Source organism: Prunus avium, chromosome 6 (genome assembly GCF_965620075.1).
Source record: "Prunus avium chromosome 6, drPruAviu1.hap1.1, whole genome shotgun sequence".
Classification (NCBI taxonomy): Eukaryota; Viridiplantae; Streptophyta; class Magnoliopsida; order Rosales; family Rosaceae; genus Prunus; species Prunus avium.
This window is the reverse complement of record NC_142289.1, coordinates 23,256,069-23,397,381: the sequence shown is the minus strand read 5'-3', so window position 1 is coordinate 23,397,381 and position 141,313 is coordinate 23,256,069. Positions and strand designations below refer to the sequence as shown.

Below are 141,313 nucleotides of genomic sequence, written 5' to 3'. Positions count from 1 at the left end.
TACATTTTTCGGATTTTGTTTTGAATATATTATTAATATTAGTAATTAAATACAATAAAAAAATATTTGTAAAATTATATTTTTTAAAGCTTTAGGGGAGAGACAATATTTCAATGAGTGCTTGGTAGTTGTCAGTTTAATTTTTGGAATTAGTTTTGAATTTAATATGGAATTTAATAAAATATAAAAGTCATTTAAAATTAGATGCCAAATGACCTAGCCGACGTTGTATCCTTTTACAACGACGTTAAAGATCACAAACTGATGTCATATATTTTTTTAGACGTCGAAACGAATAGAAAACGACGTCATTTGTTTGGAGAACTGACGTGGGTTATTGTATTACCATGTCATCTTATTTTAGATCACCGACGTTGTTTATCTATACGATGTCAAATTTTTTATAATAACCGCCTTTGTATATTATTAAGACGTCAATATGGTTGTACTAACAGACGTAGCAGATGAATTAATTATAAACCGTCGTGTTTATGACTGTTACATGTCGTTTTTAAGAATTGCCGTCGATGTTATATTTCCAATTATAGCAAGACGACCATTATATATCTTATATGATACGTGTAAATTAGAATCAAACGTCAGTTTTGCGGAATTAAATTAAGTTTTTATGAATTATATTAAGTTTTCATGAATTTTTTGGGAACTAAACAAATTTTAAACAAAATTTATTTTTTGGATGGTTGTTCGATTGATTACAACAAAAATATTTATGACATTTTTAATAAACAAAAATAAACCTAAACATTGTTAATAAATATTTATGTACATCAATTATCATTCTGTATTTGCCTGTTAACGAATTCTGCCCATTCATGCCTAACTTCATCAATATGTTCTTGTGTATACTGAACTCGATCTTTTTTCTTTTCAAACTACAAAATAAACCAAAAAACCGACGTGTTATAAAGATACAAACGACGGTTTTAAAGAAACATTTGACGTAGTAAAATAAAGAAAGTATATCTAAAATTTTGCCTTTTACCTTCTTCTCGGAATCTAGGTCTGGATCATGAATTATATCTCTCATGAATCGCATCACGTAATCCCCACACTCTACACTTGTTGGTTGTTCAGGAGTGCTGTGTAGATTTTTCCAAATGGCCTGTTTATGTGATGAATTTTTGTTTATATGAATGTTAAACATTTTAATTGACCTGTTACAAGAAAACAAAGAGTGTTAATGACAAAACGAAAAATTTAAATACAAATAGTAACCGTCGTGGTAAATCAATCAAAACGACAGAGTTTTAAAACAAATGACGTGGTATTTTGTTTCAAACAGCGGTAAAAAACTACCGTCGTTGTGTAACATTATAACGTCGGTAAGAGGACAACGTCGTATAACAAAAAATTAAACAGAAAAAATTAAAAAGTTCTTAAATAAAACCCAAACGACGTGGTAGTTAAATTAACACGACGTTTTTAAGACAATGCTGACGTGGTAGTTCAAATGCTTTAAAGGAAAAAAAATCTTAGATCAGAAGAAATCAACTTACATATTCACTATACTTTTCATGTCGTCGTCAACGGAGCGTTTTGGCAGTGAATTCATGTAATAGGCAGTCTCCGTTGCTGGTCTCACAATTACCATCACCCAATGACCCCTACACATAATGATCCATATAGGTTAAATAGTACTACAAAGAAAAATATTACAAGCTTAGGAAAATACTTTAAATAGTTAAGGGTACTAACCCTGGATTATAAGGGACCAAGAAAAATTGATTCCCATATGCTGTTTTCAGACGGCTTGACGGGTTTTTTGTTCGGTCTGATAGAGATCCAGATTGAGAGCTGACTAGCCCAGGGTCCACGAGGCCAATAAGGTTTACCATATTTGCCATTTTTAAATAGTCAAATAGGTACCTAAATATATGAAAGTCAATTAAATGAGATTTTAATTTAAAAGAAAGGGAAATGTAAAACAAAATGGGATTTCTAGAATTACCTCATGCATACTGATATCACTGTGGTTCCAATCTCAACCATGGAACCAAACTGCAAAATATCTTCAGCGAAGAGGAAGGTATCATGCTCAAAGCCAAACACTTCCTTGGGCATGTGAATTGTCAGAGCCTCGTTACCAGGCAACAACTTGGTGTGGACAAGTTGGCATAAGGCTAACAGAGGAGGTGGCATGTCTAGCTTTGAGAGATCCTATTAAAAGAAATAAATAAAGAAATATAAGTTAATTTGTGTGTGAACTAAAATAAACGACTCTAACTAAACCCAAAAAACAGACGTGGTATATAATATAAACGACGGTTTCTAGTACATACTGATGGAGGAAAGGTTATAGACGTCGGTAAATACATAACCGTCGTTGTGTAAACTTTATAACGTCACTACACTAAAGAAAGGTCGTCTAATTAAAATGCAGTTAATGCTATCATGAAATAGACGACAGTTTATAAAAGAATTAGACGACGGCAAAAAAGACAGTCGTTATTTTTAATACCCAATAATTTGCAAAACAAGTAAAAGCTTCGTGGTATTTAACTCAACACGACGGTTCTTGGAAGAAACAGATGTATTATTGTTTTCCAACGTCGGTAAATATATACCGTCGTTGTTTGAAATGTTAACGTCGGATATTTAAAAGAGCGACGTCTATTTAAATTTTAAAGGGCAGAAAAAGAAAATATCAGAGATTTTACCGTGTCATCTTGCTGTTTTCCAGCAGTATCAACATCAGGCTTTGGATCTTCTACCCCCAAAGCTAGGGGTCTGATATTAGTGGCCCCAGAGCAGCTTGCCTTATCAGACATTGGATTTTTTGGGCTTTGATCTTGAGGGGGTAAAGGAACTAGTTGACGGAATTGGGGTTTTGATCATGTTGGGATCAAAATTAGGAACTAGTTGATGGAATTGTGCCAACAAAACCTCCCTCTTTGCTCTGATTGCTTCCATTATACATTCTCTTGACCTCGCATCAATCCTCAAGGTCTCTTATCTGATTGCCTCCATCAGACTTTCCTTCAATTTGTCACCAAATTTCACTCTCTGCTGTCTCGGCAAATTAAAGAGCTGAGTTGGGAAACGCTAGCACCAACTCCTCTGACTCTCCTACCATGCTCGGGGGTTCCCAAAGCAAGAGTCAGGATATCATTGCTCCCGGAGAGGGTCAGAGTGCCTTCGGAGACTTGCTTTTGCAAATCATCCTAAAAGAGAGAAAGAGAGATTGTTAGAAACTGAGCGGAGTGTTAAACAGATAAATAAACCGACGTAATATATAATTTACAACGACGGTTTTCTTAAATAACTGACATAGTATTAATTTAACATGTCGGTATTTAAATACCATCGTTGTCTATAATTTACAACGTCGGGAGAAAAAAACCCGTCGTATATTCAAAATCAAACAGATTAAAACATAAATCAAAGACCGTCGTAGTATTTAAAGTAAGATGACGGACTATTGAACAAACAGACGTAGGACTTAATTTCATACGGCTGCATAAAAGTACCGTCGTTGTATAAATATTCTAACGCCTAGATGAGATAAAACCGTCATAAATTTTAATGAAGAAGTGAAAACACTCGATTGAAATATGCATTCTTTTCCAGAAAATTGTGCACCACAAATTTCAGTGAAATAGACAGAGAGAGGGAGAGTGTGTGCGTGAGTAAACTTAAAACAAAACGGCCGTCTCTGGAATTTAAGCTGTCGTATTAATTCTATCTAGACGTCTGATTTATTAAAAAACAGACGTTCTATTCATTTTTAAACGGCGGTAAATAAAAACCGTCATGGTGTTTATTTTATAACGTCGGTTATTTAAACATGCGACGTCTATACCAAAATAAAACATTCTGTTTTTCAAATTTAGAACAGAGTTAGTGAGACTTACGATTAATTTTGCCTTCTCTGCAACCTTTGGATCAGGGATGTTTCCTGTTTTATCTTCTCTTGCCTTCTTCCATAGAAGAGCTCGATCGATTTCTTCATCGAGCATGGTTTCTTCCAATTGGTCCTCCAAACCAACATACCCTTTTCTAGACAACCTATGGTTGTACTCCAATTTCTCCCTCCTCTGTTTCTGCCCAGAATGCACAGCCTCAAAATCTGGGGATAACCTTGAAGCTACAAAGGCATCCCATTCCAATTTCTCTATGAACTTATAAAGCTCAGAGGGTTCTTTTAACTTCTCATTGTCATGTGCGAATGGAAGGATATACTGCCTAGTTACGTTATACTTGAAATCCTTCCATTTTTTGGCGGCAGACGACAGGACCATCTTCTTGCACCCATCCCCAATAACATAGGCCATTTGAACAGCTTCCCAAATCTGCTCCTTCACGTCCTTGGGCAATTGAGTCCATTTATTGTCCACAAGAGGGACTCTGGTGCATGCCAAAACACCAATGTAAGACTGCATCTCAATAGCAGCCTTGCCATGTGGTCTGTCCCTTTTATTGAACTCAACCACAGGCTTATTCTTCTGAATTTTCCTCTTCACAACACGGCTCATTGTGTTGATACCGCGAGTGGATTTTGGCTCCTCAACAAATGTGGCTATGCTGGCGTCTTTATCGGAAGTAGAAGAAAATCTCATCCTCTTCGAGGATTTGCTTTGAACTGATTTGCCTTCATCCATTTCAGCCTTTGAAATTGATTTGGCTTCATCCCTTTGAGCCTTTGAAACTGATTTGGCTTCAATTAGTTGAGCCTTTGAAACTGATTTGGCTTCATCCCTTTGAGCCTTTGACACTTGAGCTTCCTTGTTTTGAGATTTCGAAACCATTTTTAATTAATATGCAAGAAAAACAACGTCGTTTATTAAAAAAGAACGACGTAATAATAAAGAAACGACGTCCGAAAAATACAGCAGTGATATTCAATTTAGGACGACGGTTGTAAAACAACACCGTCGTCGCAAATACAACACCACGACGGTAACACGAAAACAGCGACGTCCTATTAAACAGTCTCTCAGACCATGTATGGAAATAAGACGACGGTTTTATCTCGTTCATGATGTAGATGTCTGACTGAGATGTGATACAGGAAAAATGACAGTTCTTTCTCCCACGAGACGACGCTTTTATCTGGTTTCCGACGTATTAATTGTCACACCATGACGGTTATTAACCACCGTCGTGCAATTTGCATTAGGTCGGATTTAACGACCGTCGTGGTGTGTCGATTCTATCATCGCAAACAAGATAGAACTGTCGTCTTTTGACGTCGTGAGAGTGATGGACTAATGAATTTAATCAAAACCAGTGAAAGATTTCCTCAATTTGACAGAATCTTGTTTCCAGACAATGACGGCTTTCAAATGAAATGTAAAAAAAGGGAAGAGATTGAGAAAAAACCTTTGGTGTGCAAAGAAAGTTTCCTTTCGACGTAAGAAAATGGTGATTTGGAGACGAAGACGAAGACGATGACGAGATTCAGACGATGATGCTTCTTTTGGGAAATGAGAGGGAAACTGAGATATTTTATCGATGGGAGAGAACCGTAGAACATTAGGTCAGGTGACGAAAAGTTTATATATTTTCCCAGAGTTCAATACAACAACGTTTTTATTAAAAACCGCCCTAGTATTTAGTTATGACGACGGTAAATAAGTCGGAACCGACGTGGTTATCACTACAGCCAAACAACTTTTGGAATTCCGACGTGGTTATGACGGCGCTTGTTTATCTAAACTGACGTTGTCCTTTAACATTCAACGACTATTTATTTTAAGAAACCAACGTGGTTACTTTGGGTTTCTAAAAATGACGTCGTTCTCTTGTTAATACACGACAAAAGTTTACTTTGCAGAAGTGGAATTACATGTTACCCCTTATGCATAACCGACGTTGTTGATTTTAAAAGTCGTTGGCCTTAGTTTATGGGATGACGTGGTTAATTATATCTATACGTCTCTAATTGTTAAAAAAACGACGTCTATTCGTTAAATATGACGTCTATTCGTTAAATATGACGTCTCTATTTGTAATAGAACCGACGTGGATATTTACGATAATTTGTTTAAATATGATTTTTTCACGCGTTTTTCAACTCTCAGTTTTTAATTAGGGTTCCAACTTCTTCTTGCCCTTGGCTCTGTCTCATCAACTTCTAAAAAATTGTCTTTCTGAAAGCAAATGTTTTTAGTTGCGTTTTCTGCTTTATTTCACTCAATAAGGAATTTCTTTGTATAAAATGTCTTTGGTTTGCAGAATGATTCCTCACAAGACCAAGCATGGTGCAGCCGCACTTGCCCGTTTGAAGGGATATGAGGGTGTTCCACCTCCTTATGATAAGATAAAGAGGATGGTCATTCCTGATGCTCTCAAGTGAGCTTTTCACGCTCGTTTGTTGATTTTGATTACGTAGTTATTTTTGTTTGGTTCTGTTTTCGTGAACTGAAATTATTGTTTTTGGAAATTATCTGATTCCTGTACTATTTGTTGGGCAAGCTTTCAAATAGTCACAAATGAATTTATCTGTGGCTGTGCAGGAAAGGATGCATTCAGAACAAGAGGAAGGAGAGGGCCCAGCTTGCATATGAGAGGAAGAAACAGTTGAACAAGCTGAAGGTGAAGGCTGATGCATTGGGTCCTTAGCTCCTATTAAATATTGATCAGTAGAGATTTGCCTTTTAAGACGACAATGTTGTTGAGGATTGACTTGAGAATTAAATTTTGTTTTGTGTTAAGATACTTGGTTGTTCCTTGTGATGGTTTTAAGTATTTTGGCAGTAGTTCTTTCTGATAGATATTAAGAAAGATATTACCAAAATAAAAGAAAAATTAATTAATTTTAAAAAGCAATAAAAATAAGACGGCGGTTTACAGATAAGGCAGACGTATAAATAGAAAAAATACGATGGTAATTTGAACTTAGGACGTGGTAAATAAATACGACAGTAGTGTGTAGGTACCGTCGTAGTACACTCCAAAATAATAAGTCGATAAATTAATCTCTCACGTCATGGTACATTGATTTAACACGTCTTTGTTTTGTAATATACCGACGTGGATTCCATTATATTATACGATGCGGACTAAGAACAGTTAGTCGTGTTTAGTTAGGAGTTAACACGGCACGTTTTTTGGTGAACTGTCGTCTTTATTTTCTACGTCGGTGGATTCATACTTGCTGTCGTTGTTTTTTGGTCAGATTTTAACTCTGAAGAAAACCTTTTTAATAAGACAACGCTTTTTTATTTGTGTGCGTCGTTTTAAAAAAATATTCAATAGTACCTCCATTTTTTATTTGTTTAAGGCACTTATCCACGACGGTTTTTTGTTACCGTCGTCTTTTTAAACACAACGACGGTTTTTTGTTCTGCCGTCGTCTTTTTCTGGTCGTCTTTTTCACTTTTTGTAGTAGTGATTGCATCGGGTCATGTTCATCAAGTTTGGGCCGTTGTAAGTGAGAAGTATAAGAAGATTTGGTTATGGCATTGGCGGTTGGGTCATGTTTCCTTTGGTTATTTGCAGTCTTTGATTCCATCTCTATTTAGTGGAGTAAAAATTTTTGATTTTCAGTGTGAGACTTGTATTTTTGCAAAAAGTCACCGAACTTTTTATTCACCTAATTTGAATAAAAGCACATCTCCTTTTGATTTAATCCATTCAGACGTTTTGGGTCTATCTCCAATTACTACTATTTTTGGTGTTCGGTGGTTTGTGATATTCATTGATGATTGTACTCGGTTAACTTGGCTTTATGTTATGAAGCATAAAAGTGAAGTTGGTTCTTTATTCAAGAATTCTTACCAGATGATTCAAACTCAATATTCTTGTTCGCTTAAAGTTGTTCGTTCAGATAATGGAGGGGAATTTGTTAGACTTCTTCATTGAAGAAGACATTCTCAATGAAACTGCTTGTCTGCAGACTCCAAAACATAATGGTGTGTTCCCCAAACCCTTTGGACTGCAGCATTTCAGTATGCTATCTACCTTCTTAATCGTATGCCTTCACGTGTTTTGGGTTTTAAAACACCACTTCAAACATTGGCTGCTCATGTTCCTGTTTGTTCCCATCTTAATCTCAATCCGCGCATTTTTGGTTATGTGGCGTATGTCCATCTCAATAAGTCTCACCAAACCAAGTTGGATCTGTGTGCCCTCCACTATGTCTTTGTGGGTTTTGCACCTCAACAAAAGGGTTACCAGTGTTACCATCCCTCTAGTCACTGCTTTTATGTCACCATGGATGTTACATTTATGGAGAGCGAGATGTTTTTTTGGTCAGACGTGCCCAATCATGTCCTTCAGGGGGAGAATACAGTAAAAGAAGCACATAATTGGTTTGAGATAGAAATAAGGGGGAAAGAAGCACAAAATAATGCGCTGGAACTCTACCCGCTCAGCTTAGCCGAGCTTAGCCGAGCAGTTGTTGGAAGCAGGCTGCCAACCAATCCAGCCAAGCAGAACAGTCGAGCAGAGCCGAATAGCCCAGTCGAATTGGACATCAACGATCCCGAACTACATAGCAGTGACCCCCCTCTCTCGAACATACCTACTCATGCTCCACTTAACATCCCAAAGGTAAGTCCTTCAAATCCCTGTGCTTCTCAAAATATTGTTGAAATTATGATATACAGAGCTATGAATTAATGTCATACAATTAACTGCATAACTAATGTCATACATTACAACAATCAATCAATCCATATATCTTCACACCCATCTCTAATATTCTCACTCCCAAACTCACCCACTAGGTCATCAAATGTGTCAATATTTGGTATCCCTCTAGTAAATGGCTCACACTCAATTCTAATATCACCTAGCACATCATCACCAATAACATCATTATATTCTCTATTAGGCATTGATAACACTACCGACCAACCACGATGCATTGGGTCGTCAACATAAAATACTTGTTTGACTTGAGAAGCCATAACAAATTGGTCATTCCTATGTCCAATTTTACTCAGATCTACAAGGGTAAATCCAAGTTCGTCGACTACAAGGCCCGAAGTGTTATCTATCCAATCACACCTCAAGACTGGGATTCTAAACTTTTGATAGTCAAGGTCCCAAATTTCTTGAATAACCCCATAAAAACCCATATTGGAGACAATAGGGTTTTTATCCTTGGCACTAGCAACTTGCATAGTATGTGCAAGTAAATAAACTCCACTATTTTGGACAGTTCGCACATCATCTTGTGCCTTGGTGTTAAATTTGACACCATTAATAAGATAGCTCCTATATGATGGCACTGCCATGCTTGGACCAGCTGCTAACCACCTCAAATTTTCTGATACGCCATTATTGTCTTCCCTATTAAATTCACTTTGAACCTGCAAATTAAACATATATCTTAATTCAATCTAACATATATATAGAAAGAAAGAAAATTAAAATAAGTTCAATATGTCATTCAATAACATATATACCTTAAAGCGTAGTCATTGAATGAAAGTGCTATTGTGCTTATCTTGTAGCCACTTTGTTCTCTTTCTAAATTTTGGATAAGTGGTCTTGATGTGGATCATATGTTCCCTACAATTGACACGAAAAAATCACGCATTACGGTCCCTTGTATATAAGATAAACATAAGGAGTAATAATATTTAAAATGGCTGCATATGAAAAATTAAACTCATACGTACTCGATATAAGGTAGGACTTCCTCCGTATTCTCCAAGACATATAGATGTGCCTGGTTCAACAAGTCCAGATCAACTAAGCTCACTATGCAACCTGATAATGGCTTTGAAACTCCCATATTCTGGCTTGAAGGCACTCCAACTGTACTAACATAAGATAAATGCTCGGTACAAAACTCTACAGCTTCTTCAGCTATATGCCGCTCAGCAATGCAACCTTCGAGACGGGTACGATTCTGAACATACCCCTTTAGCACTTTCATATATCTTTCAAACGGATACATCCATCTAAAATATACTGGCCCACATAGACGAACTTCTCTGACAAGATGTACTACTAGATGAACCATGATATCAAAGAATGAAGGGGGAAAGTACTTCTCAAGCAAACACAAAGTAACTACTACATCTTCTTCCAACTTATCTAGCTTGGAAACATCTACCGTCTTTGCACATATAGCATTGAAGAAGAAGCACAATCGAGTTATTGCATACCTTGCAGGCTTCTCCAAAACAGAACGAATTGCCACAGGGAGCAATTGTTGCATCAAGGTATGACAATCATGAGATTTAAGGCCAAGAAGTCTTGAATCTTTTAAAGATACAAGATTTTTTATATTTGAAGAATAACCTTTAGGAACCTTCATACCATAAAAAGAATTGCAAACCGCTCTCTTCTCTGCTCTTGACAAATTCCAAGGCCCTGGAGGCAAGCGAGTACGTCTTTCTCCATACTCGGGTTGCAAATCAATTTTTACTCCCATGTTCAATAAGTCTAACCGAGCAGCAATCCCATCTTTATTTTTTCCAAGGATCTCTAGCAATGTACCAATGATACAATCGCAAACATTCTTCTCAATGTGCATAACATCTAGGGCATGCCTCACAGGGAGGTATTTCCAATACTCGAGATCAAAGAATTTTGTTTTCTTCTTCCAACAAACTCTGTCACCATCATTCTCACCAACACTTCCCCCATTTTTCGAGCCCCATATGTAATTAATATCTTCAACCATATGCAGCTCTTCTTCTCCGATTAATGGCTCGGGAGGCATGCCATATTCAGGTTTCCCATTAAAAGCTGCACGTTGCCTCCTATATGGATGATTGATTGGTAACCACTTTCTATGCCTAATGTAACAAATTTTGTGGCCATTTTTCAACCTGTGACTAGGTGTATCATCGCCGCATATTGGACAAGCTTTATATCCCTTAACGACACAACCAGATAAGTTTCCATAGGTAGGAAAATCATTAATTGTCCACAGTAATACACCTCTGAGTGTAAAGTATTCTCCTATGTGGGCATCATACACTCCTCTAATCCCATCCCACATAGATTTTAAATCATCAATCAAAGGCTCTAAGTAGATGTCTATATCATTTCCGGGCTGTTTAGGATCGGAAATCAGTAAGGTCAACATCATGAACTTCCGCTTCATGCATAGCCATGGTGGGAGATTATATGTAACTAACATAACTGGCCAACAACTGTATCTGCTACTTAAAGAACTGTGGGGATTGAATCCATCAGATGAGAGAGCCAATCTCAAGTTTCTTGGCTCATTACCAAAGTCGGGCCATTTTTCATCAACAAGTTTCCAAGATGGGGAATCCGCTGGATGAGACATATGACCGTCAACTGATTTTCTTGCAGCATGCCAAGTCAAACTCTTAGCTGTCTTATGTGATTGAAACATCCTTTTAAACCTTGGAATTGGAGGAAAATACCACACCACCTTCGCTGCCACACCCTCTTTCAAGAACCCATCTTTGGTTTTCTTCCACCTTGAGATACCACAAGTAGGACAATTAGTTGCATCCTCATACTCCTTACGTTACAAAATGCAATCATTGGGACATGCGTGGATTTTCTCATAACTCATCCCTAAAGCAGACAAAGTCTTTTTTGCCTCGTACATAGAGGAAGGTAGTGTATTTCCTTCTGGAAGAAATTCTCCTTGAAGTATCAATAATTCTGTAAAGCAAACATCACTCATCCCATGTTTTGCTTTCAAATTATATAACTTCACCAAAGCCGACAACTTCGTGTACTTACTGCAACCAGGGTACAAGGGTTCATCGCCATCCCCAATCACATTGGCAAACTCATAAGGATCAGATCCAATATTGGAAAAATCATTATCATCCATCCCTAATTCTTCATAAACATAACTGAACCTACTTTGCTCATCTTCTTCCACATTTCTACTAGCATTGGTAGTCCATTCCCAAGGTTCTCCGTGCCATGTCCAAATCTTATAGCTTTGGTCAATTCCATTACAGTATAAGTGTTCCCTTATAATTCCAACCCCAAACAATCGAATATTCCCACATTTAACACATGGACAACGAATCTCAGTTGAATTTCCAAGATTTTCTGACGCAAAATTCAAAAATCCTTCCACCCCTAACTCATATGCCATCGATCTTCTATCCGCATGCATCCATGACTTATCCATCTCACACTCTATAAAATTCATATAAATATATATATATATATATATATATATATATATTAAAGTGGAAAGACCAGCAATGAAACACTACCTCATTCAAAAAGCAGAGAACAAAATGAAAAGTAAATATAAAATGTGGACAAGACGACGGTTTGAACAAAATAATCGTCTTTTAATATAAATTCAGACGACGGCATCTATAGTCATCGTCGTCATTAAGATACCCAAACCCAGAAATTTGTACTGGGTTCTGGTAGCCTAAAGACGACGTTTAATGGAGAAACAGTCGTCTTTAGGCTACCTGTTGCGGCTTAAAACTCAGACAACGGGAGTAAATGAACAATCGACGTATAATAAACATTTGGACGACGGTTTTATCCGTCAATCGTCGTCGTATTTAAAAAAAAAAAACAGCTTAAATCTCCCATCCCCATTCCTTTTCCAAGAACCCATGGCCAAACAAACATAAAAGAATCCAAACAGAGAGTAATTATTACAAGAATGCAAACACCAAAACATAAAAGAACCCTAATATAGCTACCAATTAAGAACTCATAGCTACCAACGAAAACATTTATGGATTTAAGAAGAGATTAGGGTTAAAGGGACTAGGGTTGTACTTACATGGATATTGAGAGAGAGCTGCGAGAATATAACAACTGCTTGAGAGAGAGCTTGGAGAATCTACGTACCCAATGCTTTGAGAGAGCTTGGAGAATCTACGTACCCAATGCTTTGAGAGAGAGCTGAGAGAATATAACAAAAGCTTGAGAGAGAGATGAGAGAATTAGGGTTAAAGGGACTAGAGTTGTACTTACATGGATATTGAGAGAGAGCTGGGAGAACATAACAACTGCTTGAGAGAGAGCGAAAACTTTCAGACAAATTTATGTTGAAGAGAGAGAATGAACTATTTGAGGGTTAAAGGGAAATTCTGAAAATTTTAGGTCACGGTCGAAAATTTTAAAGTGCCGCGTTTTTCAACGACGACGGTCAATACTTATATGGACGTCTAAATATTACTTACAACGGCGGTTTCTACACAAGAGAGACGTTGTAAACATAACGGACGTCGCTATTTAATAACCGCCGTCGTAGACCGAATTCTAGTATTCTTGGTTTTTGTAGTTGACCAAAAACAGCGAAGAAAATCAACGTCGTTTCAAAAAACCCTAAACCCTAAACCCTAAACCCTAAATTTTACAATAATTTAAAAAAAATACACAAGTACACGAAAAATGAACCGAAAATTGCTATGGACTCCTTACAACAATGCCTTTTACAATAGTAGGCTAAAACATGGATTTCATAATTTTGAATTTATGGGCACCAATGGATCACATAAACTTTAGGGTTATGTTATGTAAAGTATAAGATGTACCGTGCTTTGTCTCTAAATTTGTTTGAATTTTGTTATCATTTGAACTTTGGAAACTAAAATTACATTTTTCAGGCCTTAACGGGCAAGATATTGTCTCAATCAGTGCATAGAATTTGCCTGTATATTTTTCGGATTTTGTTTTGAATATATTATTAATATTAGTAATTAAATACAATAAAAAAATGTTTCTAAAATTATATTTTTTTAAGCTTTAGGATAGAGACAATATTTCAATGAGTGCTTGGTAGTTTTCAGTTTAATTTTTGGATTTAGCTTTGAATTTAATATGGAATTAAATAAAATATAAAAGTCATTAAAAATTAAATGAAAAATGAGCTATCCGATGTTGTATCCGTTTACAACGACGTTAAACATCACAAACTGACGTCATAAAATTATTAGACGTTGAAACGAATAGAAAACGATGTCTTTTTTTGAATAACCGATGTGGATTATTGTATTACCACATCATTTTAGTGTAGAAAACTGACGTTGTTTATATATACAAAGGCGGATGTTTAATAATACCGCCGTTGTATATTATTAAGACGTCGATAAGGTTATACTAACTGACGTAGTATATCTGTACAAAATTCTTCTATACAAGATGAATTAATTATAAGCCGTTGTGTTTATGACTATTACATGTCGTTTTTAAGAATTGCCGTCGAGGTTATATTTCCAGTTACAGCAAGACGACCATTGTGTACACATATGAGACGTGTAAATATGAATCAGAGGTCGGTGTTTGGTAACTAAACAAGTTTTTAAAAAAAAATTAATTTTTTTGATGTTTGTTCGCTTGATTACAACAAAATATTTATATACATTTTAAATAAACTAAAATAAACCTAAACATTGTTCATAAATATTTATGTACATCAATTATCCTTCGGTAATAAGTTGTTCACGAATTCTGCCCATTCATGCCTAACTTCGTCAATATCCTCTTGTTTATACTGAACTTTATCTTTTTTCTTCTCAAACTGCAAAATAAACCAAAAAACCGACGTGTTATAAAGATACAAACGACGGTTTTAAACAAAAATATGACGTAGTAAAATAAAGAAAGTATATCTAAAATTTTGCGTTTTACCTTCTTCTCGAAATTTAGTTCTGGATCATGAATTATATCTCTCATGAATCGCATCACGTAATAGCCACACTCTACACTTGTTGGTTGTTCAGGAGTGCCGTGTAGATTTTTCCAAATGGCCTGCTGTTTACGTGAATTTTTGTTTATATGAATGTTAAACATTTTAATTGACCTGTTACAAGAAAACAAAGGGTGTTAATGACAAAACAAAAAATTTAAATACAAATAGTAACCGTCGTGGTAAATCAGTCAAAACGACGAAGTTTTTAAAAAAAAGACGTGATATTTTGTTTCAAACGGCGGTAAAAACTTACCGTCGTTGTGTAACATTATAACGTCGGTAAGAGTAAAACGTCGTATAACAAAAAATTGAGCAGAAAAAATTAAAACGTTCTTAAATAAAACCCAAACGACATGGTAGTTAAATTAAAACGACGTTTTTAAGAAAATACTGACGTAATAAATTATTTAAAACGTCGGTAATAACTTACCGTCGTTATATGCTCATTATAACATCGGTATTATTAAAAACAGTCGTATATTTAAATACTTTAAAGGAAAAAAAATCTTAGATCAGAAGAAATCAACTTACGTATTCACTATATTTTTCATGTCGTCGTCAACCATGCGTTTTGGCAGTGAATTCATGTAATAGGCAGTCTCCGTTGCTGGTCTCACAATTACCATCACCCAATGACCCCTGCACATAATGATTCATATAGGTTAAATAGTACTACAAAGAAAAATATTACAAGCTTAGGAAAATACTTTAAATGGTACTAACCCTGGATTATGAGGGACCAAGAAAAATTGATTCCCATCTGCTGTTTTCAGGTGGTTTGACAGGTTTTTTATTCGGTCTGATATTGATCCAGATTGAGAGCTCACTAGCCCAGGGTCCACGAGGCCAACAAGGTTTACCATATTTGCCATTTTTAAATAGTCAAATAGGAACCTAAATATATGAAAGTCAATTAAATGAGATTTTAATTTAAAAGAAAGGGAAATGTAAAACAAAATGGGATTTCTAGAATTACCTCATGTATACTGATATCACTGTGGTTCCAATCTCAACCATGGAACCAAACTGCAAAATATCTTCAGGTAAGAGGAAGGTTTCATGCTCAACGCCAAACAATTCCTTGGGCATGTGAACTGCCACAGCCTCCTTAGCAGGCAACAACTTGGTCTGGACATGTTGGCATAAGGCTAACAAAGGAGGTGGCATGTCTAGCTTTGAGAGATCCTGTTACAAGAAATAAATAAAGAAATATAAGTTAGTTTGTGTGTGAACTAAGATAAACGACTCTAACTAAACCCAAAAAACAGACGTGGTATATAATATAAACGACGGTTTCTAGTAAATACTGACGGAGGAAAGGTTATAGACGTCGGTAAATACATAAACATCGTTGTATGAATTTATAAAGTCGCTATACTAAATAAAGGTCGTCTAATTAAAATGCAGTTAATGACATCATGAAATAGACGACGGTTTATAAAAGAGTTAGACGACGGCAAAAAACACAGTCGTGGTATTTAACTAAAAACGACGCTTCTTGTAAGAAACAGACGTCTGTACCGTCGTTATTTTAACATTTAACATCGTATATTAAAAAGAGCGACGTCTATTTAAAATTTAAAAGACAGAAATAGAAAATAGCAGAGATTTTACCGTGTCCTCTTTCTGTTTTCCAGCAGTATCAGCTTCAGGCTTTGGATCTTCTAATTCCAAAGCTAGGGGTCTGATACTAGTGGCCCCAGAGCAGCTTGCCTTATCAGACATTGGATTTTTTGGGCTTTGATCTTGAGGGGGTAAAGTAATTGGAGTAATTGGAGAAATTGGGGTTTTGAGCATCTGGCTGGGATCAAAATTAGGAACTAGTTGACGGAAATATGCCAACATAGCCTCCCTATCTACTCTTACTGCTTCCATTATAGTTTCCCTTGACTTCGCCTCAATCCTCAAGGTCTCTTCTCTGACCGCCTCCCTCACACTTTCCTTCAATTTTTCACCAAATTTCACTCTCTGCTGTTTCGGCAAATTGAAGAACTCAGTTGGGGAAATGCCAGCACCAACTCCTCTGACTCTCCCACCATGCTCAGGGGTTCCCAAAGCAAGAGTCAAGACATCATTGGTCCCGGAGACAGTCAGAGTGCCTTCGGAGACTTGCTTTTGCAAATCATCCTAAAAGAGAGAAAGAGAGACTGTTAGAAACTGAGCAGGGTGTAAAACAGATAAATAAACCGACGTTGTAAATTATAAACAATGACGGTGTTTGTGCCTAATAAATCACGGCCATGAGCCGGCCGAAGGAGCCCCTTTTCTCATCCCTCGCATTTGCTTGTAAAACTGGAACGCAGCGTTTCAACAGGGTGCTTTGCCTTCCTGAAGACAAAGGAAGAATGCAAAGGCATGATCATCTCGGCCTCGAGTGCAGGCCGAGGCTGAGGCCGAACGAAATCATGGCCAGAGGCATTAAATGCAAATCATCACGTGACAACAGGGTCCCATGCTTCATTTAATGAAGTAGTGCCTGTTTAATGCAACAAACCCACTGGCCACAAATAAGCATTTAATGCATGAGGGAAGGTGGGAAGTAATTGAAGTCAGGATTTGGTGATGAGGATCAGAGTGATTGGACGTAGACATTCTCACAAGAATTCTGGCAGCCAGCTTGAGATATTAGGTCACTAGCTATCAGAGCAATAAATGCGTCTCCACGGCCAGAAGCTCAGAACCCGCGATCAGGGCGGCGGCCGAGATTCACTAGGATTTAAGGGGTCACACCACCATGCTTCACGATCCCAAATGTCGATTAGACACCCACTTGCTCTAATCAGGCTCCACCATGCGGGTTTTCAGCTTCGAGTACTCCTCCAAGAACTCTTCCTATAAATACAAGGCTCGAGCTACAGAAGACCGGTTCAAACACCAAACCAAAGCCTCCCACGGAGCAACTTATTTTTCCTGTAATGCACTTTCAATATCTTTACTTGCTTTCCTAGGAGTAGTGTTAGATTGTAAGGAAATCTCATTCATCAATATATCATACGACCCTTGATTTTCAAGGCGCCGGAGCACCATCCTTGTTGCCCATTCACTCACCCCATATATCATACGACCGTCGCTCCCTGAGCAACGCGCCGGAGCACCGCCCTAAACCCACCACCAACACCATCACTCAACAGCCGAGACTAGTTCCTCTCTCGGCTACAACCGTTTAATTAGAAGACGAGTTCAAACAGGTGCACCACTTAACCATTCTATCCCCATCAACCAACTCGACGCACGGTAGACCGTGCTGGCACTCCCGCGCACAACCGCACCGCACCCAAAAGCAAGAAACCGCGTGTCAACGCACATCCCCTCGGCCCGGAACTCCAGGCCGTGAGATTTGCGCGGCAGACAGACGGGTTTATTAAATTACTGACGTAGTATTAATTTAACACGTCGGTATTTAAATACCGTCGTTGTTTATAATTTAAACGTCGATAGATAAAAACAGTCGTATATTCAAAATAAAACATATTAAAACATAAATAAAAAACCGTCGTAGTATTTAAAGTAAGACGACGGACTATTGAACAAACAGACGTAGGACTTAATTTCATACGGCTGCACAAAATTACCGTCGTTGTATAACCATTCTAACGTCTAGATAAGATAAAACCGTCGTAAAGTTTAATGAAGAAGTGAAAAAACTCGATTGAAATATGCATTCTTTTCTTGAAATATGCATTCTTTTCTAGAAATTGTGCACCACAAATTTCAGTGAAATAGATAGAGAGAGGGAGAGTGTGTCCGTGAGTAAACTTGAAACAAAAATGCAGTTCATAGCGGAATTTAATCCGTCGTATTAATTCTATCTAGACGTCTACATTATTCAAAAACCGACATCCTATTCATTTTTAAACGTCGGTAAATTAAGCCCGTCATGGTGTTTATTTTATAACGTCGCTTATTTAAATGTACGACGTCTATACCAAAATAAAACACTCTGTTTTTCAAATTTAGAACAGAGTTAGTGAGACTTACGATTATTTTTGCCTTCTCTGCACCCTTTGGATCAGGGATGTTTTCAGTTTTATCTTCTCTTGCCTTCTTCCATAGAACAGCTCAATCGATTTGTTCAATACCGGGCATGGTTTCTACCAATTGGTCCTCCAAACCAACAACATACCCTTTTCTAGACAACCTATGGTTGTACTCCAATTTCTCCCTCCTCTGTTTCTGCTTAGTATGCTTAGCCTCAAAATCTGGGGTTAACCTTGAAGCTACAAAGGCATCCCATTGCGATTTCTTTATGAACTTATAAAGCGCAAGGGTTTCTATTAACTTCTCCTTGTCATTTGCGAATGGAAGGATATACTGCCTAGATATGTTATACTTGAAATCCTTCCATTTTTTGGCGGCAGACGACAAGACCATCTTCTTGTACCTATCCCCAATAACATAGGACATTTGAACAGCTTCCCAAATCTGCTCCTTCACGTCCTTGGGCAATTGAGTCCATTTCTTGTCCACAAGAGGGACTCTGGTGCGTGCCAAAACACCAATGTAAGACTGCATCTCACTAGCAGCCTTGCCATGTGGTCTGCCCTTTTTATTGAACTCAATCACAGGCTTAACCTTCTCAATTTTCCTCTTCACAACACGGCTCATTATGCTGATACCGCGGTCGGATTTTGGCTCCTCAACAAATGTGGCTGTGCTTGAGTCTTTCTCGGAGGTTGAGGAAAATCTCATCCTCTTCGAGGGTTTGCTTTGAGTTGATTTTTCTTCTTCCACTTGAGCCTTTGAAACTGATTTGGCCTTTGACGCTTGAGCTTCCTTGTTTTGAGATTTCGAAACCAGTTTTAATTAATCTGCAAGGAAAACAGCGTCGGTTATTAAAAAGAAACGACGTAATAATAAAGAAACAACGTCCTAAAAATACAGCCATGATATCTCCTTACGACGACGGTTGTAAAACAACACGGTCATCGTAAATAGAACACCACGACGGTAACACTAAAACAGCGACGTCCTATTAAAAAGTCTCTAAGACCATGGACATAAGACGACGGTTTTATATCTTTCATGACGTAAATTTGTATAGACTACGTCGGTTACTCATCCTAAGAACCGACGTGGTTTAAAATTTACAACATCAAACACAAAACGACTGTTCTTCTCCCACAAGACGACGGTTTTATCTTGTTTCCGTCGCAAACAAGATAGAACTGTCGTCTTTTGGCGTCGTGAGAGTATGGACTTATGAATTTAATCAAAACCAGTGAAAGATTTCCTCAATTTGACAGAATCTTGTTTCCAGACAACGACGACATTCAAATGAAATGTAAAAAAATGGAAAAGAGTGAGAAAAAACCTTTGGCGTGCAAAGAAAGTTTCCTTCCGACGAAGACGAAGACGAAGATGGTGATTTGGAGATGAAGACGAAGATTCAGACGATGATGCTGCTTTTGGGAAATGAGAGGGAAACTGCAATATTTTATCGGTGAGAGAAAACCGTAGAACATTAGGTCAGGTGACGAAAAGTTTATATATTTTCCCAGAGTTCAATACAACGACGTTTTTATTAGTAAACCGCCGTATTATTTGGTTATAACGACGGTAAATAATTCATAACTGACGTGGTTATCACAACTACCGAACGACTTTTGGAATTCCGATGTGGTTATGACGGCGCTTGTTTATCTAAACTGACGTTGTACTTATAAATTCAACGACCATGTATTTTAATAAACCGACGTGGTTACTTTGGGGTTCTGAAAACGACGTCGTTCTCTTTTTAATACGCGTAAAATGACTTTTGGAATTCCGATGTAGTTATGACGGCGCTTGTTTATCTAAACTGACGTTGATTATTCAAATATGACGTCGCTATGTATATTAGAACCGACGTGGTTACTTTGGGGTTCTGAAAATGACGTCGTTCTCTTTTTAATACGCGCCAAATGACTTTTGGATTTCCGATGTAGTTATGACGGCGCTTGTTTATTTAAACTGACGTTGATTATTCAAATATGACGTCGCTATGTATATTAGAACCGACGTGGATATTTACGATAATTTGTTTAAATATGATTTTTTTTCATGCGTTTTTTAGCTCTCAGTTTTCAATTAGGGTTCCAACTTCTTCTTGCCCTTTGCTCTGTCTCATCAAATTCTAAAAAATTGTCTTTCTGAAAGCAAATGGGTTTGCTGAATGATTCCTCACAAGACCAAGCATGGGTTTGCAGAATGATTCCTCACAAGACCAAGCATGGGTTTGCAGCCGCACTTGCCCGTTTGAAGGCATACGAGGGTGTTCCTGATGCTCCTTATGATAAGATAAAGAGGATGGTCATTCCTGATGCTCTAAAGTGAGCTTTTCACACTTTGTTGATTTTGATTTTCTGAAATTATTAGATATTGATCTGTGGCTGTGCAGGAGCTTGAGAACAAGAGGAAGGAGAGGGCCCAGCTTGCATATGAGAGGAAGAAACAGTTGAACAAGCTGAGGGTGAAGGCAGAAAAGAAACCACGATGTATTTGCCTAATTTGTGTACATATATTGTGTTTGATGTTGTTGAGATTTGCCTTTTAAGATGAAAATGTTGTTGAGGATTGAGAATTAAATTTTGTTTTGTGTTAAGAAAGATATTACCAAAATAAAAGAAAAATTAATTAATTTTAAAAAGCTATAAAAATAAGACGGCGGTTTACAGAGAAGGAAGACGTATAAATAGGAAAAATACGACGGTAATTTGAACTTAGGATGTGGTAAATAAATACGACAGTAGTGTTGTGGGTACCGTCGTAGTACACTCCAAAATAATAAGTCGATAAATTAATCTCTCACGTCATGGTATATTATTTAACACGTCTTTTTTTTGTAATATACCGACGTGGATTACATTACATTATACGACGTGGATTCCATAAAATTATACGACGTGGATTCCATTAAAGAATAACCGACGTGGTTTTTTACAATTACACGGTGGTATGTCTATAAGGACCGCCGTGATTTTAAAAGACTTATTTTATAAATTTGACTCTTTCTTTCAGTTTCAGTTTTCATTTAGGGTTCCAAGTTCTTCTGATCTCTCTGGAGGCTCGTCTTCCTCTCTCACATACACACATACATCATCACTCTCTCTCACATCTCAAAGGCAATAATTTGGATGTTAATGATGTATGCGTTTTGGTGTATCTCAAAGACGCCAAGACGCACACATCATTAACTTTCAAAACATTGTCTTTCTCAAAGTTTGCAGTGGTCAGTTCAGTTCTGGTTTCTTTTTGGATTTTGTGTATTTAAAATATTGTCTTTCTCACTTTGGTGGTTCGATTATGATCAGGATCCAAAGATCTCAATGAGTATCAGCATTCCCTGTTGATATCATACCTCTTGGGATCTCATTTTAATTTTCGTAGGCCACCAAAATTAAAAATTAATTAATCTTAAAAAGAAATATAAATTAAGACGGCGGTTTACAGAGAAGGCACCGTCGTAGTATACCGCCCTGGATTCCATTATATTATACGACGCAGACTAAGAACAATTGGTCGTGTTTAGTTAGGAGTTAACACGGCAGGTTTTTTGGTGAACTGTTGTCTTTATGTTCTACGTCGGTGGATTCATACCTGCTGTAGTTGTTTTTTGGTCAGATTTTAACTCTGAAGAAAACCTTTTTAAAAAGACGACACTTTTTTATTTGTGTGCGTCGTCTTTTAAAAATATTCAACAGTACCTCCATTTTTTAGTTGTTTAAGGCACTTATCCACGACGGTTTTGTTGTTACCGTCGTCGTTTTAAATACAACGACGGTTTTATGTTCTGCCGTCGTCTTTTTCTGGTCGTCTTTTTCATTTTTTGTAGTAGTGAAAGTGTGGAAGATTCCCTAATTGTGGAGCTACCTCCGGAATGGATGGGAATTGCTTTATGTGCTGTGTTTGAAGATCAGGCAGATGAGGCAAATCTAGCTGACCTTTCTGAATTTCATTCCTTTGAAATTGGCTGTTACTCACCAGGATTTGGCCTTGGGCAAATATGTTTTAAAATAGGCCATGCTGTGTATCACCTTTGGGTATGTTATGTTCATCGTACCTATTGGGAGTGGATGAAGTAATGTAGTCAGTTGAGGATTTTATTAGAAAAACTTCTTATGTACAATGTGGAGGAGTTCTCTCACGCATGAATTATTGCTCGAGTATAAAGAAGTGCGGGTTTCGTTTGGGCACGAGCAAGATGTGGAACAACTCAACCAAATCATGATGAACCAATCCATTATCAAGAGCACTACTACTTGTCCTACCAATTCAGCTGATGAACATGGTCAACAACGCCACGATGGCAAGGAGGCTGGTGGTCCTAGTGGAAGTGGTAGCTCTCACCAAAAATCTCTCTTCTGCAATACCTATGCTCTTTCCGAAGAGGCATACCAAGATGAATTAAATGATGATGATAATCATGGTCTTAAATATCGGAGGTATCGGAAGTATCGGAAGTCAAAAAACACGGAAATATCGCATGAAATATCGGGATATTATCGGTATCGGAAAAAATTGAATAAAAACCACGGAAATTGTAAGAAAAACTTGGAAATTTTTATTGAAACTTTGTAGGATGTTTATTTAGTCAATTATCTATTAGTTTATCACAAAAAATTGGAAGGAAATGCATTGCATGATGGATTTAATTGATTTAAGTTGATTATATAGCGAGCTGGCAAACACCGTAAGTGTAGAAATATGTAGTAATTAATGAAAGAAGATTAAACACACCATAATCATTTATATATAATGAATTACTACAATATTTTACACTTTATACATTGCATGGTAAGATACATGAGTGACTTAGTACCACATAGAGTTCCTATGAGGTTCAAAATTTTCACTATCTTCATCATCTCTATGTGTAGAGTAAGTATATTTTGAAGAGTAGTCATCAAATGATAAATCCCCAAAATAGTTTTCCATGTAATTGTTAACATGCCACCCATATGGATCCGAGATTGGTTGACGTTGTCCATAAGCAAAATCATTTGAAGATTGAGTCTCGGATTCTTTCCATGTGTCACTTGATTCCATCCCAACAGGAATGGGATATGAAGGGTAGGGAAATGGTTGGTTATGAGTATAACCATAGTTACTACTTCCTACTCCAACAGAGTCCGAAGTTATAGATAACGAGTCATCTTCTTGACTTGACAATGTCCCCTCGCCTCTTTCTCTACGAGTATAGTTCTTCCCTATGGCACCAATTCCTGGTCCTGCCCGCCTACTGCCATGGTAGGGTAAGTAAAAGCAGGTGAGTGGTTGAATGGTAGGGTAAGTAATGTAAGTTGAAAAAACGTTGGTGAGTTTTATATTTTATCCATTTTGTAAACCAAGCCAGGAATCCAAAGCTAAGTTTTATATTTTATCCATTTTGTAAAAGCATGTGAGCATTCTGTCGGCTAGACATGCTTTGTGTATTAGCTCAATGAGCTACTTTTGTATTACTCTAGGAGACATGCTTTCCGTAGAGTACCCAAATCAGTTCAATGAGCTACTTCAGTTCTCTACATTTTTTGAGTTTCATATCTGACGCAGCACAAGCAATAAAGGTTTCAAACGAAAACCTTGAGTAACAAGGGAACTGGATTCCACCAGAAAATTAAGAGAAACTCTCTTTGATTAATTGTATTAAAATCTGAAGTGTCCAAAAACGTTAGACGAACCCGTCTAAATACAACTCTCAACCCTTGTAACTGCTAGGGGAGTTATTACAAATAACTGAAAAACAGAATTAATTCGGAGACTTAACTACGTAACTCCGAAACTGAAAAAAACAGAATTTATTTTGGGAATTAACTATGAAACTCCGAAACGGAAAAAAACAGAATTTATTTGGAATTAACTTCAAACTTTGATTGCAGTTTTGAACGGCCAAACGACTCCAGAACGCCAAAATCCATCATACATCACAGCAAAGCTGTGAGTTTGACTCGTGGCATCGTTCCCTTTCCGAAAAGGTATTTTGCGCCCTAATCGAAGCTCGGACGACAATTCTGCAAATTCCCACCACGTCCTTTTCCTTGCTCAACCCCGATAAAACCTGCCACGATAAAATCTGCCATCTGTTCTACATCAGTCCCTTCCACCTCCGAAGAACTCGACCCCGAGTTATGATCTGGATAAAGAACCTCATCTTCACGGAACTCATATAAATCTGCAACATTAAAAATATTGGAAATTCCCATGGAATCTGGTAACTCAATAACATAGGCATTATCATTGATCCGTTTGAGCACTTTGTAAGGACCATATTTCTTCGGTTTAAGCTTACTGTAAGTGCCAACTAGAAATCTCTCCTTCCTCAGAAATATCATCACAGAATCGCCTTCTTGAAACACTTTAACACGTCGATGCCTATCCGCAGCAGCTTTGTACTTAGCATTTGTTTGCTCAAGTTTCTGCTTGACCTCATCTCGAACGGCTACCACTTCCTCAGCCAAATTTTTCGCTGCCACACTGGTTTGCTGGCCTCTAGGCAGTTTCACCAAATCTACAACATGGTTAGGTATAGCAGTATAAACAATGGAAAATGGAGACCTCCCAGTAGCACTATGGACTGCACTGTTGTATGCAAACTCCACCTGCGGTAACGCATAATCCCATTGTTTCGGCTTCTCTCCACAGACGCTTCGCACCATATTGCCCAATGTCCGGTTTGTAACCTCAGTCTGGCCATCAGTTTGGGGATGGGCAGTGCTGCTTCGATTCAAAGTAGTCCCAAATAGTCTCCACAAAGTGATCCAAAAATGGCTCAAGAACTTGGTGTCACGATCAGATGTAATGGATGTAGGAACCCCATGCAAGCGAACAACCTCCCTGAAAAACAGTTTGGCTATATTTGATGCATCGGCAGTCTTTTTGCAGGCTATGAAATGCACCATTTTTGAGAACCGATCAACCACCACAAATACAGAGTCCACTCCCCTTTGTGTTCGGGGCAATCCGAGGACAAAATCCATAGCAAGATCCTGCCAAATATCGTTAGGAACTGGTAATGGCATATATAATCCAGTGTTTTGTACCTGCCCCTTCGAAGTTTGACAAATGTAGCACTTGCGCACAATAGTTCCAACATCACGTTTGAGCTGTGGCCAATAAAATCTCTCCTCCATCAATGCAATTGTTTTGTCACGGCCTAGGTGGCCACTCAATCCTCCACCATGCAAGTCCCGAATGAGCTTCTCCCTCAAAGAGGAAACTGGAATACACAGCTGGTTGCCTTTGAACAAATAACCTTCATTAAGAAAGTAATCTACCATTGGCTCTCGATTGGTGCACTTTGTCCAAATTTCCCGGAAATCGTCATCTCCTGCATATAATTCCTTCAGACATTCAAACCCCACAACTTCCTGAGTCAGCGTGACTAATAATGAAGCTCTTCTACTCAGTGCATCCGCCACACGATTTGTCTTGCCGGAAGTATGCTTGATAACGAACGAAAACTTCTGCAAAAAAGTCATCCATCTAGCATGCATTTTATCAATATTTTTCTGGCTGTTAATATACTTCAATGCTTGATGATCTGTAAACAAAACAAACTCCTTCTGGATAAGATAGTGCTCCCACTGCTTCAAAGCTCGAACAACCGCATAGAACTCTTGGTCATAAGTACTCCACTTTTGACGTGCATCGCTCAACTTTTCAGAAAAGAATGCAATTGGCCGCTTGTCTTGTGAAAGCACAGCTCCGACTCCCACACCGCTGGCATCACATTCAACTTCGAAAACTTTCTCAAAGTTTGGAAGAGCTAGAACCGGTGCGGTGCAAAGCTTTTCTTTTATTTCTGCAAAGCTTCTCTCTTGCTCCTCTCCCCAGCTGAACCGGCCCTTCTTCAAACACTCTGTGATAGGTGCAGCAACGGTGCTAAAATGCTTCACAAATCTTCTGTAAAAGGTGGCCAAGCCATGGAAACTTCGAACTTCAGAAATTGTCTTTGGAGCTGGCCACTCAAGGATTGCCTTGATCTTCTCGTCATCTACCTGGATACCATTCTCACCAACAACAAAACCCAAGAACAGTAGCTTATTTGTGCATAAAGTACATTTTTTTAGGTTCACATACAGCTTATTTTCTCTCAAAACATCTAAAACTTGTCTCAAATGCACAAGATGTTCTTCTTTTGTGGTACTGTAAATTAAAATGTCATCGAAATAAACAACGACAAAAGAACCAATAAATGGTCGAAGAACCTGATTCATGAGTCGCATGAAAGTGCTAGGCGCATTTGACAATCCGAATGGCATCACCAACCATTCAAATAATCCGTCCTTGCTCTTGAACGCTGTTTTCCATTCGTCTCCAGGTCGTATGCGAATCTGGTGGTAACCGCTTCGCAAATCTATCTTGGAAAACACCCTTGAGCCGCCAAGAACATCCAGCATATCTTCTAACCGTGGAATGGGAAACCTGTACTTGACTGTTATCTTGTTGATTGCCCGGCTATCAACACACATTCGCCAAGTCTTGTCTTTCTTTGGAACCAGCAAAACAGGAACTGCGCAGGGACTCAAACTCTCCCGGATAAATCCTTTCCGCAGTAATTCTTCAATCTGTTCTCTTAGGATGTCATTCTCCTTGGGGCTCATCCGATAATGGGGTAGATTCGGAAGGCTAGCTCCAGGCACCAAGTCAATTTGGTGCTGTATGTCTCGCATAGGTGGCAGCTCGTTTGGCAGATTTTCAGAAAGTAATTCCTGAAATTGATCCAAAATCTTATGCACATCTTGAGGAATGTCACCTTCTCCTCTGCCAATTTTCAACAACCCCTTCAACACCAAGGGACAAAAACACTCCGCTTCTTTGACAGCCTCGTTCAACTCCTGCTCGTTGCTAATTAGGGTTAGGAAACTAGAACTCTTCGTCTTGGGCTCAACAGGTTGCTTTGAGGGCTGTGTAGTTGCCATTGCAATTTTCCGGTTGTTCCAAGAAAACAGAATGACATTATCTCATCCCTTGAAAGTCGCATCCACATCAAATTGCCAAGGTCGCCCTAACAAAATATGGCATGCATCCATGTCAATAACATCACATATACTTCATCCCTGTAATGCTTACCAATAGACAGTGGCACTCGGCAAGTCTCAGCTACACGAACCGAAGGGCCTTTTTTAACCCACCCTAGTGAGTAAGGGCTGACATGAGGCTCCGTAGATAGCTGCAAATACTCCACCAATTTCTTTGACACAAAATTCTCGCAACTTCCATTGTCGACGATCACATCACACACCTTGTTTTTAATTGAGCAGAGGGAACGAAAAATACTATGACGCTGCCCTTCCTCCTTTGGTGCCAAAAGAACTCTCTGCAAAACCAAGGTAATCTTCTCCATTCCTTCCTCAACTGCAAATTCAGCCCCTGCATATTCATCTTCCCCGACTTCATTGTTTTCTTCATCTTCATCGGCTTCTTCGATAAAATTAGCCTGCTTCCGCTCTGGACAAACGTTAGAACGATGCCCTGGTTTTTGGCAACGGTAACATATGTCTGTCATGGGCTTAGCATACGGATTCTGGGACTGGTTTCGGGGCTGCCCTCTGTTGTAGTTCCGGCTGCTGCCTTCGTTGAAATTTTTGTTTTGGCCAACTGTTGCTGGTTTTGTCGATCCTCCAATATTCTGCTGCTGTGCTTTCCCCTTATCTCCTGAGCCACTAGAAGCACCAGCAGTATATTCAGAGGCTTCCGTCGTGTTCCTGCGGAAGTTGGGTTGGCGTTTCTCCTTCTCCAACAATTCAGCCTTCAATGCCATGTTAATCGCCTCCTGCACAGTCCATATATTCTGCATACCAATTTTTTCCTGGATGGAAATCTTCAACCCATTGTTGTACCTCGCGACCTTTTGATTGTCAGTCTCTGTCAAATGGTTTCGCTCCGCCAAACGCATGAATTCTTCGGTATATTCAGAAACTGAACGGGTGCCTTGCGCACAGCCTAGGTACATACGGTAGAGAATCTGCTCATAATCTGTGGGCAGGAATCGTTCCATCATCAGCGACTTCATCTTCCGCCATGTTCGAACCCGCTGCTTTCCTTGCCTCTGTCGTAAATTTTGCAATTGATCCCACCAAACAGCCGCTGTAGCTTTTAGACGGAAAGCTACCATCTTCACCATCTTATGCTCAGGAACCTCCATAATATCGAAAAACCTCTCCACTTCTACAAGCCAATCCAAGAAGTCTTCAATCTTCAAATTTCCCCAAAAGTTGGGAATTTCTGCTTTAATCCGATAATCGCCAAAATTCTCGTAATTGCGATTACGATTACGAGGATTATTAGCCGGTGGTGGTGGTTCTTCAAGTTCTTCTTCTGACTCTGACTCACTATCTGGAATAAGTTGCCTCCTATTATCTCTTCTCTCGCCATCTCTACCTTCTCTTCAATTGTCATCCCTGCCTTCTCTTCTTTCGTCATCTCTGCCGCCTCGCCTATGGTTGCCACCAAGAGCTTGCAACAACAACTCTCGCATCTCCCCAAATTGGGTGGTTAGGTTGTCGATCCGTTGGTTTTGAGCGTCCAAATCCGCTCGAGTAATTGTGGCTGGGAAATCAGCTTCACGATCACCCATGATAAGACAAGAATACCGAGACGGGAGAGACCCGCTCTGATACCACTTGACGCAGCACAAGCAATAAAGGTTTCAAACGAAAACCTTGAGTAACAAGGGAACTGGATTCCACCAGAAAATTAAGAGAAACTCTCTTTGATTAATTGTATTAAAATCTGAAGTGTCCAAAAACGTTAGACGAACCCGTCTAAATACAACTCTCAACCCTTGTAACTGCTAGGGGAGTTATTACAAATAACTGAAAAACAGAATTAATTCGGAGACTTAACTACGTAACTCCGAAACTGAAAAAAACAGAATTTATTTTGGGAATTAACTATGAAACTCCGAAACGGAAAAAAACAGAATTTATTTGGAATTAACTTCAAACTTTGATTGCAGTTTTGAATGGCCAAACGACTCCAGAACGCCAAAATCCATCATACATCACAGCAAAGCTGTGAGTTTGACTCGTGGCATCGTTCCCTTTCCGAAAAGGTATTTTGCGCCCTAATCGAAGCTCGGACGACAATTCTGCAAATTCCCACCACGTCCTTTTCCTTGCTCAACCCCGATAAAACCTGCCACGATAAAATCTGCCATCTGTTCTACATCAATATCGGGATATTATCGGGATATTATCAGGATATTATCGATAATATCTCGATATATTGACCAAATCATTCATAAAAGTGTTGAAAATATCTTTCCGATATTATCGGGATAATATCGGGATAATATCGATATATTGACGATAACTATATGGTTAGTTGTTAAAATATCAGACCCCCAAAAATCAGATATTATCGGGATAATATCGGGGATATTATCGATATTTAAGACCATGATGATAATGATGTTGTTGACGAAGCTTGGCCCAGAAAAGGAAAAAAGATCGATGTGATTGGGACTGACCTATGATTCCTCACTTTCAAAGCAAGAGGCGTCACAGCTGCTGCATTTCAATGTGAGTTGCTGCTTTTGCTGATTCTACTTTTCATTTTGTTGGATTTGACGTACTATTGTTTGTTCCACTGCTTGTGCTTCATTCTTTTGGCCTTATGTTGCTCTAAGTTTTGTTTTTCACCTATTGCTCCTTCATTTGGTTCTCCCACTGTATTTTTATTTGGCTCTATTCCATGTTTTTTTCATTCTTTTGGCCTTATGTTACCACATCTTACAGCAGGGGGTGCATAGGACTTTTGATTTGGAGGGTAACCACTTTGATTTGCTACTTAGGCCTTGCCCCCTCTTAGTTTTTGCTATTGTTGAAAAGTTTAATAAAAACTGTTGTTCTTAAAAGAGGAGCTAAATTTTTGCTAACTTCGTTAAAAACTCCTCCTCCTCAAATATCTGCACCTCAATACTTGAAAGGCCAATAACGTTGCTCTCACAATTGATATTATTAGTAAGTTACCACCATCTGTCGCCCTACATTTTCTTTTGGGAGATTCACTATTATACCCAATATAGGAGCCCAAATTATAAAAAAATCATATATGAAATGGACTTTAGAAACACACCCAAAGCTCATTTACAACATAATAAGAAAGCTTTTAACTTCTTTTAAATTACAAAACTGCCATTGATTTCTTAAAACAAACTCAACCCCAAAACCTCATTAAAAAAGCTCAAAACACTCAATAGGGCATCAAAGTAATTTAATAATCAAAATTAAATTCAATAGGGCCAGCTATCATTTTTTGGGTTTTTTTTTTTGGGTTTGTTTATAGAAATTAAATGGTGTAGGGTGTATTTATAATTTTAGTGCTAAAAATGGGTATATGACTAAATATCTCTTTTCTTTTCTAGCCAGACATTTATCATTATATTCATCACTTATTGTTTCTTTGATGATAATTCCTCTCTTCTCTCTCTCTCTCTCTCTCTCTCTCATGTACTTTTGTCATCTTGGTCGATAACATGAGCTGGATATTATATGCATATGAGGAAGAACATTTCTTTGTTAACTACTGCAGAGCATTAATTAACTCATGTTACTGCATTTAAACAAAGTATCTGTTAACGTACTGCAAATCTTTAAGTAGTTACATTCAGCAATCAATTATAGGTCTTCCATTTTGTTTCATTTTGATATTAGGTAGGAGAAGAGAACAATTCTATTGCTACATTTTGTTTGTTTTTGCCATTGCAAAAGTACATATATGTAGGATGTATGCTGCAAATAGCAAATATAAAGATATTGTAACTTCTTTTTGTTTCTGCATCAAGCACATAATAACAAGACTGATGTTGACGCCAGCCAATTATGTCATGTAGTCAACTGAAATTTGGGGTCCTGATGCCATGGCCGGTACTGGGCACATTGCTAATGTGCAACTTGAACTGATCGAAAGTAGTTGTGTGCTTATTGGCCAGGTTCGCATTAAATTTGCTCCTCAAGATCACCTACCCGGTTTTTATTGACACAACTTATGTGACTATTTGAACTGCTATGTTCTGTTTTGTGCAGGATGGAATAAGCCAACAAGAATTCTCAATCAGATGCGTAAACATTTGCATTGAATCAATATAAAACCGATCAATTGTTTTGTCGGAACTCCTCCCCTGTTTGCTTCATTGATCATCTCTTTGATAATTTGTGCAATCTCTTTCAATTATGCAGTCTTCTTTTATTTAGCATCTCTCAGTTTTAAATTATTCAACAGACTAGAATTATGAGAAGTTCATTAACATCATAATATGTTGAGCAGAATTTGGTAGAGTTAGTTCTATTTTGAAAAAAACCACGGTAACTTTTTATTTGGAGATTGGTGATTTATGAATGAGGTGTCTGATAAGTGTATTATTTCCTATATTTTTATACCTCTTTTATTTGGTTTTTGTAGGGAAATTTAATTAAAAAAAGCATAATTACCTTACTTCCCTTATTTTCAGCTATTCTGCGCTCTTGGAAGGATTTCTACAAAAAATTGACTTTTTGAATGAATTTTAGCACAAGGCCAATTGGAGAAGAAAGCTAAGACATTGAAGATCATTGTATCAAAGCTTCATAATTTTCTACTAAGCCAAATGCTCCAGACTTGCAAGTCAAGACAGCCTAAGTTGAAATCCCGTCAGAACTGCAATGCTGTGGAAGATTGAAGATTTGAAGACCTTTCCGATTTTTCCTAGTGGCGTGTAATATATGCTCGGAAAGCTTAGAGATAAAGCTACGTTTCTCATATTTTTCTAGATTTTTCTAGGAAGTGGAAAGACCCCAAAACATGTGTGCAATTTGGCTGACGTGTTTCCAAATCAAAGAAGGATTCTTTCCTAGTTTGTTTTCCTTAATTGTTTGGGATTTTGTTTTGCTTTAGGAGAGTTTTCCCAGAACTTTTAAGAGTAGGGTTTAGTTGTTTTACAATATATAAGATCACCCTGAGGATCTCTTGATACCATCATCCTCCCATATTTCACTACACCCACAAATATATCAAAGAAAAAGCCAAGAGTTGCTGCTGCGGTGCTTTTGGAGCTTACGAAGTGGTTGCTATGGAGAATCCAGAGATCAAGTCCATCTGCCAAAACAGTTTTATGACAACAATTCTCTTGTTTATCTTTTCTTTTGTCATGAACTAATTTTCCTTGCTAGGGCTACGATGTAGCCTAACCATGAATACTTAATTTTTAGGGAGCTTCACTAATATACCCAAAATGGGAGCTGAATTTATAAAAATACCCCACATAGAATGCACTTTAGAAACATACCCAAAATACATTTATTATATAACAAATTGGTATTGAAGTTCCTATATATTACAATGCTGCCACTGACAAGCCCAACAGACAAAAACTCAAAAAATACCCAAAACCAACCCAGCCCAAACTTATAAACAAGCCCAAACATTTTAACCATCTAGAAAACCGTAACTTTTGTCCAAAAAAAAACGGTAACTCAACTTCCAGCACGTGCATTTATTAACTTCACTGCCCAACGTCGCTTCTTTCACATTCATCAAATCGTCGTCATCTTCAATCAGACAGAAAACGCCATAACCGCCACCAAGCACCAAGAACAAATACGACACCGTGACCTCCGCCTACAAAACCAAGAGAAAAGTTCAGAGAACGATTTCCAAAACTCCATAAACACGAGAACGCTTCAAAGGTAAGACATTTACAACACCGAACTTACTGTAATGTTGATAAATTTATATAAAGTTCCATTATAGGGTAATAACAGTATTTTAGATTCGAATCAAGGACAAAATCTTGAACCTATATTGGATTTCACTATTGCACTGACTGCATAAGACCATAAAATAGTCAGTAATTTAGTCGCTAGTTTACTGTCATGTTGATTAATGCCTATAAAGTTTCAATATAGGGTAATAACACTGATTTTTTCCTCTGAAATCCTATTTGTATTGCATGTCTACCACTGTAAAGTTCCAGTATAGGGTAATAACACTGCTAGTTTCCTCTGAAATCCTATTTCTGATGTATGTCTACCACTGTACAGTTCCAGTATCTGGTAATAACACTGATTTTTTCCTCTGAAATCCTATTTCTGATGTATGTCTACCACTGTAAAGTTCCAGTATAGGGTATTAATAACGCTTGTTTCCTATGAAATCCTATTTGTAATGCATGTATAACACTGTATAGTTCCAGTATACGGTAATAACACTGATTGTTTCTTATGCAATCCTTTGTCTGATGCATTTCTACCACTGTAAAGTTCCAGTATAGGGTATTAACACTGCTACTTTACTGTCATGTTGATTAATGCCTATCATGTTGCTATTTCTAATGCAGGTATACCAAATAAATAATGAAGAAAGGCCAACAGTCATCATCCAAAACAAACACAAACAAGAAGCCAGGCAGATGGGAAGACCCAAACTATGTGCAAATCAAGAGCAACATGCTCTCTTTTACAGCAACAATTGACAACATTAGAGAAAAACTTGAAAACCGGAACGATGTCAAGACACTGCTATCGAAGACACCTTTCTGGCCACTGATAGAAGCATATATGCAGAAAAGGTTAACAAAGGTCGAGTGCATGAAGTCTAACTACGACATCGTGAGACTCATTAAAGACTATGACACAAAGACAAGGAAGTTCAAGTTTAATGATGGTCACAGTGAGATGAAAAGCCAAGATGTGGCTGAAATTTTTGGCTTGCCAGACAGAGGCAACAAGCTACCAAGCACGACAAGCTCAACAAGGCCAAATTTGCATTTTGTGAAGAAATACTTCAGCGGTTATAAGAAGATAACAAAGACTTCAATTGATAAGTGCTTGAACTTAGCACTTGAAGATGAAACAGAAGAGGGGCCGATGGATGTAACAAGATTGATAATCCTACAACTCTTCATGACCAATCTATTCTGAACTCTGGTTGTACACTTGCTTGGACATACACAACCACAATAGACACCTTAGAAGAGATGGGGAAATATAATTGGGCTCAAGGAGTTTTGGACTACATGTACTTTGGATTGGAACAAGCAAAGAAGAACAAGAAGGACAAAAAAAAGCAGCCAAGCGTGAGTGGCTGCCTAGTCCTAATACTGGTAAGAACACAAATCTCCAAACTACAAATTCGTAGCATTATTCTAATTATATGAATTGACAAGTGATATTGCAAGCAAAAAATTGTGCAGTATTGGCTCTGTCGAAGATCTAACTTGATCACTCCAATTCCTGGAAGAGAAAAAATGACACCAAGGGCTGTCAAATGGAGTCTTCAAGAACTGAGTGCGAAGCTTCATCATCTAAAGAACAACCAGATAAAGGTACTCTTTCCTTTCAAATAATCTGCAGCTGGTATGACAACATTGTTAATAACATGTCATAGACGTACATTATTAATACCATGTCATAGAAGCTAACTATTAATACCATGTCACAGAAGTAAACTATTAATACCATGTCATAGAAGTACACTCTTAATACCATGTAATAGAAGTACACTGTTAATACTAAACTCTACTTAACAAACAGATAAAAAGCACTAAAGTTCAAGAGGAGGAGGATGCTGTTGAAGAAGTGAATGAAGAGCATGATGATGCTGCTCAAGAAGAAAATGAAGAGGAGGATGATGCTGCTCAAGAAGTGGATGAAGAGCATGATGATGTTGCTGAAGAAGAAAATGAAGAAGAGGATGATGAGAACCAAGAACATGAAGTCCACCAACACCACCAGCTACAAGATGACATCCAAACTGAAATCCCAGAATTCAAGAATTCAACGTTGTTTGAGGAAGTTGTTAGATCAATCCTAGAATACAAGGAGGATGATATACAGCTTACCAAAGAGTACATGATGGAGATCAATAATGCTGCTGAATATTGGACAAAGAAAGGAGAGCATCAAAAGATCCATGATGTAATAGCATCCTGCATAAAAAAGAATAATTTGATTCAGATGCTATACAATGAAAAAGAAGAATTAAGGAAGCAGCAGCAGCAATTGCATAAGCTGGTTAAGGAAGAAGCATGTCACAAGAATTCCATTCAACTTGATCTTTATGAGGAAAAATCCTGCATGACAAAGCTGCAGCTAGAAAATGATCAACTTCTTGCAGAGAAGATTTCCTACTTGGAGATTTTAAAAGAAAAGGAAGCTGTCATTGCCTCCTTGAGAGATCAAAAATTAGCACAAGAAATGCAGAGTGAAGAGGATAAAGGAGAAAAGAAAGAAGGTGAAGCAGAAGAGATAAAATCAAGAAACTTGCCTAAAGCAGAGACGAGAGCACAGAAGAGAAAGGCACCAAGAAAAGGTCAAAAATCAATGAAGAGGGCCAAAGGTTCATTCCTGCAATGGAATACATATGAGGTCTACAACATGCTGGATGAACTCTCTCAAGAAAAGCTGAGAAATTACTAGAAACATTCAGTAGATGGGTAAGCCAATGTGTTTCATTCATTTTCAATGGGTTTAGGCACTATTATTGAACATGCATTAGAAATAGGATTTCATAGGAATGAACAAGCAGTGTTATGATCCTATACTGGAACTTTACAGGGTGTAGACATGCATTAGAACTAGGATTTCAAAGGAATCTAGCAGTGTTATTACCCTATGCTGGAACTCAACAGTGGTGGACATGCATTAGAAATAGGATTTCATAGCAAACAAGCAATGTTATTACCCTATACAGGAACTCAACAGTGGTGGACATGCATTAGAAATAGGATTTCATACCAAACAAGAAGTGTTATTACCCTATACTGGAACTTTATTGAACAGTTCTTTCACTTTTATTAACATTTTTTCTAACTACAAATACTGTTACAGCTCTGCTTTTTGGCAAGGGGAAAGCATTTTGTTCAAAGATGACATACAAAGCTTATTAAAAGATACTGAAATTTTTGGACAAATCATAGATGCATATGGAGAGATACTTCATCATGACGAAAAGAAGGACCCTGAAAGACAACAGAATGCATACATCACATGCTATGCTTATGTAAGATAATAGCTATCTCATCACCTCTAGTGAATGTCACAAATTATTCATCTTCATGTACTTTTCACGTTCTTTCTAATGTTGAAACTATTAATCTTGCAGAGGTATCTCACAGGGAAAATGCACACAAGAGCGTTTGATGAATATTTTTTCAAAATCCTTGAATTAATAGGGAAAACTTCAAAGGTTTTCATACCAATAACGGATGACGGCCACCACACCCTCCTTGTCTTTGACACCATTTCATTGCAATGGACGCACTACAACTCTTTGAGGGGGGCAACGGAGCAAACAGTTGAATACTACAACAAAAAAGCAGTCATTTTGGTAAGACAGACTACTACTGTGAACTGTTAATACAAGGCATTAACAAAACAGTTAAACAAGAATCAGTGAAGCTAACAACATACTTGCCTACAATGCAGGTAGACGCCTCAAATGTCTTCCTCAATAGTGTGAAGGAATGTGCTCCAAAAATTTTAGAAAAAAACAGCCTCACACTTCTTGAGTTCAAGAAGCCAATCTACAATGAAGAATTTACCGAAGACGTTGCAAAACGTCTTCCAACTCTGAAGTTTACACCAGCAATGGCTCAAACACTACAGTATCTGATGAAACATGATCCCACCAAATTCGACTTTAACGAGGATAGGGAATGCGCCCAACAACCCGAAAATTCGTAAGTGTCACAATAACACGTTTCTGCCCCCGATTCAAATTAAACTATGATTCAATAAAGTTCCAGTATAGGGTAATAACACTGCTTGTTTGCTATCAAATCCTATATCTAATGCATGTCTACCACTGTAAAGTTCCAGTATAGGGTATTAATACTGCTTGTTTCCTTTGAAATACTATTTCTGATGTATGTCTACCACTGTACAGTTCCAATATCTGGTAATAACACTGCTTGTTCTGTCTGCCGCGCAAATCTCACGGCCTGGAGTTCCGGGCCGAGGGGATGTGCGTTGACACGCGGTTTCCTGCTTTTGGGTGCGGTGCGGTTGTGCGAGGGCGTACCAGCACGGTCTACCGTGCGTCGAGATGTTGATGAGTGTAGGATGGATAAGTGGTGCGCCTGTTTGAACTCGTCTTCTAATCAAACGATTGTAGCCGAGAGAGGAACTAGTCTCGGCTGTTAGGTTCACGGCCTGAACTACAAGGCTGTTGAGTGATGGTGTCGGTGGTGGGTTTTGGGCGGTGCTCCGGCGCGTCGCTCAGGGAGCGACGGTCGTATGATATATGGGGTGAGGGAACGAACAACAGAGATGGTGCTCCGGCGCCTTGAAAATCAAGGGTCGTATGATATATTGATGAATGAATTTTCCTTACAGTCTAACACTACTCCTAGGAAAGCAAGTAAAGATATTGAAAGTGCATTACAGGAAAAAATAAGTTGCTCCGTGGGAGGTTTTGGTTTGGTGTTTGAACCCGTTGAATGTAGCTCGAGCCTTGTATTTATAGGAAGAGTTCCTGGATGAGTAATCGAGGCTGAATTTACGCATAGTGGAGTCTGATTAGCGCAAGTGGGTGTCCAATCGACATTTGGGATCGTGAAGCATGGTGGTGTGATCCCATAAATCCTGGTGAATCTCGACCGCCGCCCTAATTGTGGTTTCTGCGCAGCTGGCCGTGGAGATGCATTTATTGCTCTGATAGCTGGTGACCTAATCTCTCAAGCTGCAAGAATTCTTGTGAGAATGTCTACGTCTAATCACTCTGTCTTCTGTCGCCACAACCTGACTTCAGTCACTTCCCACCTTCCCTCATGCATTAAATGGTTATTTGTGGCCAGTGGGTTTGCTGCATTAAACAGGCGCTACTTCATTAAATGAAGCATGGGTCCCTGCTATCACGTGATGATCTGACTTTAATATTTCTTGCCGCGATTTTGCTTGGCCTCGGCCTCGGCCTGCACTCGAGGCCAAGATGATCATGCCTTGGCATTTTTCTTTTGTCTTCAGGAAGGCAAAGCACTTTGTTGAAACGCTGCGTTTCAGTTTTATGAGCAAGTGCCAGGGCCGAGAAAGGGGGCTCCTTCGGCCAGCTCATGGCCGTGATTTATTAGGCACAAACATGTTCATTCCTATGAAATCCTATTTTCTAATGCATATATGTGTGTGAATTTGCAGAAAAGATTGTGGTGTATTTGTCATGTACTACATGCAGCAGTTGTCGCAACGGAAAAAAATTGAAGGAAGCTTGAGTGCAGACCAAGTGTGGGAAATGAGAAAAGAAATTTTATTGAAGACAATGGCAAGTGAAAAAAGTTGGTATTTCACAGAAGGGAATAAAGGATGAAAGCATGGATTTCACAGATTTTAGAACTGTCCAATATGTAGCTTCTAACTTCCAAATGTCAAATTGTTAATATGTAGCTTCTAAACAAAATCTTTTGCTGCTTCTTAACTTTGTAGTTACTGTGTAGTGAAATTCAAATGTAAAAAATTGTTACTCTGTAGCTTCTCATTTTCAAAATTCTTAACAGTGGGTTTCAAAATGCGCATTAACAGTGACTTTCAAAATGCGCATTAACAGTGACTTTCAAAAAGCCCAGCCCAAGTTGACAAAAACGAGGTCAGACACGAGCTAAAGCCCAAAAAAATCAAATAAGCCATCGTAAAAAAACAAAAAAAAGGCCCAATCTAATTTGACAAAAAAAAAAGCCCAAATAAACTAAAAGAAATCACAAAGTCTCCAAAAAAAAGCCCAGAAAACTTTTTAAAAAAAGCCCAATATCACCAAGCCCATAAAAAAAACAATTAAATGCAAAAAAAAACAGTTAAACGAAGAGAACAGGATAGACAACAGAGGCACGACCCCCAAATTGAATTGAAAAACCAACTCACCTCACTCCGATCTTCGCGACACCGATTCCAAAAGCAGCCCACAACTTCCATAACCACCAATCAACGAGAAACCCGGCGACATGTCTTCAAAAATGACACAGCAAAACCCTAAAACAGCAAAAAGCACTCCAGATGCAAAAAGCAAAGAAGACAATCCCAAATCAAACAAAGAAGCTTCAGAAATGACTGACAAAGAATCAGTATCAAACTCCCAGGTATTACAAAATCTCTAACTTCAAAGCCAATAGCAATGTTTTGACTTGTTTTGAAAAGAAGCATGTTTCGACTGCAAATGTATATGTTTCACAACTGTTAATACTATGCCATAGCACTTGAACTGTTAATACTATGTAATAGAACTTCAAAATATATAGAATGCTCTGTTACTTAAAATCTGGGACTGCTATGCATCTTGCTCTTCTAGTGCACTGCGAAGCAGTGCACTTGAAGACCAAAATATATAGCATGCTTTGTTACTGAAAATCTGGGACTGCTATGCATCTTTCTCTTCTAGTGCACTGCTTCGCAGTGCACTTGAAGACCAAAAAATATTGCATGCTTTGTTAATCAAAATATGCGACTGCTATGCATCTTGATTAATACCATGTCATAGACCAAAATATATAACATGCACTAGAAATGCATATGAAATAAATTGTAGTGCACTAGAAAGAGAAGCATGAGGTTCAAATGCATAGAAGTAAACAGTTAATACCATGTAATAGAAGTATTAATTCTCATTTGTCATCTTTCTTTTTTTTAGTTAAAGTAACCTATTTGCTTCACTTAGCAGGTGGTCATATGGAAAAAGGTAACCGGGTTGAAATACAAAAGAAAAGCATACAAAAGGATCCCAAGCCAGCAAAAGGTCAAAATAGCATCAACAAACACACAAGGCACACCACCAACAACAGCAAAAGCCAAACTGTCAACACCTGAAGCCGATCCACCTAAACCAAAAACCAAAGCTAAACAAACACCAAAACCATCCACACCCAAACCCACAAACACACTGAAATCGAAGAAAAAAACGAAGACGAAAAGAACACCATCCCAAACACAAAAACCTAAACCGAGCAGACGCAATAACCCAAATTATGTGCATATCAAGAGCAACATGCTCACATTTGACAACACAATTCAAACGGTAAAAGACAAGCTTGAAGCAAGAAAGGATGTCCTCAAGATCCTACAAAAAACGCCATTTTGGAGCATGATCAAGGCTTACATGGCAGGACAGTTCACCAAGACAGAGTGCCAGAAGTCTAATTATCAAATAGTTAGACTGATCAAACTCTACAACCCTGCAACCAAAAAATTCAAATTCAGTGAAGGCAACGAGTATGAAATTACAAGCAACGATGTGTCTGACATCTTTGGATTGCCAAACAAAGGAAACAAGTTGCCAAGCACAACAACTTCCACAAGAACAAATTTGGACTTTGAAGAGAAATACTTCAAGAATTCAAAAAAAATCACAAAAACTGAAGTTGATAGGTGTCTGAACACAGCAATAGAAGATGATAGAAACAAGAATGCAATGGATGTTGTGAGGTTGTTAATCCTAGAGCTCTTCATCACAAATCTCTTTTGCAACTCTGGGGCGACAATGGCTTGGACCTTTTTGACTATGATCGACACCTTAAAAGCAATGAACAGCTACAACTGGGCACAAGGAGTCTTAGATTACATGTATTTTGGACTGGACCAAGCCATGAAAAATAAAAAAGACAAGACAAATCAACCAAGTGTGAGTGGTTGCCTTGTGCTAATCCTGGTAAGAAACTACATCCATTTGTTAATCCTATTATATTATTTGTTAATCCTATTTCTAATGCATGTCTACCACCACTGTAAAGTTCCAGTATAGGGTAATAACACTGCTTGTTTGCTATGAAATCCTACATCTAATGCACGTCTACCTCTGTTACGTTCCAGTATAGGGTAATAACACTTCTTGTTTGCTATGAAATCCTATTTCTAATGCACGTCTACCACTGTAAAGTTCCAGTATAGGGTATTAACACTGCTTGTTTGCTATGAAATCCTACATCTAATGCACGTCTACCTCTATTATGTTCCAGTATAGGGTAATAACACTGCTTGTTTCCTCTGAAATCCTATATCTAATGCACGTCTACCACTGTAAAGTTCCAGTATATGGTATTAATACTGTTATTGGCTGTGTGCAGTATTGGCTGTGTGAAAGAACTAACCTGATCAGTCCAATTCCTGGAAGAGAAGATCACAAACCAGCGGCTGTCAAATGGAGCCTTCCGGAGCTCAATATCAAGCTGAATACTGCAAAATATGAAAACATTAAGGTATTTTCTTACTTCCATAAACATATATAATGTCAGTACACCATAATTACTACTGACTCCAATCATTAAACAGATAAAAGCTGCTGGCAATGAAAAAGAAGAAGAAGCAACAAAGACTGATCATGCAGACCATGAAGAACAAGAAGAAAATGAAGAGGATGATGACTTTGTTATCACACTTAAAGATTGGGTAAGATAACCTACAATGATCAAACATTGTACAAACACATATAAATGTATATAAATTTGCTGATCCTCTTTTTTCTCCTCTCTAATATTTGTGACAGTTAAAGAGTCAAACACAAAAAGGAAAAAAGCAGACTGTTATTACCCAGAAACAGAACTTCAGCTTCCATGAAAATGTGGACCAAACTTAACCCAGACAAAAACTCCACAAGAGGAGCAAAAGGTAAAATTTCTCCACAATTTAAAAACAAATGTAAATCATTTAAATATCCAAATGCAACCAGAAACCAAAAACAAAATTATCAGTTTTAGTTGCGAACGTTCTATTATTAACCTAAGCAGAAAAAAAAAACTCTTGTGCTTCAAGAGGAAAATGAAGACAATGCACAATCATTGGGATGCAAAGCAAATGATGAAATTGAAGAACAAGCAGTTGACCTTAGTGCAGACACAATGACGGAGGAGACAACTGTTAATGTCCGGCAACAGGATCCAGAACTTGACAGCCAGGAAGACAACTTCGACAACATTTTTTAGGACATGGTGGGTTCAATCCCAGAGTACTACAAGCATGAAATAGTCCCTACCCATGAGAAAATCCAACAGCTGAAGGAAGCAGTCGACTATTGGATTGAGAAGGCAGATATTCGAAAGGATATGATGCAGACTGCTATAGAATCCTGCATCAAGAAAAATACATTCATTCATCAAATATGGGATGAAAAAGAAGATTTGGAGCAACAAATCGAAATACTGAAAAAGCAGCTTGACCAAGAGCAAAAAGAAAGTAGAAAATTACAAGGGGAACTTCATGCACTTAAATCAAACAGGAGACAGCTACAGGAACAACGTGAAATACTTGAAGGGGAAAAGTTGTCCTGCATTAAGAGCATGAAAGAAAAAGACACTGTTATTGCCTCTCTGAAACATATGATGGGGGAAAATCTCAAACAAGGGGAACAAGGAGAAATTCCAATGAAAGAACAAGCTGATAAGGAGAAAAAAGATGAGAGAATAGCAGAAGAACGAGACAACAACAGAGCAGTTGAAGGTGAAACCAGCAGAGAAAAGATTGAGCAGAAAATTGAGAAACCAGCAGAGAACCTTGAAAGAACATATGGAAAAGACAATCAGAAAGATGATAACACAATGGAAGAGGAGAAGGAAGAAAGTGAATTGGAGATGCAAGAATCTCCTAATGATGAAGATGAGAATGCTGATGAGAAAACTGCTGAAAAATCAGTTATCATGCAAGGGAAAGAAGTAGGAAAACGGCAGTTACGTTCTGGCATCAAAATAATCAAAGAAAGAAAAGACAGAAAGCCTGCAAAAAAAGAAGATTACACATACCCCGAAGCACATAAGAAAGCTCGAAAAAGAGCAAGCCAAAGTGAAGATGAAGCAACCAACAAAAAAAAGGACAAAGATGCATACCTTCAGTTGCACTTGTATGAGGTCTTCAACAGGCTGGATGAAATATCAAAGAAGAAGTTGGAAAATTACTGGAAAACTGCATCTGATTCTGATGAGTAAGCCAATCTGTCATAGAATCACACTGTTAATACTATGTAGTAGAACTATCTAGAATTACACTGTTAATACTACGTCATAGAACTGTCTTGTTATTAAACTGTTATGAGATTTTCATTTGCTGAATTATTATTTGAACAACATTATTGTTGCAGGGACGCTTTTTACCTAAACAATAGGACAATATTGTACAAACATAACATTGAAAAGCTGATTGGAGATTATCCAATTTCTGCACTAATCATCGATGCTTATGGAGAGGCCCTTAATGATGATGCGAAGCAGAACACTCAGAAACAAAAAAATGCTTACTTGTCCGCCAATAACTATGTAAGATCACATCTAATACATCAAAATTATATTATCAACATGCTCACTAATTACCAACATATGACTTTTGCAGATGTTTTTGCGAGGTGCTTCACACAAGCTGACATATGATGCTTTCTATATGCCACTCCTAGAAAATATTGGAAGAGTTGATAGAGTATTCATACCAATTACAGATGAGAACCACCATACGCTGCTTGTCTTTGACATCGGTGCAGCAACGTGGACACACTTCAACTCATTCAGGCCATCAGAAAAAACTCTCCAATATTATCACAAGAAGGCAATTGTTTTGGTAAGTAAGATGGGTGATTAACACTGTTAATACATAGGACACTAAATTTAAAGGAAACTAAGTACATACTTGACTATGATGCAGGTTGAGATAGCAAATATATTCCTCTGTCTTCTTAAGGAATGTGCTGCAACATCACTGAAGACAAAACTCATCTCGATTCCTAATTTTGATACCAAGAAGCCGAGAGGGCTGATTGAAGCTTCAGCTAAAATGATTGCAACAATACTTGCCAGCATCAAACTTACACCAGAATATGCTCGGACATTGAAGTATCTGATTCGTCAAAAGACTACTAACTTCAAGCTGACTGAGAACAGAGAATGTCCCCAACAAGCAAACAATTCATAAGTTACGCAATAACAGTGAAACTTAAATCCTCTTCAACTAAAAAAAGGCTGAACTAACTCCTGCATATGTATCTCTATTATGCAGCAATGATTGTGGCCTCTTTGTCATGCACTTCATGAAGCAGCTTTCCAAAGACCAACAAATAGAATCAGATTTCAACAAAGAAAAGGTTTGGGAAATGAGAAAAGAAGTCCTCATGAAGATTATGAGCAATGAAAGAAGTTGGATTTCCATCAAAGAGAGAGAAGAGACAAATGCAAAAGAATGAAGTTGTAATCAAATATTTTGCCAAAATTCTTGCTTATATTGTAGTTTTGTAGGACTTGTGCTGGTTTAGAACACTAAAGTAAGGTGATTTTAAAATTCAAATTATGTACTTATTCTAAAACCAGTTTATTTACGTGAATTAACAGTGTATGTAACCTGAAATAACGGTCTCCATAACACTAAAACAACTAAAAAGTTGAACTCCAACAAATAACAATACACTCTAAGTACAATGTTAGTATTATATGATGGAAATAGATTGTTAATACCATGTCATAGAAGTATCTTGTTATTACTATGTCATTGAACTATCTTGTAATTTCAAGAATGATGTAAACAGCGCGCATTAAACAATGTTTGTTGATTTATAGATAATTCAAACAGCAGTAATGCTAAATTCATATCAAACTTCCAAACCAAAATTTGCAAAATACCAAAAATGGTAAATATTATGTATTAATACCAAAAGTCAAAGAGTATTCATAAGCAGTAACTGCTATTTCACCATATTAACAACTTGCATATCAATTTCTATTCCTTTCAACTATGATTGTCATTAATCAATCGTATAGCACTTTAACTAGTTAAAAACTAACTACACTTAGTCAACTCTTTATACTCCAGAACCTTTACTTCAAATAGGGGCCTTGCAAGTCCTCCTATTGTGACGATCAAAAGCACCGCATCTCTTGCACTTCACTTGCCGTTTAGTTTCACTGCTTGACTTGAAGCGCTTTGTTGGAGGTCGTCCCGGAGGCTTTCTTGTATGAGGAGGCAGAAGAACAACATCTCCAGGAGGAGGCTTCTCAATATCAGGTATGGGAAATATAGGGGTTCCATAAGTAGCCCTATAAAAGTCTGCCTTGTAATACTCATCAACAAAGTCGTACAAACACAACCCGGAATGATGGATAACTTGAATTGCATGCTGACATGGAAACCCAAGCAATTGCCACTGATAACAGGAGCAAAACCTCTCGTCCAAATTGACCACAACACTCAAATCAGCATGAACTTCAAATACAGATTCACTCGCGCGACATATCCTCCAATGACGACCCTTTGAAGCTAAATTCTTCAACTCATCCTCAATAACCGGACACAAAACACTACACCATTTCTCGGATGCAAGCTTCCTCCTAGAAATCATCTCCATCATTTTGATCCTAATAGTGTCAATCAGCTCATAAATTGGAAGCCTACGCACCTCCTTAATCCATGAATTAAACGACTCGAACAAGGCATTACTAACCTCCCCATACCTCTTTCCCGGAAAAAATGCATTAGCAAAATTTTGGACAGGAAGATCAGCCAAAAACTTATCAATTATTGTTGCACCGCCATCATCTCTTAATTTTTTCAACCTCTCCTGATATTCCTCAACAGTCGGTGCATACAACAACTTACAAAAAAGCCATAAAATATGATCCTTGAAAGAGGAACCAACAGAATGCGGATACTTCTTTTTCAAGTTGTCTTTCAAATGATATAGACAAAAACCATGGGGAGAAGAAGGAAAAACAATCCTAACAGCATCGATAATAGCACCATGCCTATCAGAAATGAATGTAAGTTGCCTACCTTCATCCACCAAGACTTCAGATATCCTTTGCAGAAACCACCTCCAATTGTCCACAGTTTCACCAGATACAATCGCAAAGGCAAAAGGGAATACCTCTACAAGAAACAAAGAACTGTATTAGTTAGTTTGAACTGTAACAGTGTTACCACATGAAGCAGAGTAAAACTACAATGCATAAAAATACTCAGATGTAGGGTATGAACAGTATAGCAACTACAGCATTTACATTTGCATAACTACACTGTTCATACCACTCAATGGAAGCAACAACTACAGCATTTACATTACATACCTTTATTTCCATTATTTGCAGTAGCTCCTAGAAGAGTACCCTTGTACTTGTTTGTGACAAAAGTACCATCAATGAACAGCATAGGCCTACACCATCGAAAACCATCAATGGAGGCCTTGAAACATATAAAGATCCGCTGGAAATGAGAACCATCCTCGCCACAGTCAAGCACACAATGAGATTCGACATTGCTGGCCTTCAAAACATCCACATACCAAGGCAGGTGAGCATAAGACAACTCCTCATCACCATGTAAATCCTTAGTAGCCGACTCCTTCCCATACCACGCAACATGATAAGGGATATCCAATCCATAATTTTCCTTCAAATCAGTAATCAGCTCAATTGGCCTTACCAAAGGATTGCTACGAACTTTATCCTTGACAATTGAAGACACCAAACGCGACCCCATTGCCTTATTTCTCTTCTCTCGGATCAAACCAGTGCAACTGTGTACGTTATTTAAATTCTTAATATAAAAGAATCCATTTACATTAGAATTAACAGCATGCACATGCCACTCACAGCCATCTGATTCCTTCTTAGCACACACAGCAGTAACGCGACGAGGCTCACTTTTCAAATACTTCATCTTAAAACCATTCTCAATCACGTACTTAGCCAACTTATCGCGGAATTCAGAAACTCCACCCTCAAACTTCTGACCCTCATGACTAATATAACCCTCCCAATCAGTAGACAAATACTTACGACCTCCACAACTACCATATTTGCCTAAATAATCATTTCCAAACTCACTGCTAGTACTATCAAAATCTATACTCAAACAAGAAGAAGAAGCTGCACTGGAATCAACAATACTACCAGCCACACTTGAATCTTTACATGTATCCTCATCTTGTGCAAAATTGTCATTATTAGGAACAGCCTCCAACAAAAAAGGAGAGGCAATTATGTTCGTATTAACTGTTTGAACATAATTCACTACTACAGCCTTATCCCTAACATAAATGTGAATTAATTGATCCTTCATCAGTCCACATACCATAAACATGACTTTCAAATCATCATCCGATTCCAACAAACAATTGGAGCAATCTATAAAGGAGTACCTCAACTCAAAATGACCTAACATAAGCTTAAACCTACTATACAACTCGTTGGACAACCAATCAAAAGTAGTAGTTGAAGATAAAATAACCATTAAAGTTCCAGCACCATAGGTGCACTTTGCCACTCTCGAATCATCCATATCTCTACAAAAAAAAACAACAAACAAAACAAAAATGACTACTAGTAATAACAGTGTTATTACCCTATACTGGAACTTTACAGTGGTGGTAGACATGCATTAGAAATAGGATTTCATAGCAAACGAGCAGTGTTATTACCCTATACTAGAATGTAACAGAGGTAGACGTGCATTAGATGTAGGATTTCATAGCAAACAAGCAGTGTTATTACCCTATACTGGAACTTTACAGTGGTGGTAGACATGCATTAGATATAGGATTTCAGAGGAAACAAGCAGTGTTATTACCCTATATTGGAACTTTACAGTGGTAGACGTGCATTAGAAATAGGATTTCATAGCAAACAAGAAGTGTTATTACCCTATACTGGAACTTTATTGAACAGTTCTTTCCCTTTTATTAACATTGTTCCTAACTACAAATACTGTTACAGCACTGAAAAAGCAAGAATATACTCAGATTCAACTGAAAAAGCATACCTCAATTAATATGAAAACCAAATCGAATATCACAAATTTCTAACCGCAGCTCAAACCGAAACATGCATTAGAAATAGGATTTCATAAGAAACAAGCAGTGTTATGATCCTATACTGGAACTTTACATGATGTAGACATGCATTAGAACTAGAATTTCAGAGGAAACAAGCAGTGTTATTACCCTATACTGGAACTTTACAGTGGTAGATGTTGCATTCCTAAGAGGACACAAATTAATGTGCATACAACCAATTAAAAATACCCGCAAGTGCACGAATCTATTGAAGTATAGATTATGTAAGTACGGGGTCGATCCCACGAAGAACTTGTCGGCTTCCTATAAGTTCTAATTTGAGTACGTAAAGAACACTTAATTGACACACCACAAATGCACAAATGCAAAATGGAAACTAAAAATGAGTAAAGAAGTGTAAAAGAAATGAAACAACACAAGAAAACTAAACAAAAACACAAACAGCATTTTCTATCGCCATTTTATCACCACTGTATCACCTGTGAACAGTGAACAGTGCCGTGAACAGTGAACAGTGCGACCGGTCGTGAACAGTGATGACCGGTCGTCTAAACAGTAACGACCGGTCGTTTTTGGCAGATTCGTTTCTCTGTTTTTTAGTTTCGACCTCTGTCCAGTGTTTTGCCTATAACTTTCCAACCGTACGTCCAAAATTCACGTTCTTTATACGGTTGGATTCAGCACAGAAAATGCAAGAACACAAAGCGGACCAAAGGTCCAAAACAATTACGGAAACAGATAAAATTTAGTAACAAAGACACATAACGTGTCAAACACGCAACTCACACACACATTGGGGGGGGGGGGGTTTGATTTGTTTGAAGTGACCTATTTCTATTGCATGAAAGTAAATGGACTTTGAAATTAAATGAGAATGGCAGAGATGAATTATCAAAGAGTGGAATCAAGATGTAACAAACACTAAGGTTTTGGAATCCACCCTAAACAATTCTACCAATGTTCATGGATACTCAAGTGATGAACTCTAAACGTGTTGATGAAGATGTTCGCAATCAAGACCATGGGTCGTGGCTCAAGACGCATTGATTCTCTCTAATATACGTAAAGTGCATGGTTCGTGCTACAATACTTGTGCCCTCCCCATAACCGAACCTAGGTATGGTTCGTACTTCGATTCAATTACAAGGAGAACCCATTAAGTTCAAAGAGAATATGAACATCACAAGAATCCTAATAGCATGGTGTTTACATTAGGTATTCAAGAAACCAAATCACATGGATGATTCTTACTTCATCCATTTATTGCTTAGGATAACATGAAGATACACATAATCCCAACAATCTCAAGAAGCATGCTTTCAAAGATGGCCAACCAAGGAAAAACACACATCAAGGATAGATTAATTTGGTGAATTGGAATTCATCAACAATATCTAGAAATTCATACACTCAAGCATCAAAACAATAAGGTAATCATGTTTAGGGCTTCAACCTAAGCCCTAGCTATGGAGTTTAGTTCCTCATAATCATTTCAAACACAAATTCGAAAAATAACTAGAAAGAGTTTACAGATTTGGAAATGATGAAAGCTTGAAGTCTTCAATGGTGGAAGTCTTCCCCCTTCTTCCTGCGGCTGCACCTCCCTCTCCTTCCTTCCTTAGCTTTTTTTGCTCTCCAATCTGCTCCTCAATTGTGGAATGATGTAATGAATCCAATACCCCCATTGAAAAGCCTCTCCAATATCATATTACACTCCCTTTGCTTCCCTCTCTCCTCCTTTCCAGCTTTACTTTTAGTATTCTAATGCAAAGTCTTCACCCATTGTCTTCTTGTCCCCTTGCAAATAATGAAGCATTGTCCTCACAAAGATGCCAAATGCTTCAGGAAATATCTCATCTACTAAGGTAAATTCTTGTTACCAAGTGTTATGGTAACAAGACTAATCAAGATGACACAATGGAGGTAAAAGCTGGCCAATTCCGGATTTCCAGAGCTGTGGTAACATGCTGGATTGGTTGGATAGGCAATACTTGTCCAATGGAGCTCAAATTTGGATATGTTGTAGTTAACATCCATTGGAACAAGTCTCATGAAGATCATGACCTCATCCGAGAACCAGAGCATGTTGATCCCAGGCCAAGAAGTTGACCTACGAAAATGAACAAAAACAAAATTATAACTAATAAAGCACTTTTAGCTCATTTTCATTCCAACCAAGGTAAAATCTAAGAAAACACAAAAAGGAAGTAAAAAGCTATAAAATGTCAAGAACTAACTCAAAATAGTGGGTGAATAACATGAAAAATCATGTGTAAAAATGAACCGAACAGTAGACGTGCATTAGAAATAGGATTTCATAGCAAACAAGCAGTGTTATTACCCTAGACTGGAACGTAACAGAGGTAGACGTGCATTACAAATACGATTTCATACCAAACAAGCAGTGTTATTACCCTATACTGGAACTTTATTGAACAGTTCTTTGACTTTTATTAACATTTTTCCTAACTATAAATACTATTACAGTACTGAAAAAGCACGAATATACTCAGATTCAACTGAAAAAGCATACCTCAATTAATATGAAAACCAAATCGAATAGCACAAATTTCTACCCGCAGCTCAAACCAAAACACGAGCAAATCCACAACCAAACAGAATCTGAAATCAATCCAAATTATAAACAAAAAGAAATTAAAATCACAATTGAAAACTCAAACGAATATCTAAGTACAAATTAGAACGAAATCAGAAAATCCAATAACTTACCTCCAAATCAGCAATAACAAAAATAAACGGATAAAATCAAGAAGAATTGGATCTGCATGTCAAATTTAAACTCCAAGACTGCAAAAATTAAAAACGAAAACATAATCAGCAACTTAATTAATCAAACATGAAATCACCAAAAATCAGACTACAATATAATCGAATACCTCAAAAATCGAATATGAATTCACAAGAGAAAATCGAATACCTCAAAATCGAAGATCGCAGATCGCACCAAGCTCCAATCGAATCTCATGCAACACAATATCGCTCCAAAAACCACCAATTCAAACAAGAATGAAGCAATAGAACTCAGCTCACACCAAAAATTAAGCTCAGAAGAATCGAAAAAGAAAGGAGATCTGGAAACAGATTATACAGAGCTTCGTTCGAAGAGGTGAACGAAGATCGCTTCGTTCGAACGACGCTCGTTTGGACTATTCGATCTGCTCGAACAAAAATCACGAGGTTGCCAAACAGTTTTCAGTTATGAGGTCACCAACGTAAATTTCAAAACATTCCTATCCTACCTGGCAAATTTTGGGCTTGTTTCTCAAAATTCAAACCAAAAGGTCAAAACCGTAATCCAACATATATACAGAATCCAAAAATCGACAGCTGTCGATTTTTGGGTATATTTTGGGTGTGTTTATATACCCTAAATAGTTTAGGGTATATTTATAATTTTATGTCTAGTATAGGGTATTTCACTAAATTTCTATAATTTTTATAGTTATATTAATTTCTTATTACTATTCCATGTTGAGTATTTGTTACTGTTCTTAATGCTTTGAATATCTTGCCAATATTTAATTGATTTGATGATCCAAGCGGAGACCGAGAGGAGATGTTTGGTGTTTGCTTCTCGTAACAAATACCATGTCTTGAATGAGTGCCCGAGACGGACTAACATGACTCATGCAGTTTTCTTGCAGGTTCTCATAGAACTTAATGGGTTCTTGATTTTCTAAATCCGTTGCTCGAGAGAGAATGGGTTGTTAATTAAGAATACTTTTGGTTGAGCCCAAGAGGGGATATCGAATGAATTACGAGAAACCAACTGTCAACATGAGTAGCAATTAGGGTTAATTGGCTATAAGAATTAAGTGGAATTGGTTATGGTGAAATCAGATGCTCTAGTGTCTCATCATCTTGATTTTCTATCATTAATTAAATTGCTATTTTTCATAATTGTTTTAGTTTACTTAAATCAATCAATCTACTTAATCAACTGTTCAAATAAACTTTTGAATTAATCATAATTGGTAATTAATAGGAAATTATAGTCTTCGTGGGAACGACACTGTACTTATTTCTATATTACTTGTGCGAATTGTGCACTTGCAATAATTTCACAACAGTGTCAATCTAGTCATAATGTACTCACATTTCCACAAAAGCAGAGGATGTAGTCTTCATATTAATATTCACACAGTAGGCTGTCTCGATAACAACATTTTCATGCTAGGGAAATCATTTGAGAGGCAATAATTTTGGAGCTATTATTTTCTTTCGATTTTTATTTTGAGACATTTTGGAGCTACAATTAGACATATGTTCTAAAAATTAAGATGTTGGCATGAGCCATAATTCAGGGATCCCGGGATCCCAGATTTCCTGGTGTAATTCACGTTACCTAATTAAAATAATTACCTAGTTAGAATTTCTTGTAATTAGCTAATTACTTTTTCTTATAGGAAAAGTCAACTTGTACTTGTATATATATCATCCTCTTGGAGAAATATAATATCAATCACAATTATTCAATCATGTGTTTAGTTTGAGTTGGTATCAAAGCCAGTTAACCCTAGTCTCTCAAACAGCGGCTAAGCTCTTGTCGTTACAAACCTAGTGAAAGGACCCGCCCTGAATTCTCCCTTGGAATCCGTGACGAACACTCTCCCTATCCGACACCAGGCATGTGTTGGCCTACATTCCTAAAATACCCTTCTTGCCCTAATTCCAAAACAACTTTAGGGCTTAACTTCTACCAGAAAATCTGCAGAGCCTCCCTTGAAACTGTCGAAATTACTACCCTGAATTAATTTTTCAACCAATTTAGCCCTCGTATTAAATTTATTCGACAATTTCACCCCTGCCATTAGCTTTTTCACAATTCCATCCAAATGCCTGTCAAATATAAGGGTAAATTTGACATTTTACAAGGTATAGTATTAAGAAAAATAAGGAAAATGTAAAAAAATCAAATGGAGAAAAAGAAAACATCCCACCAATTTCTTTTCCCCCATTTCCCAACCACCACCAACAGACCAGTCCCCCCTCCTCCCACTCTGCACCTGTAGAACCCCCCCGATTTCTTCTCCCTCATTCCCCTATAGCCTCCTAGAACTAGTGCCCCCCCATTTCCCAACCACCACCTACAGACCAGTCCCCCCTCCTCCCACTCCGCACCTGTAGAAACCAGAACACCCTTCCCCCCTCCCTCGATTTCTTCTCATTCATTCCCCTATAGCCTCCTAGAACCAATGCCCCCCCACCCCCATCGATTTCTTCTCCCCCCATTTCCCAATCACCACCCACACACCCATCCCCCCTCCTACCCCCACCTACAGAAACCAAAATCCCCCTCCCACTCGATTTCTTTCTCCCTCATTCCCCCATAGACCCCTCCCCTTTCTTCCAATCCCCCCAACCCCACAAAACTCAGAACCAGCGCCCCCTACCCTCAATTTCTTCTCCCCCACCCCCACCAATTTCTTCTCCGCCCCATTTCTCAAACACCACTCAAAAACCCCTCCCCCATCCTCCCACCCCCACCTGCAAAAACCAAAATCCCCTCTCCCCCTCCCCCCCAAATTTATTTCTCCCCATTCGAGCTCTTTGAAGAACCAAAAAAGCGTGATATTTTAAGGGGGTATTCGGCAATTTACCTTAGAAAGTAAAAGCAATAGAATAATAATTCATAAACAGTTAATACAACTCTCATAGCAAAATACCAAATTAAAATTAAATAGCCAAACCACAAACACCTTCTAACCGAAAGGTCTCGATCTGGCCGACAAGCCCACCATCTAGGTTAATTAGGCCAGCGGGGACCACAACCTCCGATTTCTGATCTGAAAGTTCCCATGAGTCTAACCCTAACCCTAACCCTACGATTGGTTCACCTAACCCCTAAAATCATTTACTCGGATTATTCGGGACTCCGATTCTCGATCCGTAAGTTCCTACACGATCCTAAAGGTACAGGGAACAACATAATTGAAATTGGAACCGATCGAACTGTTCAAACCTATCGAAACCTAATATCGCATAATAGGGGCAATATCGGTTCGGTAGTCAAACGGTAATCAAATTCAAATCTGAGCATATCATCGTACTCAGGATGACGAGGGAATAATTCTAGGTCGAAAACAAGTCGCTAACATAAGGCCCATACGCTGCTGTCTACGGTGGGTGTCTTGAGAAAATTGGGAAGATATTTCGTGAAGGTTTTGGGTGGGTTTTCTAGAGGAAGACAGGAGGAAGATATTTCGTGAAGGTTGCGATGGCAACCAAGGTCAGACGACGGCGGAAATTGAAGTAGAAGCGGTGGTGCTATTGTTCACCGTGGAGAGAGAGAGAGAGTCGCGCATGAGGAGAGAGAAGTTCCAAAAAAAATGAACTGTTTCTAGTACTTAAATTGGGACTTTGTAAAATTTACGGTTGTGCCACAGCACTTTTGTAAATCATAACTTCTTTGTTTCAACTCCGATTTAGGCCCACCACGTGTCTACGAACTTGTGAGCTTGAGCACTACGCTAAGGAACTAAGAAAATTTCCAAAACTAGCCCTGAGCTAAAAGTCAACCCTAAACCACCAAAGAACCCTAAGGTTAAAGTCGTCCTTTTGCTTTAGAATTTTGAAAATTAAATTAAATTACGGGACGAGATGTTACACCTAGTGCTACAAAAGACTCCTACAACACCAATCCATCCAAACTTGTTCTCTCTCCACCATGGCTTTCCAAGATACCCTAGACAACCCCACCGCAGCCGCAAAATCCAGTGCTTCTCGTGCTTCTGAAACCCGCAAAAATCTTGACATGGCACAACCAATTGTTACAGTTCGCAATGATACTTCCGCTGCCCCATTCACCATACGGTTGAATGGAAAGAACTATAGCACTTGGTCGAAGATGATGTTGCCTCACATGTTAGGCCAAGGAAAAAGAGGTTATCTGACAGGGAAGGTGGCTCAAGTGGAGGAAGACGCAATGGGCTTTGATTCGTGGTGTATTGAGGAGTCCATTGTTAAAGGATGGTTGACAAAAACCATGGAACCTGATTTGGTAGAATTATTCTTAGATCTACTAACAACTAAAGATGTCGGGGAGAGTACATCCTAGATGTATTATGACGCGTCTAATGAGTCACACATTTATGAATTACAGTGTAAAGCAACCCATATTACTCAAGAAGTTCGCAATATTGCATCCTACTTTGTTGAGCTCAAAAGCGTTTGGTTGGAACTAGACCGTCGTCATCCAATCAACATGAAGTGTCCTGATGATGTGAAGATTCGGCAGGCTGAGATACAGAAAGACTGTATTTATGATTTTCTTGCAGGTCTAGATAATGAGTTTGATAAAATTAGAGGAGATTTGTTGAGGTTGAGTCCATTGCCAAAATTGGAGGAGTCATTTGCTTTTGTTCGTAAAGAGGCCTAACGTCGGGAGACTATGCTCAAGAAGGATGGAAAGACTGAATCCTTTGTTGTAATGGCTTCCAAAGCTGTTGCTGCTAGTTTTTCTTTTCCCCGTCTAACCTTTGAGTAAAAAGAAAACATGCATTGCACTTATTGTAATGGGAACAGTCATACAGAGGCACGTGTTTTCACAAGAATAGGTTTTCGGAGTGGTTCCTTGAATGCTAGAAGCAACGAAAGGTGGCGCATGCAAAGGAAAAAATGGCGAGAGAGGTGTAGCTACTGTCACCACCGCCGACCAGTCTTCTGTCGGCCTGGTTGCCGGTGCTACCTCGAGTGTCTCAACCTAGCCCATGACAGCTCCTTCAGTTGATGATTCTCTTATTGTTCTCTCCCAGTTATCCATTTCAGAACCTGCTGACTGTGAAGGTAAACATGGAAAAGCTTTGGTGCTTTTTGACCAATGAGATACATGTTGGATTATCGATTCGGGTGCTACTGATCATATGACCTATGATAAATCCTTTTTTCATTTTATGACTACTCCTACCAAAACAAGTGTGGTTACTGCCAACGGCGAATCTAACTCAGTCACTCGGGCTGGTTCTATTACTCTTACTCCTACCCTATCTTTACATAAAACTTTGCTTGTTCCCACTTTGTCCCATAATTTATTATATGTTGGGCAAGTTACCGAACAGTTAGATTGTTGCGTGCTCATGTTCTTTTCCTTTTGTTTACTTTAGAATGTTCAAACCAGGGAGATCATTAGGCATGGTACTAAGAGAGGGGGGGCTTTACTATGTGGATGACATTGCATCGGGTGGTGTTCATTAGGTTTGGGGCGTTGTAAGTGAGAAGTATAAGAAGATTTGGTTATGGCATTGGTGGTTGGGTCATGTTTCCCTTAGTTATTTGCAGTCTTTGATTCTATCTCTATTTGGTGGAGTAAAAATTTCTGATTTTCAGTGTGAGACTTGTAATTTTGCAAAAAGTCACCGAACTTTTTATCCACCAAATTTGAATAAAAGCACATCTCCATTTGATTTCATCCATTCAGATGTTTAGGGTCTATCTCCGATTACTACTATCTTTGGTGTTCGGTGGTTTGTGATATTCATTGATGATTGTACTCGGTTAACTTGGCTTTATGTTATGAAGCATAAAAGTGAAGTTGGTCCTTTATTCAAGAATTCATACTAGATGATTCAAACTCAATATTCTTGTTCGCTTAAAGTTGCTCGTTCAGATAATGGAGGGGAATTTGTTAACCACACACCCGCAGACTTCTTCATTGAAAAGGGCATTCTCCATGAAACTACTTGTCCTCAGACTCCAAAACTTAATGGTGTGGCTGAACACAAAAATCGCCATATTCTTGAGACTACCCGAGCTCTCCTTATTGGGGGGGGGGGGGGGTGTTCCCCAAACCCTTTAGACCGCAGCATTTCAGTATGCTATCTACCTTCTTAATCGTTTGCCTTCACATGTTTTGGATTTTAAAACACCACTTCAGACATTGGCTGCTCATGTTCCTATTTGTTCCCATCTTAATCTCACTCCGTGCATTTTTGGTTATGTGGCGTATGTCCATCTCAATAAGTCTCACCAAACCAAGTTGGATTTGTGTGCCCTCCACTGTGTCTTTGTGGGTTTTGCACCTCAACAAAAGAGTTACCAGTGTTACCATCTCTCCAGTCACTGCTTTTATGTTACCATGGATGTTACATTTATGGAGAGCGAGATGTTTTTTCTGTCAGACGTGTCCAATCATGTCCTTCAGAGGGAGAATACAATAAAAGAAGCACATAATTGGTTTGAGATAGAAATAAAGGGGAAAGAAGCACAAAATAATGCACTGGAACCCAAGCCGCTCAGCTTAGCCAAGCCGACCTGAGCAGTTGTTGGAAGCAGGCTGCTGTCCAGTCCAGCCTAGCCGAACAGTCGAGCAGAGCCGAATAGCCCAGCCGAACTGGACAGTAGTGACCCCCCTCTCTCGGACATACCTACTCATTCTCTACTGAACATCCCTAACGTAAGTCCTTCATATCTCAATGCTTCTCAAAATATTGTTGAAATTACGAAAAAAAAATTACCTGCACGAGCAAACATGGGAATACCACCAGATAGATTCTCACTAGAAGGCAAGGTGAAAAATGCCATTGTTGATTATGTCTCCACATACAGATTGTCTCCTCAAGCTAAGTATTTGTTAGTCAAATGGAAAGAATTAAAATTCCTAATAGATTGGAAGAAGCTTTGCAAGAGCGCAAAATGGGTGGAACCAATGAATGTGGAGCCACTAATAAATAGATACATATATTAGTATTTAAATAATAAAATAATTATAAATATTGATATGGGTTTCCGTCAGGTTAGGGATATTGTTACCCATTCTTTTAACCAAATGTTTCGGTACGAATCATATTGGAATAATTAAAAATTAAAAATAATTATTTAACCAAACCTAACTAAACCGTCGGTACCATACAGTTAGTATGCGGATAATTTGGATGAGATGCCTACCCCTACCCCCAACTATCAAAGAAATGGGCTTAGCCCTAAACCTAGTCTAGGACTTGTCTTCCTCATGAATCAACCCAAATACAGAAGAAAAGTGAGCAAGTAGAATTCTATAGTGAGGGCCTAAGGCCCTTAGATGAGACTCTATCTCTTAACCGTTGGATCAAATTGGTTAGTTTGATCAAACGGTTAAGATATAGGGCCTTATAAGGCCTTCACTATAGAATGACTCAAGCGAGCAAAGTGCTCGAGCTAATTTGAAACGAGAGAAAATGATGAGCGAATTAGAATAGAGAGAAAGAGCTCGAGCTTACTGTGGATCCGGAAAAACTAGAGTCTAGATGGTATGATGGTTTGGCTTGGGTTTAGGTTCAAATAAAGTTATTGGCCCCTTTTTTCAACAAATAATAAACATGGTTAGCATATACATAATTGTAAAAGTAAAAATAATTGAAATGAATCTGTAAAAATTAACAAAACGACTACGACCAAGCAAGCAAGCATGGATATTTCATGCATATTGAAGAATCAACCATGCCATGCCACTGCCAATTATTTTTGGGCTGAAATTGATTATTTGGCACATCTCGCTGCCACTTCATGGCCCCAATTATCAAGGGGGCTAATGTTGAGGCCCAAAAAGTCACGAGAAGCCCAAAGACATTTAAAGCCCAATATAACATATAATGTTGGTCATGCGTTAATCCAAATTGTATTTTGGGAATTAATTCATTAAATAAATATGGAAATAGTGTACATGCCATGTCAAACCTATAATACATTTTTCCTATGCCAATCACCTACCAAGCTCACATGAACCCAACTCATGTGGTTTACGGTGCTTGCACGAGGGATTGTGGTGTGGAAGGTTACGGAGGTCCACAAGGCCCACATAAGCTCTTGGATAATGGAGACTTTGGGCTAGCTACTTGGGAGCACCAAAGTCCAAGCCCATTGCTTGGAGTTCTCCAATGTGGGTGAGCAAATGAGATATCCTTCAAGCACTCCCTATTACCTTATGGAAACAAGCCAATTCCAACACCTCATTTAACCCATAGAAAATAGTCATTTTCCAATGCCTAACTTTACCTGTTAGAAATAATAATGTCCCAATGCTTCCTTTTGCCTGTTGGAAATAGAATGGTTTCATCACCTCCTTTTACCCATTGGAAATAAAGGAAAGCCCTTGTCTTCTATAAATTAGAAGCCATGACACAAGTAGAGGACAACATCTCTTGGTTGCTCAAGCACCCCAGCAACTATCAGACCACGTTCTTCCTCCCTTCAGCTGTTGCAAGCATTCCAGTAGTCATCCTAGCCATTCCTCAGCTATGACAACCATTTCTTCTACTTTATTAGCCTTGAAATCCTCCATCTTCCCTATAAAGCCTCATCAAGCATAACTCCAAGTTTTTCCTTCCTCCTCATACCCTTCCAAGCTATAAACACCATAGCCTTCAAGCCTCAAGCTTTTCCTTCCATCATCCTTCTCTTGAAACTCTTAAATCACCATAGCCATAGCCACAAACAACAAGTTCTCAACACCCAAACTCAAGCCTATCCACACCAAGTCAAGCACATGCATTCTCATTTGCTAAACTTGCGAGTCTTTAGCTCCCACACACCAAGCTCTCATGCCAAGCTCGCACAATCTCGGTTCAACATCATCAAGTCATCTTCAACCATGCAAAAGCACAACCAAGCATTCATCAAGCTGTTGGAAATCTACTCAAGCCACCCATCCTTTATCATATCTCTCTCCCTCTCTCTCTCAAAAAGCTTCATCCCAAATATGAAACACCCATCCTCTCAATCTAAGTTGAAACCATAGTCATTACCTTTTTGGTAAGAAAACACAAACATCGCAAGCTCTTCGTCTAGCTTCCGAAAACACTCAAAATCTCAAGGCTTAATCTTTTCTTTATGCTCATTTTCTCTTAGCTTCCACGCCACAAGCCTCTCATGTCAAGCGTAGTAGTATCTTGATTCACCAAAGCAAACTCTCATGCCAAGCCTGTGCAACATCAATGCACCATCTTAAACTCTTCATCTAACTACCAGAAACATTAGCACAAAACACGCAGCCGCTGGAAGAAGAATAAAGTACTCCCCTAGGACTTGCTTCTCCCTCGGCATGCTTTGGGCCTAGTTCTCGCCAACTTAGAAAAAGGGGCAATGAAGGCTTGATTCACCATTCTATGGCGGTCCAAGAATCAACAAGTCCAAACAAGCCTTTCGATAGAAAAAGACCCAAACAATGTTTAAGGTTATGTTGAGAAATTGTGAGGTGAAGAGATGTGAAAGATGGGCAAAAAAGAAAAAGTTGGGCGACTACCATGGCAGGTAATGGGCATCTTCAGATTGCTATAGCCTCATTGAAATCCCACCAAGAACTTAAATAACCTTGCAGGTTTTGAAGCAAAACTTGAGGAGCAAGGATTTAAATCCAGGAAAACTAGAAACTAAAGGCCCATTCGTTTGCGTTTTTGGGACCCCATTTTTATTTTTCGTTTCCATTTTTCAATGAAAACGCGTTTGCTGCTTTGTTTTTGCAAACTTATTTTTCAACTTCTAAAAACGAATCCAAACTTATGCACAAAAGTTGAAAACAACAAATTGTTGTTTTCTATGAAAAACGAAAACATGAATTCAATTTCTGGGTTGATGGGTCATACTTTGGCTTTAGGGACTTTAGGTGCCAAGAAATGAAGGTGGGGTTTTGGGTGGTGGGTGGGTAGGGGATGGTTGTGGGGTTGTGGGTAAGGGAGGGAGTGTGAATGGGTGTGGGTTGAGGAAGGGGGGGTGAGGATGCGGTTCAGAGAAGGGGGTTTTGGGTTGGTGAGAGAGAGAAAGAGGCGATGGCGTCTGGGATGGTCTAGTGGATGCGGTTCATAAAAGATTTATCTGTATTTTTGTTTTTTTTTTTTATATTCCATAATTCCATGAAAAACAACTCACATAGATTATATGATGCATTTTTATTGAAGTTATTCATGTTGTGAAACTAGAGAATTTGTAGGGAGAAATAAGAGGAAAAGAAAGACAATATAATTTGCTCAAATAAACTTGTATTCCATTCATATTTGGTGCCACTATTTATGGGGGTAGAGAGGCCTAAATCATTTACCACCCATAATTGGTAGGTTATAAATATATAATGACGGGTATTATGATAGGTTAATAGTGGTAGGTTATGGTGGGCATCCATAACCTATAAACCCATAACGTATGGATTTATAACACTCCCCCTTGGATGTCCACCATACAATGACATCATATTGGACGTGCTAAATGTTGCCTCATTAAAAACCTTGTGAAGAAAAACCACATGGGACAAAAACCTGATCGAAGGAAAAAAGAGTACATTGCACATACATCCGATGTAGTAAAATTGAGGAGTTTACTCGATTGATATCTCCCCCTGATATTCAACAGTCTAATTGCTTGTAAAGTCGTCGCATCCCAATACCATATACCAACTTCTGAAATATAGACTTCGGAAGAGCTTTGGTGAAGAGGTCTGCCAGGTTATCTTGGGAACGAATTTGTTTGACTTCAATCTCTTGATTCTTCTGAAGCGCATGTGGGTAGAATAACTTTAGTGGTATATGTTTGGTTCTGTCACCCTTGATAAACCCTTCTTTAATTTGAGTTATACATGCAGCATTGTCTTCATACATGATTGTCGGAGCTTTTGTTGTTGAAGAAAGATCACATGTTTTCTTAATATGATGAACTAGGGATCTTAACCAAACACATTCTCTACTGGCCTCATGGAGCGCAAGAATTTCTGCATGATTAGAAGAGGTAGCAACCAAAGTTTGTTTGGAAGATCGCCATGAGATCGCTATATTTCCACAAGTAAACACATAACCAGATTGGGATCGACCCTTATGTGGATCGAAGAGATACCCAGAATCCGCATATCCAACAAGATTTGGACCTTTGGAAGGTTCGTTCAAATAAAACAGGCCAATATCAGTTGTTCCGCGAAGGTAGCGCAAGATATGCTTTATACCATTCTAGTGTCTATGTGTTGGAGCTGAGCTATATCTGACTAATAAATTTACTGGAAATGTAATATATGGCCTAGTACATTGGGCTAAATATAATAAAGCACCTATCGCACTAAGATATGGTACTTCTATACCAAGTATCATTTCATCATCCTCTTTAGGACGGAACGAACCTTTATTTGTGTCTAAGGAAGAGGTACCATTGGAGTGCTCAACAAGTGGGCATTATCCATATAAAATCGCTTCAAATTTTTTTCAGTGTAACCTTATTGATGGACAAGAATACCGTTGAGATGATGCTCAATCTACAAGCCAAGACAATATTTAGTTTTTCCAAGGTCTTTCATCTCAAATTCACACTTTACATATTCAACAATTTTAATGATCTCTTTAGGAGTTCCAATTAAGTTCATGTCATCGACATACACTGCTACGATTGCAAATCTAGAATTTGATTTCTTTATAAAAACACAAGGGCATATGGGATCATTGATGTAGCCTTCCTTAATCAAATATTCACTAAGACGGTTGTACCACATTCATCCAGAGTACATGTTTCGTCATTTAGTGTTTGATTCTGCCAACTTGAATCCTTATGGGACTTTCATATAAATATTAGCATCTAACTCCCCATACAAGTATGTAGTAACAACGTCCATAAGACGCATGTCAAGTTTTTCTGAAATTGCAAGACTTATTAAATAACAGAACGTAATTGCATCCATAATAGGAGAATATGTTTCTTCATAATCAATCCCAGGCCTTTGAGAAAAGCCTTGCGCAACGAGTCGTGCCTTATACCTTGCAATCTCATTTTTCTCATTATGCTTTCTTGTGAACACCCATTTATATCCCACTGGTTTTACATCTTGTGGTGTTTGAACCATAGGTCCAAATACATCACGTTTTCCCAAGGAATTTAACTCAACTTAGATTGCCTCTTTCCACTTTGGCCAATCAGAGCTCTCTTTGCATTCATCAATAGGTTATGGTTCAATATCTTCATGACCTTTTATAATTTCAGCAGCTACTGCGAAAGTGAAAATATCATCGATAACCATTTCAATACGGTCCCACAATTCATCATTGCATGCGAAATTTACAGAAATTTCTGTATTATGTATCTTTTCCTTTTCAGTGGCTTGTGCCTTTTCAATGACACTTTCATTCTCAGGATAAATTGTAGGTTCAAGGTGAATCTCTTTCCCAATAATATCTTCATAGGCGTTTTCGTTGGGATTGGAATATGCTTTAAACCAATGTGTCTACCTCGCTTCAGGCGTGCAATAGATGATTCATTTGCTGCAACATTGGTTAATCCGATTGGGATATCAATCCTTGCTGGTGTATTTGCTGCAAGTATATATGATTTTGTCACTTTTCTAATATCAGTGAATGCATCTGGCATTTGATTAGCAATTTGCTGAAGGTGGACAATCCTTCGTACTTCATTTTCACTTTGAGTTGTATGAGGGTCAAGATGAGACATAATGGATATGTTCCATCCCAATTCACGCCATTCTTCAAGAACGGTCTTTTCTCCCCCTAACAGCGGGAAGAATGTTTTATCATAGTGACAATCCGCAAAGCGGGCAGTAAAAGTATCTTGTAAAACCAGGCCCTAGGCTCTAAAAGCCTACAGAGGGGGGGTGAAGTAGGCTATAGGTCAAAGACCTACCAAATTAAATTTTAAGCCCAGCTAAGAATAAAATGCGGAAGCTGGATTAATACAGACAACACCACGTATTAATCCAAACAGAAACTCTTGTGAATTTGGATCAATACAGTGCAATGTCGTATTAATCCATGTTAGTGTACTGATGTGATTTGAACAATATGCAGCAAGTACAACAATGGCAACATGAATATAAACATACACAAAGAGTTGTTGACCCAGAAACCCAACAAGGGGAAAAACTGGAGGCACCAAGCCAGGAGAGATCCAATATGCTCATTAAGAAATACAAGGAAAAGAAGGAAGACTTAGCTCAATCTATCACCTATAGGCAGCTTCAATCACCCTTACAGCAAGCACCAATTCCTTTATCTCTTAGCATCACATCCTCTCAAGAGCACCAAGCTCAAGTTGCATATGTATGAAGTGAGTTATGGTTTCACATATTCATCTATCTCAATCACAAAGTATGATTGAGCTAGACAAATGAAACCTAAGTGTTGTGATGATTAAACTAGAAGTAATGAACTTGAAGCATATAGTTTAAATCAACATAACAACAATGAGACAATAAACTCAACCGAAATCAATGTGAATGTACTTGGAGGAAATTAATGTGTATGCAATCATACTCATACTCTCAAGTAATTAACAATGGCTGAGACAATAAAATAGTTTTTGAATGCTCAATAGCAAATATAAAATGTTTCAAAAACATAGAACCGGTTCTGCATCAAGATGCAGAAAATATGTTTTTACATGACTAGCATGAATGGTTCTTGAGGAACTTAGAAACGGTTTCTCAAAGGATAAGAGAAGAGATGCAATCCGTTTCAAACATAAGTCCTGCCCTCTCCAGCCGATAGGTATAGAATATATATAGAGAAGTCATTAAACACACTTGTTTGTTTAAAGCCATAGACAAAAGAACTTAACAAGTTAACGGCTCCAAAAAACCAAAACAATATAAGGAATTGTTTTATACCTTTTGGAGAACATGTAGGCAGACAGGGTATGGAGAGGAATAAAGAAAACATGGGAGTGTTTGAGCAAAGAGCCGTTGGATTTCTTCAAGAAATAAGCATGGGAAAGAAATGTAATAATCATCCCATGCTTTTGTTAGAAACACATGCACATGGACTCTTCAACACAATGATATAAAAAGCATGGGTGTGTTTCTTTAAAACCAAGAGGAGCCACACAAGGTAATTGAACAAAGAGAAGAATCAATATAACAACATCCCATCACTTTAAAAAGGTGGAGACAAGAAAACATTTTGTAAGGAGCAAGAGTATGGGTTAATTAAATAAACAAAAGACATGCTCCCTACAAAATACTATAACATAATATATTAAGTCTCCACACACAAATTGACCAATCTCCACACACACACCCGTTGGGCTAAGGAGGAAACATTCAACAAGGAATGAATAAAGAAATCTGCCAACAGCTTGAAAACAGACGCAACATGGATTAATACTTTCATAGAAAGTATTAATACAACAGAAAACAAACAGCATGCAGGAAAGTACGTTGGATCAATCCAAGTGAATATGGATTAATCCAAGTGAACAATGCAAATGATTTTACCTTTGAACTGCAACCAGGAGACAAGGAAGCCCTTCAACCCACACTAATTCTAACCTAGAATCTAATTAATATTACAAGGGTTTGTTGGTTTAAGAGAAGAGCCAAAATACAATATTGGTTCAAATAAGAACCTTACAATCTCCCCCTTTGGCCTTTTCTTAAACAAAAAACCAAATTACAATTCAAAGACTAACTCATCTAAAACTATCAAAAGACATTGATAGAACATGGAACCTGCACAAGCTTCACAAGAAGGATTAAAAGATTTCAATTATAAGGTTCCAAAAATAAACAAAGATTAGTCTACAGAATTGCAATTTTTCTCCCCCTTTTTGTCTTAGAAAAGACAAAGGGAGAAACAACAAGATCCAAATAAGATCTCCCCCGCAAATGAAGCATCTTCCTCCTGTCAAAGCAACACTCAATGTGCAATAATAGAAGATAGCAAAAGCAAGGGGTAAAACATTAAAATCAGTGAATGAGCATGCAACCAACACAAGTGTGAACCAATAAGATCATGTCAAAGATAAACTTGAAGGTTGCAAAAGAGAACGATTACAAGCAACATGGAGTTGCTCCCCCTCAACCACAACACACGCCATAACAAACATGGCACACTTACAACAAAAAACTTCCTTCCTTATTGAAACCGGTCAGTAAGTAGGAAACCACACAAATAAAAACATGCAACACAGAATTTCATCATTTAAAAAGAATGCATGAGTCAGAGAGCAATGAGCTCTATCTCTTTCCATAGAGATGACTTAGAGTCGGATCTACACTAATTAAAATGTAGTGCCCGCTCTGATACCAATTGTAAAACCAGGCCCTAGGCTCTAAAAGCCTACAGAGGGGGGGTGAAGTAGGCTATAGGTCAAAGACCTACCAAATTAAATTTTAAGCCCAGCTAAGAATAAAATGCGGAAGCTGGATTAATACAGACAACACCACGTATTAATCCAAACAGAAACTCTTGTGAATTTGGATCAATACAGTGCAATGTCGTATTAATCCATGTTAGTGTACTGATGTGATTTGAACAATATGCAGCAAGTACAACAATGGCAACATGAATATAAACATACACAAAGAGTTGTTGACCCAGAAACCCAACAAGGGGAAAAACTGGAGGCACCAAGCCAGGAGAGATCCAATATGCTCATTAAGAAATACAAGGAAAAGAAGGAAGACTTAGCTCAATCTATCACCTATAGGCAGCTTCAATCACCCTTACAGCAAGCACCAATTCCTTTATCTCTTAGCATCACATCCTCTCAAGAGCACCAAGCTCAAGTTGCATATGTATGAAGTGAGTTATGGTTTCACATATTCATCTATCTCAATCACAAAGTATGATTGAGCTAGACAAATGAAACCTAAGTGTTGTGATGATTAAACTAGAAGTAATGAACTTGAAGCATATAGTTTAAATCAACATAACAACAATGAGACAATAAACTCAACCGAAATCAATGTGAATGTACTTGGAGGAAATTAATGTGTATGCAATCATACTCATACTCTCAAGTAATTAACAATGGCTGAGACAATAAAATAGTTTTTGAATGCTCAATAGCAAATATAAAATGTTTCAAAAACATAGAACCGGTTCTGCATCAAGATGCAGAAAATATGTTTTTACATGACTAGCATGAATGGTTCTTGAGGAACTTAGAAACGGTTTCTCAAAGGATAAGAGAAGAGATGCAATCCGTTTCAAACATAAGTCCTGCCCTCTCCAGCCGATAGGTATAGAATATATATAGAGAAGTCATTAAACACACTTGTTTGTTTAAAGCCATAGACAAAAGAACTTAACAAGTTAACGGCTCCAAAAAACCAAAACAATATAAGGAATTGTTTTATACCTTTTGGAGAACATGTAGGCAGACAGGGTATGGAGAGGAATAAAGAAAACATGGGAGTGTTTGAGCAAAGAGCCGTTGGATTTCTTCAAGAAATAAGCATGGGAAAGAAATGTAATAATCATCCCATGCTTTTGTTAGAAACACATGCACATGGACTCTTCAACACAATGATATAAAAAGCATGGGTGTGTTTCTTTAAAACCAAGAGGAGCCATACAAGGTAATTGAACAAAGAGAAGAATCAATATAACAACATCCCATCACTTTAAAAAGGTGGAGACAAGAAAACATTTTGTAAGGAGCAAGAGTATGGGTTAATTAAATAAACAAAAGACATGCTCCCTACAAAATACTATAACATAATATATTAAGTCTCCACACACAAATTGACCAATCTCCACACACACACCCGTTGGGCTAAGGAGGAAACATTCAACAAGGAATGAATAAAGAAATCTGCCAACAGCTTGAAAACAGACGCAACATGGATTAATACTTTCATAGAAAGTATTAATACAACAGAAAACAAACAGCATGCAGGAAAGTACGTTGGATCAATCCAAGTGAATATGGATTAATCCAAGTGAACAATGCAAATGATTTTACCTTTGAACTGCAACCAGGAGACAAGGAAGCCCTTCAACCCACACTAATTCTAACCTAGAATCTAATTAATATTACAAGGGTTTGTTGGTTTAAGAGAAGAGCCAAAATACAATATTGGTTCAAATAAGAACCTTACATATCTCCTGTCATAGGGTTGAGATATCAAATGATAGTTGGTGAATCAAAACCAATGTAAATTCCCAATCGACATTGAGGACCCATTTTAGTGTGCTGTGGGGGTGTAATTGGCACATAAACTGCACAACCAAAAACCCTTAAATGTGGTATATTGGGTTGTCTCCCAAAGGCTAGTTGTAAAGGGGAGAATTGATGGTGAGCAATAGGCCTCAAGCGGACTAAAGATGCTCCATGTAAAACTGCATGTCCCCAAGCAGAAATTGGAAACTTTGTCTTCAATAGCAAAGTGTAAGGAATAAGCTGCAGACGCTTAATAAAAGCTTGTGCTAAACCATTTTGAGTATGGACGTGGGGAACTGGGTCCTCAATATAAATACCAAGTGACATGTAATAGGCATCAAAAGTTTGGGAAGTAAACTCACCAATGTTATCAAGTCGAATTGACTTTATTGGATAATCAGGGAATTGTGCTCGTAATTGAATTATCTGAGCAATGAGCCTAGCAAAAGCAACATTACGAGTTGACAATAGGCAAATGTGTGACCATCCTGTCAATGCATCAATTAAAACCATAAATTAATGAAATGGTCCAAAAGATGGGTGAATTGGCCCACAAATATCCCTTTAAGCTCTTTGTAAGAAAGATGGAGATTCAAAACCAAGTTTTGATTGAGATGGTTTGATGATCAATTTCCCTTGGCAAGACTGGTCAATGGACAAAGTACTATGGTAAGGCTTTAAAGGATGTCCATTTGAATTTGAAATAATCCTATGCATCATTGTGGATCTAGGATGCCCAAGACAATCATGCCAAAGCATAAAGGTTGTTGGGTCAATGAACTTCTGGTTCATGACAGAATAGACTTCAACTGCTTTGATGGTTGTATAATACAACCCAGAAGAGAAAGCAAGAAGTGTTTCCAATATACGCCTTGGTAGTTGATATTGGTGGTAATGCAAAGATACTCCACATTGTGATCCTTTCTAGTTTCAATATGGTATCTGTTCATTTGAATGTCTTTAAAATTGAGTAAATTTCTTCTCGATCTCAAAGAGTACAAAGCATTATCAATGGAGAATTGAGTCCCATTGGGTAACAAAATTTGAGCTCTTCTAGAGCTGTCAATTAGGTTTGCAGAACCTAGTATGGTAGTTACCTTTGCTTTTGATAAATGTAAATTGTCAAAATATTTTTTTATCTCGAAGAATTGTGTGCGTAGTTACACTATCCACAAGACAAATATCTTCGTCATTTCTCCCGAAACGAGAGCATCCATGATTGTTTGCATATATATTGAGCATTGGGCTTCATTAATTGGGAGAGATGGGATAGCAGCACATGGGAGACAAAAGGCATGCATTCATGTCTGGCCTTCTGACTTGATTAACCAACCCCTCACCGTTGGCTTCTTCGAAAAGCCATTCATCATTTGGCTTTAAAAGGAGAAGCATCCTAGCAAAATTAAGATAGAGAAGAGGCAAAGAAATAGCAAGAAGCCATTTGGCCAGAGAGAAGAAAATTTTCTCAAATTGTTCTTTACTTTGTATTTTTTATTTTCTCTTCCTATTGTGAGTGTGTGAGCTTGGGTATATTTGGGGTTTGGGTTTTTAAGTGTTAAAAACTACTGTATTCTCTCATTTGGTTATAGTGGATTACTTCGTTGTCTCCAAATTGGATGCAGGCATTGCCGAACCAATATAAATCTTGGTGTTCTTGTTGGTGTTGTTTTGTTCTTTATTATCTCTTGCCAATTGTTGTTTATTTTTCACTCACTGCTGGTTGACGCTTCCATACAACAAGTTTTATTAAAGCTCTAGTTTTTCGACTGGGGTTTTGTAGGGGTGAAAATTTGTTGGAGCTACAATGGCGGGAACAGTGCTGTGCTACAGTCCCGTGAATAGCGTCGACGCTACATGTCTAGTGAACAGTATTGTACCTATGAACAATACCGTATTTGTGAATAATGCCAAGTAGATGGCTGGAAATAAAGACAAACCTGTTAAGGAGAAGGAGTCAGCATCGTCTTTGTCGACACCTACATCCAATAGACATCCAATCGCTACTACAAGGTTAGAGGTTGATAAATTCAATTGCTCTAATAATTTTGGTATGTGGAAATGTAAAGTTATGGATGTGTTGTATCAACAAGAGTTGGATATACTTCTGGAGGATAAACCCAAAGATATTGATGACAAGTAGTGGACGAGAATTAATCTTCATGCTTGTGCCGCTATTCGATTGTTCCTTGATAAGGAGTTGAAATACCCGAATATGAAAGAAACTTCTGCTAAGAAGTTATGGACAAAATTGGAGGAGAAGTATATAACCAAGAGCGCAAAAAATAGGCTCTTCTTGAAGAAACGACTCTTTCGATTTCAATATCGTCCAAGTATTTCTATGCACGAACACCTCAATGATTATAATAAAATACTTATTGATTTAGCAAACCTTGATGTGAAAATTCCTGACAAGGATAAGGCACTATGTTTGTTAAATTCATTGCCTGATGATTATGATCATTTGACAACTACTTTGTTGTATGGAAAATCCGAGGTGAAACTTGATGAGGTGTCTGCGGCATTGGTAAATCATAAGTGTCGTAAGAATGAACAAAAGACTCACAATTCACAAACCGAGGCACTTGTTGTAAGAGGTCGAATAGAGGAAAGAAAATCTGGGAAGCGGGGAAAATCTCGTTCAAAGTCACGAGGGAAGTCTCCTACTAAAGATGAATGTGTCTTTTGTAGCTTAAAGGGTCATTGGAAGAAATACTGCCCCAAATTGAAGAACAAAGATAAGGAGAAAGCGAGTTCTGAAGCAAATGTTGCAAAATCTGGAGATGATGATTTCAAGTTTGCTTTGGCTAGTTCATTTGCTGATGGTCGCTCCAATGGGTGGATTTTGGATTTAGGTTGCACCTATCATATGTGTCCCATTCGGGAATGGTTTTCTAGCTTCCATGAGCTGGATGGTGGAGTTGTTTTGATGGGCAATTATAATGCCTGCAAAACATAAGGGATAGGTAAAATCTGTTTGAAGATACATGATGAAATAGTCAGAGAATTAAGTGATGTTCGGTATGTACTGGATATGAAGAAGAATCTTATCTCATTGGGTGCATTAGAATCCAAGGGTCTCAAGATCACCATGGAGGGTAGAGTTCTTAAAGCTGTGTACGGGGCACTGGTGGTGATGAAAGGTACAAGACGAAATAACTTGTATTTCTTGCAGGGGAGTACAGTTATTGGTGGAGCAGCTGTCACCGAAGCTGCTAACGCAGATAGCACAGACACTACGAAGTTATGGCATATGTGTCTTGGGCATGCTAGTGAAAAGGCATTGCAAGGATTGGTGAATCAAGGCTTATTGAAAGGTGCGAAGGCATGCAAATTGGAATTCTATGAACACTGTGTGCTGGGTAAGCAAACTAGAGTGAAATTTGGTATCGCTATTCACCACACTAAGGGCATTCTAGATTATGTTCACACTGATGTTTGGGGACCTTCCAAGAATGCATCTTGGGGAGGTAGCCATTATTTTGTCTCATTTGTTGATGACTTCTCTAGAAGAGTATGGGTGTACACCATGAAGCGTAAAGATGAAGTCTTGAAGATATTCTTGAAGTGGAAAAAGATGATTGAAACGCAAAGCGGTCGAAAGATCAAGACTCTCAGATTAGATAATAGTTGTGAATATAAGTTTGATCCTTTCTTGAAAGTTTGTCAAGATGAGGGTATTGTGAGGCACTTCACAGTTAGGAAGACACCGCAACAGAATAGGGTGGCTGAGCGCATGAAATGTTCTTTGCTTGAGAAAGTTTGGTGTATGTTGTCTAATGCTGGTTTAGGCAAGGCGTTTTGGGCTGAGGCGATTACTTATGCAAGCCATCTTATTAATCAGTTGCCTACTGCTGCGAACGAGGGCAAAACGCCCATGGACATATGGTATGGTAAACCTTATACTGATTACAAGTATTTACACATATTTGGTTGTCCCGCTTACTATCATATTAGGGAAAGCAAGTTGGATCCAAGAGCAAAGAAAGCTCTATGTATGGGCTTTAGCATTGGCATAAAGGGATACCGACTCTGGTGTTCAGATGAGAAGAAATTTGTTGTAAGCAGAGATGTGATTTTTGATGGGGTTGCTAAGGTTAATCAGAACAAGCATGAAGGTGAAACTGAAGCGACCAAGACCATGAATAGTTCAAAACAGGTGGAGTTACTAAAGACTCCAATTGTTCCAGTAAAGTATGATGTTACAGACACTAGTCCTGCAGTTGATTCTGATGATGAGGACGAGGATGATGAAGAAGAGCCACCTACCCAAGAGCCTCTACAGCAACAAGATTCGATTGCAACTAGAAGATCGAGAAGAGAAATTCGAAAGCTTGCTCGATTTACTGATATTGTGGCATATGCACTTCCTGTTATTAAAGATGATATTTCATCCGCCTACAAAGAAGCTGTCAGAGAGAGCGTGGAGTGGAAGAAATCTATGGATGAGGAGATGAAATCTCTTCATAAAAATGAGACTTGGAAGCTGGTTCAGTTACCAAAGGGGAAGAAAGCAATTGGTTGTAAATGGGTGTATGCCAAGAAGATGGAATCTTTGGGAAAGACAATGTAAGATTCAAATCCAGATTGGTAGCTAAAGGCTATGCTCAGAAGGAAGGCATTGACTACAATGAGGTATTTTCTCCTGTAGTAAAACATTCTTCTATTCGTATTCTATTGGCTTTGGTTGTATAGTTTGACCTTGAGTTGGCTCAACTTGATGTCAAGACTGCGTTCTTACATGGTGATATGGAGGAAGAGATTTATATGTCTCGGCTGGAAGGTTTTAAGGTTGCTGGCAAGGAAAATAGTGTTTGCAAATTGCGAAAATCATTGTATGGCTTGAAGCAGTCTCCAAGACAATGGTACAAGCAATTTGATTGATTTATGATCGGGCAAAAGTACACAAGAAGTCACTATGACCATTGTGTATACTTTCGCAAGCTACAAGATGGAACCTTCATTTATCTGCTTTTATATGTTGATGATATGCTTATAGCATGTAAGAGCAAAGTGGAGATTAAAAGGTTAAAGACTCAACTGAGTAATGAATTTGAGATGAAGGACTTGGGAGAAGCTCGGAAGATACTAGGTATGGAAATTGAAAGAGATAGAGTGAAGGGCAAGATTAGTCTGTGTCATAAGCAGTATTTGAAGAAGGTACTACAACGTTTCGAGATGAATGAAAATTCAAAACCAGTTAGTACACCTCTTGCCCCTCATTTCAAACTTAATGCTTCTATGTCTCCTAACACTGATGAGGAGAGTCATTACATGGCTCAAATTCCATATGTAAGTGTTGTTGGTAGTTTGATGTATGCTATGGTGTGTACTAGGCTTGATATTTCACAATATGTTAGTATTGTCAGTAGATATATGCATAATCCTAGAAAAGGGCATTGGCAAGCTGTGAAATGGATTTTAATTATATTCTGGGTACTGTGGATGTTGGTGTATTGTTTTAGTAGGATAAAGTTACTAGTCAATGTGTTGTTGGATATGTGGATTCTAATTACGCAGGTGATTTGGACAAGCGTAGGTCCACTACAGGTTTGTATTCACTCTTGCTGGAGCTCCAGTGAGTTGGAGATCGACTTTGCAATCTATAGTAACATAAGCTATTAAGGAAGCCATTTGGCTTCAAGGGTTGCTTGACGACTTAGGGGTTCAACATGACCATGTGGATGTTCATTGCGACAGTCAGAGTGCTATTTATTTAGCAAAGAATCAAGTTCATCATGCACGTACAAAACACATTGATGTGAGGTTCCAGTTTGTTCGTGAGATTATGGACGAGGGAGATATTCTTCTTCAGAAGATTGGGACTGTTGACAATCCTGCGGATATGTTGACAAAACCAATTTCGTTGCTCAAGTTTAAACACTGCTTAGACTTAATTGACATTTGTAAAATTTGTTGATTGCCTCGTGGGGGATTGGGAGACGACTATTGGGAGTTCTACTTCGAGGGTTTGAGCCAAGGTGGAGATTGTTTATTATTGGCTCAAACAATAGTCAAAAGTGGAAAACACTTTCGGCTGATTGGCTTTGCAAATGAGAATGCATTAATTATGGGCAACTCTAGGCTTCGCCTATATATTGAGCGTTGGGCTTCATTAATTGGCAGAGATGGGATAACAGCATTAATTGGCAAAGATGGGATAGCAACACGTGCGAGACAAAAGGCATGCACTCATGGCTGGCCTTCTGACTTGATTAAGCAGCCCCTTACCCGTTGGCTTCTTTGAAAAGCCACTCATCTTTTGGCTTTAAAAGGAGAAGCAGCCCAACAAAAATAAGATAGAGAAGAGGGAGAGAAATAGCAAGAAGACATTCGGCTAGAGAGAAGAAAATTCTCTCAAATTGTTCTTTGCTTTGTATTTTTGGTTTTCTCTTCCTATTGTGAGTGCATGAGCTTGGGTATATTTGGCATTTGGGTTTCTAAGTGTTAAAAATTATTGTATTCTCTCATTTGATTATAGTGGATTACTCCATCGTCTCCAAACTGGATGTAGGCATTACCGAACCAATATAAATCTTGGTGTTCTTGTTGGTGTTGTTTTGTTTCTTTTATCTCTTGTCAGTTGTTGTTTATTTTTCACTCACAGTTGGTTGACACTTCCGCACAACATCCCCTAGGTTCATAGCCTCAAGATGAACCTCAGCAACAAATTTGAGCTTTGTCAAGTTCGACATTTTCAAGAGCTTTCGTGTTGATTACGTGTTGTGAAACTAGGAATTTGTAGAGAGAAATAAGAGGAAGAGAAAGACAGTATAATTTGCTCAAATCAACTTGTATTCCATTCATATTTGATGCCATTATTTATAGGGGTAGAGAGGCCTAAATCATTTACCACCCATAATTGGTAGGTTACAAATATATAATGATGGGTGAGGTTAATAGTGGCTATTATGGTGGATATCCATAACCTATAAACCCATAACGTATGAATTTATAACAATACATTCTTTCTCCGGGGTTTTTTTTACATTAGAATTTTTTTTTAACATATATTAGCAAAAATACACTTGAAAAATAGCTCACATATTATTATTATCAAATCGTACTACTGACATGTTTCACGATTTTTACTAGCCTCTCCGCACGAGCTTTCGCGCTTGCGAGAGGCTCTTTTTAAAAACATTTAAATTTATTTTAGAATTAAAATATATAATGGGTAGTTGTGTTCCATAAAAATAAGATCCATTATCTAATTTTTCTTTTAATTTTAATTTTTTTTAATATGAAAAAAATGTGAATTTACCATATTATTCTCATTTAATTAAAAATTTCAATTCTTAATGTTTGCATTAACCTTCGACCAAAAAAAAAAAAAGCTTGCATTAACCAAGGACATTTTCTGGTATTTTGAATAGTTTACCATTCTCTGACTTTTGGTTTATATATATAGATTTTCTGAATTTGTTTTCTAATTAATCTACAAGATGCATTCTCGAATCCTAAAAATGCAAATTCTTTTTCATTCGCTGAAAATATTCTTAGAAAACATTCTCCGAAAACTTTACCAGGCTCTAAAAAATTTTCCACTGAAAATCATAACTGCTTGAATTAATAATTAAAGGGTATAGGATGGGGATAGATGCAGCATCACTCAAAGAAATAAATAAATAGAAATTTAATCTCGTATTTTGCGCTTTTCCTATTATTTTGACTTTTTATCACAAAACATTCCTGAGGTTTGCGAAACTATCATATTGCATCCTTTATTATTATTATTATTATTTGTCATTTATGGTCCTTAAGGTTAATACGTGTGCTCACAAATAATCCTTGCCATCAGGTTCTGTCCAAAAATCTGTTAAATTGATGATGCGGCACACATGTGGGTCTCACATATCCAATGATATCATGCCACGTGGATTAAATAAATAAAAAAACATTTTAAAAAATAATTTCAAATTATAAACCATTAAAAAAGCTTAAAAAAATATAAAACTAAAACAAAAACAAAAATTCACCACCTCCTTCATTGCACCAAACCCCCACCCCCCCCCCCCCATCCAGCCTCCTTCAATATCCCAACCCGCTATCTCAAATCAACACCCACAACAGCCAACCCAAACCTTGATATGCCATGAACTCCCCCTCACCCACTGCCTGTCTAATCTCCACCACCAAAGACCAAAATTGGATGTTGTAATTATTTATATAATACAAAAGGAGTTTTTCTATTTAAACCCCACATTTTCTTTGTTCACCCCAACAATTAAATCATTAAGATCTTAAGTTTTATTATTGTGTAAAAAGACAAAAAAGGTCATCCAACTTAATACTTAACCCTAGTACATCTATACACACACCCCACACACTTAGAATAAACATCTATGAGAGCATTGCCAGCAATTACGTCCAAAAGTACCCATATTTGGTGACCAGGCCATGGATTTGCTTGCTCAATTCCAAAGTAAATAAATCAGCTGAAACACCAAGAAGGTTGATGAATGTTGAGAGACTCGAGTGGAGCAATCTAAGCCTCATCTCGTTGAAAAGATCCAGCGCTTCAGGCATCTTAATTATCCTGTCTTCAGTAACCTTCAATCATTGCATTGTAAGAGACCACATTATGATCTGCCATTGAATCGCGTAGTTGTAAGAGGTTGACTAATGCCCACCTTTTGGTTTGGAGGTTTTGGTTTGGAAGACATGGGCCTTGCTGTCAGTGGCGGACCCAGACTTCCGTTCATCTGGGTGCTTAAAAAAAAATCCAATTGATATATAGTCAAACAAAAAATATTTGGGTTTAAAGTGAACTTGGTGACTAAGTTCTCCACAAAATTACAGAATGAGTGTACTTGGTGGGATCTCTATTCTTCTTTTATAACATAAGGTTTTTCTTTTTTAATATAAACTTTAGGTTTAAAGTGTATGTATTGGATGGGCCATGTAGGGACTCCACCTAAGAAAGACCTAAAAAAAATTAAAAAAAATGAGTTTGGGTGGGATTATACAATTGCAACTTTTTTGTAAGTGTGGGCAAGTGCCCACAATTGTCCTTCATTGGGTCCACCAATGCTTGCTGTGACTGAAGAACAGGGCATGCAAAGGTGGAGAAGTTAAGGGTCTGTGTCTTTGTAATCTTCTTCTTGCAATGTGTTAGGTGCTGTGCAAAGTTTCTCTCATACCAAAGGAGAGGATGCTCTATTCAAATTTTGTGTGTTTCCTTTCTTTTATAATATTGGTACATGACAGAGGGATGTCTGATTGTAGTTTGCACTCAAGTTATACTTTGATTTGTATTATTCGCTGACAACATTGTGATTACTGGTTAACATGGTTTTGAACTCAACAATTTTTTTTTTTTAAAAAAAAACTTTTTGTCAATCTTTTTACAAGCGATATTGAGGAAGGAGAGATTTGAATATAGGACATTGAAGGATAATTGCTTCTAACCATTTGAGCTATGGTGAAGGGCAAGATAGCGGGGTGTGGGGTGTGAGTTTTTTATTTTTTATGTTGTGTGTGATTTGAATTAGAAGTTGGGGTGAACTTAGAATATGGGATGAACAAAGAGAAGTGTAGGGTTTAAATAGAAAAACTCTACAAAAATGGGGTGAAATTACATGAATTCTTGCTTGTTTGTGAATTTTCTGTGATAAAATTTTGGCACTCGATTCTATTTTACTGCTACCTTCTTCGGAGTCGTTGATAGAGTCGAGGCCTTCACCGGAGGAGATGGTGGTTAGTAAAGGCCAAATCTGGAGTGGGTTGGGTGGGTTGGGTGGGCTTAGTGGTTGTCTGGGTTTGGTTGTGGGGTGGGGGGAGGTGAGGATAGGGTGCAGCTATTGGAGGTCTGAGAAGGAAGGAAGGAAGGAAGGAAAGGGGGGGTAGGATGTGGCTGCGAGCGAGGAGGAAAATGGGAAAGGGAGACTAGTGGGGGTTGGGGTTTAGTGCGACGGAGAAGATGATGGTGATTTTGTTTTCTTTGGTTTTTAATATGTTTTCTTTTCTTTTAAGTTTTTTTAAATTTTTTATAAGTTTCAAATGTAATTTTTTTTATTTAATCCATGTGGCATCATATTATTGAATATGTGAGACCCATGTGTGTGTCACATCATTAATTTAACAGATTTTTGGATGGAATATGACGACAATGACTACTTTTGAGTACACATATTAACCTTAAGGACCACAAATGACGCAAAAAAACATAAAGAATGCAACCATATAGTTTCACAAACCTCAGGAAGTTTTGTGATAAAAAACCTATTATTTTTCTTGATGGATTTGCTCCCACGGGCTTTTGGCCTTTGTATACGCGCAAATTACATCCGACCCTACATCCCAGCTTAATAGAGAAATACAGGAAACAACGAAGGTTCTTTACCATTTGCTGAAACTCTTCAAAACCCTAGAACTATAAAATTTCCGAATACACAGCGTTTTATTGCTCCCTCTTTCTGGTAAACCTAGGGTTTCGACAAACCCTAGCTCAGAGAACCTTGGGAAGCAATTCTGAAGCCAGCGATGGACTTCGACGAGTACGATTATCTGGAGAAGACTGTGCAGGAGAAAGACGAGAAGGACTCGAAGAAGAAAACGAAGAAGGACGGAACCGAGAAGAGTTACAGAAAAAGAGAGGTTGACGACGACGTTTCGGTCGGTGCCGAAGATGAGGATAGGAAGAGCAGTAAGAGGTCGAAGGGCGAGTACGAGAATGGCCGCGATAAGGATCGGCACCACAGAAGTGGTAGAGAGAGGGAGAGAGAGGGCGAAAGGGACAAGGACCGAGATCGTGATCGCGAGCGGGAAAGAGACAGAGACAGGAGTAGTAGAGATAAGGACAAGGAGAAGGAGAAGGAGAGAGAAAGAGAGAGGAGGGAGAGAGATAAGGAGAGGGAAAGAGAGAGGAGAGATAGAAGAGAAAGGGAGGAGAGAGAGAGAAGAGAGAAGGAGGAGAAAGAGAGGTCTAGGAGGAGTGCGAGTCGATCCGAACGTGAAGAGAAAGATAGGCCTCGCAGAAGTAGCGACCGTGAAGAGAAAGAGAGGCCTCGCAGAAGTAGCGACCATGAAGAGAAAGAGAGGCCTCGCAGAAGTAGTGACCGCGAAGAGAAAGAAAGGCCTCGCAGAAGTATCGACCGCGAAGAGAAGGAGAGGTCTCGCAGAAGTCGGAGCCGCTCTGATCGTGATAGGGAGAGGGAAATTAGAGAAAGGGAACGAGAAATTGAGTTGAGAGAGAGCAGGTACTATTAGTATTGATAATATGATTGTTTACTTCAATTGGGTTGTTTTGTGATGTTAGGTTCTCATACTTTATCTGGTTTGCTCTTCTTAATGCTCGTGTTGGTACTTGCATAAGTATTTTGTATGGTAATGTGGATTGTTTTGTGGGAACTACAGGCATTATTTGTCTCGCACCTTCAAACATTTTTTACTTAAGCAACCGCTGTTCACTCGAGTAGTTACAATGATGTTTTTTTGTTGTTCATTTTTACTTTTAGATTAGGAAATTAATAGTTAAGAATGAATCGAGCTTTGGCCATGGATTGTTTGCCGGAACTTTTCTTTACCAGGGCATTTTAGTTTTTGGCTGGTTACTCTCTGTTTTAAAAGGAATTTACAATTAGATTTGACATATATCATGTTTTTCTGTGTTAGGTATTGCAACTCTCTCTTGTAGACCAAGATTTTGTCCTTCTCTTCTTCAACTGTTAATTATTACTTGCTGTGAGGAGTATTGAATTTTTTTGTTTTGGAGAACGCATTGAACTGTTGAAATTTGGAGAAAGTATTAAATTTCAATTGATATACGGATATTCCATTATCTTGCTGCGATTTCCTGTCAAGGTTCTTGCTAATAGTTAGAGATGTATTACAGTTAACAATATAATAATGTGTTGATTACAGAAAGGGGTTCTTTTGCATGCCAACAAATACATGGATTATATTAAGGGAGGGTTCTTGCCCTTTCTAATGCACCATAATGCCTGGGTTATGAAAAGTAATCCTTAAACACTTCATTTGAAAATGATAATTATATTATAGTTTCAAATTATTAACTGTGTCAAATGACATTCAAATGCCAGGAGGTTTAAAGACAAAAAAGATGCGGTGGAGCCTGAAGCTGATCCGGAAAGGGATCAGAGAACTGTTTTTGCTTACCAGGTATGTGGCTTGTGCCTTTTCTCTTCAATAAATTTATTTTAATTTTATTTGCAATCAAGTCTTAATCCTGATTATTTTTTAAGGGTTTCTTGGTTTTCTTAGAAATTTTAGTTTCGATTACAGATTAATGCTATTTAGTAAATGTTGTTAATGGATCAGACTCACAATAAAATAGTCAGAACGATATGAGAAAAATGAGAGTTTATTTCTAATGTTAGGATTTTTAAAGTCAAGTTGATTTTTACAGATATAAAATTTGAACTGATATATGTAGAATGATTGTTGATCTGGGAACGTAATGAACCTAAGTTTGGGAACCTAATGAACCTAACCAAATTCTTTCCCTTTTGCAATTTCTCTGACTATTCTTTGGTTGGTTTAATATGGTGATGACAGATGCCACTGAAGGCAACCGAGAGAGATGTTTATGAATTTTTCTCAAAAGCGGGCAAGGTTGGCTGAAATTCATTCATTCTTTTAGATTATTAGATGATTTTTTTTTTCCCTCTTGATGAAGTTATGTTATATTATATATAACCAGGTTTGCTACCTTTATTTTCTCATTTTGTGATATCTGAATTAGGATTCTAATCTTTTAATCCTAATACCTGAGAATAATTACAATCTTGTTGCATGAGACACTACTTCACGCATTATGGTTGCATGGTATTGAGATTCATTTGCTTCCTGTTGCAGTACATGCTCCTCTGCCTTCAGTTACGAGTAATATAATGACTTTCTATTGTCTCAACATTCTGTATATGTGGGGTGAGTGAAAATATGCAAATGAGTTATGCGGTCATCTTGTGAACACCCCAAACTAGGTGCTTTATCATGTAGTGTCAATATCTAAAATATCTCTGTATAAGCCCCTTTTCTTTCAATACATGAATTTCTATTTGGTCTTACATTTTTGTTATTGTTTCTTTTTTCCCACTTTCAGGTGAGGGATGTACGACTGATCATGGACAGGAATTCTAGACGGTCAAAAGGAGTTGGGTATGTGCATTTATATGAAACTATATTATAGTCATGTGTGTGTACTTCGTAAGATAATTGTTTGCATATCATCCTTTTAGAATCAAGTTTAACTGTATTCTTAAATGAACTAGCAATGCGATAATGATGAGGGATGGTGGGAATACCTTGCACTCATGTTTAATCAATTCATGCTGCGTACTCAAGGTAGACGACAAAAACCTAATTTTTATCGTTTCGCGCTTTCTTCCTCTTCGTGTTTCCTGCTATAAGGGCACCGTTCTGCATCCCAGTCCACCTTTTCAAATTCTTCATTTAATGGTCCTCCCATTCTGTTGTGGAGATTGGTAATGACTTGCTGGAGTTTATTTATGATAGCAGATTTTCTGAATGGTAAAATTTTAAGTGGGTAGCGCGAGTGGACAGTTTTATCTCAATTTCCTTTGGTTCTGATATTTCATAAGTTCTAAGTCTGGTTGACATCTTATTGCTCTTTCAAGTCCTAGTTAAGGCTTATCTGGAAGTTCACTGTTAATTTTCATGATTGGGTTTTCATTATCAAACTTTAGCTCATATGACTGCTTTTTTATTTTCCCATGTACCCTATCCTATTAGTGTTTTCTTGTAGATCAATTTTTAATGTAATACTCATGTTTTTTTATTTTATTTTATTGTGATGAGCTAACATTTTCTTTTATATGAGTCATCAGATTCATCAAAAGAAATTCAGCTTGAGCTCTCTGCCCTAGAGTTTTTGTTTCCCTACATCTATTTGATATATGCTTTGTAAGTTTTGATTGCAATACTTAAGGTCTTGTATGTTCCATCAAACTTACTGTGTAGGGCCCTTGATACTGCAGGTATATTGAGTTTTATGATGCAATGTCTGTGCCAATGGCTATAGCTCTCTCTGGCCAACTACTTCTAGGACAACCTGTAATGGTAAAACCTTCAGAGGCTGAAAAGAATCTTGTTCAGTCCAACACATCTGGTGGGGCTGTAGGCATTGCAGGACCATATGGTGCAGTTGATAGGAAACTGTATGTAGGGAACTTACATTTTAACATGACTGAGACTCACCTTAGAGAGGTAATTGCTACTTGGTTTGTCATCTATGTTTAGTTTTCTAAATATATGTTTACTTTTATGTGTATATAACATAAGCAACTGTCTGGCAAGAGGGCATTTCCCTATATGGACACGCATATATGCATGTGCTCTCTGTGTAGGATGCCCTGTCTTTCTTAAAGGCAGGATGTGTTGAGAAAACCTCACTTCTATTCAATTTTCTTCAGCTTCGGTTCCATTTATTATTGACAGTGTTGATTATTTTGGGCATATATTGGTCCCTTAGAGTTTCAATTTTAGGTTTTAAATTGAAGCAAAAATTGAAGCGACTAATCGATCCGAGACTAGAAACCTTAAGTTTAAGCTCTAAATAATGAATCTACACTATGAAACAATCAACCATGTCAATAAACGGGACTACTATAAACTAGGAGTTGTTAACAGTATTTTTTTATCTTCAACTCTCTTATAAAATTAGTTATTTCCTCACAATATTTTTTATTTATTTATGTTGAATGCTCAGATTTTTGAACCATTTGGTCCAGTGGAACTCGTGCAACTTCCCCTTGATCTTGAGACAGGACAGTGCAAGGGGTTTGGCTTTGTTCAAGTCAGTGATTACTTCTCATTTTCTGTTTAGAAGATTATTATGTTGGTTGGTACTTATTTATTTGTTCATTATGTTTATAGTTTGCTCATCTAGAACATGCAAAGGCAGCTCAAAGTTTGAATGGAAAGTTGGAGATTGCGGGTCGAACTATCAAGGTAGGTTTGCATTTTTTATTGTAGATTTGTAGGGAAGTTGGATATTACAAGTTTCTAGAGGGAAATGATAGCTTTAATATTTGCAATTACCTGTCAGTATATCTGTTTGTACCTTCGTAACGAATTATTATTATTATTTTTCTTTTGTTAATATCCCATGTTAACACAGTTATTGGACACTATGTAGGTTTCATCTGTTACGGATCATGTTGGATCACAAGAGACTGGAGCAAAATCTGCAGACTTTGATGATGATGATGGGGGTGGTTTGGTGAGTTTCAATCTTTTCATTATGTTGATGAATGTTAGTACGTTCACGTATATTTTAAGCACTAATATTGATGTTAATGGAATAACCGAAGGTTGAAAAATATAAGTATTGACAAAATATCAGTATTCAGACTAAATGATGGAAATTTTGAATGAAGTATTCTGAAAGAGCATAAAATACTTCCAGTAATTGTTAAAAAGAAGGGAACAGCGAAATGTTTTGACATTTAATACTAAGCATGTGTATATATTATATATCAAGGGGTTGACCTATGCAGATTAAAAGGACTTATAAATGACACGGAAAGGGGAAAAGGGAAGGCTTTTTCCATCCTCCTGGATTGCAGAATTACAACAAAACAGATGTAATCGTGGAAGGATGGAGAATCCTGGAACAGTGAATTTCAATTGTGGGAGCCATATGTTGCCTGTTCTTGAAGTGTATAATATGAATGAATAATTCAATTTCTACAAATGTGACTTCCTCTGATGTGAAGTGTCTTTCTTTGCAGTCTTTAAATGCCCAATCGAGAGCATTGCTAATGCAGAAGCTGGATCGCACTGGTATTGCCACAAGGTTTGTCTTCATTTTTCTTCACTGGTTTCAGATAATTATGTCATGATCTTGTTTCTAATTGTTTCTCTTTTGGCAGTATTGCGGGGTCTCTTGGAGTTCCAGTGCTGAATGGGTCAGCACCAAATCAACGAGCTGGTACTTTGCCGATCAATGGTCAAACGGCAGTCTCTGCTCCAATTCTTCCGGCTACAGTTATGCCGCTTGCAGTCACCGAACCCATTGGAAACCCCAGCGAATGTCTACTATTGAAGAATATGTTTGATCCAGCCACTGAGGTCTGTGCTCTTTAGTTAAGATTGTTCTGCTTTCCTTCGAAGAAAAAAAATTTGTTTTGAGATTTAATATTATATTGCAGAGGGAGCCAGATTTTGATATAGACATTAAAGACGATGTTGAAGAAGAATGCTCGAAATGTGGCCGGGTGAAGCATATATACGTGGACAAGTAAGTACATAAATATATATACATACTGGTTATGAAAATATATTATAAATATCTTGTTTGTGTGACAGTATTGGAAGATTTCGTTTGTATTAATGAAAATATCTTACAAATTTGGGCATGGCACAAATTGGTTTTGGAGGTAGGTTGAGGCCCAAGCTTCCAACCGACCAGACCTTACCGGGTTGGGAAAATTGGAAACTGAAACTGACTGAAGAAGTTTCAACCAAGCTACCCCAACCTGATTCAATTAGGGTTGAGTTGTTCAATTTCTAGGGTTGTGCTTGAGCATACAAGCATTGAAAAACAATGTAACCCACAACAAGACTACAGCACTTGAAATAGAGAGAAACCAGAAACAACTTGTTTTGATTTAAAGCAGAAAAAAAAAAAAAAACAGGCTGTTAGAGAGAGGGAGAGAGACCATAAGACAGGGTGCAAAGGAAAAATATGAAGCATGAAGCACATACTGAACAAAAACAATCTCCCATTGGACATAAAATCAAGCATGCAGCGCATATTGAGTTTGTTATTCTCCAACAGTAAAAAACAAATCCAATAGATAAAGCACGGCGGATAATGAAATTCAATAGGGGTCATTGAATGACTGGTGAGATTTGATGGGAGGGAAGACTTAGAGAAGAGAAACTAGTAGGGATGGGCGATGGGGTACCTACTAGGTAGTGGTGGTGGTGGCTGGTACCCATTGCCCATCCCTAGAAATCGGAGGGGTTGGCAGCTGGGGATGGGAAATATGGATTAGGGTCAAGAATAAGAGCATGTATTGGGTGTTAGATATGCTGGCTGGGTCGGTTTAAAACACTTTTGACCGGGCCACTACACCAAAGTAATCTGGGGAGGTTGAAAATATTTTAAACATTTAAGAGCGGGATAAGGACCAACCTGCATCTCCCCGCTTCGGTTGGACAGGTGTGTCTGGTTCATTAGAAATTCACCTGCCTCAATACAAATTGATAAGATGAGCTTACGTATTGCACTAGTCAAAGCCTTAGTTGGCACGTTTGCATCTTGCATCTAATAATGTAAATTGTTACTTTTGTCACTTTATTAGCCTTGAGGGAGCCCCCTTTTAAAATCCTTTGGTGTGTTTATAGTACTTTCTAAGCATAAACCGTAGAGGGAAAGGAGGATTGGATAGCTCCTCAAAACCCTTATGACATAGAGAACTCGAACATAAGTTTAGTTACGTTGAGTAATGAAATATTTTAATATTTTCCTGGTTAAGAAACAAAGGTTTTGTTAGAATGCTCTCCATTTTCCGTTATTATTTCAGTTTGATGATGTGGACAACTGCTTAGAGTACACAGGCTATTCTTGCAAGCATGTGTCTGCATACATGTTTGATATGGGAGAGGAGGACGTGGATTTCAAAATTTGAGAAGTTCTTTTCCATCCCTTGTTTTGTTTAAATGCAGAAACACTGCTGGTTTTGTGTATTTGCGGTTTGAAACTGTGGAAGCAGCAGCTGCAGCTCAACAATCTATGCATTTGAGATGGTTTGCAGGCAGGCAGATTTCAGCCCTGTTCATGGTAATGTACCTTGCCCCTGACGGAAGTTTATTTTTCCATTTCTGATGTCAAATATGCTTTTGGTAATTCTTGTGTGGGTCTAAAATAATAAAGTACTAAAGACCTTATGGACACACCTAGAACTGAACTCCCTGATGGATTTTGAATCCATAGGTTTTACAAGATGCATTGACTTTACCTTTTGGAGTTCTTTGTTGTACCTGTTTAATTAAATGAATTATATCATTTCTCATTGACATTTGGTCTCTGCTGCAGCAACCGCAAGTGTACGAGGCCAGGTTTGGAGCTTAGAATGGAGTCGAAGTGTCTTTGTGGTGGTGTTTTTAGTTTACAGCTAGTCATTTCTTTGCCCTTTTAGGATACAAAATTTCCTAGTTTTCCGATCCTTACACATGTATGATTACATCGAATGCATGACACTCACTTGGTTGAAGAAAGTGTGTAATTTTGTACTCCAACCGTCTGTTTTATATCATTAACTAATATTAAGAGTTCAATTTATCTGTGCTGGTGTTTTTAATCTTACCAACTCCCCGTTAAAGTGTGGTGTGTAATTTTGTGTTGGTTGCTCCATCTATTTTCACCTTTGGGAATGGCGTCGTCAAACAATGTGTAGCGCCGGAGACACCAACCCATAAGATACCAACTAGGGGTGGGAAAAACAGAAGGCCAACCCACCAAAATGAATTGGCCGAGACTGATCTGGTTTTTGAACCCCATCTGCGCGTCTAATCTCATCCTCACTCGTGTCTTCTTTTCCCTCATTCTTGCGTAACTTCATCTCTCTCTCTCTCTCCTTTCCTCGCCTTTCTTTTTGTCATCTTTGTGTATCATCTCTCTCTCATGGCCTCTTTCCTTGACATGTAACCTTAGATCGACATTGAAGATGACAAAATCAAGGACCTCATTGCCAATAGAACAGGATCTTTCTCATCTTTGTGATACTGTTGCTCTTCTAGCTGTGTCTTGATAAATACTATCTTTGAACAATTCTAAGGGGTACGCTAGTGAAATCCGTAGGTGTGAAACTCAGGCGTATCTTTTCCTGAGGTTGAGATAAAAGCTTACGGCCTGTTTTAGCTTAACTGTAAAAAGAACTGTTCGGATGACTAACTGGAGTGTTTTTTTTTTTTACTCTAGTCTAATCATGTTTATACTATTTTGTAAGTATAATGTAATGTTATTGTTAAAAGCTTAGTTCGGTTATCACGAGACAATAATTTCCCCTGAAGCGATGGTCTAACTACAAGGGGAGGGTTTATCGTTGGTTAATTAATCTGCCAAACAACCACAATGTAATATTTTAAGGGTAAAATAGTAAAACAAACTTTTAAAATTAATTAACTTAAAACTAATTAACAGTTAACAACCCAGTCCACTACTTTTTACTTTTTATCTTCGCACGTGCCAAGTATCTAGTTTTTGTATATAAAAAAAATTAAGAAAAGGAAAGGAGTTTGTTACACTTACATGAGTATTCGGATATAAGACCCTTTTTTACTAAGCTAGGGTTGGCAAGAGAGTCTAGTTTTTATTTCTGAAAGAAGTAAGAACATCTACTTGCCATTTGGGAGCTCCAAATTGTGATCGTTGGACATAATCTAAAATAGGAATTAGCGGTCTTGGTGGCGATTAGAGCGCGACCGGAAAAGCCCTACACTCTCTCTCTCTCAGAAATCATCTGATCCTGATTTAAATTTGGCAATTTGCAATTTGGTTTTGGCCAGCCATTTTCTTCGGCTTTCTATAGTTTCATTTCTTATTTATTTATTTTTTATTATTAGTTATCTGATTTAAAATTAGGCTTTTATTATATAAAAAGTCCCTCATTAAAAATAAAAACAATTATATAAAAAATCCCTCATTGAAAAAAACCAATTATATAAAAAGTCAATCCAAAACCGCACAAAACAGGAGGCTTTTGGGACGTAATTTCAAATCTGAAGCACAAGGCTTTTGAAAGCCGAACAAACAAACCCCAAACGAAGAGAACCAAAAAAACAAAAAAAAAAACCTAAACCACACACAAAACGCAGTGGTTGCTTTTGCTTTGCCGAGCGGCAGCTTGTTGCAGATTCTTCCCTCCCAGCGCTCTTCTGTAAAACGGTAACACCTACCCCTGATTCATATCTTCTCTCACTCTATTTCTCTTGCTCATGCCGTTTCATTAGGGTTTGTTTGTTGTTTGGTTTTTTGGGTGCGCAGAGCAGATGGATAAGTTCCAGAGGGTGGAGAAGCCCAAGGCCGAGGCGGCGCCTATAAATGAGAATGAGATTCGCATAACCGCTCAAGGCAGAATGAGGAACTATATTACTTACGCCACCACTCTCCTTCAGGTTCCTCCTCTTTTTCCTCACTGCTATGCCAACCACAAACATGCCCTTTTTATTATTTTTGTTTCCTCATTTGTTTTGTTCATATTGTACAACACTTTGTGTGTTTGTAGAAAAAAAACTTCTGCCCTTGAACGAAAATTACTATTATGTTGGAGTATGTAATTCTTTTTTCTGCGTCAACTTTCCAAATTGTTTATATCTATTAATTCTGCAGGTCTCTCATGGTTTTGAATTGTACAAAAAAGATGACATTTAAACGATCTTTGGGGACTGGAAGTCTAACAAAGAAGGATGAAATGAATATGAACTATTTCGTAGGTGGAAACATTAAAATTGATGCTAACATTTATGATTTATACATCCAGCAAACGTGAGAATGGGGTTTGTATTATGTCTGACAAGTTCTAACCTCTATTTGCCTAAAAACTACCACTTGTTTCCGATATCCATGTGAAACTTAAATCCTACACATTTTTGGGCGTAGATTGGATTAAGTTTTTATTTGATTGCAAATCTACTTTTCCCTCTCTTCCGGTCCAAGTATTGTCACATGTTTAATTTGCAGTAGTTCTATATGCATATTAGTTACTTTTTTGCTTTGGGGTTTCACAATTGAGGTAGAAGTTGCAACTTCAACTGCCTCCTATTGTTTCTGTGGGTGGTTCGTATTTTTCCACATTAAATCCCTTTTTCAGCTCTACCTTAAAATACTTGTATCTTCTGTAGGAGAAAGGGTCTGATGAAATTATTCTCAAGGCAATGGGCAGAGCTATCAATAAAACTGTGATGATTGCTGAACTAATAAAGGTGAGATAACTTGTGATTTTTCCGTGTGGCATATACATGTGCTTCATGTGTGCATGAGCGTTTGTGTCTATACTTATTTGCTGATAAAGCTCTTCTACTTCCAGAGAAGGATTGTTGGTCTCCATCAGAATACTTCAATTGGATCAACTGATATTACCGACGTGTATGAGCCCCTGGAAGAAGGCCTGGATCGGTATGAAACCATATACTCTTATATGTTTCTAAGCGTATGCTGATGTGAACTTTTTGTTTCCCTGTTGATATTGATTTAAGTGGTTGTGTCTACTGCTGCAGTGTAGAGAGTACTCGGCATGTTTCAATGATCACTATTACTTTGTCGAAGACGGAGCTTCATACATCCTCTACAGGGTAAGTCATTTAGATTTCTGTTTGGATGCTATGTAGTGGATGGTGTATTTATGGTGTATCATGAGTGCCCCATTCAGGTCATAAGTGATCTGGTTTGTTACTTTTTTAAATGTGGTAACTTTTATTATGTCACTTGAATCATGCGTAAGGTCCAATGTGTCTTGAGGAATAATATTACTGGTGATTGGTGCCTAGAATTCCAATTATATCAAGCCAGCTAGAGCCTGGAGATACACAAACATTGCGTTTTTATGTGATAAAATTCATGGTGTTTGTGTAAGTATGTGGTTTGATAGATTGTGTCTGGATCCAGGACAAAAATACATTGGAAATTTTTTTATTCTGTGTGATTAAGCTATGATCTTGAATCCCTATATGGTTTTTAGAGCATCCCTAATTTTCTTTTATTTACTGGAAATGGAATACAGATACCAACCCCCTCTTCCGGCTGACCAAGTGAAGCCATTGAATGATTTTGAGGATAATGGAGGTGATATGATATGTTATTGTTTATGTCTATGAAGTTACTTCTATGGTATAACAACTTCAATATATTGGTTTGTGATGTGTCTTCCATATAATGATTTGATTTCATGAAAATCAGAGGGTTCGCCTAGATTCCGAGGCAGGGGTCGTGGTGGCCGAGGACAAGCTAGGGATAGAGGTATTGCTCTCTGCTCTAAAATTATTTATGTACTTTTGTCACGAGTGTCTTCATAAGCTCTGAAATGGAGTTGGAAATTCTCCCTTTTAAATAAATGACATCTCATTACCTGTGATGATTTCCTGATGTCTTTCGTTACAAGTGGCTAAAGTTGCTCACGGGGTTTTTCTTTGGTTCATGGTACTGTGTGTGCAGGAAACTACAATGGGGTTGGGGATTATAATGGAGATGGTTGGGATGGTGGGCGTGGTTATGGTGGCAGAGGTAGAGGCCGTGGAAGAGGTGGTTCTTTTAGGGGACGAGGAAGAGGCTATGGTCAGTCGGGTGGATACTATGACTATGTTGAAGGTGCACCTGCCCAAGGTCGCGGTAAGTTCTTGGAGTAGTGATTTCTATGCTCTATTGTTTTGTGCATTTTATTTCCTCTACTGCAATTGCACTTTGTTTTTTGGACTGACTGCAAGTGCGCTTAGTTCTTTGGCCTGCAGTAGTAAATGGAAATCTTTTATTTTTTTGGTCGAAATAAATGGAAATCGTTGTAGGTAAATCTGTTAGTGGCTGTATATTTTTCTCCATGTAACTAATAATGTAGTTTATCGATATAATTTATAGCTTTTTTCTTTTTGGTTTTTGTTTTGCCCTGGTTATAAGGACATTATATTTTTCGATCTGTCAAGTTAATTTTTTAGTTTTTTCATTACTCTCTCTCTTTCCTGGCCAACATGCTTTTATTATTGCTAATATCCTTGAACAGAATTTCTCCTCAGCAAAAATTTTAGGATGTGGAAACTTTTGCACTGTCGTTATTCTTAGCCATTATTTTCAGCTGTATTCTTTGCTACTCATCTGTGGACTGTTGGAATTCTTGTTAAGTTGTTCAATCAATTATCTGATAGTAGATGTCCTTTGAAGGTCTTGCAGGGCGCGGTCGAGGCAGGGGAAGAGGCCGTGGTCGTGGTCGTAATACCAGATTGGAAGGACAAGCACCCGCTGCTTGAGCAGATGTTTACAAAGATATGTGTGTGGACTTGAAAAAAAGAATGATATATGGGATGCCTGCTCTGCTTATGTCGTCGTGAAGTTTGCTGATATATCTATGGGCACTGTCTTTCCTTTGAAGCTTTATAAGTGTTGCAACCGTGATGCTTGAAATTTTGTTTTGTAGGTCGTGAGGTAGGAATACTGTACTAGTTTTTGCTAATTAAGGTTTTTTTTATACACCTTACAAAAGTTGTAAAACGCTTTTTCTTTTTTCGTAGAAATAATAGAGCAGTACATTCTTTTATTCTTAAATGAATATTGCATGCTAACTCTAACAGAGCATCACAATCTTGTATTTGTTTCAAGCTAATTCCAACAAGGCATCTTTTTTTCTTTTTTCTTTTTTTGCCAAAAAAAAAAAAAAATTATGTATATTAATATATGTGAAACATATGATGTATACATGCTGGGAGCTCATTGATGCATTACCACAAGCTGGAGGTTTCAGCTTTGATACCCAGCCATGAATGTGAGGTCAATTCAACTATCTCAAGGCTTTGTTTAAACCCTAAATCGATGGAGTCATTTATTGGGGATCAATTCAAATTTATACAGATTGAAGATAGGGTTGTTGACATCTTATTTAAAGAGTGAATAGAGGCGTGGAGTTACTAAAGAGAGGCTTGTGTTCGAAAACCACCATTATGAAGAAAGGATCACTTTCAAAACCGCATACTAGATGCATATTTGGGCACGTTGTTTTCGAAAATCACAATTTTTGAAAATTCTTAGAAAGGAAGGATGACTTTCAAAGCCGCAAACCAGACGCAAATTTAGGCCTCTTGTTTTCGAAAACTGCCCTTTCTAGAACTCTCTACTTCAACTATAAAATTGACTTGAAAACTAAGTTGCTATGCACAAAAAAGCTTTAGTCGAACTCCTTCTCTAATTACATAAGGGAAGCCAATCCCATTTTTTCCACTTACACTCCCTTTTGCTTTTTAATACTTTTTAATCAATTTTGTTCAATTTTATTCTTTCTCTTTCCTATTCTATCCTTACACTCCATTTCCGTTTAATAAGAAGACATGTATAATTAATTACTAATATTATGAAAAATAAAATAAAAATCTGAGACCATTATGCATACCTTGCTCTATGCATGTCTATTAACTACAATAAAAATAAATAGTACTCACATACTTGGTAAAAAAAACAAAGAATTTAGCGTACAAATACTTACATTTCTATCCATTTTCAAAATTTAATTTAATTTTTATTAAATTTTCTTAATTTCAATTATTAAAACCTTAATGTAAGGTAAAAGTAGAATATGAAAGAAAAAAAACATAAAAGAACAATATTTATTAAAAAGTATTCAAAAGTAAAAGGCAATGTAAGCAGAGAAAAGAGGACCGGGAAAATCAGCTCCTTTCCATAATAAATTTTGCATTCTTTGTATAAAATGAAGGTCTATCATAACCGTGAAGGCCAAGATGAAGAAGAAGATTGTGATAGTACTACTTGCGTTGATGCCAAGTTCAATAACATCGAATTTCCCCCACCTTGGAGTAAGGTCAAGTCTAGCAACATGGAATGACAATATTAGGCATCAATATATGTGTACTATCGCTTGGATGAAATGACAAATTTGTCTTCTTGCATTCTTTGCATTTTGATATATTGATTCAGGTGATGTGATAAGTTACACGACTTTTTGTATGACTCATATACTTCATTTTTGGAAATTTGGAAATTTGGAAATTAGTATGTTCTGAACTTGTCGTAAGTGTCACATGTGTTGTGATCTTAGAAGGAAAGACTTTCATAAAAAATCTTCTTAGTTATATTTTTTCTTCTCATATCACTTGGAAACCAAATAGTGGAAAAGTTATTTTATGTATAATGAAAGCTGAGTTTATTGAATTTAATTTTGATTATTAAATTACTCTTTTTTTTTCTTTTTTTTTTGAGAAGCAGTAAAGTTCCATTGCAGAACAGGGCATAAGCCCAGATACATCAAGAAGAACACTTCCAGGAGGTTCTTGCAATACAGAGAAAAAACAAACACACCAACTAAATACAGGTATTACAAGATTGTTAAACAGCAAAATACAACAATAATCCCAGCTAACAAGGAGTGACAAATTAGGAGGACCCAAATCCTTTCAGCCAAGAGTGCTTAAATAAGATCAAGACAGAGAACAAACTCTGAAAATTCATGGGACAGGAAACACCCAAGAGTGGAGGGCATACCCGCACAACATCCACTGGGACATTCCAGAGAATATCACAGCATCCCCTAATCCCCTTAATCCCCAAGCACATTAACTGTAGATCCACCAAATTCAGCAACTCCACCTCCAAAAACAGAGAGATCTACACGAGATCTACCACAAACGCAGCAGATCTAGCAAGATCAACCAAAACCAGCCACAAAAGACTGGAAGACCAACCCTTAAAGAAAAGGAAAGAAAACAAAACCTTGCAAAAGCAAGGAGCAAACAAAACTCAACCAGAGCTGGGAAGGAAAACTCTCCACAACATAACGGGGGGGAGAGAGGCCTGGATTATTAACCGAAGGGGGTGGTTCCAGGGGAGAACCCCTAGAACCGATGAGGATTTCAGTTCTGGAGTTTGTGTTGGGTTGGGGGAGAAGAAGAGTCGAGAGAAGAAGTCTCGGGAACGTATTATTAAATTACTTTGATGCCCTATTGAGTGTTTTTGGTTGGGCTTGTTTTAAAAAATCAATGGTAGTTTTGTAATTTAAAAGAAATTAAAAGCTTCTTTATTATGTTGTAAATGGACTTTGGGTGTGTTGGATATAATAGTGAATCTCCTTAATTTATATACCATATTTTTTATCCTCACCAAGAATCGTTTTGGCTTGCAATTCTGTATTAGCATTCTGGTTAAATTTTTGTTGCTAATCAATTTAGTTTTCTTAAGTATATTTGAGCTTCTCATCTTGCCTTAGACATATCATAACTTATCATATAAAGTGTATAGGTATAAATGGTTGACCATAATATTCTCTTTTGAATATAGGTGCTGCTGGTTTATGCTTTAATGTGCCTCACGAGTCATGACTCTCAATGCTCATGTCGGCTCTATGTTGACTTTTATGTCAACGATCGCAAAGACCCCTTGGTTCAGAGACTGCACCAGAAAGAGCCCGAACCAATCTCTACCTCCTCCGAACCAACCCATTTCCTTACGCATCCACGTCATCATCGTCTTCCCCAAAGGACTACGAGTTGCTGAAACAAGAAGAGGACTTTTTTCCAGAAGCACTTCAACTCTGTGAATTATAACATGGTGGAGCTGCTGGTTGGAGTTCTCTGTAATGTTGCTTGTAACGAACAATGTGACTTGATTTGATGAGGTATGAGGACAAATCATTTGCAGTTTGTAGTTTGAGTCATTCACCTTGAACCAAGTGTACTAAAGATTGTGATAAGAACAAGCCAAACTTAAAAGAAATTCACACAAGTTCAGAGAATAAATGTTTTTTTTTTTTAAATATAAACTTTATCATATCTAAACAATAGAAACAAAAAATTTCTCTAACCGCACAGACCTTGAGCCTTCCCCCTCCTCTCTCCTCTGTTCGTCCATTCCTCTCTGCTTTGACTCACAACAAACCCCCCTCCCCTACTTTTCTCTCTCTTGTCCTCTCATCATCTCCTTCCCAACCCCCTCCCCTCCCTTCCCTTCTTACCCGCCCCTCCCCTCACCTTCCCTCTCCTTTCTCTTTTTTGTTTTTGTTTTCTTTTTTGCAGACCTAGGGTTCGAGTTTTTTAATTTCTTGGGGACGATGGCTGACTTTGTTGGGTTGTTTTGAGGATCTCGGGTTCCAGCTCTTAATTTACTTCATGTGTTTTAGTTTTTGTTTGTAATAAGTGCATCAACTCTTTTTGTTTTTGTTGTGTGTCTGTAGCCTCTATTTGTAATTTTTTTTTTGTAAGAGTTAAAGATTGTAGTTTGCAGTTGTAATTTTGTGCGTTGCGGTCTATGCCTGACTTTTGCAAGCTTGTGACTTTTATGTCGGAATTTCTTTGGCCCTCTATGGCTATTTGTGGAGGTACACTTGTGCGCTTGATGTTGTCGGTGGAGTCATCCGTATTTGGATTAACCCTTTATAGTTACTACTCTTCCGTATGTGTTATAATCTTGTGTGGTTATGTGTATTCCAAATTAAACCAAATAAAAGTTTACCTATTAATTAAACTTTGCACACCATCCCCAAAATCACATAGTCAGCAGCCTAATCCCACACACAACACATTTGCCCCAAAAAATTAAAAAAACCACAAGTGTCATTTAACTTCATTTTCCTTGTTTTCATAAAATCTTGTATTTTAGGATTTTTTTTTTTCTTTAATAAGCAATAGTCTGAACGACAATGGAGAAGAAAGTTTCTCACACTCACGACTAAGGCTCTTTTTCATTAGGCTAGACCAACACCAAGTATTTTGGGAGTTTAATTTGAGCGTTTATGGTTTATTCGAAAAAATATGGTGTGGCTTAAAATTGATCACATGGGAACACATCAGAACGTTTCTCTACATGTTTGGTGTTGGTTTGCTGAACATATCATGAACCAAGTTCGACGAAAGCATAAGAATCTCAACTAAACAAACCATACACAAATTTGAACACCAGCCTTCTGGAACATTCGATTTCTTCTGGGAAAAAAACACCTTATATTAAATGGAGTTGGTTTCACTCATGCTTAATTATCTAACTAATTATGGATTAGGGTTGTGCTTCTCCATTTGAACCCAACATTCGTCTAGCAAACCCAGTCATGGTTCAACCCAAAACAAAACCAAAAATTAGTACTACAGCCATCCAAACTGTGCCGCCACCGCTGTATTCAAATAATAATTTTCTATAATCAGTTTACGTTTTTACTTTCAAGCAATTAGTGTAGTCAAGTTCTTTCGATTTCTAATATTTTATTATTTCAATTCAAGTTTATTTATTTTAAACTTATAGTTCTTAATATAAAGATTTTAGTCAAGTTTTCCTGCAAGAAAGTTTTAATTAGTCAATTGATTTTAAGACCATTCATATAATTCACAATTGTCTATAATAAAATATTAATTAGAAACATTTAATTATTTAGGATTATTAATTACCCAACCCCTCAAGTTTCCATTGCAGTAACAGAGACTTAGGATTAATGAGCAAGAAGGGTGAAGAAGAAGCACGGATTTTATGCACAAACAATCATGGAAAAGCTATATATACACACACACACACACTAATTATTAAATATTATTTTAGGCAAGTTAAATTCATTCTAAACTAAATATTATGAAGCAATTAAGCAAGGGGAACGCCCAATCTCTCTACTTGGTACAAAAAGCAATTGATAGAAAAGATGTTATCACTGAGATAAGCCAATCCCATCTCCTCCTAACTAAGTGGCTAAAATTCCCATTAGGGTTTCACCTTTTAAAATGTCCTCACCTTCTTCCCATGTGCTGATCCTGCATTCACTGGTTTGCTCGTCAGATAAATGCTCGCAAGAGACCGGTATCTTCGCTTCTTGGGCTGATCAACATCTTCTTCTTTACCAAAAATCTCTTCAATCTTTGCCCAAGTGATCACATTGATCAACGGCCTCTGATCAACCTCCTCACCCTCGTGCTTAGTGTTCTTGTTGCTCCTGCTGCTGCTGCTGCTGCTGTTGTTTTTGTTATCTTCGTCGCTAAGCTGCATCAGCTGCTGCGCGGCAGCCAAATCCGACTTGGTCATGGCCTTATCGGGAAGATCGGTTTTTCGAGACGATTTTTCCATTGAAGAGAATTGGTTTGAAAAAATAGACATAGAAAGAGAAACGGGAGGTTTTATCTTTCTCCTGTGGTTATATTGGGATTTTTATTGGTTGGCTGTATGGGTTTGGCGTAGAACGTGTTTTACGGGTACGTGTTGTATGAGTTTTGAAGGAAGGGAGAGAGAGGGAAGCAAGAAACTGCAGCGTTGGTCCTATGGAGGTGGGTGGAAGATGTGATTTCGCTTACGTGGATTTTATTTATATTTTTATATTGATATAGTGTATAGCTTCTCATCAATCTTATAAGTGCACATCTCATCTAACGCGGTTGGATTTAGATTTCAACAACACATTGACTTGCTTTCTTGACTAATAAGGATGAGTCATAAAATCAAATTGTTCGTTTTTCTTGTTTCTTTTTTTGGTTGCTTTGATTAAGTTAGTCAATATAGACTAAAAACAGGTAAACAATTCCTGTGGTGTTGTTGTCCTGGTCCACCATAGGAATTGTTTCACATCCCATAATAAGCCGCTCTCCAGATGGAATTGATGAAAGGTTGAATTGAACGCTACCAAATTGACTAAGGTCCTTCAATCTCTTAAAAATGTTAAGTTTCATGTAAGTGATGGTAGGGTTGCAATTTGGGTTGTAGTTGAGATATGAACTTAAACCAATACAAGTCAACCATTCCAAGTCTATAGGTTAATGATTATTTAGTCTTATAGCATTTAGTTTTCACATTATTATGGACGATTTGTTGCATTGTTGAATTGTTAAATATATACATATAGGTAGATAGAAATTCTCTGTGCAGAATATATGTTGTTGAACTTGTCGAGAAGGAACTGAGTCAATGTTGTAACAACCCATTACGGATTATTTTCATTTTTACCTTCAAAATTTTAGTGTAAACTCAGATTTTCGAGCCCCCTTTTTTTGGGGGGACTGGATCCTAGAATTTCTTTTGCACTAGCATGTAGAGTCATCTCCATGAGCGTGTAGGCACAAATAATGTGCGAATCGAAATTATAACCAGAAAGTTATGGTCAACGAAAATGCAAGGCCAATTTTGTAACTTTTGAAAAATTATTTAGAAAAACCCTAACAACTCTCTCTCTATCTCTCTCTCTCTCTCTCCCCCCCCTGCGTGACTCGCCTCACGGGGAAAGGCCACGAAGTCACGGTGTCACACAACCCAACCTCACAATCCAGCCACATTCCGATTGATTTTCCGGCCGATACAAGTCTCTGTTGGTGATGGCCCCTTCTTTAGTTTTGTTCATCTCTCAACAAGGAACAACTTCCTAGTTGACAACACCTTCACCGTAGCCTCCTAGTATCCAGTATAAGGCTCAATAGATAATTGGTTTTCTGAATTTTCTAACGTCGTGTCTGGCGATTCTAGTGACGATTTCTATCAGTCCAAGTCTTATCCTCTCATCATGCTCTACATGTTAACATAGGTGCATTGTGTCAATTTTGAGGTTTTAGGAATTGATTTGAACATCCACGACCGCAGTCGGTGGTGGCATCGCGTGGCAGATTGGAGTTTTGCCTAATATGGACAATAGTGTGCTCAGATTTGGGAAATTCAGTCGTTTGATCAACGATTGGAGTTTTGGCTGAGAACAATAGGACCGTTCGATCAATCCCATTTAGAAATATGTCGCTCCTCGTGTCACCAGAAGTGTGTAGGACCGTATGATCTTCCGTATCGACGATTCTAGGGTTTAGTTAGTCGATCACCATCCGATTGTGCAAGCTACGTTAATCCAACCGTTTGTGAACAAATTTCTAGGGTGTGTTCAATGGATATCATAGTTGACCCTTGACCCATAGGAACTTTCATATCATAATTCTGAGTTTGTGGGCCCTGCATACTCGATTGACCTAGATGGTGTGCCCCGTCGTCTCGGTTGATCAGATGTCTTCCGAGGCCACCTTGGCCTTTGAGAACACTTGAGACGATCTTCAAATGTCATTGTTTAGGTTTCACACACACGTAGGGTTCCGGGAAACTAAGGTTTCATTTTAACGTTCCAGTTCCATAATTGTTGAATCTAACGCCTCTATCTATTGGATTAGTTGGTCACGCTTCATGTACTTCTCAAGATGGACCCACTCAGAATTGAGCTAGCTTCAGACCTTTTGTGAGTGAACTTTGTTTTCTAAATGATTTTGACGAGTTGAGTTGCTTATAAATATTTACCTTGTGTGATTTGAGTTATTTCGTTGGTTTAAATAAGCTTTCAATTGATTCTTGCATATTAGCAGTTTTGATGTTATTGCTTAACTTAGATGGTTAAACATTTTGAGACACCCATTGATCCAAAACTTCTAGTTGATATAACTATGAATTCCTAGTTTATAGGAATAACGGAACGAGAGGAATTTTAAGACAATTAGAGAAACAAAAGGAAGAAGCTAAGGAACTGCTTTGAGTTCTGCTTATCTATTACATTCAATAATTTACATATTTATACAAGTTTTGGCTTCCAAAAATAACTAAAGTAAAAGAGTAAATGAAGTTAAATCATAAAAGTTATGTGGTTTAAAAGCTCCTACATACTTAAGCCATGAAAAGGTGGTGGCTTAAGATCAATTCTCTTTTAAGCCACAAATTATTCATGGATTAAATAATATAATTGGTTTATATCAATTATATTATATTATATTTATTATAATATTGAATTGTTGTAGGTAAGACATCCATTTTATATGGCGAGCTTGCTGCAACTTAGACTATGTAGTTAAAAACTGAAGAGGTTTATGATTTGAGTGAACTACAACTTCTTTTCCCAACAAGTAAGCTCTCCAATGCTTCACTGCTTGATGCATTGCATACAGCTCCTTGTCATAAGTCAAATAGTTCAATACCGGTCCACTAAACATCTCAGAATGGTATGCAACCGGTTTCCCATCTTGAAATAATACGGCTCCCATGGCATAGTTCGATGCATTTGCTTCCACTTCAAATGGTTTCTACAGATTTGGTAATATGATGAAGATGGTCTTCCCATGTGACACTAAATATGTGAATGTCATCTAAGTATACAATCACGAAGTCGTCAATGAAAGGGCAGAGTACTTCATTCATCAATCGCATGAATGTAGCTGGAGCATTACATAACCTGAATGGCATGACTAACCACTCGAAGAGTCCCTGCTTCATCTTGATAGCAATCTTCGAAGTGTCTTCTTCATGGATGCGAACCTAGTGATAGCTGAATTTGAGATCTAGTTTCGTAAAGTAACGAGCACCATATAAATGATCTAATAAGTCATCAATCCTCGGCAATGGATACTGATTCTTGATGGTTATTTTGTTGAGTGCCCTATAATCAACACACATTCGCTGTCAGATCTCGGATCGGCTCCGCCGTAGCAAGATATTGTCCGCTTTGGGCCCCCCTCTCTGCCCTCACGGTTTTGTTTTTGGGAGCTCACAAGCAACTTCCCAGTGGGTCACCCATCCTGAAATTGCTCTAGCCCCCAACTCGCTTAACTTCAGAGTTCCCATGACTCCGAAGCCAGTGAGCTCCCAAAAGGCCTCATGCTAGATGGATGCGAGCATGTACATATAAGGCACATCACTCCCTCTCCATTGGTCAATGTGGGATCTTACAATCCACCCCCCTTAGGGGGCCTGACGTCCTCGTCGGCACACTCGCACCACACGGTAGAGTGGCTCTGATACCAAATTGTCACATCCCGGGATCGGCTCCGCTATAGCACAATAATGTCTGCTTTGGGCCCCCCTCTTTGCCCTCACGGTTTTGTTTTTGGGAGCTCACGAGCAACTTCCCAGTGGGTCACCCATCCTGGAATTGCTCTAGCCCCCAACTTGCTTAACTTCGGAGTTCCCATGACTCCGAAGCTAATGAGCTCCCAAAAGGCCTCGTGCTAGATGGATGCGAGCATGTACATATAAGGCACATCACCCCCTCTCCGTTGGTCGATGTGGGATCTTACATTCGCCAGCCTCCATCTTTCTTAGGCACAAGTGAAACTAGCGAACCACATGGTGAGCAACTAGTTTGATGACTCCTTGTTCAAGAAGTCCCTGAATTTGCTTCTTGATCTCCATAGATTCCATCAAAGAAGTGCGATACAAACCCAAGTTTGGTAGAGGTGAATCTCCTACCAACTGGATATCATGCTCCATAGCTTTCCTCGGTGGCAAACCATGCACATGCTGTAATAAGTCCTTGAACTTCTCTTGCAATTTCCCTATGTTTGAGCATTGCGTATGAGATAAAGACAAAGCAGACAATGTCACAGCTCCAGAACTCTGATCTTGAGGTCGAATCATCAACAAAACGAATCGCCCACATGAATTGACTAACCTCTTGGCTTGGTTAGCTGTAAGCAAATTATCTGCAGCTTGAGGCTTGCAAGCGTTGATGTGGAACTCCTTCCCATCCTTCATAAGTCGATACTTGTGAAGCCTCCGATAGTGAACGGCACCTCGAAATATGGACTGCCTAATATGACTTGGCAAACGTCCAAAGGAACCACCTTACATGTCACCTAATTGATATATCGATTTGTGATAGCAAATTTGAAGGTACATTGCTTCGTGATCTGTAAGTCAACGTCCTTCTGAATCCATCTTAGCGGCTATGGCTTAGGATGTCGTGTGGTGTCTAAACCCACTTTTCTTACTAAAGCCTCTGAAATCAGGTTTTTCTGACTTCTAGGGTCAATGATAGCTTGTACAACACTTTGCTTCACCTGAATATTCACATGAAACAACTTTTCACGGTTATACGTGTCTTCAATATCTACTGGTCTTGTCATAAAGGTAAGTGTAACATCAATTTGCTTCAACCCTAAACCCTAAGTGTAACATCAATTTGCTTCAACTCTGGAAGCTCTTCTGCCTGTTGTGCAGTTATGGTGGCTTTTTTTGTCATTTCTCCCATGGTTGTTTTTTTCACGCTTTGGGCACAACTTAGAATGGAGTATCCAGCACTTGTCTTTCGCATGTCTGTTGGTTTGACAGTGATCACAGTAGACCTTCTGTGTCTGACCTTCCTTGCTCTGCTTCCCCTTTTTTTGCTAGTCAATTTTGTTGACATGTTATAATCTGTCATCCTTCTTGTTAGTTCTTTTATTTTTCGCCTCAATGGCGATGGCCTTCATAGTAGCTTCTTCAATAGTATCTATGGTGAATAATTTTAGTTCTTTCCGTATATAGTTGGCAAGACCTCCAGTATACTTCGTGAAAACATCGTAGTTGTCGACATCGATGTCCAGAACCATAGCTTGGTTGTGGAACCCTATTGTATACTCTTGTACAGGCTGCCCAAATCTTTGTCTGAAGTGTTGCCACTTATACCATCTTTCATCTTCATAGCCAACTGGATAATATTGTTTTCTCAAAAGCATCTTGAAGTTCTTCCAAGTCAATTCTAAGACATCATATTGTCTTTGATAGGACTTCCACCATGTAAGGGTATGGCTTGAAAGTTTCAAACTCGCAAATTTTATTGTTTGCACATTAGAATACTTATAAACGGTGAAATAAGTTTCTAATGTGTCTATCCAGTTATCTAACTTTTCAAGATCAACATCTCCTTTATATATAAGGATATCAACCTTAAAATCAATTTTTAAGGTATCAATAGAATTTTTGTTATCACCTGATTCAACTTCCTTTTTCGTTTTATCGGCTTGTGTGTCATCTTCATCTTCGCTATCCTCAACACCTTTTTCTTGAGCTTTTGAACAGGCTCATATGATGTTGATGGACGCGAAGGTTTTCCAATCTTCAAACTCTCCATGAGTTTAAGGATTGCCGCATACAAGTTTTCAACTTGTTGCTCAAGCTTAGTGATGTGATCGCCATCACTAGATGTATCCTATTTGTTTTCTCCAGTCATAATGTCTCTCTTGGACCTTGACTTTCAGTGTATGAGCAAAGGACCTAAAAGTTCTTTTCCAGAAGCTTTGCGTTGGTTGTGAGTTGAGACCATAAACCACTGTCACCCTCTCGCACTTGATCCAAAACTTCTAGTCAATAGAACTATGAATTCCTAGTTTATATGAATAAGGGAACGAGAGGAATTTTAAGACAATTAGAGAAACAAAAGGAAGAAGCAAAGGAACTGCTTTGAGTTCTGCTTATCTAGTACATTCAATAACTTACGTATTTATACAAGTTTTGGCTCCCAAAAATAACTAAAGTAAAAGAGTAATTGAAGTTAAACCATAAAAGTTATGTGGTTTAAAAGCTCCTACGTACTTAAGCCATGAAAAGGTGGTGGCTTAAGATCAATTCTCTTTTAAGCCACAAATTATTCGTGAATTAAATAATATAATTGACTTATATCAATTATATTATATTATATTTATTATAAGATCCTCCTGAATCACCCATGATCCATTGCTACTCCTTATAAGTTTATGATATGGTTATATATATATACTTGAGTTTAGTTTTTCGAAAGTATTCTTGATTGTTATGATTTCTAGATTTCATTATGACCACATGTCTATACATATATTTTCTTCAATTATATGGTTGTTATTATAGTATTTTCTTGAAGCACGGTGTTCGTCTATTTTGTTGGTCCCAACTAGATACCTTAATGATTTTCAATTTGCCTGATTTTCAGTAAGGATGTTCTATGAATGAAGACTTGAAAAATAGACAGTTTGGAGATCATTGAAAAAAAATTCATAGGGGACCCTAAAGGGTGTCCCTCAAATAAGCTTATGTATATATTTATACTTTGGAATTGAGAGAGTAGTTTCCAATTCACCTTATGAGTACCCTGCCCCAATTACAGTGATATATACTCAAATTTTTGGGACCCATCAAGACACACATATACTTTTTGGGAGATGTGTCGGGATGTCTTGCCCTTTAGGCGTCATCTACGCGCGTATGACCAACTAGTTCAGTCAACTTATCCCCCATTGTGGTTGGACATCTCATCCCCCATCCCTGATCTCCCCTACCACAACTTGTGTGGCTGCAAAGGTAAGGGATGCCTAGGCCAGAAGTAGCCCTGTCCTTTGGTACATATATAAGCATATGGAAGGAGATAAAGAAAAAGGATAAAATTTCAATCCTAGCTTATGGCCCCCTAAACATTGAATCCTAGCTCCGCCCCTATGTGGCTGGATAGCTTATCCCCCATCCCCAATCCCTCAACTGCACATACATCAAGATTACTATGTACATGTGGATTGGTCAGATCTTCCCTGAGTACGAGTTTGGTGAGGTTTTAAGTACAGTTATGAGTTGATTATCGAAGGGTATGTTGAACTTGTTAGCGTCAGCTTTAGTTTGTTAGCATTGACTTCAGTTTGTTAGCTTCAACTTCAATTGTTTTATTGATGTGACACACATTAAACCATTAGATTAAAGAATTTTGAATGGCTAGGATTACATTTAGAAAAAAGAATTTCACTTTTTAAAAGTAATTAATACACATTGAAAATGACAAAACCTTGCAAATCTTTCCAAAAAAAATTCTTCTCTCTCCTTGATTTCTGCTTGGTTTTAGCATTTAAGTACCCAAAGTCTTTTTCTGCATCACTCTCCAAGCCATCATTCGTATTTCAACTAGACGTCTTCTTCTCCGACTTTTCTAACTATTTTCTCTCTCTCTAAACCTTCTCATTCATGACACTTTTTTCAGATTTAGATGAAAAAGAAAGGAAGCTTTTATTAAGAAAGAAAGGAAATTAAAGAATTAATGGGTGTAAACTCCCTTTCCTTGTTGTAAACTTAACTTAAGATTTATTTGCTCTGATATGCTTGTGTAGGGTTGTGTAAGGGGCTAGAGACTTAGTAGATTCTTGTTGGATTGTGCGATTTAACATTGTGTATGTTGAACGTTTGGGAGCTTAGTATGTGTTTTTCCTAAAAGTGTAAGATTTGGGCAATGTTCTATTTACAAGTACAAGGGGAGACTGCTGGATTTTCAGCAAAAGTCCAAAGGTTTAAGTTGTTTTTAAACAAAACTAAGGGTATTCAACCAAATGTTGGACATGCACAAGTTCTCTCTCGGGTTCTAAGAGCATTTCCAGCAATTAGTTTTGGACTCGGGCTGGGGGGTTTTGGGCAAAAAACGGGCTCCAGCAGCTAAGGCTGGCCCGAGTTCCATGTGGGGGCCACGAAGAAGGGCTGGCTCGAAGGCAGGTTCAGCCCCAAATCCAAAACGAGGGGGGCTAACGTCAGTGATGACATCAGCAACAAAAAAAATAATTAAAAAATCGAAAAATAAAATAAAAAAATTCATTTTAAAAAAAAATAAATACTTAGTCATATTTTTCACTTCCCACACCAAAAATCTTTTAAAAAAATATTGTCCAAATTAATTGTTTAGGTAAACAAATATGTGAAAAAAAAAAAACAAAAAAATAAATAGTGTTTGCCCTAAACTAGGGCAATTGCTGGAAACCAACATTGCTTTTTGCAAGGGCAGTCACTATTCATGTGAATAGTATCTGCCCTAGCGCCCCCCCCCCCCCTTCCCATGGCAAGAGGCAACTGCTGGAAATGCTCTAAGGGGGAATTCGAGGGGGCAAGTCCTGTCATGCTGCAACAGCCCTCTATTACCCTGCATTTTGATGAGGAAATACTATGTCCAAAATGATGGAATTTAAAATTATGAAAATTAATGTTTTAGAATTTGTGAAGTTTCTTCTTTGACTAGGGCATGTTTGGGAGTGCTTCTGGAATTGAAAGGCTAAAAGCGCATTATGAAAGCCAAAAGAGCTTCTAACAACGTTTGGCAAAAAAATTTAGAAGTGCTTTTGAGTCATAGAAGCACATGCTATGTACCTCTTCAGGAAGAACTCCCAAATGCTTTTTCAAGAAGCACTTGGATTACTTATGAAAATTTTGACGTTTTTACAATAAAAGCTTTTTTCTAGATGTGCTTATGAGAAAAAGTGATTCCTAGATAAGCAATCACAAACGAGCCCTAAGCAAAGTATGAAATTTAAAATAGAGAATTTGATGTTAATCTTTTTAGAGGCATCAATCTATAAATGAGGGGTGGTGGTTGGTAAATGTGTTAATGATGGTGGTGGTACCAGTAACCTCATGTTTGATGCTGGTGCTGGGCTGCTAATGGTAAGGTGGTGGTGGGGTTTGGGTGGGATCTTAGTGCTATGCGGTAAATTTCCTTAAATGCTTGTTTCTCAAAATAATAGAGGATTTGACTAAATGAATATCTTCTAAAATTTCTCTAAAAAAAATTCTCCCAATTTTTGTCGTTTCTATCTGTTTGTACCAAAAATTGGATTTTTGCCTAAAAATGGTAGATAATTTTCCATGGATATCAAAATGACTAAAATATGGCTAGACATGCATTCCTGCAGTCAGATGGAGTGGGCCCAAAATTCAAATTCAGCGCTCAAATCAAGTTTCATCCTTCTCGAAAGTTGTTCATCTCTACGTCTACTGCAACATATCCAAATTTGGGATCATTTGGACAAATGTGGAGTCCTAAGAGCTGAAAACACCAGATGCACAGCGCCAGCAAAAAGCTCATAGCAGCAATTCCGGCCTAATTCGGGCCCAATTCGGGCCAGCTTCCAGTCCTCAAATAATGAATTGTCTTTCTTCATGAAAGTTTTGCATCAGAACGTCTACTATAACATATCCAAATTTGGGATCATTTGGATAAATGTGGAATCCTCGCAACATCAAACATCAGAAGCATACCAGCAACAGCGAAAGCTGATAACAGTGACAATTCGGGCCTAATTATGTCCCAATTCGGGCCAGCTTCCAGTCCTCAAATGAACATTCGTTCTTCATGAAAGTTGTTCATTTGGATGTCTACTACGACATATCCGAATTTGGCGTCATTTGCGCAAGTATTGAATCTTCAGGGCATTAATCATGATTTCTGTTCGTGACAGCAGTCTGTGACGACCAGTCCTGTGTAACCATGCTAAAACCAGATTTCCTATTGCTCAAATGGAATTAAGTTCTTCATCAATGTTGTTCATACTTATGTGGAGAACAACATATCCGAAATTGGTAGCAATTGGATCAACCTAGCATTCCCAGTTTATTACGCATCAAGGCATGTTCAGAGGAGAAACTCAGTGGCTGCAAATCAAGTTTCACTTTATCAATGGAGGGACTTCATCACCAGTTAGTGGATTCAGAGAAGAATAGAGTGAAGATGTGGTAGATGGAAACAATTTAATATTCTCTGTGATGAAGAATATTAAAACAAAGCCAAAGCCCAACATACACGTGAAAAGTCTACATCAAGGTTGAAAGAAGGATAAAATAATATGCAAGTGGACTTAAAGAATGAATAAAGAAAGAAATAGAGATGGTGGTCATTATCTCTACATTTCTTTTTGTCTTTTAGTCAGCTACTTTTGGCTGTCACTCACCAATCAATGGAAAGTGGACTAATACTTTGGATTTCTTTAAGTCTAACAGTGACAACTTCTGTCAAATCACATCAAAGCCTCTTAGCAACTTTTTTGGGTTTACTTGTATTTTCAGCAACCCACTCACCAAAACCAATGGCAAGTGGGTACTTCAAATTGACTGCTGGTCCACTCAACGACCTCCATTCTCTATAAATTGAAGGAGAAATCATCAGCAAAAGACACACAACTCAACCAACAAAAACCAGACTCAACGTCTATAAACCCAGCTCAAAAGCTTGAAACAGCCTTCCTTTTTCATTCTCTGAATTTCCCAATTGACAACTCCTGAGGAATTTTCTTTTGCTCTGCCAACTCTTGGTATGATTTTTCCTTGTACAAGATTGAATAGAGAAATCTTCAATCTCCATTTTAATTTTATGTACCAGGTCTGAATAGAGAAATCTTCCGGCTGTGTTGTTCCTTTTTCTTTCAAGTTGTATGAATAGAGAAATATTCCGATAAACTTCTGTCATTTCCATTACCGTTCAATTTTAGCTTCTGTCAGTTATCATTTTCGCACTAGATGAATATTGAAGTCCTCTTAACTGAGGCATAGAAAAGAACCTTGTATCGGGCCAGTTCCCCACCCGATCCACAATCGATTGATTAAAGTCAATATCGGTGCGCATTCTCCAGTCTTACCATTTTCAATCTGTTGGAGTTTTTCACTGCCAACAGTGGCACGCCTTCGCAATCGCAACAAGCAAACTCCACGGCCAAACACCACGCAAATGGCCGGCGGGTCCTTTTCGGGGTAAACACTATCTAATATGTAACGATAATGATAATTTATGGGTTTGGGTGTAGGGTTTTCGCGACTGCCTATATGTTTTAGGGTCTTATAAGATTAGGTACCAATTTGAAATTACCCTAAAATTTGAGGATTTTATGTAGTTAACCCTTAAATAAACTCTCAGAGAAACTAGGCAATGCATGCTTGCCATTGCCAAGGCTAGTTGTAGAATCCATCAGCGGGACCAGCAGTTGTGCGCCCCATTTTCAGAAATAACTCTCATCTCAGTCAAGAGCAGTTGCTAGCTGTGTGTGAAGAACCAAATTCCACAAGGACCAGTATTTGGTCCGCTATTGCTTGGGCTAGAATCATGTGGAAGGGATTAATCTGGAGAACTGGCCATCACTTCTGATTCTGCTTGGCATTTTATCACGAAACTAAAAATCGCTGTAGCCGCCTTGTTTGTGGCAGTGATGTTTAAACAGGTTTTAATGGATTTTCAACAAATAAAATTTAGGGCCTACACCCACAGATCAAGAAGATGGCATGACAAAATTTAGGCCAGAGAAAAGTAAACAACTTGCATCACGTTAATAACTCCACCTCAAAACAAGAACTAAAGTGAACAACAAATTCGTTTTAAGACACTTGTATTAAACCCCCAAAGTTTGCAAGGGAATAATAACAAATAATAATGCAGTGCTCTCTTAGGAATTAGAATACAAGCAAGAACGAGTGAGGACCCGAAAAAGAAAAAGGAAAAACCCTAAAACCCACAGGAATGCAATAAAAGAATTAATAGAACAAATAACAATGTGTCGTCCCCCGGCCCTCTTTATCTACACACCCCCCTAAACTATAGGCTTCATCCCTCAAAAATTCCTCTTGGTAATGTGGAAAACAGTATTAAATGTCTCTAATCGGAGGAACAAATACTTCTGCAACTCCATAAAGATAATTAACTGGAACTGAAAACCACCCCTAAGACTTTATTCATGTATCTAATCACAATTTAACCCGCAAACCTCCAACACAGGGCCACCTTTTGACACAAATGGATTGACTCGAACCCACATAAGAGTTAATATTGAGGCCAGCAGAATGGACCAAACCAAAATAATGGTGGGCATCCTATCTTGTTTACCCAGTAATCCCTTGAGGAAGGGGTAGAGATGCATAATGACCCAGAAGGCGAAAAATAGCCGACCAAACAATGGACCCCATGAATCATAGCCGTTATTGATGGCGTCTGAGATACCAACGACAACCCCGACTATATTTATTATTAATAAAGTCATGGGAGGGATCAACAATGATGTCCACTTGAAGATGTAAAGTTCTGAAAATGCTCCATCATCTGCTCCCTTAGATGTAACTGTGAAGTTTGTGTTAACACCAGCCAAAACTTTGAGTAGACCCTGGAAGAGAGCAAACAGATGTGATGAAGCACCTCCAATTACCCAGAACTGCTCATTTCTCCACCAGTCATCTATCCCAACGCCACCCCATTGCATCTCAAGGATACCAGTTGCAGCAATCGATATGAAGAGAGCCATGAAAATAATACTGGCATAGTTGCTTATCTACATATTCAAGTTAAGAAGCCAAGAGTTAGAACAGGCATGATTAACGTAATCGAGTTATATCAGCTGTGTCAAGGATGTAATTTTGGACTAAAAACATAGAGATTAAAGGGGGAGGGAAATAATACAATGATAGGCATCGCAAGTGTAACAACCTTCCAGTTAAAGTGATTTAGCAAGAATAAATACAGTAACAACTAAAAGCACTCTTAGCTCACATGTTTTTATTATTGTTAATCCAATATAGTAAAATTTTGCTCACTTCCTTTAAGAGCATATAATCATGGAATTTGGGTTCTAATAATCAGAAACCATATTAAGCACATTCAACCAGCTCAATATGTTGCTAGAGACCCCAAAACTTCGTATTTGAGACCTATGTGCAGCTCAAACCCTCATGCCAGATATTTGTTACATTTAGGCATCTTTCCCACATGGAACAGGAAAAGGAGAATGGACTTACCTCAGGGACAATGAATTTCCCAGTCAGAAGACAGATGGCTGGCAGACTACAGTAGACGATCAAGGGAAGGGAGGTCCAAGGATACACAACTGAGTTTATATAGGAAAATCGTTCCAACCATTTCAATCCACTCCCATATCCATACCAGATTGGACAATGCCTACTCAAGAAAATCTCAACAGATCCAAGGGCCCACCGAAGAACTTGGTGTAAACGATCGGAGAGGTTAATAGGAGCAGATCCTTTGAAAGCAGGAAGCTTGGGTATGCAGTAGACGGACCGCCATCCATGGCAGTGCATCTTAAATCCTGTCAGAATATCCTCAGTTACAGAACCATATATCCAGCCAACCTGTTTGAGATTCAAAATTAGATTCAATAAGTGAATAAAAATGGATTGGGGATAATGAGTTCACAAACTTTAAACTTCTTTCCGAATTACTTACTTCCTTTCCCCATTCTGTTTTATCTTCATAACCACAGCTTATGACTTGGATGGCTTCTTTCAGGAGAGATGCAGGACTGACATCATGAGGTATTCCACCATTCTCCAGAACTGCAGAGGCTACAAAGACCGGAGACTGCCCAAATTTCTTCTCCAATTTCAGTTGGGACATATTGGATGATTTATTGGTGTTTGTCTCTGAAATATGAGCAACTTAGTCATCGGATTGGTAAACTTAAAACTTTAAATAGATAAAGAAATAAAGAAACACCAATACAAGAATGATAGTCGCTTTCTTTGGTGCTACCAATACCTTCAATTCCCTCTTCAATATTTTCAAGTGCATGTATCTGCTTTGATGCTTCCCTCTGTTTCGATTTTTTCTTTTTATCTTTCTTTGACTTTGCATTCTTGTTTTTTCTAGACCCACACCAGAGGCAGCACCACTTTGGCCAGCAATTGCAGGTTCTGCTGGGGGGTTTCTTTTTGGTAGGTGCATCGTATCCATAAAGAGCTTGCCTTCTGAAAACACACCCAGTTCCAACATATATTGGTCCTTGTATACCGTCTAATCCTTTCATGTTGATCTGTTTTCAGTACCAAAATTAGCCTTTCCAGTAGCAAAAGAGGATAAAATATCAAATCAAAGGAAATAATATACTTACATCAAAGAATACAACATTCCGATTGGAGTATCTATCATGACGATCAATCCCATCAAATCTTTGAGGGAACTGCACATAGCAAATTTTCTTCCCTGATGTAGGGTCCATCATGAAACACATGGATTCTCTGATTGCCTTGCTATTGTTGATGTAGTGATCACAGTCCACATTCAAAAGATAAGGAGCATTTGAGATAATTGCTGAGACCCGTATCTTTAGATATAAAATAAGGGGAAAAAGTTGTAAATTCTGAGCCATAAACATCCTAATAAAAAAGGATTGCTAAAAAAAATAACCAAAGAATGGAGAAAAATAAGGAAAAGGAGTCAACTTTAGGTAATATAGATATAAAAGGAAAAAAGTTCAGGCTTACCAGAGCATTCATGGCACCGGCCTTTTTATGGTGATCAAACCCTGGTCTCTTTTCACGAGAAACATAAACCAGACGAGGTAACTCACATCCTTCAACATCACGAACACCATTATTACCAAGAAAGACCTGTAAATGAATATAATCTTTATTTGGTACTCTTCAGACCATCAATATATTGTATCATGCCTAATCCCACACACTTATCCATTGCAGCACAGGTGTCAAACATCTATGATAAAATTACGTGAAAAAACCTCCCTAACTACAAAAAAGGCAATTACCAAAAAGCAAATAAAAGGTACAACTAACTGAAAATTCTGCAAGAAGCTCGAATTTGTGTATGCTCTTGATATGTGGTACACCAATACTATCTTAAAACATAAATAATATATATATTATTTATGTTTTAAGATAGTATTGGTGTACCACATATCAAGAGCATACACAATCAATTACAAATAATCATCCTCGGCAATCCAAAGGCACATTGACTCTCAACGAATATTAACCCAGAATTCTAATAAACAGCATTCAGGAGAAGAATTACATTGGAACTGACACAATTCTTCCAAAAAGAAAATATGAGAAACAAAAAATGCCACATCTTTTTTAGTGTATTATCAAAATATTGCAGTCAATAACTTGAAGACAGAAATATAATCCCACCTGAATCATGCCAGGATGGTCTCGTACATCGTTCCCAGGCCAAGGAGTCCCATCCTGCATTGTCCAGCCATCCTCAGGAACCTTTTGTGCCATGGCTACCAAGCCATTAATCCTAACTTTAAATTCTTCATATTCTCTCTACACAAACATTAGAATAAAATTATTTATGCAACCTCTAAGGTATTTTACCAGAACTATTAGAAAAAAAAAACCCGAAAACGATTTTTTGAAAAACAATGCATTCAATTCTTTACAAGAAACTGCATGAAAAAAGTCACAAACCTTCATTGCACGTCTTTCCCTAACAAATGCTGGATGAACTTTATTTTTCAAATAGTCAATCTTTTGACAGAAGTACCATTCTGGGGCCCGGGGCTCAATACTATATTTCTTACAAAAAGGAACCCATTTCCTGGCAAATTCAGATGTCTCAGAAAGAGCTTCAAAAGTAAGCATGGCAGCACCATCATCCGATACATAGCACGCAACTTTATCAACTGGATAATCAACCGCAAGGATGGATAGAACCGTGTTTGCAGTGATTAGCGGAGGTTCTTTCATAGGGTCAACTGTACTAACAAAGATATCTACACTGGCTAATTCAGATGGCTTCCCTTCCTTTTCGTACCTGAGAATATAAGGAGTAAATGATGAAGAAACTAATTCCTACTTATTTGGGAATACCCAAAGCAAGTGGGAAAATGCAAAACTTTCTTCCACAAAAAAAAGGACAAAAAATGAAGACAACACAACACTAAATAAGTTGACCTACCTGAGCGATAGCCGATCTAGGTATGTTTCTCGCTCTATTGGATGCCATTTGGGGAACTGATCCAGAATCCATGATACAGCAAACCATATTTCACATATGACTGATGTCAACCACAAGCCATATGCATCCTTTACTGGATGGAGAATTCTATAATGAAAAAATAAGCAAAGGATTACAAGGCGGAGTATTATTATCATTCTGTATGGATTTATCCTGCTCGAAGGGATGGGTAACTTCCTTGAAAGTGGCTGCCTGCCTTCATCCATCCTGATAAAGTATATCAAATGAAGCTTGTAAATATACGCTGCATGATATAATGCAGGAAAAAATATTCATTTTACCAAATATACTTGAGAAAATCCCTATCATGAAGTATAAACAATCAACTAACTTCATTGGTAACTACCACCTACGAACAATGAGGGGATTGGAGTTTGGAGGAACAGAGTGCTGTGTCTGTGTGTGTGTGCGCGTTTGTATGCGGTTCCATAATCCTCACGTTTCTTTGTCATGTAATTATCACAACATTAACTGCATAAATACTTTTTCCTTGTATAAGTTTTGGATGGTCACTTACATGGGTAAATCAGGATCATCCGGTTCATTCCCACCAAAGTTTCCGCCATTGTTAACTCCTTCATGCTTTACAACCTGAAGTTTGTCATTCTGCTTTTTCTTCCACTCTTCCATTCGGTCTTTCCACGCAACACTCCCATACCCATAGACTGCAATGTCTTTCTTAGGGACCATTGGTCTAGGTTGCACTAAGACATTCAAAGTGCTAAGATTACTACTTGAGGGATAAACACAGTTACAAGCATGCATAAAACACAACATCATGCAATTTGACAATAAAAATAACTTACAAGGAGATGGATCAGGAAAAGGCATCGGATGGACTCTGTTTCCATGACCCAAATAGGGAGGAACAATAAGAGCATGTCGATCCGAAGAAATTTCAGAATCCTAAAACAACAAAAAGTGTCACCATAAGGCTTAATCAAATCACAGCACACAACCACAGGGGCATACACTGACATGCATGCACACATAAATTAATTAATTAAAAAGACGGCTTGCAAATTCTGACTGATTTACCTCCTCGCCATAGGTTAAGAGTGGGACTTCAGAACCCAGGGGAGATTCATGTTCTGAGTGTGTGGGAATTCTGAGATTGCAGTCGGAACCACGGCCAATGTTAAGGCGTGAAGACAGCACAGCCTCCGCAACCTGATGCGGATCCAGAGTATCAAGATTCCCATAATTGAACTCATTGTCCAAATCGTCAATGTCATCTTCTTCATCATCACCTTCAACCCTTGGACTACCTGCAAGTTGTGTCACTAGTTAAGTTAAAAGTTTCACATTCAGTGGCAAATTAAAGTAGCTGCATTTAAAAAAATGGACTCACCTTTGATTCGTTTGTATCTGGTTTTACATTGAGGGCAAGCCTGATTTCCTTCTCTTCTCTCATACTCATAACAAGGTCTGCACACAGGGAAAGCACATTCGTTGCAGGCCACAAAGGGCTCTCCATCTACTGTAATCTCAATCTCGTCCCCACAAATTTGACATATTTGCCCACTCAATTCTTGTACAGACTTTATCTGTAAAACAGAAAAGGCAATAATAAGGTTGACAGCTTACGATGTAATATAAATTCTCGTCTTTCCATCGGCTCTATAGATCCACCAAACATGTAATACTGACGGTGAGGCAAATGAACATTATGTTTTTAGTGGGGGATTTCTGAACCTTCCCAACCCCCTTTTAAGCACAGTTATGTGTAAACTTTATCATTGCAGTGAATGATAAGTTTGTCACTTTCAAAACCAAAGTAAATTAATAACAAGTAACACCTTCAGATAAAAGTTTAAAAGTTTCGCAAAATGATTCCACAACGTCCAATTAAGCTAAATTTCCTACACTTTGTTCCATTTTTTCACCAGTTTATCCAATCAAAACAATAATTCCACTATATACTACTGTTTCTTGAAAACATTTTTTTTCTGAAATAAAGAATAAATAACTTTATTTGTTTTAGCTCACGTTTGCTTTCTTAACCCCAGGTTCCCTGACTGTGTTAAAAGACTACTACCTACTTTGTCCCTTCCTTTGTCAATGGGTTAGCGTAGAGAAAAGAGAGATAAATGTGAATGATTTCATACAAGACTTCGATCCCAGTAATGAAGATCTTCAAGAATAATTTTCTGAAATGTCTTAAAGAAATAAATTGTTACATAAGTTCATCAAAATTCCAACATCAATATAGTACAACGCCATTTCCAATTACACTGTCAATAAATAACCAATTTCTAAAATAATTAACCAAAAAATTTAGAAGATAAAGATAAAACCGCACAACAGAAGCCGAATCTAAATCAAATCAGTTTTGTTCAGTCAGAAAGCACACAAAGCTGCTGCATTTCAACTTGAAGGAATCATCTTGGAAACGAGTAAAATTAAAGGGAAAATAGAACACCAAAATATGCATAAATAGATAAGCCAAAATGATCATTCTATCAATAACAGAAACAAAAAATAATAATAACGAAAAAAATGCGCAATCCCCAAACTTATAACATAAGTTCAAATCAGAAGCAAAGGTTTACAAAATTCATCAAACACCATCACAAACCCTAATTGACAGCATTTGCATTAGACACCAGATTAGAAAACAACAAAACGCACAAATGGGTATCCTCAAAACCAAGAAAAACATAAAACTGAGGGGTTCCAGGGGCTTTTACCCGTGCATTCTCATCTGCATTGATCAGCACAAACTCATTCCTATTATGAGAACCAGCAACAAGTCTACCTCTTGTATCCATCGTTCACCAGGAAAAAAAAAACACCACCACAAGAGTAAGGAAGAAGAAGGCGAGTGTTGAATCCAACAAGCCCAGCTGCTCAAATCTAGAAAACCCAAGTCAAGAACCGATCTTTCACTGAGTCTGCTGGCCCCCAACTCGCCCAAAAGATCCACTTTTACGCTGAAGACCCGCTATGGTGAGTTCCCATCACAAGAAACCCAAACCCCACCCACATATGAGATGCTTTTTATAATAAGGAAACACTAAAAAGAGAGTCTTCCGCGTGGGCTTTTGTAATTTGATTCCTGCGCAAGCCAAGTCTCCTCTGTCACCTGCGTGGTCTCAATCTGTGTTGCCAAATATGCCAATCTTGGAGATAGAGAGAGAGTGTGTGTGAGGACTCTGTATGTGGAAAATCAGGAAGCGTAGGAGAGAAGGAGATAATGAATGGTTTAGAGAGAGAAAATAGAAAGAGAGGGAGAGAGAGAGAGATGAAAATGTTACAGCCAAATGCAGATCAGCAAATGTATGATTATGTATGTGATTGAGAAAAGCATAGTGAGTGAGGTGAGTGGGGCCCAGCTTGCGGTGGTGGGGCTGAGTTGTGCCCCCACCGGAGTTGGTAAGAAAAACAATTGCCAAAAACAAAAAACTGAAATCAGAAACAAAAATATATATAATGAAAAACACAAAAAAAAAAACAGAGCAAATATTATGTCATGTCCCTTCCTCTTTTCTCTTCCTGAATAATTAGTCTGTCTTTCTGATTTGTAAGTTACTAATACTAACAACTTTGTTCGGTTCAACTTCTTCAAGTGGTTTTTTTTTTTTTCCAGGGTTGGTGTTGGTTTTCGGTGTATTTAATAAAAAAAGAACTGCCTCAAAATAAATGAATAAAAATATTTTTGTGTTCATTTATTTTCGGCATCAAAAAAAAGAAAATCCCCATAGAGAAAATGGAGGACAGAAGGAGTGACAGTGACTATTATTACTACTACTGTAGACGATGGAGACATCAAGAGAGAGAGAGAGGGAGAGAGAGAGAGAGAGAGAGAGAGAGAGATAAGAAGAAAATAAAGACAGCCAGGAAGTAGGATCTGCTCACGCGGCGTAGATCATGTCTTGACTGTGCTTTAAGTGTAAATTAAATAACCATCCTCCCTATTTTTGTACTAACTAGTAAATGAGGGCATGTTTGGTAGTGCATTTGAAGATATTAAAAGTAATTTAAATATTATTTTAGTAAAAAAAAATTTAAAAATTATTTATCAGTCATAAAAGTATTTTCTGAAGAAGTAATTAGCACAGTAAGCACTTTCATTTTTAATAAAAACCTTCTACATTATTCTAATAGAAGCACTTCTAGAAACAATTCTTATTAGCAATGCTTTCTACAAAAGCAGTGTCAAACAGGCATGTTCACAATTTCATTGTTTTACATAATTCACTGGTAGATAAATTCTATATATGCGTCTGCAAATGAGAGCTAAACTTGTGGCTGGCAGTGGCAACAAAGAAAGAAAAAAAGATATAAATTTAAAACAAAAGGGCAATGGGTTGTGGTTTTGTTGTAGGCTAGCGATTTGGGTGGGGTTTGGCAAGCGATTAATAAGGAAGTCTAGGAATGATTGTACTAGAATGGAATCAAGCTAATACCTATATGTATAATGTATTTGAGTGAGTGAGTGAGTGAGTGAGAGAAAATCTTACAAATGTTGCCACCAAACAAACCACTGAATCTATTCCACTTCATATTTCTGCAAATATGGCAAATTTTTGTTTGTTTCTTTCTTATTTTAATGGCAATAACAAGGTGGTCTTTTATTCTTTGAACTTGCAAATGTTATGTCACGCTTTATTAATTATATGGGGTTACAACCATTTTTCACTTGGTTATGGCTCACTTTTTTTCTTTTTTTTTTCTCTTTTATGGAATATTTCATACACTTTTTAATACATGTCATGTGTTAAGATTTTTGCCATTTTTTTCAACATCCACGGTATTGAGTGATTATTGATTTTTTACTCTCTATATCTATTTTTCACACTAAAAAGTAAGGACAACTACGAATTTGACATGAATTAACAAACGGAGCAGCCCACTAATTGGCAAGACTTGCATTGCATAGAGAGAGCTCAGTTTCATGGTTTGAAGAGCCACCAAAATTTCTAATGGATGCACTTTTTGAGGATTGTAACAAATAGGGTTTTACGGATACGAATCTAAGGGGGACGAAGGGCGCTCTATTAGTGACTAGGTTCATGCTCCCACTTGAGGCTTGCCTAATCCTCTAGAACGTAGTCTAGTTTTTCCTATATTTGTTTACTTCACCCTCATTATTAATAAATATTATCCTTGATTCTATAAATAAATAAATAAAAAATTAAGGACAACCACAAGTTTGACATGAATTAACAATGTTAAGATAGTCAGACAGGTTTTCTCATTAAGAAAAAAAAAGATAGTAATATGGGTTGCTCTTAATTTTTCATGGCAAGATATCAAGGATTGTGAAGGCCATGGTTCACATTTAGAGCATTACTATCAGCCAGCCTTGGCCCGGGCAGGAGGGGGCCCAAGCCCCAGCTCGATGTTCCAGGGAGCTTCAATAGCCTGGGCAGTTGGTGGGCTCCACAAGCCTAGGTAGGCTTGAAGGCAAGAACAGCTTGGGCTATTGCCTGGGTTTGCTGACGTCAGTGATGACATCAGCAACAACAAAAAATCTAAAAAAATACTAAAAATTTCAGAATTTTTTAAAATAAATACTTAGTCATATTCTTCATTTCCCACACCAAAACTGTGTACAAATTCCTCTCCTCATATCTCATGTGAATAGTGATTGCCCTTGGGTTGACACGGCAATAGGTGGAAACACCACAAGCCTTTTGCAAGGGCTGTTGAGAACACTCAGAAGAAACTATAACACACAAGCTTGAATGAAAAGTTCTTAATTCATTGATAACAAATTGCAGGCTTATAAAGCCTTTTACAAAGAGATAAAATCAAATAACAGCCCACGTTTGCAACACCCTAAAACGTGGTAACAGACTAACAGGAATTCGTTAAAAACACAAACAACTAGTCCCTAAAGAAAAGGACTTATTAACAGACTGATTAACTAAAAGATCGAAATAATAGACTGTTAACCTCTAATAGTCTATCATTCCCTCCCTTAAACTGTATGCAGAATGCATTCAGTTTATATTAGGAACTTCACACACACCCAGCACACTACGAAGCTTCAAAAACACCTCCAACCTGAGCGGCTTCGTCATAATGTCAGCTACCTAGTCTTGAGTATTACAATGACTCAAATCAATCACACCATCTTTTACCAAGTCGCGAAGAAAATGAAACCTGATGTCAATGTGCTTGCTGCTACCGTGAAGAATAGGATTCTTGGAGAGTTTTATGGTTGATCTGTTATCAAACAAAATTGTAGTGCATTTCTCCTGCACATAACCAAGCTTCTCTAAAACTCTTCTTAATCAAACACACTGACAAGCGCATGAGGCAGCAGTGATGTACTCAGCTTCAGTGGTGGATAAGCTAACCATAGGCTGCTTTTTGGATGACCATGACACCGCTCCAAAACTAAACATGAATACACTCTCCGAAGTACTCTTGCGATCATCTACATCTCCATCAAAATCACTATCTAAATAGGCTGTGAGTTGCTTACAGCCTCATTTCTTATAGAAAATCCCCAGACCAGTCGTTCCCTTCAAATATCTAAGCAATCTTTTCGCTGCCAACCAATGTTGCTCTGTAGGACACGACATGAACCTGCTAATAAGACTCACACCATACATCAAATCAGGTCTGGTTGCAGTTAAGTACATAAGATTGCCAACCACCTGCTTAAACACACTTGCATCAACCTTAGCTCCCTTCTCGTCCTTTGACAATTTGCAACCTGGAACTATGGGGTTCTTCACCAAGTTGCTTCTGGCCATGCCAAATATTTCTAAAACTTCATGAGCATACTTTCTTTAACACACATAAATCCCATCAGAATTTTGTAGTACTTCAATCCCCAGAAAATATCTCATCTTTCCCAAGTCAGACATGTCAAATTCTAACATCATCGACTTCTTAAACTCTTGACACATGCTCATGTCATTCCCAGTAAAAATTAAATCATCAACATAAAGACTGACAATTAAGAGCTTACCTCCTTCCTTCGACTTTGTGAATAGGGTGTGTTCACAATAACACTTTTCGAAGCCTTCTTTAGTAAAATAGGCCTCAATTTTGCTGTACCAAGCTCGTGGTGCTTGTTTGAGGCCATACAACACCTTATTCAGCTTATAAACCTTGTGTTCCTCACCCTTCTTCTCATATCCCTAAGGCTGTTGGACAAACACTTCCTCACTAAGCTCACCATGCAGAAATGCGCTCTTCACATCAAGCTAAAAAATACTCCAACCTTCTTGAGCTGCTAGGGCAATTACCAAACGTATGGTATCTAATCTTGCAACTGGAGCATAAACTTCTGTGTAATCAATCCCATATTGTTGTGCATATCCCTTTGCCACAAGTCTAGCTTTGCACTTGTCTATCTCACCACTTTCATTGAGTTTTGTTTTAAAAACCCATTTAACTCCAATGGTCTTCACTCATTCTGGTAGGATAGTCATATCCCATGTTTTGTAAAGTTCAATAGCCTCAATCTCTGTATTCATGGCATCTCTCCATTTCTTGCTCTTCACAGCTTCCTCGAAACTAATGGGATCAACTTTTGTGAGAATCATCATGGCACTCAAGTCTTCTTCTTCTGACAAACCATCTCCGGTTTCATAATCTTGCATCCAAAATGGAACTCGTCTTGCCCTCCCTTCAACTGGACCCGAGGAATTCCCATCACGTGATTCACTGGAAGGTGAGCTGGTGCCACTTGAACCAGCTCCATTTGTGCCATTTGAGCCAACTTTTTCATTCTCGTTAACTTCTGCTCCAAGTTCCCCTTCATCATCTTCTTCTTCACTATTATCACCCCAATCTAACATATCCGAAGCCATTTCTTCCCTGCTCATGTCCCAATTACAACCTTCGTTCTCCTAAAAAACAACGTCCCTACTAACAATTATCTTCTTAGAGACCGGGTCAAACAATCTATAAGCTTTTGACTCATCGCTCACTCCCAATAAAACACACTGAATGCTTTTGTCATGCAACTTGATTCTTTTCTGGTATGGTACGTGCACATGAGCCAAGCACCCAAAAACTCTGAAATACTCTACTGTAGGCTTCATACCACTCCATGCTTCCTCTAGAGTTCTATTTTGCACAACTAAAGTAGGGCACTTGTTGAGGACATGCACACACCATCTCACAACTTCTTGCCAGAAAGCCTTTGGAACCTGCTTCTCAGTGAGCATACAACGTACCAAATTCATCACAATCCTATTCTTTCTCTCGACAACTCCATTTTGCTGAGGAGTATAGGCTGTGGTTAATTGCCTGGTTATGCCATTTGGCTTACAAAACTCCCCAAACTCATTTGAGGTGAACTCACCACCTCTGTCAGTCCTCAAACATTTAAGCTAGGCACATGTTTCCTTTTCAACACAAGCCTTATAACTTCTAAACATGGTAAAAGCCTTTGATTTTTCATGCAAGAAGTAAATCCAAGTCTTATGACTAAAGTCATCAATAAAACTCAAGAAATACATCTTGTTGCTGTTTGATATAGGCTTTATAGGGCCACATATATCGGCATGTACCATCTCCAGCTTCTGTGACACCCTCCATAGACTTCTTTTTGGAATGGATTCCCTGTGCTACTTTCCAACCAAACACGTTGTGCATAACTTTGCAGGAGTTATAAGAGAAGGCAAACCACTGAGCATCTTTTTATATTGAAGGGTTCTCAACCCTTTGAAGCTTAAGTGTCCGAATTTGTGTTGTTAATATTATGTTAACTCGCAATTGTACGGGGCAATTAGTAGTATAGCAAGACAAGTACGAGGTCGTACCCACGAAGACTGAGAAGTTAAAACTAGTTATGTACTTAGATTACCAAATTCAAGAAAGTAGGAGGTTATGTCTAAAACAGAATTTAAAACAAGAGTGGTTGTGATTGTTGAACAAAAGAAGCAAAATGAAATTGCAAACAAAAACAAGTAAACAAATGTAACAAAGAGTGGTTTTAAGAGTTGGAAAACAGATTTTGAGACTAGGGCATTCGAATCACCATAACAATTCAATTCTGGGTTATAAAGATTCAAGTAACAAGTCTAATTCAGATTCAAAGATTGATTCTAGCTAAAGTATGATTAGGCCATGGTGTTTGGTCCTAACCTTGTGTTCCTAATTCCCTAATTTGATCATTTGTTGTCTAACCTAAAATTAAGCATTAGGAACCCATTAAGCATAGAAGAACATTTTAAACAACCAAGTATGTATCTAATCCCTGTTGTCGAATGTCCATACATACTCTTCCTATTCATAGTTCAATTCGAATTAAAGCATGGTGTATACTCTTAATTCAAACCAAGATAGTTAACAAACAAGTTCTAATGGTGATCAATCATTCACCAATAGATCCCACCAGAAGCCCTAGCTCATCTTCATGTCACCATGACCAAGCTTCCAACCAGAAATGATAGCTCATACCTAGCTCACCATGACCAAGCATCCAACCAGCACATGCTGAGGTCAGCATAACCAGCAACTTCAAGGGCTTACAACTTGGGCTTCTCTTAATCAAATTAGGACTTTAAGCACTCGAAATTGAAGTTCAGAATGTCTTCTTTCCAGACATATGTCATTTGGGCCAATCCAAGGTCTGAGGAGGAAGTTAAGGCCAAAACAAATTGCTAACTCATTTTGCGCGCTGATAAAATCCATCCTGAGCATGGCTCTGTGTTTGCTAGGTAACAGACTCCATATTTATCCAATGTGGCTGAATTTTGGATATGTTATAGTACACACCCATTGGAACAACTTTCATGAAGAATGCTGCCTCATCCGAGCTGTGTAGGTTGCTGAAACAAAGCTTGCAATATGACCTACGGAACTGGACTGGCAGGGGGCTGTAGCCAAAATGAGTTTGTCTTTTAAGCTCTTCTTCCATTCATCCAAATTAGGCCTTAACATGCTTGAATTGCATGAATTATGCTCTCTTGCTCTATTGGCCTACAAAACACACAAAAGGAGGGAAATAATTTAGAATTATAGGAACTAAGCAAAAGAAGTAAGTAAATTGGGCATGTATATGTATGAAATTATGAGCTTAACACACCCCCAAACTTAGATTTTGCTAGTCCTCGAGCAAAACAAAAGAGAAAGAAAGATAAAAACAAAACAAGAAGTTAACTAGACCACTTTCGTAGGTAACTCGATTGCATTGAGCGTATGCAACAAGCCTTTAAACCTCTAGGCATCCCTAGTAGGAGGAGTTGTGTCTCCTGAGGGTTTAACAGATACGATACCCACAAACGTTTTTCTAACTCTACAAAACAAAATGGTTAGAAAAACAACTTTGAAATCAACTAATGAAAATGAAAGAAAGTTTTAGTCATACCTCCAACACCATAGAGTTGCCAAGATAGGTCATCAATCAGTGTGTACAAGTGGAAGCTATAGCTCAAAGGCACACAGTTTCAAAGCAAGCACACTCAAACCTTGAATAGAGAACATGCTTCGACTCTAATTCTCACAGATAACACTCAATCACTCAGAACCTATGTTTTAATTCTCTCAAGAAAGCATAAGTGAGTGTATGAAATAGAAGCACAAATTTGGTTAGATCTCATGAAAGGAATTAAATACTAAGAATAGAGATACACACATACTTACCAGCACCCATGAATACATCCTCAAAGATCAGCTAGGTCTTTCACAATGTTGTAATGAAAGGCTAAGGTTTAGGGGAAATGGAAGAATTGGAAGGAAAAACAAATAACTTAAGAACATACCAAGGTTGCATGCTTCATTAATCTGCAAGGCATCATTGATTTAGATTGGCATGGCAGCAAACTTCATGGTATCTCCTGGCATAGACTTTATTTTTCACACTTAGATCAAATCGAAACACTTTCATCTTCGTTGATTTGATCTGCATCTTCATTAACTTCATTGCACAGATTCACATCATCTTTATTTAGGTACATGGCTGCAACTTCCTTGCTTCAAACTTTATCTTGGCACACCTTGGTATATTTCTAAGCTATAGGGTATGGCTACAATAGGTCAAGTATCTCAGATTGAGATACAAAGGTAGGGAAATGATGAGGGTGATAGAAGAAAAGGCTTTAAGTGTTTGGCTTCAAGAGGGTTGATGGAACACACATATAGGTAGGGTGAAAAGAAAGCACATAGAATGGTTATGCACACATAGCCTAGCATCACTTCAATGAGTTCATTCATGAATGAGAGCAAGCACATGATATCTGCAAAAGAGAATCATCCTTAGTATTCAATCAAAATGGAATAATGAGATCAATTAGAGTGAATTGAAGAAAATAAGTATGGATGAGAAATAGAACACTTTAAACCCTCTCAAGAAAGCAATTAGGCTCGATATAGCTCACTAGGGTAGTCTCCACTATTTTCCTTCAAGAATTTGAGCGTGGTACTTTAGCCACCAGAATTCTAAGAGCAAAAGCTTTGTGAAGTGCAAAATTCTGATATGAAAACCTCAAATAGCAGCTCCATAGCATTGATTGTATGACATTCTTTAAAAAAAAAAATAATAATAATAATAATAAAAAATAAAAAAAATAAAAAAATAAAAAATTGTGACAAGAGAACGAAAATTGAAAACACAAATGGATAAGAAAATTGAAATTGAAAACCTTCCCCCCAGACCTGAATTGAACATTGTCCTCAATGTGAAAGCATACAAAAGATGATTGAGAACAAACAAATGATAAAGGGAAAAGTTTAGAAGAAGGTTTAGGAAAAATAAAAAATAAAAAAAAATGAATATATAAGCAACTCATGGATGACCAGTTAAGGGCCTCAGAAAACACAGCCAGGGGATCCGGGAAGGTTGGAGGGGTCACAATGGTCCCGCTTAAAACCCAAACTTCTTAGACACCGAAGGTGTCGCCTAAAGAACTCCTAGACACTGTATTGACGGAAGTGCTCACTGGAGTTACCATAAGTTAGCTCATATGAAAAATCTTTTTAAATTTTTAAATTTTTAAATTTTTTTTAAATTTTTATAAAAAAAAAAAACAGAAATTTAAAATAATAACAAGTAAAGAGAAAGGATTGAAATGCTCCCCCTTGATGCGATTAGGTCGATTGCTACCAAGCACTTTCTTCTTGAACACATGGGTTGCCTCCCAAGAAGCGCCTTAGTTACTGTCTTGGCAAGACATTGTGCAATCAGCTAAGTTGATGGTACGAAGGGAAGTTGATCTACCACATGGCCAGTTTGGATGCCAGCTGAAACTCCCTCATAGAATGGCTTTAAACGTTGTCCATTTACTTTGAAAGTCGAGCCATCTTTAGGGTTTTGAATCTCCACAGCTCCATAGGGAGAAACATTGACCACGGTGAATGGGCCTTGCCATCTAGACTTCAATTTTCCTGGAAAGAGACGCAAACGTGAGTTAAACAAAAGAACTGACATACCTTTGGAGAACTCTTTCCGTTGAATGTTTCTGTCATGGTAACTCTTGGTTCGTTCTTTGTAAAGCTTTGCATTCTCATAAGACTCATGTCTAATTTCTTCCAATTCATTCAGCTGAAACTTTCTTGCATGGCCTGCCTTGTCTAGATCAAAATTTAACTTCTTGATGGCCCAAAAAGCATTGTGTTCAAGCTCCATTGGCAGGTGACAAGCTTTCCCAAACACAAGACGATAAGGGCTCATTCCAATGGGAGTCTTATATGCTGTCCTATAAGCCCATAATGCATCATTGAGCTTGGCTGCCCAATCTTTCCTTGTATTGTTCACCACCTTCTCCAGGATGTGCTTAATTTCTCTATTGCTTATTTCCACTTGACCAGAAGTTTGCGGATGATATGGTGTAGAGACTCGATGGGTGATGTTGTACTTCTTCATGAGTGCTTCGAATGGCTTGTTACAGAAGTGGCTGCCTCCATCACTAATGACAGCCCTTGGAGTACCAAACCTTGTGAAAATATTATCCTTCAAGAACTTCAGCACCACCTTATAATCATTGGTTTTGGTGGCTATGGCTTCCACCCATTTAGACACATAATCAACAGCAACAAGTATGTAAGTATAACCAAAGGAAGATGGGAATGGTCCCATGAAATCAATACCCCACACATCGAAGAGCTCCACAACAAGTATGTTATTCAATGGCATTTCATTCCTGCGACTTATGTTCCCCATCCTTTGGCACCTATCACACTTAACACAAAAATTAAATGCATCTTTAAATAGAGTGGGCCAAAAGCAACCAGATTGCAGAATTTTAAGTGCTGTTTTCTTAGCTCCAAAGTGACCTCCACAGGCCAATTCGTGGCTATGCCTAAGTATGCTTTCTTGCTCTTCTTCTGGAACACATCTTCTGATGAGTTGATCCGGGCAATGCTTGAATAAGAAAGGTTCATCCCATACATAATGTTTCACCATGGAAAAGAACTTCTTCTTATCCTGAGAAGTTAGATCATTTCTAAGAACACCACAAGCAAGATAATTAACAAAATCAGCATACCATGGCTCTTTGACTTGGGCAGCATATAGTTGTTCATCAGGGAAAGTCTCATTCAAGGGTAGCACAGCTCCTCCTTTTTCTTCAACCACAATTCTGCTCAAATGATCAGCTACCACATTCTCACATCCCTTCTTATCTCGAATCTCCAAATCGAATTCTTGCAGCAAGAGAATCCATCTAATCAAGCGTGGTTTGGCATCCTTCTTAGTGAGCAAGTATCTAAGGGCTGCATGGTCAGAATAAACAATTACTTTAGAACCAACAAGGTAAGAACGAAATTTTTCTAAAGCAAAAACCACAGCAAGCAACTCCTTCTCTGTTGTGGAGTAGTTGATTTGAGCATCATTCAAGGTCCGGCTAGCATAATGAATCACATGGGGCAGCTTGTTCTTCTTTTGACCTAAAACTGCACCAATAGCAAAGTCAGAGGCATCACACATTATTTCAAATGGTAAAGACCAATCCGGAGCTATGATAATAGGGGCTGAAGTTAGCTCCCTCTTCAAGGTAGAAAAAGCTTCCATGCAAGCTTCATTAAACTCAAAAACAGCATCCTTAGCAAGGAGATTACACAATGGCCTTGTAATGCTTGAGAAATTTTTGATGAACCTTCTATAGAATCCAGCATGACCTAGAAAGCTTCTAATTCCTTTAACAGAGGTAGGGGGTGGAAGATTTGAGATGAGGTCGATCTTGGCTTTATCCACTTCGATTCCCTTGCTTGAAATCACATGGCCTAGTACAATGCCTTGTCTCACCATGAAGTGACACTTCTCCCAATTCAAAATCAGATTTGTTTCCTGGCATCTTTTAAGCACTAGAGACAAGTGGTGAAGACAATTATCAAAAGAGGAACCAAAAACTGAAAAATCATCCATAAATACCTCAATGAATCGTTCCACCATATCTGAAAAGATTGACATCATGCATCTTTGGAAAGTTGCTGGGGCATTGCATAAACCGAATGGCATCCTTCTATAAGCAAACGTACCAAATGGGCATGTGAATGTGGTTTTCTCTTGGTCTTCCGGAGCAATGGGAATTTGATTATAACCTGAAAAACCATCAAGAAAACAATAGTAAGCATGGCCAGATAAACGTTCAAGCATTTGATCAATAAAAGGTAAGGGGAAATGATCTTTTCTAGTGGATGTGTTCAACTTCCTGTAATCAATGCAAACTCTCCAACCAGTGACAGTTCGTGTAGGAACTAGCTCATTCTTCTCATTCTTCACAACGGTGATTCCGGACTTCTTTGGAACAACTTGCACAGGGCTCACCCACTTAGAATCTGAAATTGGGTAGATGATTCCTACATCGAGTAGCTTTAAAACTTCAGCTCTAACCACCTCTTTCATGTTGGGATTTAGCCTCCTTTGGGCATCACGAGATGGTTTGCTGTCTTCTTCCATTAAAATCCGGTGCATGCACATGCTTGGACTAATTCCTTTGATGTCTGCTATGGTCCACCCAATGGCTGTTTTATGCTCTTTTAGAACTTTAATTAAGCTCTCTTCTTCATGTGAGGAGAGACCTGCAGCAATTATAACAGGGAGAGTTTCGTTAGCACCCAAATATGTATATTTAAGATTATTGGGAAGAGGTTTAAGTTCTAGCTTTGGTGGGATGACAATGGATGGCTCCACTTTCGTGGATGATGGTCCAAGAGGCTCGATTGGTGGCCTAAAGGATGGTGGGTATGGCGGAAACACTTCTAAGGCAGCTACCACTTCTTGGAACACCGGTTCACAAAGATCTTCCTCTTCTTGTGTTAAGACAGCTTCTAGAGCATCATTAGACTTTCTCTGCAAAATTTTGGAAGAAACCTCATGATCCACAACATCAATTGAAAAGCAAGAATCAAGAGAGATAGAAGGTTGAGATAGAGCATTAAGCATTTTAAATTCAACAGTTTCACCCAAAACAGTCATGGAGAGGGTGCTATCTTTCACTTTGATGATTGTGTCTGCAGTGGCCATGAATGGCCTGCCTAGGAGAATGGGATCAACACAATCTCCATTTGGATTGTCTTCCATGTCCATCACTACAAAATCAGCAGGGAGAATTAGTGTATTAACTTGAACTAGAATATCTTCTACAATACCTTTTGGATATTTTATAGAATGATCAGCTAGTTCAAGTCGCATTGAAGTCTTCTTCATCCCTTCTAAGCCAAGCTCTTGATAAACTGAATATGGCAAAACATTGATGCTTGCTCCCAAGTCCAACATGGCTCTTCCAACCTTCTTGCCTCCAATGTTAATGGGAATGTCAAAGCTGCCAGGATCATCTAGTTTTGGTGGAAGCTTCCTTTGCAATACAGCACTTACATTCTGGTCGAGCTTTACTCCTTCATTTGGAGCGAAATTGAGCTTGTGAGTTTTCAAGTCCTTGATGAATTTTCCATATGCAGGAATCTGTTCAATAAGATCAAGCAAAGGCAAATTGATATTAACTTTACTCAAAATATCATAAATCTCTTTAAAAGCCTTATCTTGCTTTGCTTTCTTAAGACGGCCTGGAAATGGAATCTGTGGAACATATGGAGCGGGTGGCACGTATCTATCTTCTTGAAGATGTGGTGGCACAAATTTGTCATCCCTTTTATGCAATTGGAATTGATCGGATTTCTGAGAATCTGATTTGGCCTTAGGAGCAGATTGAGAAGTTTTGAGTTGTTCTCCTTCCGTGGCCATGGTCTCCTCCTCTTCATTTTCTACAATCACAACATCATTTGAAAGATTAGAATCATCTTTATTATCAATGATCTTACCTGATCTGAGCACATGAATGGCCTTGGCTTCTGGGTTCTTTGGATTGATCTCAGTTTGGCTTGGCCATTTCCCAGGCACTCTTTGAGTTATTTCAGCAGCTATTTGGCCTAATTGGACTTCCAATTTGGAGATGGCAGCTTGTGTAGTTTGCTGAAAATTGGATTGGTTGATTGCCATCTGCTTCACTATATCTTCCAATGATGATGATGATTGTTGTGGCCTTTGGAATGAAGGGGGATTTGCTTGATTCTGGGTATTTCTCCATGAAAAGTTTGGATGATTCCTCCAACCTGGATTATAACTTTGAGAGTATGGATCATTTCTTGGACCTTGGTTGTAGGAATTTACCAACTTAGCTTGCTCTTGCACAAATTCTGGATATCCAGCCCCAAGTGGACAAGCTGTGGTAGCATGGTCATGAGATTCACAAATGCTACACACTTCCTTCGGAGGGCTTCTTGAGTTTAATGCAAGAAGAGCATCTAGCTTTTGTTCCAGTTTTGAAATCTGCACACTAGAAGCATCATTAGAACCACTAATAACACGTTTACCTCTTGTATCCGTATGTTGGGTCTCCATTGCTATCTCCTCAAAGAGTTCGTACGTTTCTTCTGGAGTTTTGGTTTTAAAAGAACCACCTGCAAAATTGGTGACTATATTATGACTAGAAGGGGTTAGTCCTTTATAAAACATACGCATTTGAAGCTTCAATGGAATCCCATGATGAGGACATTGGTTGAGCAACCCATTGAATTTCTCCCATGCTTCACAAAACGATTCATCATCTTGCTGTGCAAATAACAAGATCTTGTCCCTAAGCATGTCGGTCTTTTGCGTGGAGAAGTATTTTTCCAGGAACTTCTTTTGAATGGCAGACCATGTAGTGAGTGAACCAGGCTTCAAAGAATTCAACCAATACTTCGCCTTATCCTTTAAAGTGTATGGAAACACTCTCATTCGAAGTTGATCTTCTGTCACACCTGTCAAGGGAAAAGAACTCACAACATTAAAAATATCCTTTATATGAGTCAATGGATCTTCATTAGGTAAACCATAAAAGGAAGGCAGCATATTAAGATGAGAAGATTTAAGCTCATAATTTCGAGCTACAGTGGGCAGCAAAATGCTTGAAGGAGATGCTGGAATTGTTGGGATATCAAGTTCTCCCATGAACTCAATGGCAGCCATCATTTCTTCTTCTTCTTGGTCTGAACTTGCTTCCGAATTTGAAAGTGAAGAACCGGGAAGTTCAGTGTGGAGAGCAAGACTTGTAAATGTAGCAAGAGCTTGCTCTTTTGCAGTTGACAACTCCCTTTCTAGACGATTCTGAATTTCAGAGGTCACTCGTCTGGGTTGCAATGATGGTCCTGCGTTCAAAGATCTAGAACGTTGGAACGAAGACCTCACTTGTTCAAGTAATGGATTTTTAGACATAAACTACCTGAAACAGAAAATTAGATTAATTAGAAACACTAAAAAGAATAGGGTAACCTTGGGCACATAACCAGGGAAGAACTTTCGTTCAGTCCCCGGCAACGGCGCCAAAATTTGTTGTTAATATTATGTTAACTCGCAATTGTACGGGGCAATTAGTAGTATAGCAAGACAAGTACGAGGTCGTACCCACGAAGACTGAGAAGTTAAAACTAGTTATGTACTTAGATTACCAAATTCAAGAAAGTAGGAGGTTATGTCTAAAACAGAATTTAAAACAAGAGTGGTTGTGATTGTTGAACAAAAGAAGCAAAATGAAATTGCAAACAAAAACAAGTAAACAAATGTAACAAAGAGTGGTTTTAAGAGTTGGAAAACAGATTTTGAGACTAGGGCATTCGAATCACCATAACAATTCAATTCTGGGTTATAAAGATTCAAGTAACAAGTCTAATTCAGATTCAAAGATTGATTCTAGCTAAAGTATGATTAGGCCATGGTGTTTGGTCCTAACCTTGTGTTCCTAATTCCCTAATTTGATCATTTGTTGTCTAACCTAAAATTAAGCATTAGGAACCCATTAAGCATAGAAGAACATTTTAAACAACCAAGTATGTATCTAATCCCTGTTGTCGAATGTCCATACATACTCTTCCTATTCATAGTTCAATTCGAATTAAAGCATGGTGTATACTCTTAATTCAAACCAAGATAGTTAACAAACAAGTTCTAATGGTGATCAATCATTCAAACAAGCATGTTAACTTATAAGCATAATGAATAAGAACATGAATCATGAATCAAACTTGAAACTCCAAACTTATAAACCCAGAATATTCATGTTAGGTTACATCGAAGCCCTAGTTATGGATTTAGCTACTCATAATGGAAAAGAGACTTGAACAGAAATGAGAAAACATAATGAATACAATAAGAGTAGAAAAACCCTTTTTCTGAAGTTCTTGCGGTGTCCAAGGCTTCTCCAAGTGCTTCTCCACTTCTAATGCTTCTCCAAGAGCTTCCCCACTTCTAGAAAGATGTATGAAGGATATGGAGGTGATTTGGGATGAGTTTGAGTGAGTGGTGATGGCTAAGGAAGATGAAATTCGTAGGGAAATGGAAGAGAGGTTTGCTGGAGTTGTTTTGGTGATTGTTGGAGTGTTTGGGATTTTGAGAGTGTTTGAGGATGGTTGGAGTGAATTGTGGGGGTTGTGAATCTCAGGATTTGTTGTGTCTTGAATGTGGAATGGATGTGGTATTTATAGGGAGAGGGGAGTGACAAATCTGAATTCAATATGGCTAATGCATACAACACTTGCATTATAAAAGATGAATTGGTTGATGCACTTCACTAATGCATACAACACTTGCATTATAAAATCTGAATTGGTTGATGCACTTCACCAATAGATCCCACCAGAAGCCCTAGCTCATCTTCATGTCACCATGACCAAGCTTCCAACCAGAAATGATAGCTCATACCTAGCTCACCATGACCAAGCATCCAACCAGCACATGCTGAGGTCAGCATAACCAGCAACTTCAAGGGCTTACAACTTGGGCTTCTCTTAATCAAATTAGGACTTTAAGCACTCGAAATTGAAGTTCAGAATGTCTTCTTTCCAGCCATATGTCATTTGGGCCAATCCAAGGTCTGAGGAGGAAGTTAAGGCCAAAACAAATTGCTAACTCATTTTGCGCGCTGATAAAATCCATCCTGAGCATGGCTCTGTGTTTGCTAGGTAACAGACTCCATATTTATCCAATGTGGCTGAATTTTGGATATGTTATAGTACACACCCATTGGAACAACTTTCATGAAGAATGCTGCCTCATCCGAGCTGTGTAGGTTGCTGAAACAAAGCTTGCAATATGACCTACGGAACTGGACTGGCAGGGGGCTGTAGCCAAAATGAGTTTGTCTTTTAAGCTCTTCTTCCATTCATCCAAATTAGGCCTTAACATGCTTGAATTGCATGAATTATGCTCTCTTGCTCTATTGGCCTACAAAACACACAAAGGGAGGGAAATAATTTAGAATTATAGGAACTAAGCAAAAGAAGTAAGTAAATTGGGCATGTATATGTATGAAATTATGAGCTTAACAATTTGCAGTGCCATAAATAACTCTCATCCTCTGTCACAGCTTGAAAACAAGTAGTAGATTTAGGCATCATCGCTACGGGCACAACAAACATCCTGTTAGCTCTCATCTCGGACTGAATAATTAGACCCTTACTAGGATGAAAAAATTTGCACTCCCCATGTTGAATCAGAATTGCCACACCTTTTTCTTGAAGCTGCCCCATACTTAATAGGTTATTTTTCAACTTAGGAATGTAATAGACCTCAAAAATTACCTAAGTGATTCCATTCACTTGCATTCGAACGTTTCCTTTCCCCACAATTGCCATCCTTGAGTTGTTGCCTAGTTTCACAGTTTTCTGGAATTGAACATCCAAATCCAAGAACCATTCTTTATTCCCACTCATATGATTACTACATCCTGAATCGAGGAACCATACCTCTTCTCTCTTAGCGTGGTTAAGCTCTACATAGGACATTAATAGCAACTCTTCTCCTTCATCTAGTTCTGCGTAGTTGGCTCCCTTCTCCCAACTGGGACACTCATACTGAAAATGTCCTAATTTGTGACACTTAAAGCACTCGATAGTGCCCTTGTTGAAAGGTTGTCTGTCACGACCTCTTCCTCTAAACATCCCTTGACCTCTTCCTCTGCTAGTGTTGTCTTCATGAGTGACCTTGAGAGCCTGCTCCTCTCCTCAATGGCCATTCATTCTTTGTTCATGGACCAGAAAACTGCTCTGCACCTCGTCAATGGTCAGTGTGTTCAAATCATTGGACTCTTCAATGGAGCAAACCACATAATCAAATTTAAGTCATGGACCTCAAAACTTTCTCATTGATGATGGTTTGGCTCATTGTCTCACCATGAGCCTTCATTTTGTTGGCTATAGTGAGAGTACGAGCAAAGAAATTATCAATAGTCTCACCCTTCTTCATGTTAAGAGTCTCAAAGTCCCTCCGAAGTGCTTGCAAATGTGCCCTCTTCACCTTGGTAGAGCCTTGGTTTTTCTGTTTCATGGAGTCCCAAATACTCTTTGACGTGTCTCTGTCGAGTATAGTCTCCATGATATTCCGATCTATAGCTTGAAAAAAGTAATTCTTTACCTTTAAGTCCTTCAACTTCTGCCCCTCGATCAATTTGCGTGGTGCTTCTGCCTATTCCCGTTGTGCTTCTGTTGCCACCACCGTAGAGACAGATTGTGCCACCACCACCGAAATCCCATTCTCTATGAGATCCCAATATTCCTTGGAATGGAGAAAGTTCTCCATCAACATCGCCCAATGATCGTAATGTCCATCAAATTTGGGAATGGTCGGTTGCACAGAACCACTACTATTGTTCTCCGCCATTCTGCTTGACTCCCTTACTCTGAAAGAAAAACTGCGGTTTCTTTCCACACACACACTCAGAATCAAGCCCCCTGTGATGGAGCTCTGATACCAATTGTTGAGAACACTCATAAGAAACTATAACACACAAGGTTGAATGAAAAGTTCTTAATTCATTGATAACAAACTGCAGGCTTATTAAGCCTTTTACAAAGAGATAAAATCAAATGGGTGGAAGTGCTCTTAGGGTCGTAACAGCCCTTGCCTTGCCCTTGCCCTTTGCCATGGCAAATGGGTGGAAGTGCTCTTAGGGTCGTAAACTAACTCGATGCAATTTGAATTTGGCTCATCTTTAGCTGAGTCAAGCTTATCTCCAAAATTTTAAATAAATAAAAATAAACAAATCAAGTCAAACTCAACTTGCTTATCAAGCTCTAGCTTTGATATGTTGAGTTCATAAAGCTCATGAATTGTTAGAATTTTGTCATGAGACAACTCGAGTTAGGCTTTAGTTTGAATTGTCGGCTCAAACTTTGACTCATAATTTTAAACATTTTATATTTGTAATTATATTACGATAAAAAAAAATTATGATCAATAATTTATTCAATTTGACAAAGAGAAAATATGGGTGTTCTTTTTAGAAAGAGAATTCATTCATAGAATCAAAGTCGTACATAGAGCGACACGATACAGTAGTCTCATTAAAACCACATTGGACAAACCCCAAGGAATGAAAGAGTACCACACATGTCATGGACTAACAAGAGAGTCTGATTCATGTCACTTTGGACCACTACAATAAAGGAAAAAACAAAAAAGAAACCCAACACAAAGATCACCCCCGAGAGCATATCAACACATAACGACTGTCAAAAGAATACTGCTATGAAACCATAGTCCTTTGTACAACCACAGAATAGTAAAAACACCTGACAGAGAGCACACTAAGAGAGACTCCAATAATGACAGAAGAGAAGCCCCACATAAGCACACTAGCTCAATCCAAAACCCACCAAAGAAAACAGAACTCTTCAATTGGCACTGAAAAGAGATACTCTACAGAGGACAACACAAAAGAAGAAACAAACACAGCGAACATGCCAGGAAAAGAAAAAACTGAATATAAAAATAAAATAAAATAAAATAACCCTCAAAAGGCACACCATATCATCTCAACATTGGAAAGGAAACCTCCTATGAAAATATCATAGTCCTTTAGGCAGGCGAAGAATCAAAAGGTATCCTGAGATAGATAACAACATAGAAGAACGCCACGCAAAAAAAAAAAAAAAAAAAAAAACTGGCCTCAACCACTTAACCTAAATCCAGATATCATATGTTAAAGCACTCGCCCGATGCCAAGCCCATGAATGCTCCATATAAAGATTAAGGAAGGCTCCTAGGAGACCCCACCAGACCCGTCTCTATAAGCTTATAGAAACAAGCACCACTGCATAGATGCTTAGGATCCACGAAATCTACCCCAAGAACCAAGACATCACTACTAGAGGACGCCGCAACTGGACTATGTTCACGTGGTGTGAGAACCAAGCGGCTCCCAAAGGACCGTTCAATATCAGTGATGATAGCATCGCGGTCCAAGGCCATAAAAGATGGCGACTATAGTAGGAGTAGAGATGAGGGTAGTCCCAGTCGCAAGGAAACCGAAACACTAACACACCAAACACCAAGACTTGGCTAAAGAACAAGGGGAGGCAAAACGACGGGAAAGCAAAACAATGTGAGCGGACTAGCCCCAAGGGTATCGAGAGAGCGTGGAGGATTGAATGATACTAGGGCGATGATGACAACAGTATGAGGAGATAAGGTTAATAGCGATGACGATAGTGAGCTGAATAGACTAAAAACCAAAACCTAACCTGAAACCCAACCAGTCAGGACCAAAGGGATAGACAAGAACGGCACCAACTGAATCGGCGACAGGGCTATGAGAGAGGATGAAGACGACGAGTGTTGTAAAATCAAGGAGGATGACGACAACTGGACTTGTGAGGAAACCCTAATATTGACGCACGACTCTCCTCGCGTAGCCAGAGAGCAACCCTGTTTCAATTATCCCCACACAAAAAAACATGGGTATCTTGAAAAACAAAGCATTGGCGGGCAACTAGTATGATCCTTCATTTCTATTAAAATTGCACTATCAAATTACTCGTCCAATACCCAATAACAAGACTTTCTTCATTCCCACACAATTCTAAAACGATTAGATAACGTGAATTACATCAGGAAATCAGGGATCACGACATCCCTAAATTATGGCTTACGCCAACACATCTTGTTGAAGAATGGGTCAAATCAAGATCAATCTTCATAGCACCAACTGGTGATTGTTGCTCGATGCATCTACACATAAGCATTAGTTGTTAAGAATTAGCGGGAGCTAGGGTCACTTTTGATTTGGGTTATGTCTAGATAGTAGAAGGAGAAGGCCATTAGTTTGTTTGTGGTATTTGCAAACATCATCTCGTATTGAGATGGACTTCAAGGGTTGAAGTGAAAGTGAAAGGTTTGAAATTTTACATTAAAAAAAATAATAAGTCAACATCATCTCAATTTTTGTCAAACGGTTAAGTGAGCATCTCCAACCGATATGTCAAATTTCCACATGGACGTAAAATGGCAAAATTGAAAGTTAAAGTTGCTCCAACTGAGTAGTCAAATCTTACATGGATTTGAAGCCTGGAAAAGATATTTCAAAAATAATATATCAAATAGCTTGATATCAAATATTATTTTAATATTTTTCTAGTCATAGACCCTATTATCATTTATTCTCCTTTAAAAATTTATGCATCCCATTTGCTTTTAAAAATATAATAAAATAATATGATATTTGGCATTTTGGGTGGAGTTAAATTTTTTCCAAAGTGTCAAATTGCCACATAAGCCATTAAATTCAAATTTAACATTTTGCATTTGATATCTTCCTTGGAGATGCTCTTAGAAGTCATTTTACAAAGAGATAAATTTGTCTTTAAAACTTTGAAGATAAGATGGGTGGGGAAATAGGAATTGGGCGTGGAATTAGCAGCACTAAAAAAACATAGTTAGGTCACACCTCTTGCATTTTTTGCGAACATGAAATGGATTCTACCATCCATATTCTACGGGACTTCCCTTTTGCTCGTGGTGTTTGGACCAACTCCTCTTCATGCGGTTCTAGAGCACAATCTCGGGATCAGGGAATACATGATTGATTTTTATGTTGTTCGGAGAATCTTCCTCATGCTGTCTTCGAACTCTTTCTATCTATTGGCTGGGCAATTTGGAGGCAAGAAATGACAAGCTGTGAAACAACAAGAAAATGGCCTCTGACAGAATTAGCCATGGCGCTACTGTTAGACTATCTTACTTTGCATGAGTCCACGCCAAACAGGGTGGTCATGCTCACACACTCATAAAGGCCCAGAAATGGACTAAACCGAAGCTAGGGGGTGCTTGAAGATCAATGTTGACCGCTCATGGGCAGCAGGCAGCGGCGATGGTGGAGTGGGCATTGTGGTATGTGACTTTGAAGGTTACTTTGTTACAAGAAAGGCGTTACATGTCGACAACATCTATTCCACACAATTTGAAGCAATAGCTACCCGAGAGGGTGCAGTGTTGGCGGTGGAAAAGGGTTTCACTAATTTTATTTTTGAGAGCAATTCTCTCAATTCTCTCCAGATCGTCTCTGTTTTAAGGACTACTACTATAGATCGGTCTTTTATTAGCCCTATAGTGGAAGACACCAAGAGTATGATGTCACATAACACTGGAGAAGTTTTTACCCATATTGGTCGTATTGCAAACACAATGGCTGATCGGTTTGCACGCTTTGGCCAGAATATTAAAACAATCATCACCTAGTTCGAGGAACCACCAGATTTTGTCGTTGATCTCTTATTTGAAGATTGTAACTAGGAGTTTTTTCGGGCATGTTACTACTTTCTCTTACGTTGAGCGGGTACGGCTACTTTGTTAGCCTGACGTCCAAACCCATTGGAGTAGAAACACTCACCTAATCCCTGATTACATAACCCCGATTTTTGTATTTGTTACTTTCCTATTCAATAAATACTATTGCCTTTTCTAAAAAAAAAATAAAAAATAAGGTTTGTTGGGTGTGAATGGAATTTTTTAATTATTTATAAAAACCTTTTTATAGGATTGAAATATGGATAGAGCTACAAATTAGTTTTGGTTAAATATGTTTTTTGTCCTATTATTTTGCTCAAATTTCAACTTTGATCCATGTGTTTCTAATTTAGGCAATTTTTTTTTTTTTATTTAATATGTTTATAATGTTGGTCCTTTTCATAAAATTTCGAGAAATTAGAGTTAGATTTATTTTAATTCAATATTTTTAATTACTTAAGAGCTTTAGTTATCTTCATTAGGGGAAAATATACAATTTAGCAAATGAACCTATTTGACGAAATTGAACAAAAAGGGCCAACCTTGTAAACAAATTAAAACCCATGGATTAAATTTTCAAAATTAAAAACAAAGGGACCGAAATTTGATATCCAAGTAAACACATACACCAAAATTATGTTTAACCCTAAATTTTGGGGTTCAAGCATGTTTTTATCAAGAGATAAATATGAGCCGATGTTCCAAATCTCAAATGCAATGAATGAGGACAATGCCTTCTTAGAGCATCCACACTGGTTGTTTAATAGTTCAATATAATAGTTCAATAAATTTAACTATTTTGGTATTTGTTGAATTGAACTACAGTTTTACTTGCAATGGTAAAGTTCAATAGCTTCATATCAATAGTTATATTTACTTACATAATTTTTTACATACTCAAATAAAATAAAAGGAATAAATTTAATAACACTAAAAAATTGTATCATTGAAATATTCTCAAAGAAATCTACAAAAAGTGACCAATTTTTATTATATTTGAAAAAAAAAATTTGATTGCTGTATTTTTTCTATTGCATTGAACTATTGAACAACCATTTCTGATGCTCTTAACAACATAATGCATTAATTGTTGTATTTTTTCTATTTTTTATTAGCATGTGGGTCTCATGCTTAGGGTTCATCACATTGCTTTATACTAAGTCACATCATTGCAAGTGAGATTTTACTATTTTAATTTAATTTCATACGATAAAATTACATTAATCCTAGCTATTGTTCATCCTTTTAGTCAATAATTCTTATTGACCTCCTACCTTTTACTAGGGTACATATTCTCATTTCCTATGCCTTGCACATTTAACACCCAAAGCTAATAATTTATTTGATTATTCATGAACAACCATTTTTTAATCGGCTGCCACATAACATGGTTGTTCCTTTTCTTCTTTTTTCTCCTTCCCATGCTCCATGCCACATGGGCATGGATTGTCGGTGGGTAAAATGCATACACCTAAAACCCTAAAATATATAATACAAAAAAGGGTTATTATGCCCATGTATTTATTTATTATATTTTTCTAATACGTTTGATTACCTTTACAATCACCTTTTTAACTTGTAAATCTGTGACAGGCTACACATTAGAATTACATTATCATAAGTTGATTGTAATGATTGTTAATCACACACGCTTTGACCATCATCCTTCATTATTTTTTGTTGTTGTCATTTTACTTCTTTTATTGGAACCTTCAAGCTTACTTGCTTTTACACAACGTGCATCCGAAGGAAGAAACCCATATGCATGTGAAACTCTAGTATTTGCCTTCTAGTATGATTATGATTATGATATTCACTTTAATGCACTGAGAAAAAAAAATTTGGAGTACGTGGGTTAGGCCAATTGATCAGGCATTGAGTTTTTTCGGGCATGTTACCGCTTCTACTTGCAGTTGAGCGGATACGGCTACTTTGTTAGCCTGACATCCAAACCCATTGAAGTAGAGACACTCGCCTAATCCCTGATTAAATAACCCGGTTTTTGTATTTGTTACTTTCTTATTCAATAAATACTATCGCCTTCTCTCAAAAAATAAAAAATAAGGTTTGTTGGGTGTGAATGGAATTTTTTAATTATTTATAAAAACCTTTTTATAGGATTGAAATATGGATAGAGCTACAAATTAATTTTGGTTAAATATGTTTTCTGTCCTATTATTTTGCTCAAATTTAAACTTTGATCCATGTGTTTCTAATTTGGGCAATTTAGTTTTTTTTATTTAATATGTTTATAATGTTAGTCCTTTTCTTAAAATTTCGAGAAATTAGAGTTAGATTTGTTTTAATTCAATATTTTTAGTTACTTAAGAGCTTTAGTTATCTTCATTAGGGGAAAATATACAATTTAGCAAATGAACCTATTTGACGAAATTGAACAAAAAGGGCCAACCTTGTAAACAAATTAAAACCCATGGATTAAATTTTCAAAATTAAAAACAAAGGGACCGAAATTTGATATCCAAGTAAATACATACACCAAAATTATGCTTAACCCTAAATCTTGGGGATCAAGCATGTTTTTCAAGAGATAAATATGAGCCAATGTTCCAAATTCCAAATGCAATGAATAAGGATGCCTTCTTAGAGCATCCACAATGGTTGTTCAATAGTTCAATTATTGAACTATTTTGGCATCTATTGAATTGAACGACAGTTTTACTTGCAATGGTAAAGTTCAATAGCTTCAAATCAAAAGTTATATTTACTTACATAATTTTTACATACTCAAATAAAATAAAAGGGATAAATTTAATAACTCTAAAAAATTGTACCATTGAAATATTCTCAAAGAGATCTACAAAAAGAGACCAATTTTGTATATATTTGAAGAAAAAAAAAATTGTTGTATTTTTTCTATTACATTGAACTATTGAACAACCATTGTTGATGCTCTTAATAATATAATGTATTAATTGTTGTCTTTTTATTTTTATTTTTTATTGGCATGTGAGTCTCATGGTTAGGGTTCATCACATAGCACCCTCTATTACAATTGCATTTATTGCAATGAACTAAATCACACAATTGCAAATGAAATTTTACGGTTTTAGTTTAATTGTATGCATTGCTATCCTCTTAGCCAATAATTCTTATTGACCTCCTACCTTTCACAAAGGTACATATTCTCATTTCCTATGCCTTAAGCTAATAATATATTTGATTAACTATTCATGCACAACCATTTTTTAATCGGCTGCCACATAACATGTTTGTTCCTTTTCTTCTTTTTTCTCCTTGCCATGCTCCATGCCACATGGGCATGGATTGTCGGTGGGTAAAATGCATACACCTAAAACCCTAAAATATATAATACAAAAAAGGGTCATT

At 37.9% G+C, this 141,313-nt stretch overlaps 6 protein-coding genes, 1 non-coding gene and 1 pseudogene across 9 annotated transcripts; 4 read left to right on the top strand and 4 right to left on the bottom strand.

The window, feature by feature from the left end:
* Positions 1-45,307: 45,307 nt before the first annotated feature.
* LOC110773249 (uncharacterized) lies at positions 45,308-47,760 on the bottom strand. Its single transcript, XM_088254628.1, has 2 exons — positions 46,548-47,760; positions 45,308-46,350 (listed from the first exon to the last, which is right to left on the bottom strand). Exons 1-2 carry the CDS (start codon positions 47,758-47,760, stop codon positions 45,308-45,310), a joined length of 2,256 nt encoding a protein of 751 aa, XP_088110754.1.
* A 7,202-nt stretch (positions 47,761-54,962) lies between these two features.
* On the top strand, positions 54,963-55,673 carry LOC148293865 (uncharacterized). Its single transcript, XM_088254627.1, has 2 exons — positions 54,963-55,295; positions 55,398-55,673. Exons 1-2 carry the CDS (start codon positions 54,963-54,965, stop codon positions 55,671-55,673), a joined length of 609 nt encoding a protein of 202 aa, XP_088110753.1.
* A 22,759-nt stretch (positions 55,674-78,432) lies between these two features.
* Positions 78,433-86,401, top strand: LOC110770850 (Splicing factor, CC1-like protein). The gene is made up of 13 exons (XM_088254830.1): positions 78,433-79,326; positions 80,170-80,248; positions 80,645-80,701; positions 81,192-81,247; positions 82,087-82,315; positions 82,818-82,904; positions 82,985-83,059; positions 83,247-83,330; positions 83,842-83,906; positions 83,983-84,181; positions 84,262-84,350; positions 85,784-85,898; positions 86,154-86,401. The coding sequence occupies exons 1-13, from the start codon at positions 78,611-78,613 to the stop codon at positions 86,187-86,189; spliced, it is 1,887 nt and encodes a 628-aa protein (XP_088110956.1). The 5' UTR covers positions 78,433-78,610; the 3' UTR covers positions 86,190-86,401.
* A 1,412-nt stretch (positions 86,402-87,813) lies between these two features.
* On the top strand, positions 87,814-91,367 carry LOC110770851 (uncharacterized). 3 transcript variants are annotated; one of them, XM_021975073.2, is made up of 9 exons: positions 87,814-88,004; positions 88,109-88,234; positions 88,961-89,041; positions 89,146-89,234; positions 89,336-89,410; positions 89,839-89,900; positions 90,015-90,074; positions 90,270-90,443; positions 90,987-91,367. In XM_021975073.2, exons 2-9 carry the CDS (start codon positions 88,109-88,111, stop codon positions 91,070-91,072), a joined length of 753 nt encoding a protein of 250 aa, XP_021830765.2. In that variant the 5' UTR covers positions 87,814-88,004; the 3' UTR covers positions 91,073-91,367. The 3 variants fall into 3 exon arrangements, with proteins under 3 accessions (XP_021830765.2, XP_088110154.1, XP_088110152.1); XM_088254028.1 differs by having other exon boundaries at positions 88,104-88,234; positions 90,996-91,367; XM_088254026.1 differs by having other exon boundaries at positions 87,815-88,004; positions 88,104-88,234.
* A 4,900-nt stretch (positions 91,368-96,267) lies between these two features.
* LOC110770852 (uncharacterized) lies at positions 96,268-96,952 on the bottom strand. Its single transcript, XM_021975076.2, has one exon. It carries the CDS (start codon positions 96,891-96,893, stop codon positions 96,519-96,521), a length of 375 nt encoding a protein of 124 aa, XP_021830768.2. The 5' UTR covers positions 96,894-96,952; the 3' UTR covers positions 96,268-96,518.
* Positions 96,953-108,615: 11,663 nt separating this feature from the next.
* LOC110770853 (cellulose synthase A catalytic subunit 5 [UDP-forming]) lies at positions 108,616-116,286 on the bottom strand. The gene is made up of 14 exons (XM_088255372.1): positions 115,710-116,286; positions 114,371-114,566; positions 114,058-114,287; positions 113,826-113,925; positions 113,537-113,723; positions 112,960-113,226; positions 112,470-112,815; positions 112,188-112,325; positions 111,522-111,647; positions 111,149-111,361; positions 110,797-111,070; positions 110,485-110,681; positions 110,040-110,390; positions 108,616-109,576 (listed from the first exon to the last, which is right to left on the bottom strand). Exons 1-14 carry the CDS (start codon positions 115,788-115,790, stop codon positions 108,995-108,997), a joined length of 3,288 nt encoding a protein of 1,095 aa, XP_088111498.1. The 5' UTR covers positions 115,791-116,286; the 3' UTR covers positions 108,616-108,994.
* Positions 116,287-119,060: 2,774 nt separating this feature from the next.
* LOC148293864 (secreted RxLR effector protein 161 pseudogene) lies at positions 119,061-119,729 on the bottom strand (annotated as a pseudogene).
* A 10,176-nt stretch (positions 119,730-129,905) lies between these two features.
* LOC148293863 (small nucleolar RNA R71) lies at positions 129,906-130,012 on the top strand. Its single transcript, XR_015836856.1, has one exon. It is a non-coding gene; the product is annotated as a small nucleolar RNA R71 (small nucleolar RNA).
* The last annotated feature ends 11,301 nt before the right edge of the window (positions 130,013-141,313 follow it).

Bases quoted from the DNA above. Each gene is read 5' to 3' on its own strand.
- LOC110773249 (XM_088254628.1), bottom strand. From the start codon at position 47,760: ATGGATGATTCGAGAGTGGCAAAGTGCACCTATGGTGCTGGAACTTTA. The intron at 46,351-46,547 runs GTATGTAATGTA...TGTTTCTTGTAG, and splicing joins TGCAAATAATGGAAATAAAG to AGGTATTCCCTTTTGCCTTT.
- LOC148293865 (XM_088254627.1), top strand. From the start codon at position 54,963: ATGGCTTTCCAAGATACCCTAGACAACCCCACCGCAGCCGCAAAATCC. The intron at 55,296-55,397 runs GTAGAATTATTC...TATGAATTACAG, and splicing joins AAACCATGGAACCTGATTTG to TGTAAAGCAACCCATATTAC.
- LOC110770850 (XM_088254830.1), top strand. From the start codon at position 78,611: ATGGACTTCGACGAGTACGATTATCTGGAGAAGACTGTGCAGGAGAAA. The intron at 81,248-82,086 runs GTATGTGCATTT...TTGATACTGCAG, and splicing joins AGACGGTCAAAAGGAGTTGG to GTATATTGAGTTTTATGATG. The intron at 85,899-86,153 runs GTAATGTACCTT...TCTCTGCTGCAG, and splicing joins AGATTTCAGCCCTGTTCATG to CAACCGCAAGTGTACGAGGC.
- LOC110770851 (XM_021975073.2), top strand. From the start codon at position 88,109: ATGGATAAGTTCCAGAGGGTGGAGAAGCCCAAGGCCGAGGCGGCGCCT. The intron at 89,901-90,014 runs GTGATATGATAT...CATGAAAATCAG, and splicing joins TGATTTTGAGGATAATGGAG to AGGGTTCGCCTAGATTCCGA. The intron at 90,444-90,986 runs GTAAGTTCTTGG...TGTCCTTTGAAG, and splicing joins TGCACCTGCCCAAGGTCGCG to GTCTTGCAGGGCGCGGTCGA.
- LOC110770852 (XM_021975076.2), bottom strand. From the start codon at position 96,893: ATGTCTATTTTTTCAAACCAATTCTCTTCAATGGAAAAATCGTCTCGA.
- LOC110770853 (XM_088255372.1), bottom strand. From the start codon at position 115,790: ATGGATACAAGAGGTAGACTTGTTGCTGGTTCTCATAATAGGAATGAG. The intron at 113,926-114,057 runs GTAAATCAGTCA...TTGTTGTTTTAG, and splicing joins TCTTAACCTATGGCGAGGAG to GATTCTGAAATTTCTTCGGA. The intron at 111,362-111,521 runs GTAAGCCTGAAC...TTATATCTAAAG, and splicing joins CCGGTGCCATGAATGCTCTG to ATACGGGTCTCAGCAATTAT.